The sequence below is a fragment of the Empidonax traillii genome, unplaced genomic scaffold (assembly GCF_003031625.1).
Source record: "Empidonax traillii isolate 1590-97213 ecotype Southwest subspecies unplaced genomic scaffold, ASM303162v1 scaffold361:size2146424, whole genome shotgun sequence".
NCBI lineage: Eukaryota > Metazoa > Chordata > Aves > Passeriformes > Tyrannidae > Empidonax > Empidonax traillii.
This window is the reverse complement of record NW_020955554.1, coordinates 1,753,425-1,884,255: the sequence shown is the minus strand read 5'-3', so window position 1 is coordinate 1,884,255 and position 130,831 is coordinate 1,753,425. Positions and strand designations below refer to the sequence as shown.

At 48.2% G+C, this 130,831-nt stretch overlaps 9 protein-coding genes across 18 annotated transcripts in view; 5 read left to right on the top strand and 4 right to left on the bottom strand.

The window, feature by feature from the left end:
- LOC114061804 (protein HIRA) overlaps nucleotides 1-6,185 on the bottom strand; it is a 38,292-nt gene extending 32,107 nt beyond the window's left edge. Inside the window, exon 1 of the mRNA XM_027892601.1 lies at nucleotides 6,096-6,185. Within this exon, the coding sequence (XP_027748402.1) occupies nucleotides 6,096-6,132 (37 nt within the window). The 5' untranslated portion in view covers nucleotides 6,133-6,185. The remainder of the gene's footprint in view (nucleotides 1-6,095) is intronic.
- Nucleotides 6,186-6,475: 290 nt separating this feature from the next.
- On the top strand, nucleotides 6,476-9,126 carry MRPL40 (mitochondrial ribosomal protein L40). Its single transcript, XM_027892602.1, has 4 exons — nucleotides 6,476-6,516; nucleotides 7,182-7,265; nucleotides 8,252-8,407; nucleotides 8,681-9,126. Exons 1-4 carry the CDS (start codon nucleotides 6,476-6,478, stop codon nucleotides 8,988-8,990), a joined length of 591 nt encoding a protein of 196 aa, XP_027748403.1. The 3' UTR covers nucleotides 8,991-9,126.
- Nucleotides 9,127-9,517: 391 nt separating this feature from the next.
- CUNH22orf39 (chromosome unknown C22orf39 homolog) lies at nucleotides 9,518-10,819 on the bottom strand. Its single transcript, XM_027892603.1, has 3 exons — nucleotides 10,778-10,819; nucleotides 10,522-10,689; nucleotides 9,518-10,012 (listed from the first exon to the last, which is right to left on the bottom strand). The coding sequence occupies exons 1-3, from the start codon at nucleotides 10,802-10,804 to the stop codon at nucleotides 9,887-9,889; spliced, it is 321 nt and encodes a 106-aa protein (XP_027748404.1). The 5' UTR covers nucleotides 10,805-10,819; the 3' UTR covers nucleotides 9,518-9,886.
- A 683-nt stretch (nucleotides 10,820-11,502) lies between these two features.
- On the bottom strand, nucleotides 11,503-17,533 carry UFD1 (ubiquitin recognition factor in ER associated degradation 1). Of its 4 annotated transcripts, none has more exons than XM_027892658.1 (12): nucleotides 17,483-17,533; nucleotides 17,219-17,351; nucleotides 16,524-16,556; nucleotides 15,565-15,686; nucleotides 15,103-15,233; nucleotides 14,619-14,691; nucleotides 14,100-14,168; nucleotides 13,534-13,599; nucleotides 13,199-13,246; nucleotides 12,739-12,827; nucleotides 12,279-12,360; nucleotides 11,503-11,861 (listed from the first exon to the last, which is right to left on the bottom strand). In XM_027892658.1, the coding sequence occupies exons 1-12, from the start codon at nucleotides 17,483-17,485 to the stop codon at nucleotides 11,787-11,789; spliced, it is 924 nt and encodes a 307-aa protein (XP_027748459.1). In that variant the 5' UTR covers nucleotides 17,486-17,533; the 3' UTR covers nucleotides 11,503-11,786. The 4 variants fall into 4 exon arrangements, with proteins under 4 accessions (XP_027748459.1, XP_027748461.1, XP_027748462.1 ...); XM_027892660.1 differs by having other exon boundaries at nucleotides 17,245-17,351; nucleotides 17,483-17,487; XM_027892661.1 differs by lacking the exons at nucleotides 17,219-17,351; nucleotides 17,483-17,533 and adding an exon at nucleotides 16,999-17,194.
- A 517-nt stretch (nucleotides 17,534-18,050) lies between these two features.
- Nucleotides 18,051-28,537, top strand: CDC45 (cell division cycle 45). Its single transcript, XM_027892639.1, has 19 exons — nucleotides 18,051-18,148; nucleotides 19,400-19,459; nucleotides 19,735-19,827; nucleotides 20,279-20,416; nucleotides 20,815-20,958; nucleotides 21,403-21,458; nucleotides 22,042-22,090; nucleotides 22,681-22,742; nucleotides 23,068-23,118; nucleotides 23,605-23,724; nucleotides 24,117-24,248; nucleotides 24,647-24,745; nucleotides 24,995-25,156; nucleotides 25,354-25,492; nucleotides 25,856-25,939; nucleotides 26,432-26,550; nucleotides 26,990-27,066; nucleotides 27,492-27,558; nucleotides 27,857-28,537. Exons 1-18 carry the CDS (start codon nucleotides 18,098-18,100, stop codon nucleotides 27,554-27,556), a joined length of 1,701 nt encoding a protein of 566 aa, XP_027748440.1. The 5' UTR covers nucleotides 18,051-18,097; the 3' UTR covers nucleotides 27,557-27,558; nucleotides 27,857-28,537.
- A 15,176-nt stretch (nucleotides 28,538-43,713) lies between these two features.
- CLDN5 (claudin 5) lies at nucleotides 43,714-44,588 on the bottom strand. The gene has a single exon (XM_027892600.1). The coding sequence runs from the start codon at nucleotides 44,571-44,573 to the stop codon at nucleotides 43,923-43,925; it is 651 nt and encodes a 216-aa protein (XP_027748401.1). The 5' UTR covers nucleotides 44,574-44,588; the 3' UTR covers nucleotides 43,714-43,922.
- An 8,664-nt stretch (nucleotides 44,589-53,252) lies between these two features.
- Nucleotides 53,253-83,739, top strand: LOC114061802 (septin-2). 4 transcript variants are annotated; one of them, XM_027892599.1, is made up of 13 exons: nucleotides 53,253-53,325; nucleotides 58,227-58,281; nucleotides 59,271-59,370; nucleotides 60,820-60,906; nucleotides 61,486-61,609; nucleotides 65,736-65,870; nucleotides 66,331-66,448; nucleotides 70,196-70,297; nucleotides 71,100-71,245; nucleotides 72,195-72,278; nucleotides 73,201-73,258; nucleotides 77,901-77,994; nucleotides 82,959-83,739. In XM_027892599.1, the coding sequence occupies exons 2-12, from the start codon at nucleotides 58,255-58,257 to the stop codon at nucleotides 77,967-77,969; spliced, it is 1,050 nt and encodes a 349-aa protein (XP_027748400.1). In that variant the 5' UTR covers nucleotides 53,253-53,325; nucleotides 58,227-58,254; the 3' UTR covers nucleotides 77,970-77,994; nucleotides 82,959-83,739. The 4 variants fall into 4 exon arrangements, with proteins under 4 accessions (XP_027748400.1, XP_027748396.1, XP_027748399.1 ...); XM_027892595.1 differs by having other exon boundaries at nucleotides 82,956-83,739; XM_027892598.1 differs by having other exon boundaries at nucleotides 53,296-53,311; nucleotides 82,956-83,739.
- Nucleotides 83,740-86,959: 3,220 nt separating this feature from the next.
- Nucleotides 86,960-122,560, top strand: SEPT5 (septin 5). Of its 4 annotated transcripts, XM_027892638.1 has the most exons (13): nucleotides 86,984-86,998; nucleotides 87,132-87,148; nucleotides 105,003-105,066; nucleotides 115,189-115,285; nucleotides 115,796-115,882; nucleotides 116,428-116,551; nucleotides 116,659-116,793; nucleotides 117,467-117,584; nucleotides 117,908-118,009; nucleotides 118,890-118,986; nucleotides 120,141-120,276; nucleotides 121,829-121,931; nucleotides 122,235-122,560. In XM_027892638.1, the coding sequence occupies exons 3-13, from the start codon at nucleotides 105,052-105,054 to the stop codon at nucleotides 122,289-122,291; spliced, it is 1,071 nt and encodes a 356-aa protein (XP_027748439.1). In that variant the 5' UTR covers nucleotides 86,984-86,998; nucleotides 87,132-87,148; nucleotides 105,003-105,051; the 3' UTR covers nucleotides 122,292-122,560. The 4 variants fall into 4 exon arrangements, with proteins under 4 accessions (XP_027748438.1, XP_027748439.1, XP_027748435.1 ...); XM_027892637.1 differs by lacking the exon at nucleotides 105,003-105,066 and having other exon boundaries at nucleotides 86,960-86,998; XM_027892634.1 differs by lacking the exons at nucleotides 86,984-86,998; nucleotides 87,132-87,148; nucleotides 105,003-105,066 and adding an exon at nucleotides 111,310-111,625.
- Nucleotides 122,561-127,510: 4,950 nt separating this feature from the next.
- Nucleotides 127,511-130,831, top strand: part of GP1BB (glycoprotein Ib platelet subunit beta) — a 12,501-nt gene continuing 9,180 nt past the window's right edge. Inside the window, exon 1 of the mRNA XM_027892665.1 lies at nucleotides 127,511-129,601. Within this exon, the coding sequence (XP_027748466.1) occupies nucleotides 128,277-128,891 (615 nt within the window). The 5' untranslated portion in view covers nucleotides 127,511-128,276 and the 3' untranslated portion in view covers nucleotides 128,892-129,601. The remainder of the gene's footprint in view (nucleotides 129,602-130,831) is intronic.

The following is a 130,831-nucleotide window of genomic DNA, read 5'->3' as shown; positions in this document are numbered from 1 at the left end:
GCAGTGCCAACCCTTTCAAACTGGAATGCCTCTGCAAGCAAGAGCACACACGGGCCAGGATAAAATAAGGCAATTTACCAAACAGCCCAAAGAACCAGCATGCACCCACCAAGACGACTCGATACATTTCCCACATGTGCCAACTCCTGCACTGTATCTTCATGAGATGTTAGGGATAAAAGACAAAACCTGGGGAATTTATCCAGCAGTTAGTTTTATGTCCAACTGTAGCATCCGAATTCCTTGACACTAAACTGCTAACAAACCCCTCATCCAAACACCCACTATTTCTTACTTTTTGAGGGATACACATTTTGCTTCGTGTCAAGTTTTATATTATGTTGACTTGTTCCAAGGTTTGTTTTATTTGGATTTGTATTGCACCTCTGACATATGATTTCCCTTAACATTTTTACAGGCAGCCAAGCAAGGACCTTAAGTACAGAAAGACGGCACTCAACTTACATTCCTTCCAAGTCCTTTAGACCTCACAAAACACATGAGCTGAGACTTAGCTCTGACTTTTCTTCAGCTTGTTGCCCCCAATTCTCTCTCTTACTCTATTGACTTGAATGCAACACTGAGGGCTAAGCTGAATATTTAGAGAAGCACAGGCAAGAAACATTTATTTTGCTCTTCCCAAAATGTGGAAGTTCCCTTAAATTAAATTAAATCAGTGCATCATTTATTTATATATAGTTGAACCCCCTGACACAGAAACAGGCCTTTCTGTAGAACTTACGAGTGGAAGGGGTGACCTTTTCAATCTGCATCAACAGTCTTGGGCAAGAAGACTTCATATACTCTGAAATTTGCCATGGGGTGTGTAAGGAGAGTAGGAAGCCAGTCATCAAAGACCTTTTTACTCTACTTACCCTGGTGTCTTTTGCCTATGTATCATTTACACCAAGAGAAAGCTTGCCCAGCAAATCAGAAAGGACAGGAACATCGAACATTATTACCCAGGCAAAGCAGATACGCTACACGTTCCACCACACTGTCATTGCACCCACTGCTTTGCAATACTTACTGATGTGGTACAATTTTCCTTTCCTTTCCTACATGTTTAAAACTCCCATAGCCTCTCCAATTTCTGCTTTATCTTAAGAGCATAACTCTACAGGAGCAGTAACATCCCCCCTCTGCCTCCTCCTGGGCAGAGATTTTTCACAGATTCACAAATGGGGTTGAAAAATTAACCATATTATTTTGCTTATAGAGCCAGAGGTAACTTAGCTACAAATTCACCATAAAAGCTTAAAATTGGCCACACCAGGGAAAATGTCACCAAGCGCAGTACTCTGTGTTCAGAAACCAGCACTAGATCCATCCCTAGGGATCTGTACAATGGTAAGAACACAATGCTTCTTTCTGGGACAATCTTACAATTCCAACGAATTTCCAGCTCAGACTTCCTGAATCAGAGGCCCTCAACAGTTTTCTTCTGTAAATTCAATCAGCCATTTCTCAGACCCATAATTACCACCAAGAGTCTCCACACAGAGAGATCCCGTGCTCATCCATGGACTCTGTGAAGAACCTCCTACTCCGTGTATCTGCACCGGCTGCTACTTCAGCACCCCTTAATTCTTGTACAGGACAGTGGATGAAAACTGCTTGATATTCATCCCCTCCCTGCCACTCCAACCCTCCCAGTGTTCATCACAGCCCAGCTCAGGGCTCAAAGAGCCTTTCCTGCTCCAAGAGCTGTCACACTGCTGACACTTGTGTCACCCTGAGACACCCGCAGTTCTCCTCTCTCTGATGGCATGGATGGGAACTGCCATTCAAGACCACGTGTTCAAACACAAACGATCCATATATTTACACAGCACGATAACATTTTATTTTGTTTTTTTTTTTTTTTCTAGCATTAAATTTGGGGTTCAATGAAATGAGCATTGAGCAGATATTTTCATAAATTATTATAATCCTAAAATCTCAGACCTCAGTGGAAGCTGTCAGGTCACAGGGCATTATTTTCGATGTGAAGTTTAAAAAGGGTATGGACTTTGCACCCAGGAAAGGCACTGGTAATAAAGGAAGCCCTCAACAACAAATAAAGGTTCCTGCGTGGCTCAGCTGTGATCCAGAGGGATCTGATTCCACAGGTAACTCATCATACACAATAATCTATCTATACTCATGAGTCAACCTGGACAAAACACTATTACAGCTCAGCCTGGATGTCATTCCAAACGGCCCCAAGGTCAGGGGTCATAAACATGGACTGTTCAGGGGCTAGAGCAGTTTTCAGTCCCCAGCACTTCCACTGTGCTCTTCACTTCAACTGTAAGTTGAAGTAATTGTATTAGTGGCAAAAAGCATAAACTGAACCTGACAAGAGCAACCCAAAGAGTGAAGCAACTACCTATGGATTATTCAGATTTGAGAAAGCAAATCACTAATAAAGTTACCTGTTTCTGAATGCATAGTCAGTCTTTCACCACTGAGAAGGAATTTATATTTTAGTAAGTCTGCTCTCTGCACTTTTATGTTTATTCCTTAAAACACAAACTAAGTTAAATAATTATTAGATTGTTTTCCTAAATAAACCAAGACTTAATATTTGTTTTCAGTCTTATCAATCTAGAGATGTCAAATTATTAAAAAAACACCACAAATGATGTAGCTGCAAGACAGAAATTCAGCAAGACAAAGTCATTGCCAGGGTGCTCTTTCCTCCAGGGTACCATTATCAAGGGAATGCCATTTACAGTGCTGGACAACTGTCACAGGTTGAAGCTGGAAGACTTGTCCCATACTCCTTGTGGTTTATAAATTGAGCACAGATACTGGGTTTTTCCTCACTTCCTTCATTATCTCAAAATAATAAAGAAGGAGCCACAGCAGCCACTTTCTCCCCAAGGCCCATGCCTTCATCAGATCATGTTGTCACATCCTGTGGAAACAACAAACCAAAAGGTCCGAGGTCCCCGTTTCCAAGTGACCAAAGCGTTCCCGTGCCTCTCCCTGGAGCTGTGCTGAATGTCCCAGCACTAATGGGGCACCAAAACAAAATGCAAGTGGTACTTAGGCAGCAACACTCAAATCTAACACGCTGTGTTTTAAGACATTTTGACCTCTTGCAATAATATCTAAAAGAAAATAAGCTTAAATTATTGAAGCTTCCGGCATCACACTGCACGAGGAAGCAAACCAGGTTCATTAAAGCCAGAACACCTTATCACAGACCAGATGTCGCGTGGGCTTATTGGGTTAAAGACCCTAAATATACATTATGTACTTAAAGAAATACCAATAATGAAACAAACTCGAAACAAAAAGTTACAAGAAAGGTAACTGAAACCCAAGGAAAAGGTCCCATCTTTTTAAAAAACGCACCGGCAGAAGAATACAAGCCATTTTAAATATTGCATCATTTCTGTTTGTAATCAATGAAACATAAATACAACTTTAAGTAAACTTCTACCAAAAAAATAATGAGTTTCTATTCAATTTGTTCTCAGCCCATCTAACACAACATCCAATGTGACTGGCAGATCAATTCAAATATTTACATTCCCCCATTACAGCTTGGAGAGATAAACTCTGGGCCTGTATTTAAACAAGAGCAGGCTCCAGTTCCTACAGCTGCTATACCTGAACAGCACCTTGGGGCTTGTGAGGGTTTCTTGGCATAGCAGGGGACCTCCCTTCCCTCAGGGATCAGTGTTTGCCTGCATGAGCCATCTTTAGCACCTGGGCTCTCAGAACCCCGTGTGCAGAATATGTCCAGACAGCCAGATTCCTCTTCAGAGAGGAGCTGAGTGCAACACCAGGAGGGACAGGCAAATCACACTGTTTGTATCTCACAGTCATCTGTTCCTGCCCCACCATTAGATTGCACTTTGAATATTCTACCTCACTCTGAGCCAAAGAAACACGGAAGAGAGCACAACAATAATGAGAATTTCATGCAACATCTAATAACAAACCCACATTAAGTGCAGGACAAGCTTACAGAAGATGCATCTGAAGCAGGAATATTTCCAATAAGTACTCAGATAAGCGACATTAAGAACTCCAAGACAAAAGCCTGTGGAGCCAAACTGTGTTTTTACCATAAATACACGGCACACAATTCCCAGGTGTGCTGAACGCCCCAGCTGGTTTCCAGTGTCTGGGGAGAACATGTACCTGTAAGCATCATTACACTCTCTCCAGTCCACTCAGCAAAGGAAAAATCCCAAAGCTGAGTGAGGAAGGCAAGGCTGGGATGAGGGCAGCTGGGTCTGAGTGTGCAAGAGCCAGCCCTGCTCCAGCAGCACTGGACAGCCCTGTGTGCCCCTGCAGGAACCAAGGGAACAGAAATGCCTCCAGCACACACAGGGGAAACTCTCCTGACCCTGCTCTGGAGAAGTTCCAGAGCCAAAGGGAGACTCCCTGAGTGCAGGATGCCTGGAGGATCCAGAACCCCGGGGGTTAAAGGGGCTGACTAAACAACCCCGGTTTATCCTGCACTCCCTGCCCCAAGGCCAGCAGAGTGGCAGTGCCACACAGTCCTGCACCCCCTGGCACCACTGCCAGCGCCTCACAGATGGAGATGGTGCCGAGTGCCTCTTCTGCAGGTGGTGAAACTGTGACAAAGTGACTCGGCCAAACTCATCCCAGCAGGTCAGCAGCAGAAATGGGAATATAATTTGGGACTATCGAGGCCCTGGGTAGCACGTTATCCACCAGGCAGAGTATCCCAGGGCTCTCCAAATGAACCCCTGCTGCAAATTGCTTGGCTGGAGCCTGTTTTCTGCAATGGTTGGATGTGTTTTAAATTGCTACAGATTTCAAAGACGTACCCGTATCAAAAGGTGCACCCTTTAAAGAAATAAGGAAAGAAGTCACAGATCTAATCTCTTAGATTAGATTTAGGCTGGAAGTTTTTATTCAGCTGCTCCTAAGTGTGCTCCCACTGAAGATAAACAGAGGCGCAGGAGGTTCTCCCCACAGGCATCCAGAGATTAAGATGCAAATGCTACATTTGTTTAGATTAACCAAGCAGAAATGTAAAAACCAACTCAAATAAAGTACTTCCACAATTTTTCACTTCACTACAACCTCTGGTTCCAAGGCTGGATCCATCTGCTGCCTACACAGTCCCTGGAGAGCAGGCCAAGTAAAGATGCAGGTGAAGGCAACCCGAGGCTTGAGTGATGTTACAAACTCGGCAGCTCGGACACAAACCCACCACCAGTGCAGAAAGGCAGCTGTAAAGCTGTGTCTGTGGCTTTGAACTCGAAGCACGCTTTTCCAGCTTGAATAAGCTGGTCTCCAGCTTAGTCTTATTCTAGATCCCAATCAGCTGCGTGAGTCCACCCAGTGACATTTAGACACTCACAGGGCACAGTTTGGAGAGGAAATGGAGCTGGACCCACGGCTCTGAGGACAAAACCTGCACAAACTCAAGCGAGCTCTTCACGATAGATTTCTTCTCACTGCCTCACCAGGAACAGCACAGGTATTAACCTGGAAACTCATCCTCAGCGCTGTAAGTACATAACACTGATGCTACCCCGTATTTTCCACACTAGGGAAGCACAGAGCCTTCTGTCAATACCAACACTTCACTCTGAAAGCGTTTGAGCTCACAGATCTCTACAAAATCCCCAGAGGACCGGCAGACAGGATAGCACAGACATTCAGGGAGCTGTTTTGAAAGCAGTGCTCTGTGGGGACAGGGATAGCGAAGCTGCCCCGGTCCGTGAGAGCAGCGCGGTCAGTGCCGTGCCCGGACACCTCTCACCCCGCGGGCATCTCCAGCGCCGACCGCCCTGCGCTCAAACCCCTCCGGCGCTGTCTCAGGCACGGAGCCGCCCGGGCGGCGGGAGAGGCTCCGGCTCCCCCCGCAGCCGTGCCCGCCCGAGCCGGGCTGCGCCCCGAGCACACGCCGTGGCGGCGGGACGGGCCCGGGGGCTGCCCCGGCACGGCCCCTCCGCCCCGCCCCGGAGCCCCGGCCCCGCTCCGGGACACACCGGCACTTGTTGCGGCCGCTCCGGGCCCGGCGGGGCTCCGGGCGCGGCCGGGGGGCGGCCCAAGGCCCGGCCCGGGACCCCGCGAGTGCCGCGGCCCCGCTCCCCGCCGCACCTGCCCGGCCTCACCATTGTGGTTGACCCAGGTCGGCTTCAGCAGCTTCATTGTTCCCGCCGGCCCCGCGCTGGGCCCCGCGCTGGGCCCCGCCGGCCCCCCCGGGCCCCGCCCGAGCCCCGCGCTCCGGCCGGGCTGGCGGACGGAGCTCAGCCCGCTCCGGCCGGGCCCGCCGGCGATCCGGCACGGCCGGAACCGGCCCGCGCCTCAGCGGCCCGGCGGGAAACAGCGCCCCCGAGCGCGGCGTTCCGCGCGCCTCGCGCAGCCCGCCCCCTGCCGGGCGGCAACGGCGGGGCGGAGCGCCGCGCGGAACCTTCCTGCGCCGGAACGGCGGGCGCGGGACAGGGGCGCGGGCGGACGGGCCGCGGGACGGGCCGCGACAGCACCGCGGGACATGTGGGCGGCGGCGCGAGCCCTGCGCGGGGCCCGGGCCAGGTACGGGGGGGGGAACCCCAACCACCCCCGGGAGACACGGCACCCCCCCGGGGGGAACCCCAACCACCCCCGGGAGACACGGCACCCCCCCGGGGGGAACCCCAACCACCCCCGGGAGACACGGCACCCCCCCGGGGGGACCCCGAACCACCCCCCGGGGGGATCCGGCACCGCCCCAGGGGGGATCCGGGTCGGGATCGGCCGGGGGGATCCTGCAGCGCCCCCGGGGCCGCGGGGAGATAGCCCTGGCAGTGCTGCATGCCCGCGGTGCCTGGCGGGCCCGCTCCAGCTGCGCCCCGGGGCTGCTCCCAGCCCGGGGTCCCTCGGCACCTGGAGGAGCCGGTGCGCGGGTTCTTAATCCAAACGGTGGTGCTTTTATCTCTCCCATCCCAACACCTCAAAGGAGCCATTGTCAGAGCTTAACATTACTGTAACCTACCCAAAAAAAGTCTCTGTTTCGCCCCTCGGTACCCTGTGGGCGCACAACACCGACCAGCCCGGGGTCAGTGACCTCGCTGAAGAGTTGGAGGTCATCTCTAGGCAAACGCTGGATCCTGCCCCAAGTTGAGATGGTTCAAAACTCATCACTCATTTGACTAACAAGTAGCTCTTGTGCCACCAGAGTCAGTTTGTCCTCATGCTTTATGTTCCTTTTCCTCCTGCAGCTCCTTGCTGCCCCAGATGGGCCTGCTCCGAGGGAGTCACTGGCAGAGCTCTGTGCTGACCCTCAGGACGTCCCTCCCTGTGAGGTGAGTGCACGTGCCTTGGAGTTAGGGAGCAGTGTTCCCATCTGCGGGGCAACACAAATCTTCCCAAGTCCAAATTCGCCTTTACCTGTGCATGGTTGAGTCTCCAAACGCCAAAGCATTAAGGAGTGCTGGCCTCTCGAGGGCCCTTCGGTGGTGACACAATTACCACATTGTGCTTGTGTGTAGCATTTGCTTCCTCAGCCACTGAATGCAGCTGGAAATGCTGGGATTTATGCAGTGCTCCAGAATTCCCTGCTGGCAGTGAAAGCTGAAGCAGCAATGCTTTGCTGTGAAGGCAAAGGCAGCCCACGTGCACGTCATTTTGGTGTCCATGTTTTGTTTTGATGCACTAAAGTACCCTGGTAGCTGTGAGGTACCCTCAGAGAGGGTTGTTTATTCTGCAAGGCAGGAATGACACCCTGATGTCCACTGTGAGGGTCAGTTTGTGGAGTGTGCCTTGGGTATACAGGACTTGCATGGGGAAGTACTACAGGAGAGTCACATTTGCAGCCTGAATTTGGCTCCAAATTTTAGAAGCAGTAAAACCACCCACTCTCTTCTTTAACATGAAATGACAGGAACATTTGTCCAAGGCCAGGCTGGACGGGGCTTGGATCAACCTGGTCTAGTGGAAGGTGTCCCTGCCCATGGCAGGGGGTTGGAACCAGATGAGGTTTCCACTCCTAATCTGTTACCTGCTCTGCTGCATTCCAAGCTAGTGCAAAACAATTCCAGTTCAATTTTTGGGGAACGTCCTCAGATCATTCAGCACAAAGTGGGTTTTCTTGGGCAGTTACAGCTCTCTCTGCAGACAAGTCGCTGTCTTGTGGAAATTCCACTACTTGAATGAAGCTCATGGCAGGAAACTTCTATTAGGGACCAAATTAAGCAATGGGAAGGAACAGTCCTTGGAAAACTAAAGTGGAAGTTGCTGGTGTTGAATCAAAGGACAAAATACCTTCTTTTATTTACTATTTCCCTTGTAGAGCACAGCCAAAGAAGAAGAAGAAAGTGGATGTTAGGAGAGAGCAAGCACAGAAGGATCGTATGAAAAAGAAGCTTAAAAAGTTGGAAAAAGCTGCCCCAGAACTGATTCCAATTGAGGATTTTATAACTCCACTCAAGTACTCGGACAGCAGCAGGTCAGTGACTCTGGATTTACCATGTGCCTGCATTTGCAGTGAATTTCTTTCTCTGGTACAAAAGCCTCATTCACTTCCATAAGGACAAAAATGTGAAAAGGAAATTTTATTTGTTCTTGCTAAAAGTAATGGGGATTTCCTGTTAGAATGATGGGGATGTCTTTGCAGACAGACTAAATTATTAGCAAATTAATTTGTTTGTTTGATTGATTTTTTTAATTTGGTCTCTGCAGTCAGGTTATTTCTCCCTCACATTACCCTACTCTTTGCCAGGGTGCGAAGCCTTCCCGCTCTGTCTCCCGAAGAGACTGAAAGAAGAGTTTTACTTCTGAAGAAGTGGTGTTTGTTTAAGCAGAAACAAGATGAGGCAGAAAAGAAAGCAATCCAGAGCCTTGTGGAATCTCAGCAAGAGGCACTGAAGGAACTGCGGCTGGAATCCGAGGAGCTGTACCAGGCAGCGATCCGACGGGATGAGGGGCTTTTCCCCTTCCAGAGGGATGGACCCACCTACACCCCCCCCCTTCCTGGCTATGACCCCCCCGAGGGAAAGTGTGTTGATATCACCAAGGTGTACACGCAGTGAGGAGGGCGTGGGGCACCTGCCAGGAGCTGCTCAGCCACTGAAGGAAGGACGGACTGAAGGGAGAGAGAATACACAATTCCTCCTGCAGGTTACAGTGCTGCAGGTGTGTGACTGTATATAAAGTATTAGTGAAGTATCTGTGTGTTTGGGTTTTTTAAAGAATTACCCAGGTGGTAAGACACCCAGCCAAGCTACACAACCTTACCCAGTGCCAAAGCCAGCTTTTTTATTTTATTATATTGCCACGTAACTTGTGTAATCAAGTTGGCATGGTTTTGCCCTAAACCAGACCAGATCTATCTCTACATTTGTTAAAACATTTATTTTTGTAGTAGTTTTGAATACTACCACAACACACACCATCATTCAAGAGTAGTTCCACAAAGGGGCAGTTTCAGGGTCTGCAGCATCTCCCCCTCAGCTGAGAAGCTCTTAGCCCACAACAATCCTGTTCTGGGACATGCCTTTTAAATGCCAGTGGTTGGGATTGTCCTGAACTGAAGGGAGGATTCCTAGCTTGTTTTCTGCCCATCTTGCAGGCCTGGGGTGGGTACCTTGTTCCAAAAGTGCACACCACCAGCAGGAAGGGGAAGAGGCCTCATCTAGCAAGAAGAGCTGGATCACGTGTGCATTAATTTGGGAGTTGTCTGCTGAGTTGCTGAGACAAAATCCTAAAGTGTAAGAGGAATACAAGACCAGAGACAAATTAGGCACCTCAAGTCTCCCTTTAAAAAATACTCAGCGTTTAAATAAACTCTCAGTACTTTTGAATGAGTGCTCAAGTACAGCAGGGCAGAGCTACAGTCGTATAACTTCAAGATGACATGGAAGAAAAAAAGGCAGCACAGGTCTGAATTATGTATTAAGTTACTGACTAAACACAGCAAACAGTCTTCCTAATTTGGTTTGTCCTGGTCGAGGGGTAGATACCAGTCTGGTGGGGGGCTCTTCCTGAGTGTCCACACTGGAGCATACTTCTGGCTTTCCATAACTCGAGCTCTTTCACTCTTGCACAAAGCTTCCTGAAACAGAGAAAAAATATTACCTTGATAGTGCTGGATATTCCAGTCGTACAGAGCCCATTTCCTGTTATGACTCTTTGAGATAAAATGCGAGAAAGAAATTTATCGTGCTTAAACAGAAGTGCCAAATGCTATCTAAGTAAGCCAGGATACAGGTTTTTAACCAAGTCATATTCTGCCTGTGACTCCTGCATGAGGAAGAACACTGCGAGTCCTGTGCAACCCTCCCCACCAAGGGCTTTCCAGCGGGTTACGCTGTGGCCTTTGCTGCAGGGCCCGACTCCTCCAGCGTCCGTGGGGCTGAGCCAGAGGCATTTCTGGACACCGCACGAACACTTTTTGCCTGTAACGTCACAGCTTTTCCTATCGGGAAGGGACTGTCTGAGTAACTGAAATCAAGGGCTTTTGCAGCATAACACTGAAAATACTCCCTGGATCCTTAAACGGACGTCAGGACGATCCTCCCCAGCTGCTTGCCCAGGCCCCCCGCAGCCCCAGCCCGGCGGTACCTGCGCGGCGGCGGCGCGGTGCCGCTCCCAGGCGCGGCAGGCCTCGTAGTCCTCCCGCCAGCGCCCGCAGGCCGGCAGCTCCCCGTGCGCGTAGTAGTGGTGGAAGGCGTGGCGCAGCCCGCGGCAGTGCTTCCACTCCCCCCAGTAGTCCTCGCACGGCCGCGGCGGCTGCGGGCGGACACAAGGCCGAGCTGAGCCCCGGGCCGAGCCCCCCACACCGGACCGAGCCCCCCACCCCGGCCCCGCGCCCCCTCACCCGCCACGAGCCGCCCGCGTCCGCCATGCCGCGCCTCCGCCAATGGGCGCCGCCCTTACAGCGGCACACGCGGGTGCAGCCAATGGCGAGGGGCGGCACAAAGCGGCCCCGAGCCGCGAGCCAATGGCTGCCCGCCGGGCGGGGCGGGGCGGGAGCAGCGCCCTCAGAGCCGCCCTCACAGCGCACCCCGGCACGGAGGGCCCGCTTCGGCCTTCCCGAATCACCGCACAGGGACGCAGCTCCTTGCCAGGACCCAAATCACCACACAGGGACGCAGCTCGGTACCAGGACCCAAATCACCACACAGGGACGCAGCTCGTTACCAGGATCCTTTACTCGGCCTTTCAGCACAGCGCGCACCCTCGGGGTGACACCCACACCGCCTTCCAAAGCAGGGCAGCGCAGCTGGGTCTCGCCTCTCCCTACACCTGCCATTAGATGGCTACGTTATAGCATCTGAACTATTAAAAGGCATGTTAATAATTATAAATATAAAAAGCACTTACAAGGGGTTCGCTTAAAATGGTTGATAACCCAACACCTGAAGCTAAAGCTCAAGGAGACTCCTCGAGCACAAAAGTCCTAAACACTAAAGTGTCAGCCTTCACCCGCACCACACCAAAAAAGCTGACCTGAAATTGTGGCAAAATTATATATAGAGGGAGGAAAATACCAAGCAAAGAGCGACATGAGACCATCATCACTCAGGATAGGAGGGGAGGATGTAGTCTAAGAACTGGATCTTTAGTAAGGTAGAGCTTTGTTAGTTTTACTTCTCAGGTCGATCAGAGATCTACGTTCCCTCTTTACAACACATACAAAAAGCTCAGGACTCAATTTTCAACTGAAAATTAAGACAGTCTGACAGCTCCGATTTTAAACATGAAACCAGAACCAGTAAGAGGGTTCCTATGTTGCAGAAGATCTCTCCTCTAACTGCAATAACTAAGATCCAATATGCTGCAACTGTTACTTTATTTTCCTCCTAACTAACGGAAGGTCCCACAGCCTAGGGCTTTCTTCCCTTTTTGCGCAGGGACTGGCCTTCTCCTGAAAAGGCAATAAACCGGCTTCCAGATTCATCCTGGAGAAAGGAAAGAGGGGAAAAGGTTGTTACCTCTTTGCGCAGTGTTTGTGTGTGATGAAAGCTGAACAATCATGAGAAAGAACATTCCATCAGAGCAGCCACTGACTGTAGACATTCCCCATCCTTAATCTAGATATTAACTACTTTGTTCCTGAAAATAAAATAGGAGTACTTTGGTGGCCTTGCAGCCACATGAAATGATGCTGCACTGGCTCATTACACACCAGGCCCATCTTTACATCAGTAACAAGGACACCAGAGGTTGCTTTTACTTAACTCGCACCAGTTAACTGCTACCACTTTTTAACAGAAGCATGCTGTGAAAATTAAGTATGGAGAGAGGAACCACAAACTTGGACCATAGCTCTAATGTTCTAATTCTGTGCAAGACTGGGAGCACTCAACTTTATTTACCTCTTCAACTTTCTTAACCAGTGGGCGTGAGTTTCTGATGAATGTGATTCTACCGATCTTGAAGTCATAGTTGGGAATTCCTCTGGAAAAGAAGCATAAAGATATTATGAAAGAAGTTTTATACCTACCATGGAATTGAACACAGTGAGAGCTGTTCCATGTCTGTCAGTGTTGTACCAACACTCGCTGCACATTTCCATTACTAAATAATTCCGGAGTTAAACCACTGAATTATTTTCTGAAGGTTCATGCACTGCATGAGTTAAAAAACCAAATACTGGAGTTGCTGTGGAAGCCTGGCCAGGGCCATGTTTCCATGCAGCCTGTGGATAAGATTATTTATTTTCTAAAGGCAAGTTTATGATGAAATTAGTTTGTTTATATTGCAAGAGCAGGAAAAAAACCTAAAATTCTACTCAAACACTGATTCTTCACTTGCTGACAAATGAATGAAACATACCTTCGGATGTCTCCTGGTTTAATCGGTGAGGGACTAGGCTCCACACCTTTCTTCTTGCCATCCAGTCTGTTCCCAGAACCAGAGAATGCCTAGGGATACATAATGAGTTTTAATTTAACTTCTGGTATCTGAAAGCTCACTGCACAGGGACACTATATTCTGTGCAATCCACCAGTCACTTTTATTTAGTTATTTGATTCAGCATGTTTCTTTTTGGTGCATGTAAGCGGATGGACCCTGGCTGCAGGGGTATGTTTCAGTCTCCCACTTACAGACTGACCTTTACAAAGACAGCAAGTCATCCAGTTCCTGGTTGCAATCATCATAAAACAACTGCAGGTACCCACTAGTTAAATGACAATCGCCTCTAAGAACAGACATTAGTATTTCACAGTTCTTTGAAACAACTTTCCCTCACCATTCTACACCATTCAGAAACCAGCAGAAATAAGGGACTTACTCGAAATCCTATGTCACTCACGTATCCACTGTGGTCAGCTTCCACATCCTGGGAGGGAGAAAACATTGGAGTTCATTGTGTGTGACACGCACAACATGTGGGAACAGTCCCACGTACTTCTGACCAAACAAAACCTCACAACAATCCCTTTCCAAAACCAACAGTTGGTAAACAACCATCTCCTAAGTAACACATGCAAAAGCTCCTGGTAAGTCAAATTTACCCTTAAGAACTTGTTTCATGAAAAAAAAAAATTATATTGAGGCTCACTGCTTCCCCACAAGCAATGCTGACTTCTAGGGAATACACTTTGGAACAACAGAAACTTAACCTACTGTGGTCTCTTCGTGTTGTGCACTTCTTTCTGGTTCTTTGTACCCCAAAGGAGCATCAAAATCCACCTATTTACACAAAAAACATGAAAATAAATGCAGTTAATATTTTTCTTTTAATCATAAGCTTTATACTACTATTCCTCCAAACTCCACAAACCATCATCACTGTATTAGATCTAGAAAGAACTGAGACTTGTTTGTTGAACATTTTAACTCCAAACTAAAAAAAGACTAAGCCTCCCAGGAATAAGCCTTAGCAAGTAACTGAAGCCGAGCAGTACAGCAGCACCACAGTATCCCTGACAAGGCTATTAAATACAACCCAGATAAAGCACATCAAGGCTAACCATTCCATTCCAGGCACCAGTCACCTGATGGTACATCAAGTGCCACTCTAGACCCCGGATGTGGTTACAAAGGCACATGGAGTCCTCCCAAACGAGTCCCCCTCCCCACCCATCTGCCTGTACCTTTTTTGCAGCACCAGAGGTGCTGGACGCACAGCACTGTCCCTCCCCCCGGCAGGACACGGTCAGGGCACACCTTCCACATCAGCGTTCACTTACGTTCATGTCACACTCGATGATGGACACGGCCTTATCTGGTTTGGTCTCCATGACCCGCAGCTCGTAGATCTGAAACACCAATGGCTATTTGAGGACTGCACATGAAAAAGCTCAGCTTTACGTATAAGAAAACTGCAGGAAGTGCTCTAGTTTGAGGACTGGATACTGCAGGGTCTCTACAGAACTTAAGAGCAAAGGTTTTTAACTCAGAACTGAGAGAACCTACCTATTACTGTACCTCACTGTACTTTAATCTGCACTTTTGAAAACAAATTAGGATAAATTCTCTCTTTCGGCTTGTAAAAACTTCAACAGTGCAAAGGCTTATTTTCTTGTGAGTCAAAAGAGCAGTTCAGGGAAAGGCTTAAATGACCACTTTTTCCCTCCAACAGAAAACCAGCTGCGAAATCTTCCATTTGGGATTACTTGTCAACAACACTGCACAGCTCTGGGTTGACTGTTTTAGCACCAACATCCAACAACTGAACTTAGTCCGCAACCCTCAACCCTCCACTGTACCTTTTCATTGTAGTTGATGGCAATAACATCCCCAGTCGTTAGACAGGCAAAGTTTCTCAATGCATTTTCTAATCTTCAGGGCATGTTAAGATGAAACACTTGTTTTCAAGGCAACAGCAAAGCTTTAAAGTTACTGTGTTACAGACCCCTGATCCTTGGGCTCTCAAACATGATTTAAAAATCAACAGTACACCAGAGGTAGCCTTTTAGTAAACATTGGGGTGTACAAGTTTTTCAAAGGGACACTCAAAATTCATTGGACTTTTAAGCCAAGATTCCTGCTGCTTCACTCCAGGCCACACTTTGTGCCAGCAGCTGGCCACATCTCTGTACAACAGCTCTCCATCCCTTTTGTTTTCAGAAGCAGCAGCAGCAGCAGTCACCTACTACCAGAAGAGCGTGAGTCCCACCTGGAAAGTTAGCTCTGCCTGATTGTTCCAATTTGGGAGAAAAATCTTTTTCCATCATCAAATAGGAAGGATACACAGCTTTGGGATTGGTGATGTCAAGAAAATCTGGACTCTGTGGCTGAAATTTTGAGTAAGTTGCAACCTGCAGATTAACACTCTCCACTTGCACCAGGCCTCCCTCTTCCAGCAGCAAGTTCTGCATCATCTGCAAGAATGGAAACAAAGATACAAACCACTATGTCAGACGTTTTCAAGTCTCTTTCCTAGTGTATATCTAGTTTTGCTGGGGCCACCATCTTCCTTGACGTGCACCTGTTTACCCTGGTTTCATCTCAGGAATAACAGCCAGGTGCCTCTTAAACACAGGCTGCTCTGCTTAGTTAACCTCTCCAAGAGGGAACCTGAGCTGGGACTGAAAGCTGCTGGGACATGAGCAGCAGAGACACATTCAGGAAACACTGCACTCCTTTAATATGAAACTGGCAGGTTGCTAATGCTGCTGCTGGGGTTCTGTCAGCCCAGCAGGAGCAGCTCACCCAGTGTGGCAGGTAACAAATGCCCTCGTCAGCCACGAACTCGAGCACCCCGCAGTGCGTCATGCGGTCCGAGTTCTTGTTGGTCAGCTTGAACAGCATGGGGTAAGTGATGTTCAGGCGGCCTGGGGACACAGCACAGGAGAGTTCTGTTGGTCAGCAGCCACCAACACATTGCTGAAGCTTTCAAACATCACCAAGGGAACGGGCCAGACTGCAGGAGAGGATTCCCCTCCCACCATTATCCCAACTACAAATCCGGGAGAGAAAGCAGATACACAAATACTGTGTTGGCATCACACCTGGAGCTTTAAATCCTCCCCCAACCTTTCCCCAAGCTCAAACATGAGCAGGCAGCAGGAATGAGAGAGGAATCTATTACTGTTACACCCTTGTGCTATTATCACTCAGCATCTACCTAATGGCTTCTAACAGGTCCTGCCTATTTTAAAATTAAATTACTAAAGTAATTTCTCAGAGAAATTCTATTAAGACTAAAACTCCAAGGGGGAGAAAAAACCCTTAGTTAAAAAGGCCAAAAGAGACCCTTCATGTTTTTGATTTGGTTATCTTTTCCCCAGTTCAAAGTTAACTGTCACTTTTTTTTGTTTTTAAAATAAATTTTGCTCCAGACAACATTATCCAGGACAACCTGGTTGAGATTAAGAATTTACAAGATTAACTGTAACCATTATCCTGAGTACACTATTAATAGTTAATTAACATTGATTCACACCTCAGGTAGCCCAACACTCGGAATGTCTGTATTGAAGACAGACGAGTCCCTTAATTCTGACAGAAAAAAACATCTTCAGAATATATTTTTTAACTAATTGGTCTCATATTCTCGATTTAAGTCAGACTTCCAGAGACAGCTAAAACACTGTGGCATTTGCTTACGTGTTTGCTGATATTTCTAATGTTGCTGTTCCAATAAAATATTCAATATAATATTCACTTACTGAGTTGATCCAAAGCTGACGGTGGCATAATTACTGCAGGGATGAACAGAAATGTAAGATTAGGAAAAGTACACCTGTATAAGAGTACATAACAAAATTTTAGCATTCCTTTCTCTAGTCTCCTCTAAAAAAAATGGATATTCTAAAATCTAAATTCATTTTTAGCCAGAGGTTTCAGTAGAACCAGTCATGATAAATGCATCTGCTAATGATGATTCAGAATTTAATGAGAAAAGAAAGAAAAAGAGGAGACAAGGTTTTACAGTATCTAGTGCTAAGGCAAACATTTTCTAAAGCTAATTTTACTTGTTTGGGCTCACAGGTGGTCTTTAATGACACCAACTTAACACAGCATTGATCTGACAGCTTGAAAATGAAGTTAGCCAATCTATTATTCTTTGTTTAAGTTAACTTCCATGGCTTATACTAGATCCAAGATTGAAACAAGAGACTTCAAAAAATAAGACTGTCTTACTCTAACCCTCCTAAACCCAGACTCACTCGGTAAGGTTTTTAATTACAGAGCAAGGCAATGGAAGATGACGCCTCCTCCTTCCTCAGGGCCCCACCCAGGGTGCTCAGCTGTCTCCTGCCGTTCAACGTCTCTGCAGTCTCGGCCAAAAGCTGCGTTACTCGACAACATTCACAAACACCCTTCCAACAGGTTTATTAGTCAAAATAAAACATGCACATACTCTTCCCGCCTTTCTCCACATCTGACCTGTCATTAGGCCCGGCCAGCATGGACACCGAGAAGCAGCGGTACTGAGTGGAGAAGCGGTTCTGGAACACGCGGGGGATGGGGTGGTCGAACATGTTAAACGAGAACTAGAAAGGAAAAAAAAAAACAACACAAAGAGAAGGACGCGTTAATCGGTGCCCACAGCCCCGGGAGAGCCAGAGCCCCCCTAGGGCTGCCGCGGCGCGGCGGAGATGCCCGTGCCCCACCCCGGGCTCACCATGGCGGCGGTACCGGAGCCGCAACTCCCTGGGCCGCCGGGTCAGGTCGGGCCGGGCCGGGGCCGCTGCTCCGCCTCACGGGCTCTGCGGGCCCGCCCCGCCCCTCCCGGCGTGCCCCGCGCCGCCCGCGCCGCCATGGCCTGTGAGGGCGGAAGGCGGGACCCCGCACCTCAGAGACGGCATCGCGTGGGGCTTGTCTGCCCTGCCGACCCCCTCTGGGTCATCGCGCCTTGTTGCGGCCCCGCCGCCGCTTGGCCGGGCTCGCCGTAAAGGCAGAACAAACTCCTCGCCCGCGGAAAAGATGGCGGAGACGGCTACACAGACTCAGCGCGGTGCTTCCGGCTGAAGCCCTCTCGGGATTGGCCGGTCGCGCGTGCCGCCACCGCCTCCCTCCAATCCCATTGGCGGACATCCGGAAGGGACTGGGCAGTCTGCGCCGCGTCGGCGGGGCTGCCGCATTCTCATTGGCCAGAGTGTCGTGAGGCGCCGACCAATGGGGCGCAGGGCTGGTTGGCGCGCAGTTTGAGCGGGGCCGGCCCGGGAGCGGGGCTGGCGCTCCTGCATTCCCGCCGCTCCGGCATTCCCGCCGCTCCTTCCCGCTCCTCCTTCCCGCCATGTTCGTCTCTGACTGCCGCCGGGAGTTCTACGATGTGATCGTCACCCAGGTGAGGGTGATCTGGGGGCGGGGGGCTCCCTTCAGAGCTTTCTCTCTTCCTCTCCCCCCTCAGAGCTCTCTCTCTCCCCTCAGGGCTCTCTCTCTCCCCCCTCAGGGCTCTCTCTCTCCCCCCTCAGGGCTCTCTCTCTCTCCCCTCAGGGCTCTCTCTCTCTCCCCTCAGGGCTCTCTCTCTCTCCCCTCAGGGCTCTCTCTCTCCTCGGGGTCCCGCGGTTCCGTCCCCTCACGGAGCGGGGCGGTGCGGGCTGTCCCGGCCCTGAGGCGCTCTGGGGTTTGGGGCAGCGGGGGTCTCGCTCCCGGGGCAGTGCCTCTCCCCCGGCTCGTAAACATCCCCCGGCAGTTTTCCCTTTCCCTGCCCTCGGAAACCCGACACAAAACTGACTCGCCAGGGGTTTCCATTGCAGTTCTGCTTCCTCAGGAAGGTGTTCTCTGGTGTTCTCCTGGGTCTGGTGCTTAACCATGATGCCTCTAAGCTGCTCTGTTTCTATATATCTTTTTAACTGTTTTATTGTTGTTCACCCAGATTCCGTAGCAGGTCTGGTTGGCTATTTTCATTTTTAACCCCTGTTTTGCTTAACTGCGTCCACAGTAGATTTGTACACCGAGGCGGTAAAGATTTGTTAGACAGTGTTTTGGCATTGCTACCCATGAACCGATATTATAGATTGTGCAAATGGAAGTATTTCTCTTGATTTCCCCAACTGTGAGCAAAATCTCAAAACAAAAACAAACCCAAACCCCAGCACAGCAACACCCTTGCCAAACAAAAACATCGAAACTGAAAAGAAAACAACAAAAACCAATCCACCAGTCAACCTTGATTTAGGCAACACAATTTATTTCACACATTGCCTTGCTCTTATTTTAGTAAGATTTTCTTTAGTCAAAATTGTTCCAGATGCCATGCTGAAAACCAAGGCTTTTCTATACACAATTAAAATAGTTGTAGGGATTGACTAGTTTTGAACCTTGAAACCAGTGAGTGATTCAGAGGAACCTGAGTAGTTACATTTCCCTAAAGCAGCTGACATATTTTGGGTATCCTTTGGGGTTGCTTTCTGTTCATATTTACAGGGATCTAAACTGGTTAATTTTGGTTGCAGTGTCCATTCAGAAGCAATTCCATTTTATGCTTATAATGATATCTACCTAAACTTCTGGCCTCACAGTGGTCTATGCATTTCATGTTCCACACATCAGATCTGACACCTGTATTAATGTATTTATTTTGTTATTTTTGCAGCGTGTTCTTCTTCTTGTCGCTTCAGATGTTGATGCGTTATGTGCTTGTAAAATACTCCAAGTAAGTTTTGGTTCATTATCACTGCAGTAAAAGAAAATATACCCTGGGATCCTTTTAACTGGTTTGAACCGAGGAAAGGGTAAAGGTTTAATCTGCTTTTGTAACTTAATTTTTCCATGAGTTATTACATGGAAAACTGGTGAGTCATCCTCTGGGTTCCTGTAGATTTGGCATTTGGGATGTCTTTACTAGAAAGATTAGTATGGAACAGAATTTGGCATTGTAGGAGAGGCTGTTTCCTTCATCTCCCCTGACAGCTGTTTGCTTCCCTCCAGGCCCTGTTCCAGTGCGACCACGTGCAGTACACCCTCGTCCCAGTGTCTGGGTGGCAGGAGCTGGAAACCGCCTTTCTGGAGCACAAAGATCAGGTGACAAAAGACGGGAAACTTCTTAAGCTGCAGCTCATCTTCTAAAGAGAGGCACTTCTTCCCTTTTCCCATTTAAAATGCCAGCTTTTAAACTGCTTCTTATTAAAGGTTACCTCAAAACTGTGGTTACGTTCTATCATACCAGTAACAAGCTTGTTCAGTTCTTCATATCAGGCCAAACTAGTGTGCTATAATTTTGATAGAGCCAAGTTAGATTTGCTTACCTTTTGAGATATAAAGAGTGGTGGTGTTGGATGTCCCCAAGTTTGGTGTTTTGTCTTACAAAAAGTTTCTGCTATGAAGACATCAAATATCAGAAAGCAAATCCAAGTTTTGGCGATGATGAGTGTTTTGAAGGTTTTGTAAAGGTATTTTCAGTCTTCTGTGTCCCCTGTTCATTTCAGTAACAAGGGGGTTTTTTTTAAACTCTTTTTTTTTTTTTTTTTTTCAGTTCAAATACTTTGTTCTTATTAATTGTGGTGCCAATGTTGACCTCCTGGAAATCCTGCAGCCTGAAGAAGACACCTTTTTTTTTGTATGTGACAGCCACAGACCTATTAATGTAGTGAATGTTTACAATGACACACAGGTAAGGACTTTTCTTTCATGATAAAAACCTCCCCACAGTGTGGTGGTGAGTGGTGTAGAGCAAAACTGCTTCCAGCATTAGGTAGTAGGTCAGGGAGCAGCAACACATAGAATTCCGAGTATTAAACACAAATTATTTGATTTTAACAATCAAAAAAAAAAGTAAAAATAATTCATCCAGTAATGCTGTAAAGAAAGGAATATGTTTTTTTTTACCCTTACTTTGTATAAATCAGTATGGTCTCTCTATTCAAAACCAATGTTTTTGATACTCCTGGAATTATAAAATGAAATTATAAAATAAAAATGAATTTTTAGTTTCTCTTAGTAAGAATACTGAAGTATTCTCATATGTCATTTAAGATGTTTTACTCCCTAACTACATTTTTTTCTTGCTAGATTAAGCTGTTAGTCAAGCAAGATGATGATCTCGATGTTCCTGCTTATGATGATATCTTCAGAGATGAAGAGGAGGAAGAAGAGGATTCAGAGGGTGAAAGTGAGGGCTCAGAACCTTCAGACAAGCGCAGACGTTTTGAAGAGGTGTGTTTCTGCTACTTTGTTGTGAGAATAAGGAAAATAAAACTGTTAAAACTTGTATTTTGCAACAAATACTTGTATTTCACTTTAAAAATTGTGTTCCACTAGATCACAAATTAGAGTGCATGATGTAAAAATAATCAGGTAGAGTTTCACAAATAACAAGGGTTTATTTATCTGAACTGCATAGAAATATTTTCTCCTAACACAGAAAGATGTTTTGAACTTGATTACGCTTAATGACTTCTTACAGCTGTGTTCCTTGGAAAAATATTTGATACTAATACTTGACTCATGAGATGCTGTTCATAGCAATATTCTTTTTTTTTAATAATTCTTTTAAAAAGTTCTTTATAATGAATACCTTAATTACATTTTTTAATTAAGATTTAATCATTAAAGTGTCTAGATGCTAATCTAGCTTTTACCATCCCAATTAATTCACAGGATGTGATAGAGAGGACGATGAGAAGGCGACAGAGGCGAGAATGGGAAGCACGCAGGTGTGCTGACTGGGTTTTATGTTGCTTGTACCTCTTGTTCTTACTCTCAGTCTTTGACTAGAATCTTGTTAGGAAGGCAAACATGATCCCAACATGACTTGCAAGATGCTTTAGTTCTAGTTCTGTTCAGAAAGCTGAGAGGGATATTTACTGTATAAAACTAAAATGTTTAGATGAGGGATGTTGTAAATAGCAATTTAAAATGTGAGTAGCAGTAGGTGCATTGCTTCACTGAAATAGCTGTGGTATTCTTGTCTTGCCCATCCTAGGGTGAAGTTTGTGCTTCTGTCTTCTTTTACAATCCCATTAATAGGAATGGGCAGGAGCAAATCAGATAAAATGGGCTTTGAGGAATAGTGATTTAACAAATTTCTCCTTTTTGCTTTATGAGTACATTTCAGAGTGGTTTCCACATTATTACTGGGGTCTGTTTGCCTCGCACAATTTCCAACCTGAGTTTGATTTCTTTCACTGCTAAAATGAATCTGAGATATTATTTGCAGTTCTGGGCTTATATTTTCAATTGGATCCAATGATCAGTTCATCCTTAAGTCAAATGTATTGGTTTTTTTCCCCTTTTTAGACGAGAAATCCTCTTTGATTATGAGCAATATGAATACCATGGGACCTCAGTAAGTATTAACTCTTTGTTTGCCATAAAAACCCAAGGTGACAATGTAAAGGTAACTGGACAATATCTGAGGTTATAATTACCTATTAGAACTATATAATTATCTAATAATAATGTGCAATATAATATTGTTACATTTTGTTATTTTTTTATAAATATACAAGTAATTTAACTTAGTTTAATGTTTTCTGGTGGATTTTTAGGCCTTGACAAAAGTATCTATCTCTGCACAAGATACTTTCACAAAAAGACCTGAGCGTGTAAGGGACTTGTTTGTCTTTCAAAGTTCAGGATATCCCAAACATGGCACTTGGGCCATCAAACTGTTTCTTATTTCGTTTGGCCTTTGATTGTTTTTATATTTTGTTAAGTGTTTGCTTTGTATATAATACAGGTTCACAGAGCTCTCTGAAACATTTTGCTTTCTCCTTAGTATCTTAGTGAGACCCTGGCAGATTGTCAGACTCCAGTGTGATTCCTGGAGCTTTAATAACATGCTAAAACTTGGCAAATTCACCTGTGTTCTGCCTGTTTCATGAAGTGAGGATCCTGTGACTGTTCACGCTGTCTTTTTGCTCTCCCCCCCTGCAGTCTGCGATGGTGATGTTTGATCTGGCGTGGATGATGTCTAAGGACCTGAACGACATGTTGTGGTATGTTCCTCATCGTTTCCCAGAGAGGCTGGAAGCTTAAACCCCCAGCAAAGACAGGCAAGATTGCCCAGAGTTACTCAGCTTCTGTGAGGGACTGCACATCTTCAGCTAGAGGCCACTTCTGTGTCAGTGAATAACGAGCAGCAAGATGCTGTAGGTGCTACATGTGTGCGACTGCTAGGGAGGAACTTCTGGGTCCTGCTGCTGGACAGTGTTTCTGATTTTTTCTGTTACACACTTAGAGGGTTAAATATAGCATACTGTATTGGAATACTTGTGGCTTTAACCTTTTTTTTCCTGTTCCTTTTTTCCAAAAAAATTTTAGGTGGGCTATTGTTGGCCTTACAGATCAATGGGTCCAAGATAAAATCACTCAGTAAGGAAGATTTTTTAATTTCTATTTATTATTATTTCTTATTTATTTGTCTACCTTCTAAAATTTTGGGTTTGGGAGTAACTAATAGCAATTAATAGAGATCAGGAGACCTAAGGGAATAAGTATTTTCTACTATTTAGAATTTTAAAACCAACTTTATTTTTCAGAAAATCATAAAACAATCACTTCTGATCTGGGAAGAAATGGTGTTTAAGAGTAGTTTACCTAAGTATGAACTTGATACAGTTTTATTAAAGGAAAAAACTTTTGTATGCTCTGTATCCTCCAGTCTCTCGGTCTGTCTCTCAGTGTTGGGTTTGTTTGAGTTTTCATTGCCTGGGTGTATGGCTGATTACTGGAAAACCATCCTTTAGGAGTTTGGGGGGTTGAGATGTTTTCATGCTGCTGACCGTACCCAACACTTTCCCATCATCAAGAACAAAATTCCCCAGAAGGGCGTGAAGTGAGGGCTTTGTTGTCGTTTAGGATGAAGTACGTGACGGACATCGGGACCCTGCAGCGCCACGTGTCCCGCCACAACCACCGCAACGAGGACGAGGAGAACTCCCTGTCCATCGACTGCACCAGGATAGCCTTCGAGTACGAGTATCCTTGCCAAGGGCTGGGCAGCTGCACTCTGCCCGTGTGCTGAGCCCCTCTGGAGTCTCCATCCAGGGAAAAATCCCTGCCCCATCCATCTCTGCTGCTGAGAGGCAATTACGGTATCCCTGCCCCATCCATCTCTGCTGCTGAGAGGCAATTACAGTATCCCTGCCCTGTCTCTGCTGCTGAGAGGCAGTTACAATATCCCTGCCCCATCCATCTCTGCTCCTGAGAGGCAATCACAATATCCCTGCCCCTCTCTGCTGCTGAGAGGCAATCACAACAAATGGAGATTTGAGGGCAACTGAATACTTAAACATGACTTGTGGAGTTTTGTTGGTGTTTGCAGCTTCAGATGACTGTGTTTATAGTTATTTGCCCTAATTCCTGTCCAGTCTGCGTCTGGCCCTGTATCAGCACTGGTCTCTTTATGAAAGTCTCTGTAATACCTCCTACACCTCTGCTAGGCTTAAGCTTTGGTCTGTACAAGGGCAGAAGAGGCTCCAGGAGTTTTTGGCTGACATGGGGTGAGTTATAAAAGTCTGTGTCTTGATTAAGGGATCCTTTTTTTCAATGAATTATGGGAAAATATTCAGCATATATCTCGTAAATGCTCAACTTGTTAGTTTTTAAAAGATTGTGGGGCTCTGAGTAGGTGGCAGTGTCTCTTGGAGTGGAGTGATGCAGTTGTCTGTTGGTTTACAAGCAACACTTCACCTCTATGCATGGAATGGCAGGTTAGCAAGTAACCTCTGCTTTCTCACATCTGCCTTTTAAGGACTAAAGAAAAATTAATGTAAACAACTTTTGTCAGACTTAAGCTCGCTAAATTATCTAATAATTAAGAAAATATTATCAAAAAACAAGGGAAAAATATTTTTTCCTCTGGCATGCCTATTCATGTATTTTTTCCTTCTCTTTTCAGTTTGCCTTTGAAGCAAGTGAAACAGAAGTTTAATTCCATGGACATGTCTTTGAAAGAAAATCTTCGGGAAATGATTGAAGAATCTGCAAACAAATTTGGGTAAGTTGTTTTAAATACAGAGGCTTTATTTGAAAATACTTTTCAATTAAGTTCAAATATTTTTGCATGAAGAAGTTCTAACATCTTGTTTTAAAAAAATACAGTTCTTTGACTGACAAAGTAACACTGGGCTCATTGCAAATGTTAGGGTAAGATTTGTCTTCATGCTCTTAATGTTAGCAGCTGTGTCCTCAGTGTGCTAATACTGACAATGTTCATTAACTTTCCTGGGTTTATCTCATTTTGCAGAATGAAAGATTTAAGAGTTCAGACCTTCAGCATTCACTTTGGCTTTAAGAACAAGTTCTCAGCAAGTGATATAGTTTATGCAACAACTTCTCTCATGGAGAATATAGAGAAAGAGGGGCCTGAAACAACTAATTTCATTAAAGCTTTGGACAGTCTCTCCAGGTACTGAAAATATGTCTCTTCATTCTTTTCCAATTTTATTTATGGAACGTGGATTACGTATCTCAAATACGCATTGTTGCTTCATAAGCTATTGAAGAAAAATCCAATTATCTCTGTGAATAGTGTTTAGGTTTCATTTTTGTGTGACAAGCTTTATTTTTATAAGGACATGTCTATTTTTATGCTTTCTGTTGCAGGGGTAACCTGGACAAGCTGCACCAAGGGCTGGACCTGGCCAAGAAGCAGCTCCGTGCCATCCAGCAGACAGTGGCCAGCTGTATTTGCACCAACCTCGTCATCTCTCAGGGGCCATTTCTCTACTGTTCCCTCATGGAGGTCAGCATTCTATAGTCAGCTGCTCATTTGACTCTCCTTTTTGTCTCCATCATCCTTGAATAACACTTTTCCTAACTGCTAATTCCATAGGAATTACTGTGAGAAAGAACCTGTTTCATATCCTGTGCTGTGCCCTGATGGGTCAACACTGACATCTGCTCTGAACTTCCCAAAGGAAGAACCAGCCCTCACAAGGGGGGAGGGATCTCTGCAAAGCTGGGGGAACCCAAACTCCTGGGTTGTGACGGTTCTTGTAATGTTCCTTGAGCCACACAAAGCTTCTAGACTTGTCAGTATATAGTAAAATTATACAGGTATAAGAATCATCTTGTACTGCAATTGAAATAATTCCTCTTTTCCTAGGGCACACCAGATGTGAAACTGTTTTCCAAACCTGTGTCTCTGTGCCTGCTTAGTAAAAACTTGCTCAAGTCATTTGTTTGCTCTGTAAGTAAATTAAAATATTTTGACTCACAAACTTTTGGCCAGTGTAGTAGTCACTGTTGTGTTGGATACTTGCAGTTGATTATTAGAAACATAATATGAAAATATTAATAATGTTTTTCTGCTAATTGATTGTATAATTTTGGCATATCTGCACATGCTGCTCTAGGAAAGATACCTCTCTGGGAGACTTCACAGCATTAGGGAGAGTTTTCATTGCTGAGATAATTACAATCTAAATCTTTGTGTAATTTTCTGAGTTTCGAGGGAGCACATCACTCAAATTTCTATTGGTCCTTAAAGTGACTTTTGCTGGAAGGAAGAAGGGGATTAAGAGATCTTGTAAAGAAACCACCTTCAGTTGAACTCACTACATGAGTTGCATGTGTACTAAGCTGCACCCTTACATGAGTGCCTGTAGTACCATCTCATGTGGGGAGCTGATACTAAATTGGTTCCTGAGCTCTGTCTAACAAAGAGGTTTCTGACCTGCAGACAAAAAACAAGCGCTGCAAGCTGCTGCCCCTGGTCATGGCTGCACCCATGGACGTGGAGCAGGGAACTGTGATCATGGTGGGCATCCCTCCAGAGACAGAGAGCTCGGACAAAAAGAAGTAAGCACAGCGTTTATAAGTTCTCACTAAAGGTTATCCCAAGAGTTTTCCTGCCTCTGAAGCAAATGTATCCTTCCTGTATATACTAAACACTGATTTTGTTGACTTGAATCGCCAAGAAGAACACGTCTTTTGCATACACCGTGCACGAGATACTTTGACAGAGGATACAGGTCTTCAGGACCTTTCTTCCCTCTTAAAAGAGGGAAATAATTGACTGAACGAGGCAAATAGTTCACTATGTGGCCCACGGCTTCATTTCTAAAATGTAAAGATTTAAAGATGTAAAGCTTTTTGCACACGCATAAGCGAGGCGTGTGTTGAATACACGGCACCTGAGGCACGTCTAGGAGCCGTTTTCAGCTCTCAGCAAGGAAGAGGTTCCACATTCCTACCTCAGTAAATACATCCTTTTCCCTAATGCTCATCTGTGTTCCAGCTTTTTCGGGAGGGCCTTTGAGAAGGCGGCAGACAGCACCAGCTCCAGGACACTGCACAACCACTTCGACATGTCGAGTGAGTATCCCTGCCCCAGGGGGCACTGCTGGCTCGGCGAGCTGATCTGTGAGGGGGGTTATATTCAGCAGCCAAACCACCTCTGGCGTTGATGAGACACTCATTTGCCCATCTTTGTACATGCTTACAAAAGAGGCAGTTTTTAACGTGTGTTTATGGATGTGTGATGAACACAAAGAGAAACATGCTGAGATTTAAAAAGTGCCCGCTATGTTGTGTAATGAGCACCTAGAAATCAGAGCTTGCTGAAGTCTGAACACAAAATCGTGTGCTTTAGTTTTGTCCAAGTAATTAGGTTTTCTTTCTCCCTCTTAAAGTTGAGTAAGAATATAAATTAGTATACTCAGGATTATTGCTCTTCAAATGTGACATCTGGCATATAATTCAGTTGTTTGCATCTTGTAATAAAATGTTTTGTATTCTAGTAATTGAATTGAAAACAGAAGATCGGAGCAAGTTCCTGGATGCCCTCATTTCCCTCTTGTCCTAATGGTAAGACACTATAAGGAGGACTAATTACAAAATGAGTTACAGTTCAAGCTAGTAACCTGTAGAATATTCTCCTTCTTTCACAGTGTTAGGGTTGTAGCCCATGCCAGTGTGTGATTTTTCTCTGGAACAGAGATGGAGATAGGAGTCTGTCTGTAGCTGTGACTGTTGGTACACTGTGAACACTCGTTCAAGGCTGTTTGATAGACACAGAGTCATGCATGGCTTCTACCCCCACGTGTTTCTCCCTTTGCACTGTGACTGCTGATGGTTTCCTCTTGTCTCTGCCCTCGTTACACAGTGGTGCTCTTTGGCTCCCAGTGCCGGACGCTGAGGATCAGACCCTCCGCCGTTGTTTGGGATGTTCCAAAGCTCGTGGTGCTGCACTTGTGATGGATCTTGCTTTGTCTTAGGAGCTGGTACAGGCCTGGACTGTTGTTTTTATGCCTCTTGGGAGGTCAAAAGGATTCTGACCTCAGCACTCAGATACTGAACACTCCTTTTTCTGAACATCCACCCCATAAGAGGTGTTCGTAAATAGGACGTCTGTTTGTCAAACTTGCTTTTATGAGTAGACGTGGTCCTGGGACGTTTAGTTGTTGATTAACAATAAAAAATAGGTTTGAAGAAGTTCCATATTTATATTACCATTCAAATGTGCTTTTAAAATTGGCTTGAATGCTTTTTATTTTTCAAATGAACTATTTGACTCTACCTGAAATTCTAGAATGTTGAAACTGGTTTTTAGTACTATCAGGTTGAAGTCTTGGAGTTTAATTAAAAGAATTGTCTTGTGAGACAAGTTCTAAGATTTTAGGGCTTTTAAAATCCAAATCCTGAGTAACTGCCAAACACCCAATGCATAATTTGAGGATTTCCAGTGTAATAAAGCCTTTTTAGTCATGCACTGTGATAGTGTATTGCCACTTGTAGCTTGACTTTGGGAATAATTTTCCTGGAAAGAGCCTAAAGTACCATGATGATTCTGCAGCAATATAAATGTTGACAGCGTAACTCATCCTGTTCCACAACAGATTTCATTTTACCTTGGTGATATGAAATGAAGTGGCTTGTTGGCCTTAACCTGCTGTGCCTTGGTGGGTGTGTAAATGTGTACATTTGGAATTCTTTTCTTCTTGCAATGTTTACTTGAATTCTCTGTGAGTTCAATGTTTTCGTGTATTATAAGGAATATATAAAGGTTATGCATCATTACATCAATTTTGTACATATTTTAATACAGATTAATTTAATATTACACGATTTAAATGTAGCCAACAGGAACCTAATTAAACTGTATATTTTTATTCAAACGAAAGTGATTTTTAAAATTTTTTATATATTGTCGTCTCATCTGAGTAAAATCTCTGCCAAACTGGGATGGCCCAAAAATTGTGCTTCCTAAGATAAAACATAATGCTGCCCTTTGGTTTTGTATATTTAGTAGATAGCACTGGCAATAAATGATATTCCTGATCACCAGCACAGTTTGGGTTTTCTGTACACAGTATACAGTAATTCTGTCACAGTTGTGAAGCACTTCCTGTGCTTTGGGTCTCTGGAGATGGAAACAGGTGTTTCTGCTGTTTTGTGAACACTGACAGCAGTGTAAAAGGTAGGAGTCTGTGTGACACTGAAGTGCACTTTGAAATAAACTCACTTCATCTTTCAGTTGCAAACTGCTGAGGGGGTCAAGTCCAAGGGAAATGGAGGAAAATCATTTATTTGTCATAGAAGGATCACGACCATTTCCACAGCACTAAATGACTGTAAGTAGTTCAGTGCCATCATACATTTAGGGCTCCCATGCTTTGAGATGTAAATGTCAGACAGAAATACAAATACAGGGTGGCTGCCATGCAAATAAACGTGTTTGGAGTCAGACCTCTCGCTGTGTCAGCTCTCACAGGCACAGTGCTGCTCAGGGACTGCATGGAGCTCTCACACATCCTGCAGCTCTGACTCACGGTTCAGTGGCCATCGAGCAGGAAATCCTAAACAACCAACCAAATTGCCAATTTTCTCCCTGTACAAGAATTTTGGACAGAAAAAGATGTCATGAGGAAGGCATCAAAAAGCATGGGCACATAACAGCTCAGTTTAGTTACTACATGTTGTGTTTTCAGTAGACGGGGTAGTTTTGATAGGTACCTGAGCAAGCTATTACCTTTATCTTCTTATTTGGGGGTTGGTTTTCATGGGGTTTTTCCCTCTACCGTCTATACAGAATCTGTGAACTCCTTCATCTCACCTCAGCAAATCTCTCATTGCTGTTGTTTGCCCTGTCCCTCTCCTGCCACTTTCTGCATTTACTCCATTCCCTTTCAGGGCACGTCTGGGTTCTGCTGCTGTTGTGATGAACACAGGTCTTGCCCGTGTTTGTGTGTTTTGGGAAATGGGCAGTTTTCATGCACATGCACCTTTCCAGCAGATTTCATGATGCTGGCAGGATGAGGAGTGGGAGCTGGTTTCTGTGCTGGATGTGTTGGCAATTGCTATACTGGCAGGGTCTCTGACCAAACAGATGTGTAACATGAAATATAAGCTTTCCTTGTCCCTCCTTTATTGTTTTTTCAGGAGTTTGCTGGTTTTTAAGGTTCTATTTTCCCCAAGATTACTGGAAGTGCCAAGAATGCTTTTGCAAATTTTAGAATTGATCAGCTGTTGAACTGATCCCCAGGCCAGCCAAATGTAGCCATAAATCAGTCAGGAATGTGGAATTCTGTGTGGAAAGAAAGTTATTCAATCTACATAGACACCTGAAGAAGTTTTTGCCAGTAGATAAAACTTTTGCGTGTCAGCACTTTACAATATGTGCAATGAACCAGATGCTCCTTATGCAGTTTGTTCTGTGCTGTAGAATTTGTAGATTAAAATGGTAATATTACTTGGAGCATCATTGTATGAGGAAATTGAGGAGCAGTTCTGTTCAGCAGCAGTAACTTGGTGTTTGAGTGACCCACTGAAACTGTCGTTCCAGTGGTCATTTCTTACAGTTCAGTGCTGGACAGAGACTCTGTGCCAGGAACTCCTGACATCTCTTCATGAGGAGATAATTATGGGCTTGGTTGATTTTCCTGAACAGAAAATGTGGCTCTAACAAGTAATTTAAAAAAAAAAATAGAGCACTAAGAAATCAAGTTAACCTCTTAAATGTACAGTGATATTCCACCTGTAGCCGTGTCTGAATGCAAATAGAAACATTCCCTGAGGATTATATTGAAGCTGCAGAAACTCCTCCTTCCACTGTGTTTGCTTGCTGTAATAGTAGCCTCCTAATCAGCTCTTCAAATTATTTCTGCGCTGCTAATCTGCTTTAGAGAGCAATAAAAGTATGAAACAAATCCTTTGAAAGGTTTTAGGGGTTTTTTTAGCAAAATAAAATAGTGAAAATCTTTAAATACCAAAGTACTGAAGTAGCTGAACAAGCTGATTTATACCATTCCTGCTCAGTGATTCATGGCAGTTTTCTTTATGGGGTGATAAATTTAAACATAATTGAAATTGCACAGTAAGGACCTCGTTTGGTTGGAATTGAAGTGAATCACTCCACAAAAGAATTGCAGTGACTTACTTACCTTGTCACGCTTGCATAGTGGGTAAGAATCAATTCTTACCTCCTTTGCTATTTCTCTTTAGGAAAAACCAGGAGAATTAAAGGATATTACAACTTTCTTGTATGGAAGAGTCCCTGGGTGTGTGGCAAGAACAGCCATGGGGGGAGGCCAGAGGGCCACTTAGTCTTGCACCTGTAATGTGAAAAGCAGGTGCTGGGGAAATGTATAGAAACAAAGCAGCTGCCTGTGCTGCTTCCTTCCAGAGACAAACAAGTGCTCTGCCAGCCCTTGTGCTCCAGGACATCCTGAGCCAGGTGTGTTGCTGTTATTTGGTAGCTGTCAGTGGTTATCTGTGAATCTGAATTACTTCCTCCAGATCCTTGCAAACCTCTGTGCAATATCTTTAGTGAGTAGATCTGCAACCTGTCCAGAAACTGGATAAGAAACCTACAACTTTTTAGTCCTTTTTCCAACCTGCCCATTGCTACCTTTTTTGGTGCTCTGTAGTTTCTACTCTTCTGTGTACTCATCATTCTGTAAAACCTCTTTGTATTCCCCACAGTCATCTCTTGCCAGTCTGAAGGATCACATCTTAATTCTGCCTTTCACAGGAACTGTTCTGTGTCTTGATTACCATTGTTGCTCCTCTCAATCATTTTCAGTCAGGGGAGAACAAAAACTGCCATTAATTTGCAAATGTTCACTATTTTTACTTGCTACTTGTTCTAGAGGACAGAAAATATTCCTGTGTTGAATATTTGGAGATATTAGGGAGCTTTCCCTTGATCTAGAGGAGTATGTATGTGTATCCTCGATTGTCCTCTATGCAAACATGTGGTTTATACTACAATAACGTCATAAAACGCTACATCTTTCTAGGAGTGATCACTAATCACTAGACTGCAGGACCTCAGTTCTAAGGTCTGAAAGAGGAAGTTTTAAAATCAAGTCTCTTTTGTAGGGGAGTTCTTTGAAGATGGCTTTGAGCTGAATTGGCCACTCAGGGTGTGCTGACTTGTAAAGATGGGAGTAATACAGAGCAGGATTTACTGAAAGGGAAGTGGAGTAATCACAGCTGAGGAGGAATCAAAACATAAAACCCCAGGGCTGTTCTCAGAGCAGTAAAAACCTCATTTGGCTGCTGATTTTGTGTACACCTATCAATCACCATGGGTATGGTTCCCTCATCGAAGGAATATTCTTGAAAACATTCCTTTGAAAGGTCCTTTGTGGGTAAGTCTGGCTGGTCAGAGGGAAAGAAAGCCGTGAAATGTTTGTTCTCTAAACGGAAAACTGAAGTCCCTCTTGGCTCTTGTGTACCATTGTTGGCTTCAAGGTGGTACTGAAAGTTCCCTTTGGATCAGATTCAAGGACTAAAAAAATGCTGCCCAGGGTGGAGTTGGAAAGTGCCACCTTTATGCCCAAGCATTTGGGTTATAAACACTTTCTCAGCAGGAAATACTGCAGAACATTCACTAGGGAAAGCAAATTATGTGAACTTTTATTTCAGACTGGACTCTCCTCTTCAAGCAATTTGATTTTTGTGGTTAAGAAGGTGGCGGAATGGGAGAAGCAACACAAAGGTTCAGAGTAGACAAGGGCTCCTTTACTCAGCTGTCTGCAAACTCATGGCATCCCTGAGTCTGTCAGAGCAGCTCTCGCAGTCATTGCTGCTGAGGGACAGTCATCGACTCCCTCTGCCCCCAGGGCAGCTGAGAGCTGGGAGGCTGTCCTGGCACAGGGTGCCTTGCCATGCTGCCTGTGCCTGCCCCGTGTGCCTGGGCAGTGTAATGAGACAGTGCTCTGGTCATCTGATACCACAGCAGGCATCTGGCACTCACTGCTGGGGCTGTTTGCAGGGAGCTGAAGGCTCAGGAGACTCCTCAAATCAGAGAGGGCTTCCCAGAGGGAACTCTGGGTGAGCCTGATCATACCTCCTGAATCTGAGTAAAATGGATGCACAAGCTGTACCACAAGCTGTTCCTCCCAGTGCTGGATCTGGGTTTATTATAGGAAGAGATCTGGGCATTTTTTTATTCCCTAGTTCAACAACACTCTTTTCTGAAGTCTTTGTCACTCACTAAACAACTGTAGGTGACTTCTTAGGATATTCCTTCTTGTTAATAACCAGATTTACCTGTGTTAGACAGGTACTGTGATATTCTCAGTCCTTTGTGGGTTTTTTCCCAACGAGTTTTAATTGAGGTTACACCTTCCTGGCCTTGCTCCCTTACAAGGGGTGCTGTCCTTTTAACTGGGTGAAGCATTCAGAGTCATCTCTTCTCACTGATGTAGCCTGTCTGTGTTCTCAGTCCCTGTGGTGCTGGTGTCTCTTTCCACTGTTTAGCTCAGTGGAATTTACTTTCATTTAATCATTCATATGCAGCATGTCAGTGGAAAATCAGAGGTACCTGCCACTGAATTGGAAAGAATTCACAGGGACAGTCAGCTCTTGGTGTGTTTTTATTTGCTGAAAGAAGTCACCAAGGGGCTCCTGAAGTAAGAATGCCATTAATAATGACCTGCTGTCTGATCTGAAAGTCTGGCTGGACCAGTAGCCTCTGAGGAATGGCAATGTAAAATGGTATTTTTTTAAGCATTGCTGTGGTCAGTGCAGTAATTCAGGACTCAAGTAACAAGACTGTAGGATACTGGTCAGGCTCTTACACTGTCTTATGGCAACTGCCTGCCATTAGCAGTCTGCCTGAATGTTTGAGGCTTGGTGCATTCCTTAGTATTTCTGTATTATGTTACACAGAGTGTTGCAGAACAGGAAGGACGTTCATCTTTAAAAAAATTACCATTGTAAGTGTTTGCCTGGGGCTGCTGCGTTTCCTTCAGGGAAGTCTCTTTTAACTGCAAGTGTTACATCATATGGAAGCTGTTAAAATTAATAAATTAAATAAGTAAAAAGAGATGCTCTCCAAACAGTTTTCTTCTGGGCTGTTCCAGTGGTAAACTGTCAAGTTCAGAGAAACTCCTGAGAGCCTTGGGCTTTGGTCTGGCTGATCCCTCGTGGTGGGCAGGTGTCGTGGGAGCTTTGTTTACACAATGGCAAGTTTGGAAGCTGTTGCCCTGCAGTCTCCTGAGGCAAGCCTGCTCTCCAGGCTGCTCTTACAGCATGGAGACAAATTCATAAGGAAATGGAAATAAGATCTCGACCTGAACAGTTGCAGAACTGGTGCTGTAATATAATTCTGCAACCTGATGCTTTAGCTGGGAATGCTGGGATGAGGTGTGGTAGGTGCTGCACTGCACTTACTGCTCTGCTCAGATAAATGCCTTCCAAACAGAGCTGGAGCTTGCTCAGTGCATGTCAATGCCTGTGTTTGACTGCCTCAATTAGATGTTCTAAAGAGGTTAGATCAATATTCAGGTTTAATTTTAATCTAAAATGGATGGTTCAGACAACTGGTACTAGACCAGTTCAGTGCTCATAGTGGTGTCTTCCTTGGGAATTTTGTCACTGAAGGCAGTATCTGTCATTTCAGGCTTCACCTTCTCATTTGCCAAAGTGTTCATGGCTGAAAACCTTTCCTACTCTAAACACACAAACCCCAGTAGGTTCTTCATTATTTATAGCTGGTGTCAGTAAAATGCATTACTCTTTAGGTTAATGGCACTGCAAGTGTGTGCTATCAGAGCAGCACCACTTCTGGACTCTGTAAAAGCTACACTTTGAAAAATTAGGCACAATCCTTTCAAGACCTGTGTGCGCATTTTGTAAAGCACTCGCAGTGTTTCCCAGACATGTCTGTTCTAGGGAGGGAAAGAGTGTCCCCCTAAAACATCCTGAGGACAAGCCAAACCATCCTGCAGCTTCCCTCTCTGCCTGTGAGGTTTTTCTGTCCATGTGTTATCTGTCTCTGATGTTACACTGAGCTCCCTTCCATTCTTCCTACCAAAGGGCTGAATCTCCCTCTGGTTTCTTCTCCTGTTATTTGGCAGCAGTTTGTTCCCATCCAGAGAACCAGCATTTGCTGGGGCAGGGCTGGTGGATAGGGTTACCTGCTTTGCAAATCCAGTCTGTGCTGCTCCATGAACGTGGAGAAGGGGAAGAGTATTGTTGTTTCAGCTGGTTCCACTTGCAGATGTAGCTGTGTAAGTAGATTAGCTGATATCAGTGTTATGAACAATAACTTAATGAACACATCCTTTTTATGAGGCTTTTTCCTTGCAAAAGCTACTGAATTCTGACTCATTTTTCTGACTCACTCTGAACTGCTGGCTCCTATTGTAGAGTGTCCCCTCAGCCAACTCCCTGAGTGCAGCACACGGTCAAAGGGACAGAGCTTTCCAACTGCTGCACACAAAACCGAGAAGGGAACCTGAAAAGGGCTGAAAATGACAGGGTGAAGTGCAAAAATAGAAAATAAAGAACTAACAGGAAAAGAGAGACTGAGTAACAATAGAGGGCAAGCAGTAAATCCGGTTTGCTGCTCTAGCTCAGGAAGGTGTCTTGGAGTCTGTATTTCAGGGCACCCACTGGGTGGTCACCAGAGCCCTTTGAGTGTGTGAAATGAAATGGAAAACAATAGCTCAGCAGCAATTGCTTTTCTCCCTCTGATGAGGTGTTCCTTGAATTGCCAGCACGACTCCTGCTTGATTTAGCAGTGAATACAGCCAGGCATTTCCTGAGATGACAGCACTACATGGTGCTGTTAGAAATGCCAAGTGAAAGGTTCTGCTGTGAATAACCCAGGAAAGGGACTGGGATATGGGAGTGTGTCCCACTAAACTGCCTCTGCAACAAAAGGGGGAATGAAATGTAGCACAGCTGCACAGGGGCCATCCAGCCAGCCTGAAAACCCTCATCTCTTTGCACAAATGGATTGTAGGAGCCAACAAGATCTTTTTGGAAGAGATATATCTTTTTTGGAATGGTTAAAAGCTGATGCCAGCATTGTTTGTCTTAATTGCTTGTCTTTTTTTTTCCCTCATATTATCTAATAAACCCTCAACTCTTCTTCTTCCTCTTCATGGGGAATTTTTGCTGGCAAACGTAGATATTGTTTGTGCTCTTGGCCAATGTCCCACTATGACAAGTCTCCACATACGCATCTATCTGCTCACTCATCTGTTCCACTATCTCCAAACAAGCAATAAATGATTCCTTTTTAGAAAAGGTATCTTGTCTGAGCCTTTCCAAGACAGCAATTCAGTGCGTGGCTCCAGGAGTACTGCACTGACTTGGCAGAAACTATTTAGGAATTGCTCTACTCCTCCTCCTCCCTGATTATAGCCCTTACAAAAAAAATGTGATGACCCCTCATTTTTCCTTATTCAGCACGTATTTCTGGGTTTTTATTTCATTAAACCTCGAACTGGTTTTGTTTCCTCCTTGCCTCACCTTCTTCCTCCATCGGGGAGGATGGCAGAGAGCGCCTCATTCACATGGACAGGGAGACCCAAAAGGACACGGCTGTGACAGATCAATTAGTTATTAGCTAAGCAGTATCAAGTCTCATGTCATGCCATCTGTATTCAGTAACCTGTGCTGGGTTTTATCTGCTGGCCAATCACTCATAGTCGTTCTATACTGAGGGGAAAAAACTCTGTCTTACAGTTTACTGCCCCCTCCCACCCCACCTTTGCTGTGGACTTGTTTTCTACACCAGTGGAGCTCAACACTTGCACTGCAATCTGCCAAAAGCCATTTCTGCAAGGCTATGAATGCATTTTGCAGACAGCAAGCCAAAAAATCTACCCCCCTGTGAGAGAGGCAGGAGACAAAGGGACTGATGATCAGCCTTTCTGGCAGATGGCAGCACGAAATGAGCCCAGACAGTGTCCAGGTGTGAAGGCAGCATTGCTGGACTGAACTAAGAGCACAGTTACAAAGAATGTAATCAGCTCTGCAGGAATGTGGGCAGGATGCCATGGAGAATGCTTTCCTTCCAGGAGGGACACCATAACGATATGGATGACTTGGACAGTCGTGGTCATTAATAACCCCGAGGAGACAAGGGGTCTCTTTAATGTTATCCAAACAACAGCATTTTACCCCTACCCTCTTAGTATGATTTAGGCTTCTGGGAAAATCCAGTATCTATTCAGTAGTGCCTTTGTCTGGTTTCTTCTAAAACCACCCAATGGAAATGGCTCTTTCTCTGCACTGCTGCTCAATCCACATTGTTACAGACAGACAAAGAGAGAGAAATTATTTCCATATATCTGAAAAAAGACATCAATGTGTCATATCTTTTTGAACAAAAACCTCTCTTCCTTGGCACAATCTGTGGGAGTTAAGACTTTTATAAAATTGGCAGGTATTTGGGCACATAGATATTCTCAACTGGACAGGACAAAAAAATCAGGAGAAAATGGGACAGCTGGAAAATAACTTGAGGCTCCAAGAACCTAATGGATTCAAGTAGATGCTAAATTTTTAAAACTTCAATCTTGCATGTCAACATTTTAAAATGCCAACAGTATAACAAAAATAAAGTAAATGTAAACAGTGAAATGTATTATGTTGCTTGGATCTTGGCAGTCACCTCCAATGAAATAATAGCAGGAAATTATAGAGGAAAAAAATGGTGAAAGCATTCTGCAGTCATTGGTTATTCTGGTGAGTCTTCTGTGTGGAGATAACATTCGAGTTTATTTGCATTATAGAATGAAAGATTGCTGTTATAATTGGAAACTGTTAAAGGTTTTGTAGCTGGGGCTAAAGGTTATCCAGGCTGCTGCAGCAGATATCCTAATTCTAACAAAAGATACACAGTAAGGACAGAAGATGAAAACTGGAAGAGTAATCTAAAAATACACCTAGTGCAGGAATTCTGCCGTGCTAGGCACTTGTTAGCCCTGATAAGAACTGATTGGTGGTTTTTTCCCCAGTCCCTCGAATATGTGAAGCTGTATTGAAAGTGGATTCTGAGCTTTCACATATGCTCTTGTCAAGAAGTGCCTATTTTTCTTTCCTGAATGATCTTTTGTGCCCAAGCCTAAATTCTCTAAGGGTTTAACCTCCTGTGGAAGTGTTCTGATAACAAATACAGTTAATGTTAATGAGTTGTGTCTGGGTGTAACAGAGAGGGATGGATTCAGCTCAGAACGTGTCTGAGAGTGGGAATAGAGCCCACAGGTACTCACATGTGGTCAGATTAACTGTCACAGTTCCTGGTGAGAGACCAAGAGGAAGGGCACTCTGAGCTCTGGCAGATAACCTGCTGTGGCTGAAACTTTAGGACACAGGTAGATGAAATCCTGAGTGTATTTAACACTGCAAACTACTTTTGCTACCAGTGTTGTAGGATCTGGTTTTGTGCATCTCCTAGCTTTTAGTGCATTTGTTCAACCCATGGGAATCTTCTGCTTATCTTAAAAAAAAAGTGTTCGTTCTAGCACAGCTGGTGCTAGGATGTGTAAGACCTAAAGTGTGCCCACGTGGAACATCTGCAGGACGCAGCCAGGGATGCACAGGGTGTTACAACGGGCACTGAGTTCCCAGCTTGCTCACTGATCTGAGTCACTCTTGAGAGGGTTATCTGCTGTTTGCCTGGAAAAATCAGCTATTTTAAACATTTACTTTTGTTCTCCACTGTAAATAAACACGAGCTGTGTTTGTGTACACCAGAGAACCCCCCTGAGTCCTGCAAGGTCTGGTGCAGCCTGGGGGATCCACCAGGAGGGAACCTCCCTGCGTTCGGAGCTGAGGTGTAGGAAGGGATGGATCCACCACTACTGCTGTCCATAACAGCACTGAGGCACTTCAGCCTGCCTAAACCAAGCCTTTTTTGCCCCAAAGAAATGGTAACTTGTGTGAATGACTTGTCAGCTGGGCTTGGGGAACACCCTGTACCTGCTCTGAATGCCCTGCCAGCTGCTGCCAGGGCTTCAGTCAATGTGAGCATCCCTTGCCATTCAGGATGCTCTGAGGAGTTTCAAAGGACAAAATGCAGCTTATTTGATGTTCTGCCTGGTTTTCTAGTTGGTCAAAGTCCTTTTGTCCTGTTCTGTCCTGGGTATTGGAGGTACTCTTGTTATTTTCTCTCCTTTATTAATGTCATGAGATTTGTGTGCCTTGTTGGAAAGGCTGTAGGTTGTGGAGCGAGGGGTGGTTTTCCTTTTTTTCCTTTTGTAGACTGAAACCAAACCAGCAGATAGTGGTTTCAAGGCCTGCTCTTTGCTTTAGTTAGTGCTGTAGGTACAGTTCCCCGTGCTGTATGATCCCATTGTTCTCAAATCAAGGAGCCAAAGGCAGTAGTTCAGGAAATGTATCAATTAACTCTATTCAGGATGTTTAACATCCAAGCTCATCCATATGTTCATCTTTTATGTGACTCTTAAAACAGACTGTGATGCTAAGAAAAGGAAAAGGTGAGGCAAGGCTTGTGTATCCAAGCAACTGCAGAGCCCCCACTGTTGCCATGGGAGGTTTTATCGTTGACACAGGGGTTGAAATTGTCCTTTTCTTACAGCTGAAGGTTGTAGTGGGGAGAAGGGGTTTTCTAGACAGAGCCTGTTCCTGCAGAGAGTCAGCAAGGAACAGTCTGGAGCAGTCACACACACAGACACACACAAAGGGCTGATCTGAGTGAGAGTGACAGGACTCGGTTATTTCCAAAATATAAATACGAGACCCTCTTGAGGCTCTGCTTTTGGACTGGTTGGTCCTATCACAATCAGGCCACAGATAACAAAGGCAGCATTTGTCCTGGATTCATCTGCTCTCTCCCAATTAATCTAATACAGCAGGAATATTTGCTGTGTCTTACCAAGCAGACTCATAAAAGCAAATCCTCAAACACGTGTACTTAATTAATGATTTTCTTCTTCAGTACACACACAAAAAGGGATGCATTGTGGGTACCATCTGATGCTGAACACTGCATTAATAGATATTGCTGAACACATGCATGAACATGGCACTTACATGTGGCATATGGCTTGTGACAGGCAGGATTCTCTTTTAGCATTACAGAGGGATGAATCGGTCTGGACGAGACCTGCATTTGGGGTTTGAAAGATGGCCAAGGAAAAAGAACAAATTCCTTGCATAATATTTGATCAGAGAATAAATTTTAAATAAAAATCTGGGGTTACACGGCTCTCTCACTTCTAGAGTAAAATGTTTCAGTATGTTCCAAAGAGCAGATGCCCAACAAACATCTTTGTGCAGGAAAAGGAAACATTTCCTTAAACATCCTGCAGCAAACGTGACTGATTGAGCTTCCTTTTCCCCCTGCCTGTTGCATTTCCCTTCTTTGCACAGACAGGATCTAACCAGATCTGCAGGGTATGAACTGCAGGTTACTTTCAGATTCATAACTCTGAAATGGTTCGTTTAGCAGGACAAAGGCCAAGCCCACAGACACCCCTTTTCCAGCTCAGCATGTGCATAGCAATGGGAGGGTGGCAAGGAGCTTTTGTTAATCTCAACCCAGCTGGCAAGAATGCTGCAAAATGAAGGCTTTGAAGATGTTTTTTTCTTCATTTTTAAAGCTACAGTTTGTTAGAAAAGCTTGAAATTCTTGCAAAAAAATAATCTGCAAAATATTGAAAATCCTCCCTGGCAATCAAGTAACTTAGGCAAATTTCTCCACTAGCAATCAGTCTGCACAGTTTCCTTTAGCAGGCATTATTTTTGCAGGTTCTGTTCTACTGCATCGGTGAAAATGTTTTTCCCCAGCTTGAATACACTTTTCAAAAAAAATAAGTGGTTGGCAGAAAGGATTAGGGTATTGGTCAGGCTGGGGCTGATCCAAGCAGCAGCAGCAGGATTTTTTTTCCTTTTAGTTTAAACGTGTAGGAATTGAAAGCTTAAAAAGCTTCATGCTTAGAGCTGTTCTGAAAATAGCTGGGGCTCACACTCCACTTCCTAATGTGCTCACATCACAAGACCAGCTGCTGCTCCTTGCTGTCTTTTGTCTGGAGCTGCAGTGCAGAGCTGAGATGCTGCCCTGCCCTGGAGGGAGCAGTCCGTCCTTCTCCCCCACAGGTGGCCCAGGCTCCCCTCAAAGGCAGCCCAGGGAAAGGCTGCCCTTTGGGCACCAATATCACACCCCATCTTCCTGAGCCAGACAATCCAGTGCCTTCCACAAAAAACCAGCAACCCTGCTCAGGGATTGGTTTATATGTTTTTATTTTTATGAGAAAACATAAATACAAAATAAAAATAGTAAACAAGTGCTATAGACTTTTCATTGGGGTGAGGTTCAGGCCTGATCCTGAGCAGTTCCAAGCTTTTAAGTTCAGATCTAGGTCTTTGCTCTTAGAAAACAAATCATAGGGAAAACCAGCTGATTTTTACCCCGAGCCAGTGATGTAACAGTAACATCTGGGTTATCTTGTAAAGCACAGCAACAACTAAGAAGGACGAGATTAAATATAAAAACATGTTTAAAGATGGGCCCCACTTCCTGCAAGTGTTGTTGGGCACTGCCCCACTGACCTCACAAAACCTTGTTACACAGCAGCGAGTTGTTTTGGCAGGGTGACGCTGTGCCTGGCGCCACATGCACAGGTAGCACTGGCTTCTTCCCAGAGCTTGTGTGTAACTGGTTCAGATTTGGGTTCTAAGAGGACCCAGCTCTGCCATGACACAAAGCCACGCATCAAGAAGTTTGGCTTGTTGAAGAAAATCCCCTTCGAAGGTGTGGGTTTCCCTCCCTCTACCAAAGACACCAGTTTTGATCTGATTTGAAATTCCAGTGCTGCACTGTCCAGAAAGATCTGATCTTCTAGACAGACCCCAAATTCTGCAGCACTTCTGAAGGCTCTACTCTCCAGAGACATGCAGACATGTCTGTCAGTGGGGTTCATTCTTTAACTGGAGACCCAAGAGTGAGGTCCAGGACCTGGGCTAATATCTGCTAGACATCAGAGAGCTCTGAGCGAGGGTGCAGTGTGTCTGGGGGCTGGGTGACAAATACAGTTGGACCTTAGCATTTAAAGTAAAAACAAAGGACTCATGAAACAAATGAAGGCACCAAGCCACATAGCAAGCCAACTTTGGTAGATTTCTTGCAAAATATATGCATTTAAATACATTTTTACAAGGTTTACAAGGTTACACTGTTTAAAAAAGTTGCAATGATGAAATATGGATTATTTCATTCTTGTACCAAAACTACATATCACATCATAACAAAAATATTACAGCTTTTATTTAAATGCAGACAGCTCTGCTTTTGTATTCTCTGATGGGCTCAGACCCTGCTATTTATGTGTTTAAAAACTGAAAGCAGTTATCTTGAAAAGGGCAAATCGTGCTCGATATTCAACATCACAATTTGCAGGGGCAAGGCTTTAGTCTCTCATTCTGGTCTGTGAACATGTTTTAAGTTTGCTAAGCAAGGCAGGAACACAGTCCATGTAAATCTGTTGCAGCCCCACAGTTATGGTTAGTCCACAAGTCTTGGAGATATCAGAAGGATAAGAGTTAATGCTCAGGTCAGGTGTGCACTGTACTGCTACAGGACTGTGAGGTTGTAGTGTTGTGTTCTGAGGAACATAAACAGCACATTTCCTCGCTGACTCTTGGCAGAAATCTCCTCATGGCAATGCAGATGCTGCCACGGGCGGTGGCAGGATCCTGTGTTGATGTGTGGAGGAGTCTCACACATCCCCCTAACCCCTCCCTTGAGAAAACCTTTGTCTCTGCAGCGTAAAATGGAAAAGAGTAAGCTGGTATTCCAGGCTGTGGTGAATTTCAGCAGCTGTTGAGCTCAGAAAATTAGGAGTAATGTTGCCCAATGCATCTTCCTTCCAGTCTGCACAGCGTTACCAGGCAATGCACAGGAGCGGAGAGCTGGGAGAGCCAGCACTTCACATCTCCTGACCAGCTGACAAAGTCTCAGTCAAGGTATTTTTGGTAAAATTCTTCTAGCAATTTTTTGCTTGATTTGGTAAATGCAGGAAAGCACGTGTTAACAAAATCATGGTGGGGAGCCAACCGAGTGCACGTCCAACTGAGCACACAATTCAGAATTGGCAGCAAGCGGGGCTTGGCAGGAAGGCCACAAAAGCATCATCCCCCCCAACCATCAGTATCTGGGGCAACTTTTATGCTTCCAATCTCCTGTAGTGCAGATGAGAGGAACAGAGGCCCTGCTCGAGCCAGGACATACAGTGATCTCCCAGAGCTCTGATTCTGGGCCTCGGATAATTCTGGCAATGAGTTCATATTCAAGTAAAAACAGAGCATAAGCTGATGGAGGAGAGGGGATGAAGAACCTCAAGGGCAACCTGGTGTAATCTGCTTTGTACTCCACTAAAGGACAGCAACTACCTGAAAGCTCTTTCCAGGTCTCAAAGACACACAGACCAATGTACTGCTCTGAGGGACTGAAACAAATGAAGAAAGTCAAATACCCTTCTCCAAACAGCCTATGTGATTAAGGATCAGGGTTAGTGACAAGCTTTGGACAGGATCCCTAGTTTAGTTGCCCAAACAGAAGATCAAACCCCCCCTACTCGGTTGAAGTCCCGCCGGGAACTGCCAGGCTTTCAGGAGGGAGAACGCCGATGGGAACACCCGACACCGGTCCCGGCAGCCGAGAGGCACAGGCAGCGAGAGCGGGGGGTGAAATACTCACGAGTGTGGGGCATCGCCGGGGCAGGGCCGGGAGCGGGAGCCGCACGGGGGGTCCCGGTGATGCCCCCGCGGCTCCCCGGGCCGCTCGGCTCCCCCGGCCGGGGACGCGCTGCCCGCAGCGGAGCGGCCGGACCCGCCGGGCGCTGCCCTGCCCGGGGCCGCCGCTTCACGGGGGTCCCCGTCGGGAAGAGCCTCCAGGCAGGGGAGCGCTGGCGCTGCCGGCCGTGTGTCCGTGCCCCGCGGGGCCGGGAGCGGGCCGGCCCCGCTCAGACGTAGTTCTTCTTGTCGTACTCGCCGTTGGACGTGGGCCGCCGCGGCGCCGAGTACTTGACGGGGAAGGAGGTCTCATCGCGCTGGGAGCAAGAGCAGCAGCAGATGAGGCAGCCCCCGAAGAGCAGCAGCGCCGTGGCCGCCCAGCCGATGTAGAGCGCGGCCCCCATCTCCCGCTTCTTCGACGGCGGCACGGTGGGGTCGTAGAAGTCGCTGATGACGATGTTGGCGAACCAGCAGAGCGGGACGAGCACCAGGACCCCGCAGAGGATGTAGATGGCTCCGCCGGCGATCACGATGCGGGACTTCATCTTGCCGGGCCGGATGCAGTTGGTGCACTGCGCGCCCACCACGGTCACCATCAGTGCCACCAGCCCCAGCAGCGCCACGACCACGGTGAGCGCCCGGCCCGCCTGCACCTCGGCCGGCAGCGCCAGGATGGAGTCGTACACCTTGCACTGCATCTGCCCCGTGCTCTGCACCACGCAGTTCATCCACAGCCCTTCCCAGATGGTCTGCGCCACCACGATGTTCACGTCGATGAAGGCCGACACCTGCCACATGGGCAGCCCGCAGGCCAGGATCACCCCCACCCAGCCCAGGATGCCCAGCCCCAGCCCCAAAATCTCCAGCGCCGCCGAAGTCATGCTGCTTGCTGCCAGGGCTGTGCCGGGGCTCGGCAGGACGGACGGGAGCGGCTGCGCTGCACTCCTCGGGCGCTGCAGAGCCGGCTCTGAGCGCCGCGGCCGCGGGCAGCGCTATTTGAGGGGCCGCGGGGCGCCCGCCCTCCGCCCCCGGCCCTGCCCTGCCCTGCCCTGCCCTGCCCTGCCGGCAGCACCGCCCGCCTCGGGGCACTCCCGGGGCCGGGGGGGCTGCGGAGCTCCCTCCTGCTCGGGGGGTCCCGCCGCAGCCGGGAACTCGTCCCTCTGCTCGCCCCGGCCCCTGCTCCGGCAGGAGCTCGCAGCGACGCTGCCCGCGTGGGGCTGCAGGCATCCCTTCACGGAGTTCATCTGCTCGAATTCCTTTCAGTGCCGTTATCTGCGTGTTTCCTATTTACTGATAAAGTCCGCAGCCAGACCTTCGGAGAGGTCTTGCCCCAGCGCAGGCACCCAGCAGGGTGGAAGTCCTGGTTATCAGAGTCTAATTGATCATTTCCCAGAACAGCGAGTGTACTGACTGACCTGCACAGCTTTCTCCTGCACGCTGTGACAGGCAAAAGTTGAAAAAGCATCACCAAACAGATTTCACAGATTATTCTGAGTTAGAAGGGACCCACAAGGATCATCGAGTCCAACTCTGAAGTGAATAGCCCATACAGGGATTGAACCCACAACCATGATACTATCATAGGTCTGTACTGGCAGACAGACAAGCCCCACTAAATTCTGACAGAAAAAATACCTTCAAAATACATTTCTTAACTAATTAGTCTCATATTCTCTACTTAAGTGAGGCTTAGATAAATAAAATACTGTGGCATTTGCCTACATGTTTGCTGATATTTCTAATGTTGCTCTTCCAGAATAAAATATTCACTTACAGTGCTTAGGAACCACCCTGAAAATGGAAGAGCTTTGAATATGGGATCTGCATGTCAACTGTCAGTACCTGCAGACAGAGTCTCAGTTTGGTCCCTGAAGAATAATTGCTCTTAGCTTACACCAGGTGTGAAACTGGGTTTTTTTTCTAATATTGGAGCCAAGAGCAAAGCTTTTTGTGGATTTAGTTTCAGTTAGCCCAAGGTATCCTTCTGGGGTAGAGGAGATTGCAGAGTTTGCAAATAACACATTTCCTGCCCCTACAGAAGTGGTTTTCCCTGTTGCACAGTAACTTACAGCATGTACTGTGGTATGCAGAGGTTTGTGATGGAAATCTTGAGACTGATGTGAGAGCAGCATGAATGGAAAAGTCTGCATGCGAAGCAGGAGCAGCAGAAGAAAGGATAAGCCAAGGTTCCAGGAGTCACATGGAGTGCCAGCTGAGGATGTGAGTGCTGAGGTGACACGGAGCCGTGCCCTGAGCACATCCTGAGTGGTGACTCTTCTGCAGAAGACCCTGGCACAGTAACAGGGGGATGACAACGAGGTCACAGTACACTGCCTGTGGCCTTTCACTTCTCTTTTTTTCCCAACCAGAAGACAAACTTTCAGCCACAAGACACCCAAAGAAAGGAAACAAAAGAACCATCAGCAGCTTTGTGGACTGTGGTGTAGGACATGCAGAACCATGACAACTGCAGCCTTCCATTGATTATCTCTGCATGAGGAGCTGTAAACATTTCTAGCATGGAAAATGTCTTCCTAACAAAGACTGCCTGGCAAACGGAGTTCAGAGGATTTATCTCCTCTTCCAGCTGTATATGAAATACATACAGTTTACTGCAATTATTCAAAACTGCAAATTCCAGTGTGCAAGTCCAGGAGGAATGTGTGACTGGGGCTGTGCAGTCTGTCAAACTGAGGCTGCTTACAATCACTCAGAAGAGTCCCTGGTGTCAGGGAGGGGAGAATGTGCAAAAGAAGCATCCACAGAGATGTCTCAGAGGTGAACAGGAAGAAACCCAGAGCACAGACTGAAACGGAATAACATCTGTATTTATGATGATAATCATGATTATGTAGAAAACGGCAGAGAAGAACAATTAAGAAAGGGGTGAGAAATGCCAGTTATCCTAGCCCACAAGCACAGGAAAGCCCCACCCTTGCCACTTGCCCAGAGCACGGAACTCGGAGTTTCCTCCGATAAATGGTCTGTGCCGGCTGGGAGGCACCGACGGGGCCGGTGCAGCTGCCCGGCCTTGGGGCTGAGAAGGGAAACTGCTGCAAGGCTTGTTCTACCTCTGCAGCCCTCACCCCACCTTTCCTTGCTACCTGTAACCCAGCAACTGATTCCTACAAATCACTTAATCCAAGGCAATTATTTCTCTGGGGAAATGCATGCCTAATAATCACACGGCAACTGGACCTTTCTGCTTACAGGCATTTCCAGTGCTGGCATTTCACCTTTGTCTGTTTGTTCCTTTTCCTTACCCCAGATATTAGCTTTTATCCTGGTTACTGGCAAGAGCCTCCATTTTAATTACTCTGTTCCCTGGTCCCAAAGGTCTGTTGCACAGACTACCTCGAATGAGACCATGAGTGCAAGGGGCTCACAGGTCTGCTCACCTGACTTACTGGTACCTGCCTGGCACAGCTGCTGGGGGCCTGAGGACCCCATCAGCTTCAGCACATCGTGCTGTCTGATGGGGGTTACTGTCACAACACTGAAAATTAAACTCTCAGAAATGAAGGGGTCTGTTTCTTAAAAGGAAACACACATCAGCATGATGTTTTACTTGGGATGTTGAGTAAAGAAAATAGCTGCTTGTAAGTTAAATCCTTGCTGCAAAAGTCTGGATTCCTTGAAACTCCAAAGCACAATGTTCTTGCAGCAAAGGAACTCTAACAAATGACCATTCATGTAATTCCATCTATTTCTGCTCGAGCTATGTATTAATTACATTATTCTGGGGGGATGCTGAGGGGGCTTTACAGCCCGTGCAAATGGGCGGAAGCGGCATTCAAGCTGAGAACAATTGCACAGGAGCCATGCTACAGCAAGAGGGGCTTGGGGATTAGAGGTGATTGTGTTTTTGCTCTTTTCCTGACATAATCAGGACAAATATGAGGCACAGAGTTACTGGGAGGGCTGCTAAGGGGGGTCCAGGCTGTCCCCAGCATTGCTTGTGCTGGGGCATGAACCCTGTGCCATGGACAGAAGGGCTGTGCCCAGCCCTCCAGGTTTGCCAGGGCTGTGCCCAGCTCTCCAGGCTCCCCAGGGCTGTGCTCAGCCCTCCAGGTTTGCCAGGGCTGTGCCCAGCTCTCCAGGTTTGCCAGGGCTGTGCTCAGCCCTCCAGGCTCCCCAGGGCTGTGCCCAGCCCCAAGGCATCCCCCCAGCAGTGCTGGGATAGATTTGCCTTTGGGCATGACATGCAGTCTGCAGAGCACACCTGGTTTATAACTTCTGGAGTGTGCCTTACCCAAGTGTTTCTGCTCTTTCTCATCCCTAAAATATTAAACATCTAGAAGACAGAGAGGAAAATGACATTGAGGATCAATCTTATGCACAAACCTAGTATTGTTTGTGTGAACAAGATGGAGTACGAGTCAAAGGATTAATTGAAAGCCCAGTGATCTCGAGACAGCTTACCATAACTTTTGGATCAGACACAAGCAAAGGTGAAGAATTAGGAATCCTATTAGAGATTGATTTTGTGCCATATTTTGTATTCTAATTAGTGCTGAAATAAAGGCAAGGAGATTTACAAATACAGAGTGGTTAGGCAAGGGCTGTTCTTTATTTAGAAAGCTTGAGGTTTCTCAGTGAAGATTACTCCTTTCTGAATTATCCTTTAAAGTCTAACTCTTTTCCCAAGAGAATAGATTTATTTGGAGTTTGAGTGCACATTCCACAGTAAGATAGGGCTCCAGGAAGTTCTTGCATGTCAGCAGTGCCAATGTGTCTTCAGGCCAGTGTTACACATCAGAAGACTGGCACACAGGAATGAGTCCTTGTCAAATGAGCAGGTTATTACAAAATGAAAGCGCACAATTTCACCACAGGACTTATTCAGAGATCATTTATTTTGGAAACAAGCAGAAGTGGTTAACATGAAATTGTTACTTCCTCTCTTAGATCATCTTTTGAGCAAAGAGAAACAGTGATTTAAAAGTCAGGCCAGAATTTTGCAAGAGGAACCAGTAGAGCTCACTGACTGGTGCTAATGATGAATCCAACCCTTTTTTTAGTACAAGTGTTGCTGCTGCCCTTCAGGATTGAGAAGTGGGTGCCCACGCTCTGTTCCCCCTCAGTGGTGATGTGACAAGGCTCGGGTAAAAGGAGAGAAGGAAACAGATATAGAGTTGGGAAAATAGTGAAAGAGGTGATAAACCTGCTTCCAGCCTTCATGTATTTGCTGTATATCCCTTCCCAACCAGCTGGCCCAGCCCTGTTTTACACACCCCCTGTGCCTGGAGGCAGCCAGGAGCCTGGGTCTGGCTGGGCCACGTGTGGTGGGAATCCTGAGACAGCCTGACAACACTTTCCTCACATAAGGAGGGAATTAACTGTGCTAAACCATCATCAGAACTAAGTGCCACATCTTCCTACTTGAATTCCTCTACACACAAGTGTCTTGATCAGCATTTGAAGCTTCCCAGTGTTGGCATTGATGTCCCTGTCTCTGTAAGTTATAAAAGCATGCCCTGATGGGAACGTTTCCCATCACCCTGGTCAGGACCAGCTGGGCTGCACTGGTGAGGAGCTGTGCACCCACCTCTTCAGCACCTTGTTTCCTCAGTTTAGCTTTCCAGAGAACACTGCAGTGTCACTGGACAGCCATAACTCTGTGGTAATGGTGTTCCAGGACAGCTGATATGGTGAATGAGAGCCCTTTCCCAAAGCTTAGAATGTCACATCTGCACAATGTTGGAAGGAATTAGTAAAGACATGACTGTGAATTTACTGAAACCCATTCAGGGTTAGTGATGGGAAAGGTCCTACACTGATATTGTGTCCCAGGAAATCTGCATTCCCGAGAACACCTGGGAGGTTTGGCACATCTCCTCTCATTGTGAGGGATTTCTTCTCAGCAGTGCCGTCCCTGTTCTTAACAAGACATGTCTGAGACAAGCCCTGTTCTGGGAAAAACGTGCATCTGTCTTGTCAATCATGATTTCCTTCCTAAAAGTGAAGGTGGTTACCAGTAAGAGGAAAGTGTGGCTGTCATTGGGGAAAAGATGTAAAATGTCTCTAACACTGGAGAGTATTTGTAGGTTCTTTTTACTGCTTCTGCATTGCCATCAGTAACATCTTGAAAAGGAGGGGTTGTACATGCTTGTCAATGCTAAAGAAACACTTCTGTCCCTCTGAGACTGCTATAAGTCAAACATAATCTTCATTTCCTGGAGTGTGTCACTAAAAGTGAGGTTTGGGGGTTCTTTTTGCAGCAAGGGAAAATACTTATCTGTTGCAGATTTTCTTAAGATTTCTAAATAACTTGTAAAGTAGCTTGTGTCAATAAATCCTGGTGCATCCACAGATAGTGGCTTCCTGTTTGTGCCCTGCCAGAGCTCCAGCTCTGAGCTGAGGACTTCAAAAGGGCTCAGCAGAGCTGAGCTTTCCCTGGGCCTGATATTTCTGATTGCTGAGGGAGCACATCTGTAAAAACACAGAAAATCTGAGATGTTAGAGTGGTTCTTGCTGCCAGTGATTCCATAGATAAAGCCCTACACAGAAAGCATTTTGATCAAATCAGCAGTTTCCCAAACATGAACAGACAATGGGAAGTTTAAATTTCTGTCTATCAGCACACCCAAATCCTAACAATTAACCCAGGGAGTATCTAAGTTACTGTATCTGACATGCACTACTTTTTTCTCTGGTAATCCTTTAACAGAGGATGTCACCTACAGTGTGCAGCTCTTGCTTATTTACTTTGGAAAGGTTTGGACCTGGAGCCATGGACTGTAACTTGGCAAAGCACACACAAATACTCTGAACCAAACAAACTGAAACCTTATGGAAATGAAAAGAATTTATGCATATGGATAAGAAGAAGTTGTTTAACCAGGATTTGTGTAATTTTATCTCCGGGGAGGATTGGGAGAGTTCAAGATGCTCAGTGTCTTACAGCAGTGGGCCAATATCTTCATGAATTGCTTTTATAGAGCAGTCATCAAAGCAATCACACAACATTTTAGGCTCAACTTTCAAACATTCAGCTATGTGAGGAACAGACTGAATTAAAAGATAAGTAAAAAGAGATCCTGCAATTCAAAAAAGACAGTTTTATTTTGTCTAAGCAGCATAAATTTTTTTCTTTAATGTAAAAAAAATAATGCCATGGAACGTGGAGTTGTTTTATCTTTTAATACTCAATCTATTTTTCAGTTATATGCTTGTATTTATTTTATTATAATCAGTAAGACACCATTTTCTCTGGTAAGGACCAGAACAAAAGACACATAATGTCTTTTGCTGAATGGATGAGGTATTTCTAACTTGCTAAGATGTGACTCCACACAAAGTTAATATTTGAATTCAAGGAAGGACTTTGTGCTTTTGATAATGTAAACCCAGATGTATCAGGAACTTCTATAAAAGGCATTGGAACTTCCAAGGGAAGAATGAAACAAAATTCTTTTAGAAATAATAATTCTGGGAATGAGTGATTCACAGTCACTGCTGTTCACAGCATGAACTTTTCTAGACTATTTAACCATTTAGGAAGAACAGTCTCCAACAGAACCATTTCTTCTGTTTGCACCTCTGCTAACACTGGGGTGAGAGGCCAGGAACATGCAGTATGTGTTCTGTGGGCCTGCATTTGCTGGAGGTGCCTGCAGTTCTCAGCATGTCTTAGCCACACCCCAAATGGTTCCAGTTCTGCTGCTTGGAGTTCCTACAATTGTGGTTCATAACGAGCCTCATAACAGGTTATGAAAGTCACAAAAGCGCGTTTTCTCCAGGTGCATAACACACTGTAACACTCACTGTCACAGGATGCTCTTTAATGCCAGGAGCTGAGATGGGTTCAAAAAGCAAGAAGAAAAATTCATGGAAGACAGAACCATCGAGATAAAACCCCTGGCGCAGGAAGCTGCCGAGCTCCAGAGCGCCGGAAGGAAACAGGCACGGAGCTGCTTTTATCTGATCCTCAGCATCTGCTCCTGGGCCCTGCAGAGCAGGGCTCTGCCTGGAGCCGACCTCTGCTCTTACCCCAGCTGCCCTTCCTTACATCACTCTGGCACAGTGGGATTTTTGAGGAGGACTGTGACTTCCCTGAACGTTCTGTGTGACAGTTGATCAGCGATCTGATCCCGCCATGGCCTGGGAAATCCATCCCTATTGCCTCAATAACGACTGGAGGCTGTTTCACCCATTGCACTAAATCCTGCCACAGGAAAGGAGTGACAGTCATGGGATGGCACAGACTTCCACTTGACTCTGTGCTGATGGCAGTCTGTGGCTTGGCATTGTCTGTGTTAATATCATTTCTTCAAATGGGACTTACCTGTAATAGCAGTGCATGTGTGCAAAACATTGTGGCAATCACAGTGTTCTAATTTAGTGAAAGAAGAAAACTGCCTTGGTTGTTCCTCTGGTGATAGTACCACACACCTGTATGGAAATCCATGGAGTCATTTTAAATAACACCTTAATTTCTAAAGAAGACTGAAGTTCCATCTTTTAACTCCTCCAAGGACATACTGCGAAACAGAACTCGGTGTCACAACATTACACTTTGTCCCAGGAAATGGGATTTGGTTGTGCTTTCATTGGCTTTTATCTGGTTCTTACTCAGATTACATCAATGCACAGCTGATAATATGAGCACAATGCGAATTAGCAAATAATGCCACTCTGCCTTCAGCAGCATTTGTTTCACTTCCACGTTTTCCTGTTGTAAGCTGCAACTCTGCTTTATGGATGGAAATGCAGAAAAAACAGAAACGTGCTGCTTGGTGTTCAGAATTTTAAGTCAAAAAATTTGCTGCTGGGCCACACATACAAACTGCCCTCTGCAGAACGTGTGCATGGACTGCCAGGAACTTTCCTGGACATAGTTCCTGCAGGTGGAAGGCTGGAAAAAGCCTTCCCTGAACTGTTTTAGCTTAGACAGTGTTGAGTGTTTGAGCTGTTTAACAGTTTCCCTGTGAGAAAGGGATTTATTTCTGTACTCTGCAGGTATCACTGACACCCCAGGTTTGTCTGCTGGAGTCCCCAAGAATGCTGTGAGGGAAGGGCATAGTGCAGTAAAACAAGGACACTTCGCTCCCTGCGTCAATGAGCAGCTGAAAACCAAGCAGCTGATGTTACACACAGCGTGACAGCCCAAAGCTGGATTTCCCCGTGGCTATTCACCTGCGACAGGGTTTGCACGGAGGGCAGATCGCTAACCCTGCTGCAGGCGGAGGACTTCGGGCAGGGCCCAGGGCCCGACCTGGGCAGGGCACAGGGCACAGAGCACAGAGCACAGGGCTCAGGGCACAGAGCACAGAGCACAGGGCTCAGGGCTCAGGGCACAGAGCTCAGGGCTCAGGGCACAGAGCTCAGGGCTCAGGGCTCAGGGCACAGGGCTCAGGGCACAGAGCCCGGCTCGGCCCGGCCCGCTCCTCCGTGCAGTGCCCGCTCCGCTCCTCCGTGCAGTGCCCGCTCCGCTCCCCGGGCCGGGCGGGGGCCGCTCGGTCCCTGCTCTGGCTGCTCGCCGGGCCGGGCCGGGCCGCAGAGCCGCGCGGGTAGGCGGGCGCTCGGCCGCGGTGGCGTGTGGGACGCGGGCGGATCGCGGCCTGGCGGGCGGCGGAGCGGCCGCAGGCGGAGGGGTCGGGGCTGAGGGCTCAGCGCTGAGGGCTCCGGGCTGAGGGCTCGGCTCTAAGGGCTCAGGGCTGAGGGCTCAGGTGAGAACGGGGAACGGGCCCGGCGCGGCCTCTGCCCGCACAGCGCCGCGGGGCTCGGCCCGGGCGGGGCCCGGTCAGTGCCGCCGGTACGGGGAGGGAGGAGCCGCGATCCGCGGGGCAGGGGCTCCGATCCTCGGCCGCCTCGGGCCGCAGGCACCGTGAGCTGTGGCACGGCCCTGGCGCGGGGTGCCCGGCCTGCTGCGGGGGGGATGGAGCTCCGGGGATGGAGCTCCTGGGCTGGCTCCAGGCCGGCCGGGGATGGAGCTCCGGGGATGGAGCTCCGGGGCTGGCTCCAGGCCGGCCGGGGATGCAGCTCCGGGGATGGAGCTCCTGGGATGGAGCTCCGGGGATGGAGCTCCGGGGCTGGAGCTCCGGGGCTGGCTCCAGGCCGGCCGGGGATGGAGCTCCGGGGATGGAGCTCCGGGGATGGAGCTCCGGGGCTGGCTCCAGGCCGGCCGGGGATGGAGCTCCGGGGATGGAGCTCCGGGGATGGAGCTCCGGGGCTGGCTCCAGGCCGGCCGGGGATGGAGCTCCGGGGCTGGAGCTCCGGGGCTGGCTCCAGGCCCGCCGCGGCGGGAGCGGGCTGTGCTGCTGAGGGGGCACAGCCGCGGGGCTGGGGCGGCCTCACACCCGACCACCGCCTTGCTGTTTGAGTTTGGTCCTGTTTAGGCTTTCGTTATTGTTCACGTGCAGGTCGGAGACTTCATGGTGTCACGGGACTTGAGCGTGATTTGGAAGTGATTTAAAATATAAACTTATCAGTTTGCTGTGCGTTGCCAGTATGTACACAACTGTACCTAAATTCTGTGGGTGCGAGGCAGAGCTACCTGTGTCCTGATGAGTGAGTGTGGCTAATATGTTTGGTTTTTTCGTCTGAAAAAGTCCCTGCTTTTCACGTTTTCAGGTCTGTTTCACAGTAATTTTCTGACACAGTAACTGCAAAAATATCATCAAAAGCTGTCTGCATAGGAAGCACATCATCCTAAAGCTGTTCATGAGAACAGTATCACTGCCTCCTTTGTGCTTTCTAAGTAACTGTTCGCTGATACAGCAAGGAAAGAAGGTGTCTAGAGTACTGTGTTACTGTTGAAATGGAACTTTAAATAAAATATTTAGGATCAGAGCTTTAGATTCATGCATTGCTTTTTCCTGACCAGTGCTCACACAGGTGGGTCTCCCTAACTTGCCCGGTCCTTGCTCCTTGTGCTGTGCATGTGTGCTGGGAAGTCCCAGGCATGTTCCAGGTTTTGATGCATTCCCAGTAATAATCTGTGTGGAGTGTCCTTGGCTCAAATCCAGCACCAGAGTGAAGTCTGTGGGACTTGTGAGCACTGAGCTCTAGTGCAGAGCCAGAGCAGTGGCTCATGCTTGGGGTGGTCTGCCTGCAAAGGTCACAGCTGGCTTGTGGCATTTGCTGTCAATTCTGAACTTGGTGGAAACGATACAGTCATTTTCCTGAGAGTAATGCAGAATGGCTAATGTTTAAAAGAGAATTCCTTCAGTTGGTAACACCTGTTTCTGATGAGGAAAATGAAATCATCTGTGATTGTTGATCCAGGGCGAGTGATGGGGAGGGGTTTCCCCCCCTCAGAGATGAGGATGTGTCAGGAACAAAGCATGACACACAGGACAGGCTCTGCTGGACACACTTGTTTGGTAGAATTCAGTGATTCACACAACTTGGAATGAGTTAGCTATCAAAAAAAAAAAAAGTTAACTGCTTTGTATTTGTATCCCTGTATCCAGCTTGGAATACAGTGAGAAAATGTCTGATTTTCAAGTAACTTCTTTGTTTCTCTATGTGCAAGACACTTGGCAAAGTTACATTTTTTTTTTTTTTATTTTTATTGATATGCTTCAGTACTTGTCTCTGACATTTCTTCCTGGGGTTTTGTAGTGCTTTTTGTGAGAAACTGCAAATACTGGTATTTCACTGACATATTCCTGGTGTTTCTCTGTCTGCTTTGAGTCTGAAAAGTGACTTCAGACTACTGATGTTTTTGAGACCGTTTCCAGCCCTGGGAAACCCGCTTACATCTTTACTGCTTTCTGTAGTTCTTTGTTAGGTTATTGAATACTTCTGAAAAAGCATCAGAATTAGATAATCTCAGATGGAAAGAAAGAAGCCTCATTTGAGACATGGGGAGGGCTGTTCTGCTTGTAGAGATGGTTGTAAGGTCACTCTGAAGTGATTCTTTAAAAATGTTGTTTGATATCCTTATATGGAAACAAGTTTCTTGGTGCTTGCTTTGTGTGGTTCCTATTAAGAAGCTCCCAGTCTGCCTGTTGCTAACAGTTTACTTCTTGCATCCTGACAGGAACAAAGGAAATGACCCATTTTCCTTCCCCTCTCTTTCTCTCTCACCGGAATACTGTTCTCAGCAGAAGAGGGAGGGATGGCACGTTCCAGGGCTCTGTGTTTGCAGAGGAGGAGCTGGAGCTGGACTTAGTGGCCGTTTGCTCCCTTTGGTTGCCAGACATCACATTGTTCAGGAGAGGAATTTGCTGGGATCCGAAATGAAACTTTGCTACATTGTGCCCCATTGGAAAACAGATCTGGACATTCCTGTACTGGAGCACAGTGTCCTTTTCTCCTTCTAGGCCTCTTAGATAGGGCCCAGAATTATTTACAAATAAAGTTTCTCTGCTTTTTGCAAGTTATTGCAATTGTATCTTACTATTCCTTTCTCTGTGTGCTGTTTTGCATGTGCTGCTTTGCTTATCTTGTACTGATTGAAACAGGACTTGGAAAATCTAAAGAGAACAGAACAGGTTCTGGTTTGCCTTAGTTGTGCTTTTTGTACGTTTTATTCTGGAAAACGGATGAGAAATTAAATATTGCAGTTTGTTTGCAGTGGAGGGACTGCCCAGAGTGCAGTCAGAGGCTCACCCTCTCACGGTTTTGCAGTTTGCCTCAGCTGTGTGCAGACGGCTCTGGATTTCAGGGTCACTGATGCCCAGCGAGGAGATTGAACAGGGGCGTTTTGCAAGTGATAACGTATGATTTGTACTGAATGGGAAGGCCTCGGGAGGACAGCACATGTGCTGTCCAGGGAAGGGGGCTGGTGGAATGATTTTCGAGCAAACCTCACGAGGGCAGTATTAGGAACTGCAGTGTCGTGGCTGAGTAAACTGAGCTCCCCAATGAACCCCGGGGCCTTAATAAGTGTTGTGGAACAGCAGGTGTTTTTTGTGGGTGTTTTTTTTTGTGTGTATGTGTGTGTGTGTGTTGTTGAGGTAACTTTTAGTTAGAATATTTCTACTCTAACATAATATAGTGGGAAATGACCACCTGGCTGCCTGTTGCTGCAGTCATGATGCGATCAGAGCAGCTGTGCTGCAGCTTTGGCTACAGAAAGTTTTTGGTCAGAGGAAGATTTGAGGTGAATATGGTTTGCCAGTGGTTGGCTGGAGGCTGGAGTGAGCCCTTGCATATTGGTCAAAGAAAAATAAGCCCTGTTTTTTCAAAACTATTCTTAAGGGTTTCTTAACAGTTTCCCAGCCTGTTTTGAGGAATACCCAGTTAGGGGCTGCCAGAAGATGGGTAGGATCAGGACCTCCCTATTTTCCAGGCAGTGGATGTTTTATTAGGCTTTCATTAGCAAGGAACCAAGCTGGGTATGGGGGAAAAGTAGTCGGGGAAGAAAAGGCCTTCTTTTCTTCCAGGGTGGCTGGCATCTGCACAGCTGCCAGGACTTGAAATGCTGCTGCAGGGCGAAGGAAATGCCATGGGAGCTGAAAACGTGTTTGCTTTAAAACTCCAAGTGGCAATTACGCTAACTTTGCTTTTCCTCAGTCCAGAGTGTGTCTCTGCTAGGATTTGACTGTCCAAAAGGCAGTGTCAGAAAGTGGCCTGTATCCTGCTAAAATGACTCCTGCTGCCCCACAGGAAAGTGTTTCTGCCTGAGCACACAGGTGCTGCACAGGTCACTTCCCTGCTTTCCCAGGCCAGGGCTGCACTGCCAGCAGACCAAGCTGAGGAGTGCTCCTGCCACCTGAGTGTTTCCTGTCCCTGCTCTGAGTGAAAGGGCCCCTCTGCTGCCCTGCTAACTCATCTACAGCACAGCTGACATCCCTGGCTAAAGAGATAAGGGCTTGCCAACACCCAGCTCATCTGGGTGTCTGAAACCAGAGAACAAATCTTTCTGATCGTTCTTCACGTCAGGGTGAGTTTTCACACCCAGAATGGGTCAGCCAAGTGTGTCCTTTTCAGCAACAGGACTTTGAAGTGAGTGGGAATAATGTTATGTTCTGACCCTTACGTGGGAATCATGTGGCTGTCCTGTTCTCGTGGGAATTATTGTGTCATTTTTGGAGAACAGTTACATTACGTTCACCTGGATGTAAACCATATTTAAGAGAAAGATAGTAAGTCAGAAGGGTAAAAATTGAAAGAAAAAGGATTTCCTTGTGCTGTTATATTCCAACCATGGTTGGGAACAGAGAATATTTCAGTTTCAGGTTTCATTAGCTAATTGCAGAATCAGAGAACTTAAAAAAGCATCCCATCAGGAGTGCCATGCATACTCAGTAGTAGCTTTCAGTTGATAATTTTCCTTCTCTAAAGACAGGATGGATGAAAGTTTGTTGTGATACTGAATTTTAATATTTTTCCCTCTAAAGGAATACCTCTGTTTTGAAACTTTTAAGTATTTAAATTAAGTATTCTGGCTTTGAAAATCCTGTGTAAGGATTTCAGCAGCAGACATTTTGATTGTGGCCTGTTTATTGTGGTAATCCTTGAGTATGTGACATTTCATTCTCCTAGAATAGAATGTGATTTTTATATGCAGATGATCAGTTCAGAATTAAAATGAATGTAATCTTGAAGTCAGCTAATGTGTGCTATGGCTTTTCTCTCCCCAGTGTCTGAAACTCGGAGTGACGAAACATGTCTCAGTCAGGTGAAAAAGTGAAGGTAAAGAGATGGCTGCCTAGCCAAAATTTTGTTTAGAATCTGTTCAGCTTCTGAAAATACTCATGGTTTTAATGAAGGGGTAAAATTGTGAATAAATGATCCCTTATTGCTGCAGATGTGTTCCTTAAAGGAACTGTTCAGTAGAAACGGAGCTTGCATGTGACTCTCGTCAGAGGCTTCCTGGTGTTTGCCTGTGTTTGCTTCCACAGTTAAAATGGTATTTTACCTCAGGAAACTGCCTTTGACACCTGGGTGGGCTTTAAGAGGATTGTTAGCAAATAAATAATTACCTTTTAAGCTGTATCCCCTGCCCCACTGGAAGTGTCTGGCATTGTATAAAAACTGTTCTCATCGTAAATTCATCTGTGAAGAAAACCTCTGATTGCAGGTAGTTCATAGGTCCTGCGATCAAGTGGCTGCAGTTCTCATTTAGGCTCCTACCAGGTTTTCAGTCAATGGGTAACAGCTGGTGAAGCAGCCTGCTCTGTTTATAGCCCAGATCTCTTTGATAAGTTTTTCAGGCATGTTTCTTTTTCCTGCTTTTGTGTTAGAAGTTAAAGATTGTGAAGATAGGTGAGCACCTTATCAAGCAAAAGGTACATCTCTGTGGGATTGTAATCTCGGTAATCCCTACACTGGTACAATGTCCCTGTGTTTTGCCTGGGAGCATATCCATTATTTTTATAGCAGATAGTAGCAGCAAATACTACATTTGAACAGATTTTTTCTTTCTATTTTTAGCTATATTTACATCTTAAGATTGATGACAATGTGCTCTTGCAAGCTTGCAGATCTTGATTTTATGCAAGGGGAGACTTTTGTTTGTGTAGCCCAAGGTATTTCCCTGATTTCTGTTGACACATCAGCCTGCTTGGTCCAGGGGCCTGTTTCATGGACTGCACCTTACTGTGTGGAATCAGCTGAACTTGTTTTCAACTTTTAAGGGGGCAGAGGGTCTCATTTATACCCAACCTGTGTTTCCTCCTCAGTTCTCCGACTCGGCAGGCTACGTGGGCTTTGCTAACCTGCCCAACCAGGTGCACAGGAAATCTGTGAAGAAGGGCTTTGAGTTCACACTGATGGTGGTTGGTAAGGCACTTCTTTAAGTATTTTTGACTGCTGTACAACAACAACAAAATTTCTTTGACAGAGATGTATCTCTCTTCCTATTAGCAATGGGTTGTCACACAGAAGAAAAAGCTTTGAACCTCTGTACTTCCCGGGGATATTTGTAGTGATTAGAGATGATGACTTTGAGCCAGCAGGACATTTCTGTGTTCCTGACTCATTGTCAGATGATAGGGGTAGTTGTTTAATCTTCCTTTGACTCTTTTTCCCCGACTCAAGGCTTGAATGCACGTGGCCAGTATCTTGCTGTTGAAATGGTGATGCTGCTGTTGTGTTTGCTGCTGTTCTGTACTGGCTCACTTTTGTGTCATAGATAAACCTGTAATTTAATAAATAATAATAAACCCTGCCTGTTCTGTCAATGAGCATCTGTGTCTTTGATGGAGAGTCCTTTGGGCACAAAGGTCTTCTAAGTGACGGTTGAATTATATCTGCATTGCATCAGTTTAATATACATATATAAATACAGGTGCAAAGGGAGCCCACAGTACTGTCACTTTTCTGTAGCAGTTGTTGAAAAATGAAAATGAGAAGAGATGCAGAACACTTCCATCTTTTCCCCTGTGCTCTGTAGTGCTGTTTAGGATTATCTGGTGGCAGTGTTCAGCAGCGTTTGTGAGATAAATGGGCAATTTGTGCTAAGTGTAGAGTTCTTGTTTCATGTAGTCTGTGATGAGAGATAACTCTTCCATTTCCAAGAGCAGATTAGTAGCATCTAGAATAATATAGTCAATTGTTCTAAATGCTGACTCTTTTGATTCCTTGGGTTAGGAAAAAAGTGTTGTTTTGAAACTCAGATTTAGTAGTTACATTTACAAGTTTATTACTTTGATGTAGGACAAAATCTGTATGACTTGAAGTTACAGAATTTTGAAACTTCTCAGGTGACTTTTGAATGGTTTTGGGTTTCCTAGAACAGGCTCAGCTGTAAGGGTGCAAACCTTGACTGTTAGTTTATGGTTGCTTTAGTCGTTCTCCTTCCTCACCCTGTTCCAGGTTCAGTTTCTAGCTTAGGAAAACCACAAAGCTCTCAGAAATTTCCAATGGGAGAGCTACAGCTCCCAATTTTTGTAAGTTTAAATAAAAAAGTTTTGATTTCCCTTAAGTAACTGAACTATCTCTAGATCTACAGCCAAAGTGCTGCATGACCTTTCAGCTTTTATTGTGACATTTATTATGGTAAACTTGAAATTTTCATGTAAAGTTCATGAAAACACTGGAGGGTTGTTTTTCCGGTGTTTTCAAAGTGCTTAGCTGAACCTTTGATGTTTTCATATCAAAAGCTAGGGTGGATCCTGATGAACAGATTATTTTTCCTCCATAATGTGGGCCTGAAGAAGGATGAGGGGTTTTAAAAAGCTTGGAATAAGACATTTATATGCCTAATAACCTGAATTATTTTGTTTGTAGGTGAGTCTGGCTTAGGAAAATCCACTTTAATTAACAGTCTGTTCCTGACTGATCTTTATCCAGAGCGTTATATTCCTGGAGCTGCAGGTAAATGTGGTTTTGCAGTTCCTCCAGCACACATCCTATACAACTTCATGTCCTTTCAGTTAACATTGCTCCATTCTGATAACCTCACCCATGACACCCTTTCTTCATGCTGTCTAGATGTATTTTAATCCTCCAAATTATATTTTGTTTTGTTGAGTTGTCATTTTCTCATTTCTTTTTCTTTTCAAAGACTCAGCTTTTGTTTCTTCATCAGTTGTTATTAAAAAATGGCACCCAAGCCTTTTAGGTGTCCATATACCTAACTGTGGCTTTGCTCCCATTTCCTCTAATGCCTTAACTCCTGGTTAGAGGTGTAACTGCCTTTTGACAGTCCAGCATGCTTTTGAGTATTCAAACTTTATTTTTGCACATGGTTATGAGTAACCCCCCTTTTAGTGCATTGCTGCCTTCTATTTACAAAAACGCGGTGTTCAATTTGACCTGCCAGCTTGTTCTCTTTTTTTAAAGTATTTCATGTTGTGTAGGTTCCAACACTCTCCAGATGGCAGCTCCTCCTCTGTTGGGGTTTCTGCAGCAGTGGATAGGTGTAATAACAATGCCAATGTTCCTTTATTTTAGAGAAAATAGAGAGGACAGTTCAAATCGAAGCTTCCACAGTAGAGATAGAGGAGCGAGGGGTGAAGCTGCGTTTAACAGTAGTTGACACACCAGGATATGGAGATGCCATTAACAGCCAGGACTGGTATGTGTGGAAATGCTGCTTTGTTAATAGAGTGTGTGTCTTCACAAGCTCTGCTCCAGTGTCTGTGACGTTCTGCAACTCCCACTTTCAATTTCCTAACCGCTGTCTCCGGTTTTTAGGAGGTTTGGTTGGGGTTCTCTAGGCTCTGGATGGTTCTGCCTCAAAAGGAATGGCCTTTCCTCCAGGAAGGCTCTCTGACATCTGCAGTCAGCTCTTTGTCTCCATGGCCATTCCAACAGGGTGGAATTCAGAAGGGCGGGAATTTTCTGTTTGTCTTTGACTTTCTGTGTCTCTGGCCATCCAGTTTCCATGTTTTTAAGACAGTACTTTTCATTCCCTGTCGTTTATATGTACTATTAGCAATTTGGGTGGCTGCTGTTATTTTTTTATGGTGAAGTTACTACTTAGCTCTCTCTGGGCTAAATACTGCTGGTGGTCTTCAAAGGCTGAAGTAATTGTCAACAGATCCACTACACAACATACATAATTGCTTTAGCATAAAGGTTGTGAAAAAAGACAAAATAGCTAGGAAGGAACTGGGCAGTTTGTAACAAAATGTAATTTCCAAATAATCATACTCAGGCAATTATTCACCTCTGCCATGGAAAACTGATAACTCTTTTCAAGTAAAGATGAAATGTATTACTGTGCTCACGAGGATGCCTGAATTGCTCCAGTGCAACTAGAAGCTGAATTTTGAATGTCCACATGATTGTCTTTTAAGAAGTGCTAATAATATTTTGCTTAACCATTGACATCTGACACTTTTTTCTGGCGGTGGTGGTAAACCAAAGGCAAACAGTGTCACTGTGCAGGGGGAGGAGGCATAAAACTAATACAGATTGACTAGAGTCCTTCAGTATGAGTTCAAGATCACCTGATAAAATAAATATCTGTAATGCTACTAGACTGTGCTGTAGTCCTGCACTGACAGAATGCTGTGTTACCTGCAGCGTTCTGAAGAACACTGTGATCAGGGCTTTTCTCTTCTTTCTAGGCTATGTATGTAGGAACACAGCAAAAGTGAGGGCAGGGAAGTTCCATAAGACATTAAATGAAAGTTTGAAAGTGAAGCTCTAGTGAGATTTTTATTTTCCTCCCACTTTTCCTACTTCAGTAAGTTGAAAAAAAAAAAAAGAACTTTTGGAATAGCACAAAGGCATCTTTCTGGACTGCACCATGGTCTTGCTTATTTTGTGCACTGTTGACTAGAGCTTCCTTCCGCTGGAGCCAGAGCTGAGCAGCCTGTGCATTGTGTTACTGAGAGCTCTTCCTGTTGATTGTGTTCTAATGCCCTTTGTTTATTCTCTCAAGATGTTTCTTAGAGACCTACGTGTTGGGATTTTCCCCCTTTCTCTTTGGAGGTTTGCTGAATAGAGTCCCTGCGTGGTGATTCAGACCCACGAGAAAAATTTACTGTTTTGTGCGTGGTTTTCTGGGGCAAATCTTAAACATCAAAATACACGACAGGAACAAGTAGTGCTTGCTTGCTTACTACAAAACAAAAAGATGCAGTTAATGACACCTCTTTAGTCGAACTTTCTTATGTCACACAAAAAGACTGTGAGTCATATTTGACCAAGTCTGTTAATCTTTCCAGGATGTCCCAGGGACTCAGATGGACAGACCCTTTGTTCTGATCTGCAGCGAAGACAAACTCAGTGCAGCCACCTTCCTTCCTTGGTAGTTCAGAGGAAGGAGCAAGTTCGTGCTGTTGAACTCCAGTTTGTATTCAGGAGCATTTCCTGCAGTCACGGTTAACCGGTAGATGGTACTGATCGTGATCCAAGATTTATGAAGCCCTTTTTTTGGGAAGGCCGCAATTTGTGCATGCGATTTGTTTGTCAGGGTGATGAATTTACTAAGGCTATTTTTGAACAGACATCATTGTACTTTAAACAGCCTGTAAGGGAAGGTGGAGGAGAACCACAGTTAACCACAGGGATAATTTTTTAGATGCTGTGTGAAGCTTCAGTGTTAGTTCTGTATTCTACAGTCAGAGCACCCCTAGAATTGCTCATGGCAGCAGTTTAAGCATGTTTGGAGATCAGCAGAGTTCTTGGTGGTTGGAGGTTTGACGCATTCGACGTCTTGGCCATGCAAAAGTACGTAGGGGTCACGAGAGGAGCATGTCCTTGGGGTAACATCTCTCATGAGACAGGAGAGAGAGGATCTAATCAGGGGAGGAAAAAAGTTGCTTGATGCACAGATTTTGTGCAGTCTGGCCTCCAGAGGAGGGCTGACACAACCAGTCTACAGGTGAACTTGTTAGATAGTGCTGATTGTACGCTTTGTTTCACCTTGCTTGCAGTGTCACAGGTCATTCTTGGAGAGCTGCTCTCTGGCTGATGCTAAACTTTGGGGTTTTTTAAGCTGGCTTAAATGATATTCTGTGGGGTTTGGCAGGTTGATAATATTGTTCATTTTCCCCCAGTGGGTTTAAATGCAGTGGTTGTGTTGTTGGTGTTCCAGTCCAGGATGTGCTGTCTCCTCAGTAATGACAGCACTGGGGTATCAGCCAGGTGTTTCCCGGAAGTCAGGAGGTACAGGACACTAACACCGTATTTGTTGGGAAAGTTATAGCTGTTAGAGCTAGAGAACTGCACGTAAACCACTGATAGTGCCAGAGAAACGGGTGAGAGTTCTTTCCATTGTTAGTGCTTGCTTTCTGACCTGATTTTTGTATGTCTTCAGTCTCATTACCCTTTACCAGCTAAGAGGATCAAAGATCAACAGGAACATAAACTGTGTTGCTGTATTTCAACCCGTTTATGTATCAAGATGCTGGCTTTTAAAAGAGCAGCACTAAGGTCAAACCCCATAAATTCCATGTTTTGCTGTGGTGTCCTCTGTAGTATGACTTAGGACAGCCAAATCCTGCAAAGATTAAATGTGTGTGTGTGTATATATATATATATATATATATATATATATATATATATATATATATATGCTGCTGTGGATTTATTCCTTCTCAGTCCAAAAGCTTACTCAACTCTGGAAAATCGAATTCCCTCCAGGACCTCTCCTGTCGTTACTTTCATTGACTGTCATCTTTCCAGCCATGCAGCCTGGGTTGCCCGTTGCTGCCTGTTGCAGAGTTTGCCAGCATTCTGTGTTCCTTTGCCAGATCACTGATTGTTTTTTCTTTATCTTGTCTGTTTCCCCCTTAAATGTCTCGGTCCAGTTTGCGCTTTCTCAGCAGCAGAAATGTGGACATTCCTATTTTTCAAGTCAAGCTCCCTACGTAGTTTTTCCCCAAGTAGTTTAAGCCATGTTCATGACACGCAGTCATCTGCCTAATCTTATCTCCATCTGTGTGTTCATTTCCCTTCCCCTCCAGTACTTGATATAAAGTGTCCTTTTGTGTTAATGATGTTTGCAGGTGTCTGCATGCTCTGGAATAGCTTAAAACGATCTCCTTAGTGATGCATTGTGCTTTCTCTCTCTAGTCACTGCTCTTTGCATCTCAGTAATCAGTGTCATCAGATTTTGTGTTCCTTTACTTCTTTGTAGGGAATATTTTAAATTGCCTTCAGCTAAGTAGGAATTACTTTTCTTTGTCAACAGACAAGGATTCTGTAAGGTAACAAAACTAGCTTAATAAATCATGTGATGCTTAAGTGCATGACTTGCAAATGTACTTCATTCAAACAGACTGGAATACCAGAATTTTCATAGGTAACTGCAGAAACCTGGTTCTAGGGTCAGGGCTGTAAGTGAAGAGGATATCCGGGATATGTCATTTGTCAGCTGGTCTAAAAACAAATCCTCATCCCCTGCCCCCAGAAAAAAAGGCAGAAAAATCCTCAGTCTTCTGTTCCTGCCTGTGTTGTCTCAGCACTGAGTGCTTTTTTCTGAGCTTGCACTTGAACTCTATGCAGTGAACAACGTGGCTCTGGGCAGAAGTAGCCACTTGATGGTTGTTAGGAAAACATCTTTTGGCATTACCAAAATATTTTCCCTCAGTACTAGGTACAATGCTAGGAAGTTGAATTTTTTTGTAACAGAAATGTTTTTAATAAAAGTGTGATTCTCCTGCTGTTCTTATATTTTCATGATTCTTCTTTTATTATCTGAAGGCTGATGTAAGATGCCTCTCTCTCCCCCCTCCTCCATACCACAGCTTCAAAACAATTATCCAGTACATCGACAACCAGTTTGAGCGGTACCTGCACGATGAGAGTGGGCTGAACAGGCGCCACATCATAGACAACAGAGTGCACTGCTGCTTTTACTTCATCTCTCCTTTTGGGCACGGGTAAGAGAACACTCTGGAGCTTTTGCATTTTAGGGGATTATAGCTTGCTCATAACTCTGTTCATTACCTGGACTGGTAACTCAGCTGTTCATTGAGTTGCTTCCCAACCTGTCAGTAAGCCAATGCAATTAAAATGGTCTTTTGGGGATTAATGCTCTCCTCTCCTTTGTCCCCTTTCTGACTTTTAATATTGTCTTAAATCAGTCAGTACTAATATTCTGGTTTATCACCCAGAAACATAAGCACTTTTAATATGCAGTTTATCTTATAGTGGCAATTTTAATTACAACTCTAGCTTTACACAACCAAGGTGATAAGCAAAGGGCACTGACTTCATTTGTTATGGAGATACTGTTTATGTAGACATTGGAAATAGTTTTTGATACGTTCAGTCTGTTAAAAAAGCAAACACCACAAAACTCCGTGCCTTTTTAAAATATTTGTTTCTGTTTGTTGGCAGGCTGAAGCCATTGGATGTAGAGTTCATGAAGGCCCTCCATGGAAAAGTCAACATCGTGCCTGTGATTGCCAAGGCTGACACACTGACGCTGAAGGAGAGGGAGAGGCTGAAGAGAAGAGTAGGTCTAACACTGATCAGGGGAACAGAGCAGCCCATGCAGTGTTAAAGCCAAATAGAAAGTGATTTCAAACTAAAGAGAAGGGAATGTTATGGGGCAAGGACATAATGTTCAGGAAGTGTGGGGTGGGAAATCATCACTGGAGGCTGATGTGCTTTACCAGTTGATGCAGACCCAATACATGAACTTGTGACGTCTTAACAGATTCAAACCCTACAATCCTGTGAATTTATACGAGTTTAATAACTTACCCCTTGAGTAGAGATAATTAGTACCTTTGGAATGTATTTTACACCAAAGGAAACCTTTTCATGGTAAGATTACATCTTAATCTTCTGTATTACATTTCATGACAGTTGTTTTGATTGTGATCCTCTGGCTTTCCATAGGCCTTTAGATGTTACTGATTTTATTCCAAGGGCTTTCTTGTGGGAGTGCTTTTCTGCTTCCTTGAAGAGGCACTACAGTTTCATGTAACTGGGGAAACAGTATAGTTAAAATCATGCCTGCAAATCAGCACATTGGCTGAATAAACCCCGAGTGAGAAGATTTGTTTGGGGCTCTTTGGAGTGAACCAGTGCCACAGTGACAGGTGTGAGCATGGGTAGTGCAGTTTGGCAAGGTGAGGCACTGCTGGCATTGCTGTTGTGTTTGTATAAAGCTCAGTGATGTCACAAAACTTGCCCGAGAAATGGAATAAATCCTCTCTCCGAGGAAGTTAAAGTGGGGACAGTTGTGACTGAATGAGCCTTGTCTGCAAAGACAAACATCCACTGAAGGGGGGGAGAGGTATTTATAGAGGAGTGACCAGCATATGGGCAACGAGGTGAAAGGAGGAAGGAAATTAAAAACAGTCCATTGATTGAGATAAAAAGGACCTCTAGATCTTGCTGGGAGAAATTCTGTCCAGGCTCTCGAGCTCCTGTTTTGTTCCTCCACAAATGCTGTAAGGAAATGACAGGTGCACTGTGTGCAAATTGAAAGAAGTCTCAGGGAAGTCTTAAAGCAGGAATGTGGCTGATTATGCTGGGTTTTGCCTTTCTTTTTCTGTGTCTGTACCCACTTGGTGAAAGACTTTTATCTCAGAGTAATATTGTTTGTGGAGCTGCTGCTTTTTGTAAAGGAACTGTATTTGGTCTTTCAGCAGTGTACTTCAGCTCACTTTTCATAGGTGCTTGCTTGTCAGCTCAGCATTTGGGACCAGAATGAAGTTGAAAGATTTTAAGGAGGCATTTAAGTGGAACATTAATAATTTACAATATAATTCACTGGAAATTTGAATGTTCTGCTCTAACAGTTCAAGTACGTAAAATAAACTGAATTAAATAGGTTCTAGCTACAGTCATCTTTCACAAAAGCAGTTCTTAGGTGAAATAAAGAGAACATAGTCTTGCTAGGTTTCAATACTTGCTGTAATTTTTTGGGGACTCTTATCTGTGCTCTTTTTATCTGCTGCTTGATGGTTTGTCTGAGGGTGAAGCACAGCATGGTGGATGAGCTGTTTGACAGAGGCCTCTCGGTGTTGTTAACACTGGACTGTAGCTGAAACGGGGCAGCGGGGCAAACAAACATTTCCCAATGAATTGGCAATTGCTTATTTTTCAGTGCAGTTCTGTGAGTAATGTTAGATTGAAGGTTTATGGTGTACATTTGCTGTGGAAGATGGGGATGAATCCCACTTTACATATCCTGTGATGAACAGATTGATTTGAAGGCAACTTCTTGTGACCATATTCAGTGCTAATCCACGTCCAGCTCTTTCTAGTTGGAGCAAAGTTACTTTTAACTAACTAATCTCTAAAACAGTCTTACCTTGGCCATATGGACACCACATTTAAGCATTGTCTGAGCACAGGGAGCTGAATGGCATCTGTAGTTCTGAGGGAGTGGTTAGGAAACAGGTAAACAAGCTTTCATTATTTTTGTACTACTGGCAAAGGTCACTCTGCAAACTGAGTTTATATTAAGTCAGATGTATAATGTGGTTCCAAAGCTTTGAAAGTCCAAGCTACTGTATATTGTTCTAACTCAAAGCCTCTTGGCCAGCAGAGTCTCTAATCAAGAGTAGGAATCAAAGTGCTGCTTTGCTGACGCAGCTTGAAGCCGTCCTTTTTTTAGATGTTTCTGCCATTTGGCCGTCAATCTGAAGTCGAATGTTTTTGTTTTGCCGCTGTGGACTGAGCAGCAAGATTAGCTTATGGTGCTTGCAGAGGAAACCCAGCTTGGAGTAATTCCTGTTTGGGCTTTCTGGAATTCAAAGTTATTTTTTAAAACTCTTGAGTGGGAAGAAATGCAGGGCAGTTTCACAAGCTGTGCCATGCAAGGCTGCTAAGGAAACATGCTCAAAAGAATGACTTCATGAGAGGGGAACTAATATTTTGATTTTTTTTTTTAATTTCCCATGGGAAGGCTAATCTTTAAGAACACAGAATCCTCTGAGGCCAATAAAATTCAGATTTGAAGAAGCAAAATGCTGTTTCATTGTTAGGCCCATAAAATACAGTTTGTTTTTATTGCAATTCTTTTTCCTTTCAGGAAAGCACTAGGTTTAACAGCTGTAATATATTATTCTAGCACCCCTTGCTGTTGGCTTTCCCGTTATTGTTTCACTTGCATTTTATCTTGAAGATCTCGGGCAGGTTAAATGTGCTTTCTTGTTTTATGCAGCTGAAAGGCATCATCACACTGCAGCACTGCCCCACCTGTCCCAGCTGTGCATCTTTTATTGTCATTTGATGACAGTTTAATTCTCTCCCATTTTGCAGAAAGTAACGACATGCACTGAGTTAAATGCCATTGTGTCAAGGTAGCTGATAATTGCTTCTTGGCAACACTTATTCTCATCTTTCTTTCTTTAAAAAATACTGCTCTCTGTGTAGGGGGAGGCTCACGATGTTTTATTCAGCGTGTGAGTGCGGGGGATGTTTGTATACCTGGCAGGAAAACACTGTCAGGGGAATAGCTGTGCTTCATACATGGTCTTTCCTCTTCTGATGGTCTGGAGAATTGCTTGATTTTAAACAGCTGTTTGATAATCACGTTCTGGTTGGACAAGTTTCATGTACACCGTAGCTGTTGGCTGCCATCACGACAGAGGATGGGGAACCCAACAGGAGCCAGAGGAGGCTCATTGAGACTCTCATCTGTTTGAAGTCTGCTTGTACTTGTGTTGTGGAGTTAATCTGCAGTTGTATGTGTAGTAATGGCATCACAGACTTGCTGAATGTTTTTACAGTGACCTCCAAGCCCAAACCGTGTCCCCTCTCAGAGTTCACTGGTGCAGTAGTGCAGCTGCTTGGCCCAGGTGCTGTTTGCGGGGTCACAGCTGCAGCTCCTGAGGGAAAACTGCTCTAGGAAGTTTGCAGAGTTCACCTTTTCTGCTGAAACATCCAAGCTGCCTTTGGAGAGAGGCCCTGTGGAACCTCAGCACTCTTCATGCTCTCATTTTTAATGACTTTCTCTAGTTTTAAGTGGATAATCAGCTTTTGTCTTTTTTGATTCAAGAGGCATTCGGAGCTGTCTTTTAAATTTTTGTACACATCAAATGCACAAAAATATACTTTGACATGGGGTGAGTGGTTTTGATGCTGGAACTAATGTCCCTTCTTTAAGCCTGTGTTATTTGGCACTTTGGACACTGAATCAGGTGCATATTTGTGACAGACTAGTAAATCAGTGATAGATGTTTTTAACTGAATATCTCTTGATAAAAAAAGAATTTATTATTTTTTTTTGGTAAACTTTCAGGTTCTGGATGAGATTTCTGAACATGGCATTAGGATTTATCAGCTCCCTGATGCAGATTCTGATGAAGATGAGGAGTTTAAAGAGCAAACTAGAGTTTTAAAGGCAAGTTTCACTCCTAATTTATTATTTTGCTGCAGTAGTTCTTCAATCTACAGTATGCCTAAGGGCACTTTTACAAGGTGTTGAAAATTCCAGTTTTCTTTGGATATTGACTCTGAATTGTAATAATTTTTCTTCCAATCTTTGTTTCATCAGAATTCCAAAGGTAGTGTTGTGACTTTCTCTTCTCTTCTAAGGGAAAAGCCAGTGTTCACCAAGAACTGTTATTTGCAGTCTGTGTTGTGACTCAAACATTTTAACAGGCACACAGGGAGAGAGTGTTATGGTTGTGTACTAATTAACAACTTTCTGCTGTTCGATCAGATAATAACGGTTTTACTGAAGTCATTTCCTCCTTGTGCTGTGGTACTTGCAGAAGTAGAAGAATGTATCTGCAATCCCTGTCCAGTCCTTCAGCCTGTATGTGAAGTGTTAGTGTTGGCTGTGCTCCAGGCAGGCCTGTGCTCCAGGCAGGCTGTGCCAGGTGACACATTCTGCCCAGACTGTACTCCAACAGCAGTCCAGTGTTCCTCAAGTTCCTAAAGCACAGCATCATTTCCTGCTGTGCCTCTGTTCAGACTGATTCTAACAAAGCTACAGGTGCTCATTAGGAGAGGTAGTGTTGCCTGGAATAAGATTTGTTGCTTTTCTGATGTGGAAGGATTTTAGCAGACAGCATTGTCAACATTTCTTTCCCCCCTCTCCTGTCTGTTCCTTAAGTCTTCGTGCTTTCTTTAAAAAAAGACAAAGTACAGAAATCAACGAAAAATCAAACCAGTAACTTGTTCTTCTCTGTCTCAACTAGGCAAGCATTCCCTTTGCTGTTATTGGATCCAACCAACTAATTGAGGTGAAGGGGAAAAAAATCCGAGGCCGCCTGTATCCCTGGGGAGTGGTTGAGGTTGAAAATCCAGAGCACAACGATTTCCTCAAGCTGCGCACGATGCTCGTGTGAGTAACGGGGCAGCGATCCCGTCCCGGTGCTGACCTAACTGTGACAGTGACTGCAGCTACAGCAGCGTGAATTCCTTCACTCACAACCAGCTCTCATGGCACTGCAGAGTGAGGTTTTAGTCCCCTGCTGTATCCTCTGATCTCCCACTTCAGAAAATATTCTCTGTATTTTACGTTGCCAGATACATGTGGGTTTATGCCTTTGTGTGAACTGATTTGGTGGCTTTACATTTCAGTTGAAGTTTTGTTACAGCGGGGCAGGGAGGCTTTTAAAATATTATTCCAAGTGAAAAGCATTCCTAAAAGCCAAGTGCAGTTTTCCTGGCAGCGTAGGAAGCCCTTTGTTACACGTGAGGCCCCTCCCCTTTCTGATTGCAGCTGATACGGATATTCTGCCTGCGTAAATGGGTTTCAGGGATTTTTTTTAAAAAAGTGATGTTATGCTGTTGTTGGACATGGAATTCCTTAGTGTGGTTCCAAATTCAGCCTGGCTGGGCAGGGATTGCCCTCTGCTGGGCATTGGGAGCAATGGGGTTTTCTTTTCCTTGGCAATTGGGAATCGTTAGGTGGTGTCAGCTGTTGAGTCAGCCGAGGAGCTCCACCCAGTTCTCAGTTACAGATTATACTTAACAGCACTTCAGAGTCATAAGATCCTTTAGGAATGAAAGGATTTTTCGGAATAACTGTCTTTGCAAGGTTGTTATTGCTGCAAAGACCACAGCATGCTTTGGGTCTGGGGAGAACAGTGCTGGGGCACTGAGGTGTGAATTAAAGACCAGGGAGTGTGACAGCAGAGTTCTGGGGCTTTATGGGGGCTTGGTCTGTAAGGGTTTACTGTTCTGGTGAATGCATCCCTTAGGTAAAACAGAAATAGAGGATAAAAGGGGGGATTTTCTTTCCTTTGCTGAGAAGGACAGAGTGTTCAGTAACCCTTTGCATGTTCCAGAACACACATGCAGGACCTGCAGGAGGTGACCCAAGACTTGCACTACGAGAACTTCCGTTCGGAGAGGCTGAAACGCACTGGCAAGTGAGTGGGTGCTGCCTGGGAGTCTCTTCTTCCACTGGGACACTGCACTGGCTCTTCCTCTCGACTGATCCCACCTGTAACTAGTTATTTCTCACGAGAAACTTGTATGAAACACTCCTCTGGAAGAGGAGTAAATCACAGCAAGGGGCTGTGCTTCCAAATGGCTGCTTGTTCTGCACCCATTCCCTTTTCTCTGTGCTTTCAATTGGAATGTGGTCAAGAAGTGTGCTGCAAGCAAGATAGGTTTTTATTAAATGATGTCTGCTTGGAGAAAGTAAACAGGAGGGGCACATTTAAAGGTACAGATTATCTGATGAGGGAGGACAGTGCTTCTCCAGTTATTGCAGGACTGCCATGGTGGCTGTTCTCTTGCTCCTTCACGTAATAGCTGAAGAGAGGAGTTCAGACCAATCAAAATTTTCTGATAATGTGTGTGGGTTTTATGGAGTTTATTTTTTCTTTTTTTTCTTCCTAGTGAGATGTCTGTCCTTGGCAAGTTAATGCCAAAAAAATGCATCTACCTTTGCTGCATCGTTATGGATAGCAACTGGTCCGTACTGCACTTGTTCTTTAAGTATTTAGCAAAGCATTTGGATCTTAAAGAAAAAAAGGAAATGACCTGCACAGCTTTTTATTGGTTTGATTTTTGTACCATGGGTAGATAGTGGGGGAAATCTCTTCATTAAATTGCAAAAAAAATCCATATAGCAGTGAAGGAATTGAATTTTAAGAAACAGAGAGTGAATAGCAGGAGCTTGTGAGGTGAAGATGGCCTTTCACAGAAGGGAAGCGTGAGTTCGAGAATGTCTCCCCTGTGCAGACACATGGAGGCTTTGCTGATGTTACATTAACTGAAACATGAGCCTTGAAGAGATTTTTCCTTCTGTGTTTTATACTATCAATGCATTCTTTTCTTCACTAGGCCTGTTGAAGAGGAAGTGGTAGACAAGGACAGAATCCTGCAGCAGAAGGAGGCTGAGGTAAGAGGGAGCTTCTAAAACTGTTGTTTAGTGTAACATGCTGTGCTCCACTGTCTGTTCTCCTGACAGGGTGTCCAGCTGAGCTGTGCACAGTGACAGCCCAGGCTGAGCACTGCAGCTGCCCATGCAGGGTTCTGTGTGCAGGCAGGTGCATGGGATGGCAGGCAGCACGGGGGCTCCTGGTGCTAGGCAGGATATTTCTCACTTCCCATTTGAATGCTACTTTTCCATCAGGATATTTGCTGTTTTAAATATTGGAATCAGTTTGTGTTTGTCAGTGACACACGCTGCTTTAAGCAGTGTGTTGGGATAGACTGACAGCCTGATGTCACTTCAGATGTGCATGTGCTCACTGCAAGCACATTACCAGTACATTTCTTCTCATGGCTTGTGGTTATGGAGTAGGAAAAGGCTGCTGAGTCTCAAAAATTCCATGATAAAATAAATGTGTTTTTTCATCTCAGTCTGGACTTAATAGTATTTCTGTTGCATCTTCAGCTTATGGATTTGGTGTTTTCAAACTCTGATTTCTCTCTCTGGTTCCAAGTTAATGCCAGGCCTTTCAACTTAGCATTAGTGGGGTTTTTTAGTGTTTATCCTTCTTTTACCCAATTCAGCTTGGATCCATGTCCCTAAATGCAGGAAGGTGTGATTTAAAAGATCAGTACATATGTGCAGTGATTTGGAGTAAGAAATAAAGAGCTGCAAGCAGTTTTATGTGTTTCTGAGGTGAAAGAATGACTCCCATACATGGAAATTTTTGAAATGTTGTTACTTTGGTCCGTGCATTTCCTTCTTCCTTTATGGCATCCATATTTAAAAATAGCTAACCCTGGGTAGCTCTTGGCTAACCATGGCATATTGACATAAATAGCAAAAAGTATTCCTAAAAGGAAATGCAGCAGCAGCTCATTATCACGGTGTTTAATAACATGAGTGAGCTGTGTGTTTATCACGGTGGAACTCCACTGTGCAGCACAAGCACTGTGGTGGCTGTGCCCTCCCAGGAGTGCTGTGTGTGCAGAGCAGCAGCCCCTCAGCCGAGCCAGTCCCGGGGGCTTGGGAACTGTCAGCAGCAGTTCTGGAAAATGCTTTTTTCTCCTTAGTGCTTCCAAGATTCAGGCAGTAGACTTGAAGATTTTAAGGCATGGCTGTTTCTCCTGTTATTTGAACTTCATAGATCATACATGTCTAAGAGTTAAGTGGAAACTTGGGTATCCTTCAGAACTATTTAAGACTTATGTCTGAAAAAATTCTCCTATAACCATTTCCTTTGCTAGGGCAGGCACATTATTATTTCCTGGTCTATTCTGACCACTCTGTGAATGTACAGATGGAGTTTTGGATGTATATACACACCCATATACATATATAATATGAAATATGTCTTTGTGTAACATGGCTAAAGGGTGAAATTCTGAATTTCTTGGAGGACAGTCTTTGGAAGTTTCCTCTGGGGCTAATCATCTCTGAATAATTGCTGCTGAAGTTGCAGAGGATTAGGTTAGAACTTGAAAAAACAAATACTTTTTTAACTTCTGCATTCTGCTGTCCCAGAGAGATCAAGAGGCTTTGCTGAATCCTCTGTAGATAAGCCGGTATGAAGTCCCTTCATCTCAAAGCCATCCCTCAGGTTCAGACTGGGAAAAATCTGGGGAGGAAAGAGGCACAGAGGAAATGGGCTTGCATTCCATGGCCTTCACAGAGAAAACAAATATCCATTTCCCCTCCTGTTTTGCATTCCCATCAGTAACGGTGCTTGAAGTTCTATTTACAGTTCTGTGAGGTTTATATAACCTTGGAAGGAATGAATGCTTGGGCAAGTGCCAGGATCATCTTTATCAAGGCATCACTTTTGCTAAATGATCTTTTATTATGCCCAAGGATGTGGTCCCCAGTTCAGCAATCTGGAATCGCTGATCTATCATTTTGGATTTACTGCTCCATCTTCTTGTGATTTTGCTCATTTGCAAGTGATGACCTGTTTTTCTGAGGCGGGAAGTGAAAATAAGAATAAAGACATTCATGTTCCTCACTGTAAATATGCTGCAGTACAGATTATTTTGATGTTGTAGTGCAAATGGGCACAAACTTAAAGTGTGCAGTTTTGTGCCATATTATTCCTCCTCTGAAAACATCTCCTAATAAAAGCCTTTCAAAGTTTTGAGAGGTGGTACTTCCAGAGCGCAGTCAGGCTGTGATTCCATGAAAACAGCAAGGAATAAGCTTTCTCTGGTTTCTCCAGTGAGCTGTCCTGAGGCTTTGGGCAGACCACTCCCCTGCTCCCAGTGCAGGTGGTCAGCACTGGGCTGAGTGTGGCAGAGTGAACCACAGTGCTGAGATTGTTTTCTCCTGTCCGTCCACTCTGTGAGTTGTTTAACCCTTTGGCAGATGGGATGAGGAGCCCTGGGCCGGTGTGGGAGTCAGAGAGGGGACAGCAGTGGCCCGGGGGAGGGTGTGAGGAGTGTGTGTGGGTCACTGCCTACTTCACTAGTTGGTCTCACCAGCTGCCCAAGAGAATGGAAAAGGACAATCTGTTACAATTATCAACGTTAGAGCAGAGCAGGTCTCTGGGTTTTTTGTGCTTCTTACATCTGTGTCACGTGCAGCACCTGATTTCCCTCATGGTATGGGTGTATTTTTATCCATTAAGGTTTAGAAAATGTGAGTCTCAATGCTGCACTGAAGTGCTACAGGATGATGTTGGCTGTTAGCAGAGTTCTGTGTTTGAGCAATCACCGTAATACTTGGGCAGCAATATCTTCCCCTCTCATTATCCAATGGCTGCTATTTTGGGAATGTTTCATGCTCAGCTTGGAGTGCTCTTGGGAAAGCTCAAGTAGGAGAGCTTCCCAAAAGCTGGTTTTATTCTGGTGGCACATCTGCAGAGAGGCACTTCAAAAGAGCAGGTGTCTTACACTTTTACAAATGGATCTTTGAAACTTCTTTTTTATTGTATCATGAGATCAATGCAACTCTCACTTCTGAAACTTTCTGCTTTTCTTTCCTTCTTCGTGCAGCATTATGCCATCTTTCTGATCAGGAGCTTTTTAAGTATTTAGCAGAAAGATGTGGATGGGTTTGTAATAATCCTTGCAGACTTAGCTGTATCTCATGCTGTTGCTGTGTGAATCTCCTCTTGTCAGAGGGCATCTCTGCTGCAGTCACAGGAACCTGAATTAGCCTCTCCTGAACCCTGTGCTGCAGCAAGAGGATAAGTACATAAGCCAGCTAGTTCTGGGCAAGCTCTGTTACTGCTGGCTATGCTGCAATCTGTTTTTTACTCTTTAGTTAATCTTCAGTTTCCTACTATTTCCTAAATCTGTATCTGAGACCAGGCAAGGAAAAGTGATAAGGGCACCTGCAGTTAATTTTTTCTGTTCTGTGATGTTTGTTTTGTTGTTTGGTGATTTTTTTTTATGTTGTGGTTTTTTTTCAATCAACCCAAACCAACAGCTCAGCCCCACATACATGCAATCAAGTGTTTGTCTCAGATTCCTCAGTATTGAATCTGATGCAGTGATGATTGTCACAGTAGTTAATGTGGATGAAAGTACAGTAGGATTGTTTAAACACGGTGCTTTTTGAGTCAGAATTCCCCCCTGACCTCCTTGAAAATAACTGAAAGCAATTCTCTAACTACTTAAATAAGCTGACAACTTGCTGTACAAGCCTCAAATTTGTACATGCCCTCCAAATTGAGACAGACTCCTATTTTATACAGTGTGCATGGAAAGAGTAGCCTATTTCCTCCCCAGTCTGTAAGACAGGACATTTGTAGTTCTCTATGTGAAGCTTCCCCACCTGCATTTGGAAGGAAGTACCAGTCATTTGTAAACCAAATTAGAGGTATTTGCATATACATTTTGAAAATCTGTATTAGTGATCTTTCTTCTTTCTTAGGAATATTTGTTCTAATTAATGTGATTTAAAAAACAACAACAACAACAACAACAACAACAAACCCAACCAAAACCAAACCAACCAACCAACCAAAAAAACTATTATGTATAACTGGCCTTTTATGAGATGGAAACTAATTTATAAGTGTTAAAGAAAATGCCTTAAGAAAACAGTTATTTCCAGGAAAAATCATTGTTTAGATGTGAAAAATACTGGTGCTTTTTATGTTTAGTCTGGCTTTCCAAATTTTCCAAACATCTGTCTGTTTCTCTTTTGAAGCAGTTTTTCAGTCCTGTCTCATGTTCAGCTGTTACTGTGGTAAAACCTTGCCGAGTTCTCTGGTGGCCAAAGGCTGAGTGTTCTGCCATGGTTTGTGCTTCGAGCACTCGTGTCAGAGCAGAGCTGCCTCGGCTCACTCAGGTGTGTGTCTGCACACCAAAGGGATGTGCCTTTCTTACTGCAGATTAAATGTGCATTCACAGCTCTGTAAACAGCAAAAGATTTGGACTTGATTGCCTGATTTTCATTATAAGTATTCTTTTGTGAAAGTTAGATGTAATGAACTGAAGAATGTGAGAGAGGGTAAAAAAATATTCAATTGTGTGAATTATTGACCATTTCCAGCTTGTGAAGGAGAAAACAGGATCTGCATTCTCTGGAAGACAAAGATGTGTGGTTTCCTGGGTTTTTGGACCTGTGCTGCCACTGTTCTAAACACGTGGGTGTCTCTCTGTTCCAGCTGCGCCGCATGCAGGAGATGATTGCCCAGATGCAAGCCCAGATGAGGATGAAGCCTGGGGATGACTAAGGTGTGCAACAGCTGGATGCACCAGGTACTGCTTTTCTGACTTGTTCACTCCTCTTAATTAGACTTTCCCAGTGGTTATTGTTAATTTGCTCTTTGGACTTGCACTCGCAGTACTTACAGGGGAGAACTGAGTGGTGTTCTGGGTAGACTGGAAAAGGAGATCTGTGCAAATGTTACCTTTCCAGCTGCTTTTAAAACCTGTAAATGCTTATCTTCAGTGCTTATTTTTTGATCGTGTGGCTTTGTTTCTGTTAGCACAAGCTGCTCAGAAAATTAATTTGTTTGTATGTAAACAGAAGTTAGGGTGTTTTGGGGTATGTAGGCTGCTGAATTTATAACAGTTTTCTCAAAGAACCAAACAAAATTTGACAAACTGGTCAGGTGTGGTGAATACAGACTCCCTTGGTGGTGTGTGTGACGTATGAGGTGGGATCAGAGTGAGCAAAGAAAAGAATTCTTGTAGCAAATATTAATTCTTTCTTCAGAATGCAGCCCTTCTGATATAGTTTTTCTTTTAAATGCAAGAATGAAAAACAGAAGGATATGAGGAGTCTTGTTGCTTAATACTTCAGTTTAATACTCTAGTTGTGATTGCTGGTCTTGTGGAATGTAAAGCTTGAATAAAATGGATTATATTATCCCTTATGACCTTGTGGCAGCTGCCAACATTCCAAGCCTAAAATAAGGAGATTTTTTGTTGCCTTTATTTGAACCTTCAGTCTTCCTGTTTACTTAAAGAAGAAAAAAACCTTTAAGAAATAAACTTATTCGGTGAATTCTGATTTAAGCAGAAGTTGATGGTTTCATTGGTATGTTCACCGTGATCTTTGAGTGAAGTAGTTAAGGGAAATAAGTAATTCAGTCTCAGGTTTCTTACTGTCACAGTTCCAACTGGTGAAGATGGAGGAGTCTTCACATCATGTCTTCCAAGTTCCATCTAAGAAGTGCTTTCCCAGAGCTGGAAATGTAAACCCTGAGGATGATTTTCTGGCTGAGCACGCAGTGTGGGCAGCAGCAGGGTCTGACAGACAGCCCTCGTTCCCTGGGCAGGAGCTGCTCACCGGGCAGCCTGTTCGGTACTGTCAGTATTACAGTCTGAACTGAAGGTTCCAGGTTTTCTGGTGACTTTGTTTTGTTATCACATGGCCAAGCTCTGGGCACTTGTGAAAATGGCTGTTTGCTGCAGGAGTGCTCACGTAGCCTATAAATGACTGTGACTGTTTTTTGCAAAGGAGCTCAATTCTCTGTGCAGCTCACAAACCATGTGTGGCACCTTTAAACTCACATTCAGGAAGAAGAAACCCACTGTAGGTCCACTAACCTTGTCCAGAGTTGTGTGCAGAGCAGAGGATGGCAAATGGTGCAAATACATTCAGAGTTCTTTCTTGAGGTCCTGGATCCTGGCTTTGCTGTGGAATGGGGATCTGAGGGCTGATGGGATGTGGTATTGCCACTGATGGCCCAGAGTCCCAGTGTGCCACGGCTTCTGACAGCACTGGGCATGGTGTTTATAAAAATGAACTGCAGCAGAGTTTGTCCCAGGCTGAATTTGCAGCCATGGCTACACAAGCAAACAGTTCAGGGCGTGCTGTGTGTGTGTCCAAGGGAAGTGTTCTCTGCAGACACCTCACACTGCTGCCCTGCAGTGCAGCTGGCACCGCTGAGTGTGCTAAGCAGGACAGCTTTGCAGATTTAACTCAGCGTTCCCATGATCCTGTTGTGGAACTAAAGCTCGAGGAAGTTAATTGGTCTGAAATACCGAGTGGGGACAAATTTGAGAAGGATTTGAACGTGGAGGTCCTGCTGTTCCTTTGGAATTTGCTAAGCTCCATTTCTGCAGCTGTGTGGAAATCATGTTTGACAGATGGCTTTCAGGAAGGAGTTTTGAAGTTATTTTTTGTTACCCTTGAGATGCTGATGGACAGACTTTTAGTGTAATTTGCTGGCCAGTATGCACAGTCAGAACTGCAGCTGCAGTCCTGCTGAACCAGGGTACTGCTGTATGATCCTGGCATAGGTGAAGTGAATCCTTACCCAGAACTTACCCTCAGGCAGGTTTCTTCATGCATGTTAACTGACTTTGCAGTTTAGGAGGAGTTCAACCTCCAGCATTCCCATCAGGTTTATTTGCTGTATTTTATTTAACTCGCTATTTCTAGAGAAACCAGGAAACTTGTAATTAACACAGTGGTTAACAGAACAAACTGACGAGAAATTTAAATATACTTGATATCAATCTTTTTGTTCTGTCACAGCTTATCTCGAACATCTCTCGGGTTCTAGTTTTACAAGAACTTTAAAGGATCAGCTCTGCTACTGAAAGCACAGTCTCTTTTCCATTTGCTCTTTTGCACCCTTACTTATCTTATGTGACTTTATAGACAGTTTATATAAAGTTTACCATTTTCACTCCTTTTAATTTTGGATACATACATATTTTTTTATTTTATTCAAAAGTCCCTTAAAATATTTTTCCCTACATAAAGCACAGATATGAAGATGTTTTGGGGTATTTTGGGAAAAGAGAAGTATGGTGTAAAAATCTTCCGAGATGAGAGCTGGAGAATAAGCAGTAGGGTCATGAAATGTGCTGATATCCAAGTATGTGAAATACCCACTTCTGGTTTCAGACGTATTTTGGGGTGGGGAGGAGATTGCTGGATGCTTTGGGGTTCTCTAGGAGGAGTCTGGCATTGCAGAATGATTCAAAAGTGTTAAAACCTTGCCAAAAAGACTGACAGGTCTGTATTACCATAAAGTGCTACACAGATGGGATGACTGGAAGGTCTGGTTTGCTGATCCCTTTTGAAGAGGGGCAGCTTTAAAGGGTTTGTGGGAAGAGCAGAGGGAGGATTTCCTTCCAGCAGTCTCCTTTGCTCTCGGGGCTCAAGTACGGGGAGCACATGGAGAGGGACAGAAGCAAAGAGTGTCCCAGGGAATGTTCTCCAGGTTCCCAGAGGGCATGGACGCAGCTGTTGGTCCAGGGAAGCAGAGGCCTGGAAGGGAGGGAAGGGAGTGCTGGTGGAGCCTGGGTTAGGGGAGGAAGGGAAGGTGATTTTGGCACACTGGCCATTCCTGCTGGCAGCTGCAGGCTGTGACAAAGGCCTGTGAATACAGTGGTGCTGACAGAGCTCGAGTGCAGCCTGACAAAGGTGTGTGACCTGCCCTTCTCTCTGTTTCCTCTGAACATTTCATAGCTTCTGTGTACAAGCAGTGCAGTGGGGAGATTGTGGCAGGCAGTGAGAGCACAGCTGGATACCAAAATATTCTTGGAATAAGCAGTAACAATTTTTTTTACCCTAACTTTTGATAGGTTCACCTTACTGATCTTTTTAGGATTTTTTTGTTCCAAAACACAGGACTGCTCTGAAATGTAGAAGCTTCTTATACATGACAGTTCAAATAAAGGTTTGAAGAGAAAGATGGAAGGGGGAGTAAGTTACCAAAACCTAAAACAGGCTTAGTTTTATTTGGGTGCTCCAATACAAAATGCTTTTGAAATAAGCCTGCAGTAATTCCAGGAGCATATTTGCCAGTTTATGAACTTGTCCATCTCAGATGAGCAATTGTTATGAAAAGCTGGAATTATTTTATCAAATTAAGTGGTTGTTGGAGGATATTTCTTCCCTTTCCCTCTCTGTTTCTGCAAACCCTCTTTGCAATCTGTTTTCCTCTTGTTATTTGTTACTACAAATCTGGTTTGTTGTCTTCACTCAATCTCAAGATCATCCTGGGACAAGCCAGTGACAGTAGTCAGGCTATGGAAGGCTAATACAGCCATCTGGAAATGCAGTTACAATCAGGGAAATACGCTCAGATAAAAAAGAAACACAAGCATCTTGCACTTAAAATATCTGTCGGATGTTGAAAATCCTTTTAGTATAGCTTGTAATTTGCACAACTATTTTAAAGCCTCCTGAGGTTGCTAACACTGATTCTTGATAAGAACAGTGCTAAAGACACTAAACAGCCCCTTCTTTCTACCGATGAACTGACATCATTTAACAGAACCACACAAAAGCATCGTCATAGCAACCAGCCTTCAACCATGCTGCTGAATGCTGGATTGATCTGATGAGAAATGGCATTTGAGGAAGCAGAGATCACGCTGTGGTTTTTGGCAGCTGAAATTGAGAACCTGGAGAATGTGAAGCTTGGGCAAATTTGTAGTATTTGGAACAGCTGGGTGGCACTGCCGGTGGATGCTCCTCTGGCTCAGAAACTTGGCCAGGGGGGCACCATCGTTCTGCAGCTCCTCTGCCTGGGGGTTGTGCAGCAAACCCTGCACTGATGGGCTGGCACAAGGTTTTGTCTCCTTTGGAGAAGGGATTTCTGATAGAAATTGTTGCCAGGGGTGAATGGAATTACATTTATTTGCTTTCAGTAGTGTGTGGGTGCCTTGGGACAGATGAAATCCCCAGCGTGGTGGCTGCAGTGGCATTCCCAGTTCTGGTGAATATGTGCAGTGGCACCTTGCACTCTGCCTCTTAGGAATACTGCTGTACAAATGCTTGGAAAAAATCTTCTGTGCTGTGTTACCTCAGCAGTGTCATAGCAGTGTTGGTGCATGACATCAGACTGGCTGCTCCCTTCCAGCCCTGTTTGTCTGGGTGTTTGTTTGCTCCAGCAGCAGTAACACCTCACAGAACAGGCGAGCTCGGTGCCTGGTGTGCAGTGCTTTGGGGCTGAGCTGTAACTCACTTCGAGTGTTCTTCAGGCAGAGAGGGGGTGTGGGTGCTTAAGAAAGTATGGAGCTAAAAATAAGTTCTCATTTATTAGTTCTTATTAGACATTTGTGATAAACATCTGGGGCCAGACTGCTCAGCTGATCTCGTTGTAAGGCAGGTCCCTGCGATGCAGGCTCTGAAGCTCCTCGTTCCCTGGATTATGCTGCTTTGCTTGGAGGGGCTGAGGCTGCCCCAGCTGCTCTGACAGTGCTGAGAGTTTGTCCTTTCTAATGCTCTTTGTTTTCCATTTTGTCCCCAGCAGCAAACGGTTCTCTAAGTGGATGGGTGCTCTGTTCTCTTTGCCCGAGTGGGACCGTTCAGTGCAAAAGCTGGATGCCACAGACCAAGACCTGCTAAAACAAACAAAGGCTGAAGAACCTGTTGTAAAAGGCTTGTTTTATATATCCAATGTTATCCATTGTAGTGTATCTTTTTTGGGTTCTTTTGATAATGCTGTCTTCATACTTATAAATGTGGGTTCATTATCCTTCCTTTCTCTCTTTCTCAGAAGCTGGTAAGAGTGCTCTGTATGGCCTAGTCATTGTGGTGCGTTTCAGGAGTTAATCGTGTATCTGATAGGTTGTTCTGAGCAGTTTCGTGGTTAATACTAAGACTTTGTGGCCTGTTTACAGTAAAATGTGTGTTTGCACAGTATCATAACTTTCACCTGCCATTTTAAAGCATTATGTATCATATCAGTTTTTTCGGAACTTTCTCTCTGCTTTTGTTACTTTTGGAGCTTCATCTCCGGTGATTTGCATTTGTGTGATTGTATGAGAAAATGTGCAAAGCTGATGATTCACCAGTGGTACAGAAAAGCTGACTTTTGCCAGTCGTCGTGCCTTAACGTCCCGTGAACACTGCACACCCCCACGACTCGTGTGTGCTCTGAGGGTTTGGCTGCGGCTCTCAAGTATCCATGGCAAGAACCTGTCACAGGCATTTCTGTCTGTCAGCTGAGCGATGGCATGTACTGAACTTTTTATATTCCATAACACTAATTTTCATTCAAGTTTTGTAATAAATTGTATGAATGTGGTAAATGTTGGTTTTTTGGTTTTGTTTTTGGTTTTTTTTGAGGGGTTTGTTTTTCTTGTTTTATTGTATTTTGGCTTTTCCAAGCTGATCTATGAAATGCTGTAATGGTGTTGTACATGGTGTGTATTCAAAGGAATGATGATGTTTACTCTGGAGAATGAAGGCATTTTCTAAAATTTCTTTGCATACAAACTGCTTTGATTTCATTTTGAAATAACTTTAAAAGTGTTTTACCTGGAAGTTAAGTAGCAAGGCTTTGCATCCACTTTTTTCCCAAAGTTTATTAGGCACCTACTGACGTCTTTTAGGTGGGTAAATACCTTGGAAAATCTGTTTGCACATCTTAGCAACATTCATGAATTTATAAAGTATTTCCTTTCTGTCTTTACTGCGTGTATAGCTCCCTTCTGCATGCTTTTGTAGTCTTATGTGGTTTTTATATGCATAAGTGTAAATTACTTTGCAAATAGGGGATTGAGACACTTTGTCTTCTGTACTAAACTGGGGTGTCTCTCATGTAGTGATTGGCCTTAATTTTGCTGTCTAGCAATGAGTGTTTAATCAGGATAGGATTCACAAATGGTTGGCATCACAGGGATGCAGATTTGGCTTGTTTGGAGTTGAACAGCATAAAAAGGACATTTCCTTGTTACCTCAGTGGCTGCTGTCATGAAGGTGGCAGAAGAAATGGATGGCAGATCTGCATTCACACAGTCTCTTCAGGTTTTATGAAGATTTGAATTTAAGCGTGTCTGTCCAGAGTGCCAAGGGGAGAGATTTAATGGAAAACTGCATCTCATGGGTAGTTTGCTGTTATTTGCACCTTTATTAATGCTTCTCTTCCAGAATTTTGCACCATATTTTGCAACCTTGTTAAAATGATAGGCTGCCCGTTTGTGCTTGTGAAAGCCAGGGCAGCCACACCCTTCCTGAGAAAACCAGACTCCAGTTCCAGACCTTGGTTATGTGCTGGATTGGCTCTCGGAGCAAAGGGAACATGAAAGCTTCACCTTTCAAAGCCAGCTAGGACAATGGGCAGGCAGACTTTCAAAAGCATCTAGTCTTTAATTTTATTAAAAACAGAGGGGTTTTCCCTCCCTCTTTTGAAAGCAAGGCACCTAATGTCACTGTCACAATTGTCACTGTCACAATTCTCATGTGGGAAGCCTGAGTGAACAGATTTTTACTGGTGGATTCTGATTATGAGTTGGTAGTCTTTACCTTCTTTGGGCTTGTGGATTCCAGATGGAGCATTTTGGCTCCAAATCTTAGATCTGTTTTAATAATTGTCCCAGAAGGGTTGCAGTACTACTGATCCCATATGCTTTCTACTACTTCTTTGATGTTGTCTGATGTTAATTTTCAGTTACGTTTAATCGTGGTTTTGTTAAAATACTTCACTTACTGGGGGAATGTGTAGTTGTTAAGCCAAGTCTCTGCTCGTATGAAGATCTCTGGATAGAGGATGCTGCCTAGAACCTACTTTTCTGCCCTTGCATTTCCACTCCCGTCGGTGCCAGCAGTGCCAGGGCCGTGGAAGACGAGTCGCTTCCTTGGAATTGCACCCCGGCCTTCTCCAGGCTGACGTTTTCCAGCACTGGGACAAAGTCCCCATGTGTAACTGTTTTAATGACTGTTCAGGATCAAGGAGAGTTGACTGTGGTCCTTTCAGCTTTCATCAGCTTTGGAACACTGAAGCAGACCATAAAACAACTCCTGAAAGGCTGATTGGCTCGTTGGTGCCTTTAATGGTGGTGCAGGGTCTCTAATGGTCTGTGGCTCTCTAGTGTTTAAAAACAAGAAAATTTGCTAACAATTACCTGATTTTTTTTTTTCTGATGCATTGAATCAAAGGCTAAAAGTGAACTCAGAATGAGCTAATGGGGTTTTAAAATGTATGGCCCTGGGATTACCAACCTCTGGTCTTGGAAGTGTCTCCTTGTTTAGATACGAGGGATGTTTTGAATGAGATGGTGGAAGAAAGGCCAAGAGAAATGCTCTGATGACTACAAGGATTTGAAAAGTTACTATTGTGGCATTGGTGTCAGATTTGTTCCAAGGCAGGGCAGTGCCCTTGCACTTGTGCAGCCATCATCACCCTGCCAAGCTTATCCTGCCCTGTATTCAGAAGAGTTTCAGGTCTGATAATTTACCTGTCCTTGAAATGTGGAAGACATGACCCCTCCCTGCAGCCGTGGACGGCAGGGGAAGGATCCCACTCTTGTCTCCTCTGCTGTTGAGGTTTCTATGAGCTGTTCTCAAATCATGTGCAACTGCTGCTTTGCTTTTGAGTTCTCTCTTGCTTTTTCTTTAAGAGTTATCCTGACAGCTTTTACCTAAAATAACTTTCCATATAACCTCTAAAAATTTTTTAATGGGAACAGAGCACACGTTCCTACTTCACCCAGCACAGTTGCAGTATGATTCAGGGCTTCCCACTGTATTTCGAGACGCTAAATCTGGAAACGCATTTCCTATTTATTCAATTTGTGTTTGGGTTTTGTATTTACTTATTTTTTAACGCTGTATTCCCTCTTCTGGCTGTTGTGTTTGCGTCGAGAGCAGGCAGTGCTGCCTTTTGTAGTGTTTAAACCCTCGTGGAGGTGTCCACGTGCAGGGGCAGCTGCAGGGGCATCACTGCTGCCCATCCTCCCGGCCCGGGGCTGCGCCGGCACACGGTGGGGCTGGGGGTCGCTCCGGGCAGGGGTCGCTCCGGGCAGGGGTCGCTCCGGTGCTCGGTGCCGCCGTACCCGGCGGGGGTCGCTCCGGGCGGGGGTCGCTCCGGTGCTCGGTGCCGGGGTCGCTCCGGTGCTCGGTGCCGCCGTGCCCGGCGGGGCTGGGCTGGGGTCGCTCCGGGCAGGGGTCGCTCCGGTGCTCCGGGCAGGGGTCGCTCCGGTGCTCGGTGCCGCCGTGCCCGGCGGGGGTCGCTCCGGGCAGGGGTCGCTCCGGTGCTCCGGGCTGGGGTCGCTCCGGTGCTCGGTGCCGGGGTCGCTCCGGTGCTCGGTGCTGCCGTGCCCGGCGGGGGTCGCTCCGGGCGGGGGTCGCTCCGGTGCTCGGTGCCGCCGTGCCCGGCGGGGGCGGGGGCGGGCGCGGGGCGGGCTCAGCTGCGGGGATTGGCGGCCCCGGGCGGCCCCGGCCCCTCGCTGTCGGCGCGGGGCGGCCCCGGCGCTCTCAGAGCCTCGCTCGGCCCCGCACGGCGCTCGCACACGCGGCTCGGCCGAGGCACCATGAGCACGGGCATGCGGTTCAAGAGCAAGCCGGGCAGCGCAGGTGAGGCGGGGGGGATGCGTGGCCGCTCCGCCCCGCGGCCCGGCGAGTCCCCCCCGCCTCACTGTGTCTCCTTTTCTCTCCCCGCCGCCCGTCCCCGCCGCGGGCATCCCGCCCTGGCCGCGCCGCCCCGCAGAGGAGAAGCAGGTACGTGGGCTCCGGCCGGGGGTCTCCGAGGGAAGCGGCAGCTGCCTGGGCTCGGCCGGGAAACAGGCGCTTTGCCTGCCGCATCCCTGGGTTGGGTTTCTTTTTTCTCGCTGCCTTTGGGTGTGTCGAGCGGGTTCGGATGGAGGAAGGCAGCGCAGGGGCTGGCAGAGGCGTTTCGGTATTGGGAGCACGTCTCCCATCCCTCTCCCCTCCGCAGCACAGATGCGCAGACACAGCCCCAGTCCTGCCGCTCCCTGGTGCTGCAGCCGATCGGCACCTCGCAGGCGGCCAGGATTTGGGTGTTAGGGAACATCTGTTTTGCTTTGCAAAGCTTATAGCTATTTGGAGACATGCCTTTGAGTCCCGGAGAGAGAGGAGGAGTGATGCAATCAGATGACATCGACAGGTTTTTTTGTTCTCTATTTGGTCTTTGGAGGGATTTAGAATATTTGACGGGAAGAGGAATCCTTTTCTGCAGCCCTTGAATGCCTAGGTAAGGGGTTCTCAGAGTCCTGTGTGTTCCTTAGCATCCATCATCGTGAGGTAGGCAAGAGGGGTTTTTGTGATGATGGCAGAGCTTTTCTGTCTCACAAAGGTGGGGATGGAGGCGATGGTCACACAGCAGGGCGGCGCAGGGGGACCAGCCCACCCCTTCCCAGCCTTACGCTTGCCTTTGGGGCCAATCTTTCTCTGAGGCTCCAATTCCATATGAAGCAAACACCTTGCCTGCTGAGACCCTGGTACTGCACAGCCTTTCTGGGCCACAGAAAAGCCAACTAGCATTGTAGCAGCTTGGGCATTCACCTGGCCGTGGCAAGAGGTGATGTTTCCCTGTATAATGCAGACTTGGGCACTGTGAAAAGATGCTTGTGCATTTTTGTGAGCTGCTGATTGCAGCGGTGAGAAGAACAAAGTAAATCCAGGCGTAATAGGATAATGGGATCACCAGATGCATTTTTCCCAAGCTACTTAAAGTTTTGCTAGTATTTTGTAGTCATTTCTGAGTATTGCAGCTAATTCTTGCTTTAGAGGAAACACTCTAGAAGGTATTCTGAAATGGCAGAACATTTAGTGAGCTGTGAACTGGGGAGAAGCTTTGTGACCCACTAGAAACATGCTGTTCTTTAGTTCAGTTGTTTTTAAATGAAGAGGGAAGCGGGTTAGGTGTAAGGCTCCGTTCTGCTCATTCCCCAGGGGAAAAGGCGAGGTGGAGATCAGAGGAGTCTGTTGTAGGACTGTCTGTCGTGCCTCCTGAAGGCCCTTGGCACCAGCATAGGCGAGAGGGGCTGGAGGCTGTGCCCCAAAGAGCCCGCGTCTGCAGGACAGGGCCAGAGAGGGCTTCCCTCAGATCAGAGGTGTGTCCCTGTGTCCTCCACTCAGAGTGGAGCCCTTGCATGACAGCACAGTTCATTATGCGTTGGGACCAGCCATGTTACTTGTGGGTGGTGGAGGGAAAATGAGCTGTGAACGCAAAGCAATCTGTTAATTTGTGGGTTTGTATGTTCACTTTAATTTTAACTTTATTTAGCATCCTTTAAGAGCAGGATTTTTTTTTTCCTGTGCCACTTCCCCCCCCCCCCCCCCCCCCCCAGTCTGCTCACATCTGGCAGCAGGTAACAATTTAAAAGATGAATAGTTGGGAAATGAAGTGAGTTTCTGAGAAAGCAGCACAAGAAGTCACATGTAAGCAGAGTAGCATTTGGGTAAGTCTTAGTAATGTTCAGGACTTACTGAGTCCAAAGAGTGGAACAGTGTGGTGTCAAAGAATGTGTCTTCATCCTCCTTCCCAGCGTAGTCAGGGCTGATGCGTTCTCTGGCTCCAGGGGACTCTGATTTGCAGGTTGGGCTCCTAATTACTACCATTTATGAAGAAAAAGTAACGGTAGATTCTCCACCTCTCTGATTTCCAACCTCCTATTTGATTAATTAGACACTGAACTCGGGTGGTGTGGAAGTCCATGGAGTTCGCTGCTAGTCTCTGTGTGCAGGGCACCCAGCTTTCCGAGGGCAGGGGTTGTGGTTTAGGAGCCCAGGCTGGGGGGATCCAGTCTCTGGTGTGGAGCTGTGCAGCAGGTTCCCTGGAGGGACCAGGCTCCTGGGCTGGTTTCCCTCCAGCAGTTCCTGCATCACTGCGAGGGTGCCCGTGGTGAGGCCGGGGAGGCACCGGAGCCGTGACCAATGTCCCAGGTGCGTGGGCCCCGTGGGAGGCAAACCTTGCAATTTGTCAGGACTGTTGACCTGAGAACCAAACAGGGCAAGTGCAGAGGGTGTTGCTGTGGGAGGAGTACCCAGTTGAACTGGAGTGTCCTGGCACACTCCTCAGAACATGCCTCCTAGCTCGTGCTGTTGGCGTGCGTGTGTTTGGGGTGTTACTGTGCCTTGTCTCTGAAACTGGCTCTTGCTCATTCAGGCCCATGTCTCTAATGTTCTTTGAAGTAATTGTTTCTTTTTAAATCAGGAGGATGGGAACTTCTCCTTCCCGAGCTGATCTCTCCCCACCCCATCAATTTGCAAAGTTGTTTGGGTGTGGGAGAAGAGACTATCTGGTGGATCCAGTTCTTTCAGTGGGTTTGAAATTACAGGGCTGTGCCTTTTGTATTGAACTTGGTTCTTTTTTCCTACTTGAACATATTTTGAAGTGGTTTCCTTGTCAGTAAAAATATTTATGGGGGTGCTGTGTATAGAGAAGATGCTGTGCTAAAGGTAGTTTGACTGGAGGAGTGATTTTAGTGCCAGTCATTGTGAGACACTGAGAACTTAATCCATTGGCTTTGTGTTTCAGTTTTTGAGAATCTGGGGTTTATATCTTAAAAACTTGTATTCAGACTCCTTTGGGTTTTTTGTATATATAAAAAAAGGAGGAGCAGAGATTTCCATCTTTCCTGAAACAGTAGGTATTGCAACAGCAAAGATGTCTTCTATCTAAAATAGCAACTGTGCCAACACAGTGCATCACTTTAAGGTCAACCTTCAGCCCCTTGCTTACCAGAGAACATTGGCTGATGGAAATCCCCCAGCTCCCTGTTAGTGTGTGCTCAACTGCCTTCTCCTTTTCTCTGCTTACGGAAAAATAAGCCCAGGTGGGCTTACAAGGAAGTTTATCCCCTGAAAAGCTGCACTCTGCACAGTGCAGAGGCACCTGGGGGCTGTAGATACTGCCCTTGGACACTGAGGACAGTTCACCAGGCGGCTGCTGGGGACAGGAGCAGATCAGGAGGAGGGAGAGGGGGCGATTGCTGTGTCTGGAGCTGGCTGAGGATGACCTGCTGTGCCCCTCACTGTCTGTGTAGGTACCCGTGTGGGGAAGATGGATTAGCTGAGTTTTGTGAGGTGTGTGATGAGAAGGACCGTGTGAGTGTGAGGTTCCTTGTACAGCAGCAGTACAGGAAAGACCAGAAGCAGAGCTTGGTCTGTACAGAATCTCTCCAAAGTCTGCTGGAGCAGCTTGGAGGATCTGTACCTACTTTGAGTCATTGCTGTCTTTCCCCTAAGAAAGACACCTGTCTTTCGCTGTTTTCCTTACAATAACAGTTCTTGTAGTTTTGAAACTAGAGGAAAGTTCTTGCTTGTGTGGAAAACCATGAAACCTGAAAGCAGAACAAAGTATCACTGACTGTTTTAATTTTCTCGGAGTTAAACCAGTTATTTATAATTGTGATTCTTTGAGTAACTGGGAGCAGCAGTATGGATCTGTGTTCCTGTACTGCCTGTCGTGCTCTGTATCAATTCAGGGTGGTTGTGATGACGTGGGTTTTGTGTGTTGGTGTTTTGTTTTTATTTCTCAGAGAAAGCAAAATTATATTTGCAGCTGTCTAGTGGGATATTTCACCCCAGCTGGATAGTCTCTCACTGTGTCATAGCTCGCCCTGGGTGAGGCTGTTTCTCTTTGACTCCCCACATTAATGTCTCTTCCAACCTCTGTTTTCCAACCCTGGTCTTGCATCCTGGCTACCAAGATGCGCCTGCCAGAAAGGGAGTAGCAAATTAGTCACAGAATCTGAACGTAAATACTGGAAACGCTCTTAAAGCAGCACATCCCTGCTTGTTTTTCTGATGTCTCAGTGTATCTTGGCCAGACGTAGCATAGGAGTGGAAGCTTTTACTTCTCTGTGAAAAGCCTTGTGTGGTTCTTTGATTTTTTGGGCCCGTTTCAAAAGACAGTGTTGGTCCTTTACCCTCCAGGCTGGGCAAGGGCTCGGCGCTCAGGACAGTGTCGGGGTCTGGGTGGGACTGCAGCAGGTCAGGAGGTCCAGCCCTGCCTGTCTCTCTGCTGTGCATCTGTCCAGAGAGCCCTGCTGAGGAGGCCTGTGTCACACAGAGGGGCTGCTCTGGGCTGGGCAGGGAAATCCTGGGCACTTCTTCCCCCGCCTTCTTTGCTTGGCGTCTTGGAAAAGGGCTGGAAAAAGAGGTCAGCACATGGACCTGGTGGTGAAACGGAACTGCTGGAGAGCTGGGCTCAGAATCTGCCTCCTGCTGCTGCTGATGTCTCTCTTCAATTATTTATGCTCCAAATGGTTGAAACGGCTGTGAGGGCAGGGCAGGGAGAGGTTCAGCCCTCAGTGCAAATAGCAATCTGCAGTTTATGAGAACGGAGAAGGAAGTGTTTCCTGCACAGGGATTTTTGTCCCTTGAATTTCCCCGCCCAGCTACTACTTGTGTGCAAATGCAAAATTCTGCTGCTCCTGTGTGAGTTGTGCAGGGCTGCTATTTCAGGCACATTAACCAAATGTGTGAGTCTGACAGATGTTAGGGCCTGATCCTTGCTGACATTAAGGAAGTAGGAACAACCTTCATTTAACCCCAAGAGACGCCTGTGACGCTTGCCCAGCTGTGGGGTTGCAGACTGCTGGGGCTTCACAAAAGGCAGCTCACAATTGCAGAGAGGAAAGTGTTGCCATCTGGGCGAAGGAGAAACAGTCCCTAGGTGCTTTTAGTCTTCAAAGTTGAGGAGTCTCTTACAGCCACTTACGCTCTCACCAATGTTACTGCCTTCATGTGGATGCGATTCTTCATTTGACGGTTCTAGGAATAAATGTAAGGGGTTGTTACGGCACTTCCCTGGAAAAGCTGAAGAAAGGCAAGTCTAGCGAAACAACTGGTGGAGTTTAGTTTCTTCTAAAACCTCTATATCCCAGTTCCAGTCTAATTTGCTGTTCATTAAATACCCAGTAAAATGGACATCTTGGAAAGCCAGGGGAGATTCCACCTCAGCCAGCTGGTTGTTCACTGTGCCAGGCCAGGTGGGGTCCCTGCTGTGTGTCTCTAGAGCTTTGCCAAATTAGCTTTGAATGGGGTTTCCCTGGCCCTTTGGGGACACTCCCCTGCCTGCAGGGGTGGCTCCTGTGAGGATGCTGCAGTTACTGCTCACACGTGCTGGAACCAGGCCTGGAGAGCTCTGCTCCATCTTTCATACTTGAGGCACTCCTTGCTGAGATACCTCTTGGCTAGGCCAAAAGGGTTCCTCTCCCATTGTTCCTCTTCCAGTCAGTGGCCTCTGTTTGTTTGTTTTTTTCCTGGATAGCAGAGCATGAACTGGAATACCCATTCATTGTTACCTGCAGAGCTTTCTTGCCTGACCAATGCTAAGCCTTTGTCCCCTTCTTACCCAAAGCAGAGATTTCCCTGAGACAGTGAAACCACGCAGGATAGACCTCTAATACCCATGAAAGAAGCGTGTGGCATCTCTAATGTGTGTGTGAGTTGAGATGTTTGTGAAGCACATGCAAGTTGTTTGATAGCATACTGGAGTAATTCCCACAAGGGCTGGATTCTGTGTGTGTGCATGTGTGGGTATGTCTACAGTGTGGTTAGCCTTGAAGCACAGGAAAAATGTTTGTCTGCTGTTACACATTCCTTTTCTCCCAGAGAATTGTCCCCAGAGCTGCGAAGGGGTTTGCAGTCATCTTGTTCCCACAGAAGTGTTGAGGAGCTGGGATGGGATGCCAGAGCACATGCTCCTCATCAGGGTGTATGTGGGCTGCTGTTCATCCAGGGCTTGGGCTTCCAGTAACACTGTTCACATAACAGCAGGAGGTGGCACTGAGGGGGCAAGAGGAAGGATTTGGATGGAGTGCCGCCCACAGGGGCTGGGCTGCAGGAAATGGAGCAGATCTGTCGCTCCTGACTTAAGTAAGAGTCCTCTCTGTTTTGAGGGCTGAATGGGGTGATATTCTTAATTCCTGCCCTTCTGTATTTCCAGTGAAATCTGTCAGGGCCCGCTAACACTCACCTCTAGACTGCTGTCCCTCCCTTGGTCATCACTCCCAGCCCCTGCCACTGGTCCGGCAGCATCACGGCACTCCCGTGCCAGGGGTGGCTGAGAGAGGAGTGCTGGAAGGATACAGGGACTGGCTTGCTGCTGAGCAGAGCTTGGCTAAGTGTTGGCCAAGAGCTGAAGAGGAAGTGAAACCCTGCACAAGCATCTGCAAGGGTGTAATGCCAGGAGGGGGAGGAGAGTTGTTTAGTGTCTGCCTTTAATAAAACTGTCCACTCCTGAAGTCAAAAGGAAAATGAGAAGTTGAGGCTGAAGTTGAGCTCTAGAAGAGGGACGTGGTTGTGCTGTGCAGGGCAGTGCAGGGATGCCCAAGGTGGCACAAAGCTCTGTGGGCACAGCTGTGCAGCCCTGGACTGCCCCAGCCTGGTGCCCTGCGTGGCAGCCGGGGCTGAGGGAGGCTCAGGGCTAACGCAGGAGGGTCTTGGGCTGCGCTTCGGGCTGGCCTGGGGCTCTCTGGGCTGTCAGTCAGTCAGTCAGAGGTGGGAAGCCCTTCATAGAAGTTAACTCCAGTTTTTCCCTCAGCTCTGAAAGCTGGGCTGTGTCTCTGCAGGGTGGCTCTGGCTGATGGCAGTGACAGCTCACGAGCCCACCCTGACAGGGGTGACTCCGGAGGGGGGGACGGGAGTGCAGGGACTGACCCGGCCCTGTGCAGGGGGAGACCTGAGCTCTGTGCAGCTCAGCCCTGCCTCTTTGAGGGATCTTTGGGAGTGCCCTGTTTGTCTGCAGGCTTGTTATCGAGCGTGTCCAGGGTGTGTGTGGAGCTGGGATGGCCCGTGTCTGCCTGACCCCACTCCAGGAGCTGGGATGGCCCGTGTCTGCCTGACCCCACTCCAGGAGCTGGGATGGCCCGTGTCTGCCGGACCCCACTCCAGGAGCTGGGATGGCCCGTGTCTGCCGGACCCCACCCCGGGCAGTCGGTGCGGTTCTCCCAGGATGACTCCTGACAGGGAAACTGGGAGCTGGGAGCGCAGGCTGAGCAAATAAACCCCAGGATGATGAGTGGTAGCTCCTGGAGACTGGCCATGAGGAGCCAGCCCGGCCCACTGACCTCTGGACGTTCTCAGTGCAGAAGCAAGGGAGGGGAAAGAGATCCACTCATCTGCTTGTGGGAAAAGATCTCCAAGGGCTGAACATCTTCCTCCCGCGTGCTGTGAGGAAAGCTCGTGGCAGTTCACATGTGGTCAGGGCTCCAGTGGCTGCGTCTCATTTTTCCTTGCATTTCCCTGGTGCTTGGAGCTGTGTGAACAGACACATGAGAGCACAGGCCAGGCCTTTTATTGCTTTAGTTTGTATTGCAATTATTTTTAAGATCACTTCCCAGGCAAGTGGCTTTGGTTCAGCCTCCTGTGATGTCTCCTGGCTGTTTCCTCAGTGTGGGAACTATTTTAATCCTGCCTGACGCACTGGGCTCATTCTTGGTGTGATATGTACACACATGTAGTGTCTTTAGATCCTGCAGTTTTACATCCACTTTTATTTTCAAATAAATTACATACTACATTAATTATATATTCGGATGAAACGTGAGTCACAGAGACATCTGCTGTCTGCCTGCCCTACATACGTGGCCCCCTTGGCTGTGCTTTCTGTTTAGTTTAAAGCTCTCCTGAGTCTCTGCTTTGAGTATTAAGTGAGGTGAAGTCCTGGAAATGTGGATAAGCGGTATTGGAAATGCTCATCTGTACCAGTAGTAATTTCCCTCTGCCCAAGGCCTGATGTAAAAATTGTCAGGAAGATTTATGGCTTTTAGGATGCTATAGGTTCTCAGAGGTTCCTGCTGCTTAGAAGGTCTGGTGCCAGTTGGGATCAGACAGTAATGGAAGAGGCATCAGAGCTCAGGAGCTGGTGTTTGTTCTGTTTTGTAGGCAGTGGGGTGAATCAAGGCATCAGGAGTTAAAATTCAAGTGCTGCAGCTGGCCTGCAGCAAAGCCTGGCTGCTGTGATTGCACAGTGCCGAGAGGAGCAGGATGTGTCATCGGCACAGCGGAGATGCTGCTCATCTCATCTCATCTCTCATCTCCCATGGGCTGTTCCTGCAGCCCCACTCACAGATGGGCTCTGTGATGCAGCTGCAGCCTGAGCTGGAGCTCACAGACAGGAGAGTGCTCGTGTCTCCCTCCCGAGGTTGATACCTGCTCGTCCCTTCCTTTAAAGGGCTCTCCTGCCCTTGAGAGCAGCCCTTGGCAGAGCATGTGTTTATGAGGGAAGTGCATATCAGAGAGGACAGTTACTGAAAAGGACTCGGTGCTTTTACCAAGCCGTTAATCCAGGCACATGCCTGGGAAGCACTCCAGGTTCAGTGAGCAGCTGAACACGCTGGATCAGCTCTGGGCTGCTGGCAGCCCTGGGGCTGACACTTGAGAGGCTCAGAGAGGAGCTCAGTGAGTTAGAGGGGTGTTTGCTGTGTGCACCCCAGCACTGTCACATGGACCTGCTGGGGACCCTGCTGACCATCGCTGTGCAGCAGGAGCGTGTCCTCCTGTCACTGGGCTGAGCCTCACCTGCCCTGCCCCACCACACTGGGCTCGTACCAGCGTCACAGTGCTGGACTTCACAGCAGTTTGAGTAACCCAGGGTGACTGGATGGAGCCCAGCGTTCCCCTTCCTCAGGGCCTGCTCTGTGCAGCCTGCCAGTGCCCACACAGAGGCTGCTGCCATCTCAGAGCTGTGGGGTGGCATTATTTGCAGCAGCTCTCATTAATGCCAGTGAAAGCCTTTCTGTTTGAGGTGGTGGGGCTGGTCCTCAGCAGCTGCTCAGAGGTTCCAGGCCGTGCCAGGCGTTTTGCTGCCTTGTCTGAATGCCCAGTGTCATCTGAACATCTCCCTGCTCCTCCCGTGGTGGCACTGTCATGGGCAGGTGTCAGGCAATAGCAGAATTGTTCTCGTGGTAAACAAGTGGTGGTGTTATTGGAGCTGCCCTTCATGTGGCAGCAGAGCACTGTGTGCATGGGGTTGCTAATGAGGGATATCATGGGGCTTGTTAGTCTGAAAGCTTAATGAGCCATCTTCTGGTTCTTTGTGAAGTGTGTGGATGCTTCTTCCCTGTGCTGCATCTTGCTCTGGGTGTGCTTGGTACTGAAATGTGTCCCTGCAAGGTAGAGCTCACAGCACAGATATGGGCATTTTGAAGGACGCTTGTTGTGACATTAATGACAGAGGACATCAGGAAATGTCTGGATGAGGCTGCTCTTGCTTCCTCAGACACCCTGTGTGTGCCCCAGGGCCGAGCTCATTTGTGGCTCCAGTGAATCCACGTGTATTGGATACCTAGAGCTTGTCCCTGAGGGGCTTATGGATTTTCCTTCATGACAGCTAACCATTTTCCTTTATTATTTTTCAAAAAAATAAAATAATTAGGGCATCCACCCACTTCTTGGCTGGCATCCTGCAGTAATGGGCCAGCTTGTGTTTTCTCCAGCAGAGGAAGCAGATCCTGCTTTGTGTTTGCAAGGCAATGGTTTATAAATGAGCCTCAAAAGAAAAACTGATTTCCCCACTTATGGCAGATTTACATCAAGAAAGAATCCTATCAAAATTTCTTAAAAGTAGGCCCTGAATTTGTCCTGACACTGTTGATTTGGTTTTGTGCAGGGGAATGAGTCTGTTCCAGAGGTGTGCAGGTGAGGGAGCACGTTCCCTTGTGCTCACAGAACCAGACCTACTCCATCCTTGCCATGTCCCTCAGCACTGGAGGTTAGAAATCCTCATGTTAGAGATATTTCTTTCCCTTCTTACACCCTTGAAACTGCTGATAAGAAGGGAAAGAACTTGATGTGTTCTAGGAGTACGTGAAGCTACTGTGAATTGCAGGGACAGCCAAGTCTCTGGGTTAAACCAGGGTTTTTGGGGCATTGGGGGCTCAGTTTGCCAAGTCTGGCTGTGTGGTGTGACATGTAACATGTCTGGGAGGGATTGGCGTGTTTCCCACATGGGACAAGGTCCCACACAGAGAATAAATCCCTAGAGATCCCTGTTTGGTCTGGCAAGTGAGAGCCCAGGCTGGGAGCCCCAGAAAACCCCTCCTCATTCTGCGTGTGACATCAGCTCTGGGCTTTGCTTGGACATGGTTAGCTATCCTCGGACTCTTCCCACAGATGAAGGTCTGCCTCGCTGTGCTGAGGGTCCCCAGAGCTGTTGTGGGCAGCTGTCTGACCCTGCAGCCCGTTCTGGTGGGAGGGCTGTGAGTGGCAGGTTCCTCTGTCCTGCTGTGGCTGGAGCTGGAGCTGACACTGCATGGGGTGCTGGCTCTCCACTGACCTATTGACTGGGCTGAGCATTCCTCCTCCTGCCTGCTCCCCTGCCCTACCTCTGTGGCTGTTTCCATTTCCTCTGGTTGCCTCCTAGGAAAACACAGTCTAGCAAATGCAATTCTTTCCACTCCATTGCTTCCAAGTTCCTTCTCACATGGCGTGTTGCTGCCCCTCGTGTGTCCAACAGCTACAGCGTTTACAGTCAAATGGCTTTCTGTCTTGTCTAATGTCTTCTTTAGTCCAGTTTCATTCTGACTTCTGTAAATCCATTATAATCATTTCAAAGGTGACATTTTCATGAACTCTGCTATTCCAGTGCCTGCTGTGTTAGCAGCTCCCATCTTATATCTCATGCACTCTACCATTTTTGTTACTTTCAGGTGGAACCCAGAAAGAGGTACCTCCTGTATCTTTATGGATTTGGCTCTGGGGAGCAGCCTTGCCACTGCTCTCGCCCTCCATCCCTCTCGCTGATCTCAGTTGCTGTGTAGCCAGAGCTCTCACCCTCTCATGAGGATGCTGCTGCTGTGGAATTTACATACCTGGTGCCGGGCTTGCAGTTGCCTTTCATGTGCCATGGTCCATGGATTAGGTCCAGGAAAGGGGTAGGTGAAGGAAAATAACTGTGAAAATACTGCAGGAAGTATGTTCCAGGCTGTCCTGAATGGCCCTTTCATCTTTGCCTCAAAAAAACCGGTGAGAGCTGTAGCCCTAACACTTTGGTTCCTTTATCAACACTGAAAGTTTTACAATGCTGCTTCATTTTTCAGGGACTTTGTTTGGCAGAGATGCTCCATTGTGGAGTAGTGCTCTTAACCTCATCCTACCTTGCTTCTTTTGAAAATTGTCCCGTTCACCCTCCTGCAAACTCGTCTTTAAATCCCTGCTGTGTGTTCTGGCAGCAGCTGGCTGTGGGTGGTCCCTGTTCCTCACACTGGCTGTGCTCTCTGACTCTCCTGTGCCTGGCTCTTGTCTGCTCTGGCACACGGGATGGCCTCTGCTCTGCTCTGCTCTGCTCTGCTCTGCTCTGCTCTGCCGTGGGGATGTGCTCCTGCAGCCCCTGCCTGCAGCCCCCTGTCTGGGTGACAGCTCCAGGGCTGAGGAGATCAGCTCTGCCCCGAGGCTGGATGCTCCTGCATCCCCCTGTCTGGGTGACAGCTCCAGGCTGAGGAGATCAGCTCTGCCCTGAGGCTGGATGCTCCTGCATCCCATGTGCCTGTCCTGCTTCACCAGACTCTCACAGCATGGAAAACCTCGCAGGCTTTGCTCTTGGAGATCTGCTCTCACCTTTTGCACTGTTGGTAACTGAGCCACACGTGCCTGGTTGAAGTGCCCCTGGGCTCTGCTCTTCCTGGATGTGCCAGTGGCAGCAGGGCAGAGAACTGAGAGAACTGCAGTGAAGCAGCTGTTTGCTGTAGCAAGGACATCTGTGCTGACTGGGCTCCCTGCAGTTGGGCAGTTGGTGCTTTCACCTTTAAAGTCCAGCTCTAAGGCTCTTGCACAAACAGTGAAATAGGATCTGCTCCCAGGGGAACAGTTTATAGAGTTAAATCTAAGTATTGCTGGAAAAGGAAAATAAAACCTTCATTTCTGACTTCACCAGGGCACCAAAGTCCTTACGTCTGTGGAATTCCTTTGCAGAGAGAAATCCTGGGAAGAGAGTTTTTTCTTGAATTAGGTTACTTAATGTTGTTCTTAATATAGTAATGTTTTCACAGCATCTCTTCCATATCCTCAGGTCCTGCTGCCCAGAATATTCAGCAGTCCCTCAGTGAATCTTTCCAGCCTGTAGTTTTGGAAACCTCGGGGTGTGGTTTGGTGTGGTTACCCCTATCTTATCTGTTAGTTCCTCAAATACAGTACAGTCCCATCCTTACCAAGCTGCCCCGAGTGAAGCCTTTGCTTTCAGTCTGAATGCTTTGACCTGCATATTGAGCAATTTAAAAATAATAAACAGAGAAAATCCCCAACATACAGGAAAACTCTGTGTCAGCATCCGTGCAGGTCTGCTCTCACTGGCAGGATCATTCACGTGCAGTTGTTTGCAGATGGAGTGTCTGTCCATTCCTGCTCACAGGGTTGGGTACTGGAAAGGAGTGAAGCTGACAGAGGGCAGGACTTTCCCTCAGCTGGTGTTGGGGGGGTTTTTGGGGGACTGAGAACATGGCTCAGAGCTCTGCAGGGCGCAGACCTTCCTCAATGCCTTCCAGCCCTGGATCCTAAGGGATCCGGAGGCACTTCTGGCCCAGCCAGCTGAGGGGTGGGTGTTGGCAGTGAAGTCCCCTCTGCTTTAGAGGTGACAGAACTGAAGCCCAGGATAGAGCAGCTCTGGCTGGCTGGGTCCAGTCCCTGGTGTGGCACCAGTGAGGCCAAGGCCACGTGCGGGGGCTGCAGCGGGGCTGGGTCCAAACCCTGTGGGATCAGAGCAGCTGCATTTGCTGACAGAATGACCCCATCCAATATCTGCCATCACAGGGAGACTGGGAATTTTGGCAGAGACACGCAGAACCTTAGTGCCTTCCTGTGTTGAGCAAAACCTGGGCTGAGGGGAAAAACCCATGACTGTGTAGGAGGGAGCTGTGTGCCAGTGATGTGTCTTGGCCGTTCTTGCCTGAGGCACTGCTGGGTGCTGTGGTCGGGTTAGAGCTCCCAAGAACGAGGCACTGATTCATCTGTGGTCAGTGTGTTTTTAGAATAATGCCACTAATCTGTCAGTCTGGCTTCTTCTGGCCAAGTGTGCCCACTGCAAGGCTCTTTTCCATAGGGTTCCCCTGTGCTGGTGACCTGAATTTCCACTTTCCTTTCTCAGTGTGTTTCCTCAGGCACTTTACTGCCTGATTCAGGTAGGAGAATCCCGCTGCCACCTAGAGCGGTGTGGCCACTTTTACAGCGGAGAGTGTGGCTGTGCTGCAGAACCCACGGGGTTGTGCTGCTGGTGCTCAGTGCTGCACTGCCAGTACAAACCATTTCCAGCACTGGGGGTGTGGAGAAAGAGCTGGGCTGCTGTGGAGCTGGGCACAAGGCAGAGGGGTGTGGCTGGGCTGGGCTGACAGTGCTGCTCTGCTTGGGTTGGGATTTGGGGAGCTGGGGGTCGAGTGCAGTCCTGTGCAGCTTGTGCCATCCCTGCTGTTGAAACACTTCCTGCCAGGGTGGTTGTTGCAGGGGAAGGAGGGAGGGTGGAGGGTTCAGATGGCAGTCGACTGGGAGGCAGAAATAAATAAAGTGCTGAGCTCTTAATGGGGAACATGCTCGGTTGGTTTGGGTTTCCCTCCCCACCCATCCCACTCTGTTTAATCTGTGGCACAGTCCTGAGAGCAGTTTGAGAAGGGAAGTGATTTCAGACTGGAGATGACCTCATCCGTCTCCAGCTCTGAGGTGGAGCAGCCTTTGGAGGCACCGCCAGAGCTCACACTGCTCTTGGAACGGCCAGGCCAGGGCTGAGGCTGCAGGAGAGCCCTGTGGCCCCTGCTCACCCTGGACATGTACAGGGGGCTGTCACCCCGAGCCCTCCTGCAGCCTGCCAGCCCCTGGGTGTGGGTATGGTGCCATGGAACCCCCTGGGTGTGGGTATGGTGCCATGGAACCCCCTGGGTGTGGGTATGGTGCCATGCAGCCCTAGGAGGTCCTGTCTGCCCCAGCTTTAGGATTTAGGGCTGCTCTCTGCAGTGGTTTGGCCTCCTCAGGGAGGGGACAGGAGGTGTGCTGGTGTGCTGTTTGTGCCCTGAGGAGCAGCGCCAGTGCTGGGGACCAGCCCTGTGTGTCTGCTCGAGGGAAGGGCTGTACCTGCCTAGCTGGGCTGTAACGTGGTGCTCCCAGGCCCCACCACTGAGGGGGTTCCCCCCTGCCAGGCACTACAGCCCTGCAAGGGAGTGGAAATGGCTGATGGCTGTGGAGGTTTTCACCTCTCTGTTCTCATCTTTCTATATGCTACAGTGGGGGGAAGCAGGAAGGAGAAGTCAAAAACCAGAGTCCAAAAAGAACAGCTGGACAAAAGGCCCCTCTGGAAATGTCACATATTGGAGCAGTTCCCTGATGAAAAGTCCCGTCCTGTCCTGTCCTGCAGGGTGCTGAGCTGTGCCTGGCTGGAAATGTGCTCAGTGTGTGTTGGTGTGGAAAGGTGCTGGAGGTATGTGCTTGGTTGGAAGAGTCCCTGCTGGGATCTTTGTGCCCGAGGGCCCCGTGGATCAGTGGAAAAGGGGATCAGAGCCTGAGATGTCAGTGAGAGATCTGGGAGATCTGAGGATCTGGAGCATGGGGTGGGAGCCAGCTAGGGTGTCAGCTCCAGGTTCAGGTAGTGGTGGAGAGCTCAGGCAGATGCTGCTTGCAGAAACAACCAGAGATTTCTCCTTCCTGACATGGCAAAGGGCCCTTCTTCCTCCTGCCTTGATTTCTGCTATTTTGAGGTGGCCAGGATTTTCTCTTGCACAGTGGGAGCCTGGAGTCCATGGGTCTGCCAGTGTCCAGCCAGCCAGCTCTGCCCTGGCTGCTGGAGCTGGTCTGCCAGGCACAGCTCTGGCCTCTGGAAATGGCCATGTTTTCCAGTAAGGATGGCTTCCAAATGCTGTCTCACGAGCCCTGACTCACGAGTCCAGCCGCTTCCCCTTCAGCATAATTGTCTTCTGGCTCCAGCTTAACTGAAGAGATGCTGGGCTGTGGTGGGCTATGGGTGGGAAGATAGAAACAGCCTTTTCTCATGTCCCTGCAGCTGTGTGGCTGTGGAGGAAACTCCACGGAGCTGGGTAGGCAGTACAGGAGGGGGATAAGTTCACAAAAGGAATTTGCTTTTCTCTTGGCCTCATCCCAGGTGGTATCAACTCTTACTTGGAGAGAAATTCCCCTCCCACCACTGCTAAATGGGGAGAGTTTAAGCATTCATAGGATCTAGCAAGAGACTTCCCCCAGCCCTCCAGAATAATGTCTCTTCTGGCTCTGAAAAAATGTGTGCTCAGAGAGGAAGCAGCAACCACAGGAAAAGGGCAGTTGCTGAACACAAATTGCCAAGAGTTAAGCAATCTGTTTTATGGTATGAAACCTCCTATTGAGCAAGAGGACTGTTTTCCCTCCCGAGGCAGGTGTGACTGGTAAACCGAGGTGGCAAAGTCCTCGCTCAGTTCAGCTGCCAGACAGGGCCAGTATTTCCTTAGCCCTCCCCACACAGGGTGTTCCCAGTTTTTATCCCTTTCCTCCTCCTGCTGTTCTCTTCAGAAGCTGCCTAGACTCTCGCATGCCACACGCTGCTGTTTTCATCTCCACTCTCTGCTGTCTGTGCTTTTTGTGCTGTTTAGAGCTGTGCAGGCACCACTGGCACATCGTGCTCTTTTTCGGGGCAGGTGGGTACGTGGTTGGCCCAAGCAGCTGCACATAAAAGTGCAAGCATGAAAAGGGTGTCTTGGTAAAGATTTCCCAGCTGGTTGTCTGTTCAGTCCCTATTTGCTCAGGAGAGCTTTAAAGTCTCTCTGGAGTCATTTGCTCTGGAGCTGCTCCTGTGAGCCAGCACATAAATGGAAACAGATGGCACCATCTCAGTGGTCAGTAGGAATTTCTCACTGCTGCAAAGCTGCTAAAGAAGTTTGGGGCTGGGCTGAAGCAGACGAGGCTGCTGTGCTGGTGGGGGGCTGGCCCTGGCTCTGTGCCTGGGGTGCCTGCCATCCCCCCTCTGCTGCAGGAGCTGTGACTGCTGAGCCCCCTCCCGTCCCGGAGGGCTGTGCTGTGTCCACAGCAGCCTCAGGCAGGGACTTCATCCGGGCCCCACAGAGCCATCAGGACCTGCCAGTGTCCACAGTCTGGGGAAATGACCCGTGTGGTCATCCTTGTCCGCATTCCAGACCTTGCAGTTCACACCTGCATTGTGGAAGGGCATGGGGGGCTCTCTGCTGTCTGACACAGTCTCTGCTGAGACTCTGAGCCAGACACTTCTTCATCCAAGGTCTTTTGCTGTGTTTCACTACAAACTCAGACTAACTAGTCTCATTTTTTCCATACTGGTAAGCATCTCTCTGATAAGGAGAAGCAACACTCAGCAGTTACTGACTATTACTCTTAAGTATGGAAGAAACTGTTTAAATTCCCTTTGACAGCACAGTTTGATTTAGATGTTCAGTGACTTGAAGTTTTCTCCCATCATTACAACATTAATAAAATGTGAATCTCCAGTCATGCTGCAGGGCACAGGGAAGTGGCAAGTTGTGCAGCAAAGGTGTAACCAGGCTTGGTGTTTGCTGGAGCACGTGGGTGGGGGAGAAGGGGAGAGAAAGGTGTTGGAGAGCATCTCAGTTCCCTTTCTGATTATTCTGACGGCTCCCCCAGGCACGGCCGCAGTGTCTGCGCTGGCAGGTCCAAGGAGCTGGTGTGAACGCTGGGTGGCTGCACAGCTGCAGGCACGTGGGGAACAATCCTGGGCCCAGCTGCCTGGCAGCCCTTACCTTTCCCTCTTCCTTCATGCAGCAAAGTGCCATGCTCTGTGCCTCCCTGGCTGCTCCTGCAGCTCTGTCCAGGCCCCCCCGGCTGTGTTGGCACCTCTGGGGCACTGGGGCTGTGATCCCTTTGGGAACACCGAGCCACACTCCTGCAGCAGCAGCAGCAGCTCTGATCCAGCGCAGTCACTGCTGTGTGCCAGGCCCAGCCAGGCTGCAAATGGTGGAGGAGGCACCTACTGCTCAAGGGCTGCAGTGTCTCAGCCTCGTGTCTGCGAGCCTGGCACAGCTGGGTAACGCTCCAGCTGGCTCTTGGTGGGCAGCCAGCAATGGCCTGGCAGGATCAGAGGGGAGACAGGCAGTTGCAAGCTCCTGAAATCTTCCAAAAGGCTTTTCAGAGCCCCTTCCCTGGGGCAGCCAGGTGCAGAATGGAAGCTGTCTAGCTCAGGCAGCACTGTGGAGCTGCTGGAACTCTGGACAGCTGGCATTGGAGAGCTGTGAGATCTGTGCTCTGCATGGACTCAGGACATTGCCCATAGAGAACACAGGAGATCAGAATTGACAGATTGTCCCTGAAAACCTCAGGCTGTGCATCTCCTGTGAGGGAGGATCTGTGGGGGAGTCATTAATCCCAGCAGGATAACTCCTCTGATGTCCTCTGTCAGGTGGAGCCCATGTGTCTGTGCATCTCTGCAGGTCCTGGGGCTGCTTGTGCAACCACCAGGGCTTTAGGTACCAGTATTGCTTCCCAGAAAGCCCCTGCTTAGTGGCAGGGGAGGACAAACACGTTGTATGCTCAGTGAGGATTTCTGTGGATACTTCATCTGGGCACACATCCCTTCCCTTCTCTGGGAGCTCTAAGAGACAGCTCTGTGTTGATTTACCCCGATTTTATCACTGCTCCATCTCTTCCTCAGGTTTCCTGCAGGAGGGTGTTATGATCTTTTTCTGAGAGCACCTCACACCATGGCTGAGAATCAGGTACGCTTCATTAGGCCCTGCCCAAAAGGAGTGTTTGCCCCACTGCTCATAAATGGGGGTGTGCTGCAACCCCAGCCCAGCTCATTGTTATTCCTGGTGATTAGCTAATTGCTTCCAATTGCCAACAACAGCCACTGAATTCACGCTGTGATTTCTGTGTTACTCGAGGAGAAGGGGCAGGTGTGGGAGGGAAAGTTGTGTTTGCCAGGCTGAAAAGGACAAATGCTGCTGCAGCGAAGCACTCAAATCGTCACACAGTTCATTTCTGCTGTTGGTATTGAACTGAGAGCAGCATCCAGGGGAAGAAGGGAGCAGAATTTCCCTCTGACTAATGCTGCTGGATTGTGCAGGGCTGCAGGGGAACTGCCAGCCAGAGAAACCATCAGGAGGGGAAGGGAAATGGGAAGGGAATCTGATTATCCATCTGCAAAGACTGAGGCTGGTGCCAATGCAGGGCCCAGCCCGGGCAGACCGGTGTGGGCAGCGACGTTTGCACAGACTGTTTTTGTGGTGGGGCTGGGAAAGGCCTCTGAGGGTCCCCTCTGTGAGGGCAGGTGGTCCCACACACCATGGGCAGCGGGGTGAGACTGAAGCCCCAGAACTGCTGTGGTGGGCCCACTGCCTGTGCTGGGACAGCTCTGCAGCCAGCTCTGGCCGTGCTGTGCGGGGGCAGAGGGAGGAGGGGGCGTGCCTGGCTCCTCTCAGCAGGCTCCTCGTGGGCAGGTGGGCCGGTGCCACCAGCCCAAGGGTGAGGGAAGGAAGGTGGAGGTGCCTGTGTGCCCCTGAGCTCAGCGTGCACAGGGACTGTGCCTCTGCTCCTCGGTGTGGCTGTGCAGGGCCAGTGACAGCAGGGAGCGAGGGTGGGAGCCTGGAGGTCTGAGCACTGAATGGAGACCTGCAGGAGATGCCCTGGGAAGGAGAAGGTGCTGCTTCTTCCTTGTCTGCAGAGCTTTTTGGGGTTATTGCTCACACGGGCTAAAGCCAGCTTGCTTCTCCTTGGGTGCTTCCCAGGAGTTAAGGTTGCTTTAGAGAGCTGCCTTTTCCCCCTTAACTAATGGAATTAAAAATGACTTGGTGAGTTAAGAGTGGACTTATTCTTCTCTCTTGTGGGCATCAGCTACTCCTAAAGTTATGTTAATTGTAGCTGGGAGATCCAGATAGAGGTTGGGAGCCATCCCAAGACAGTTTGCTTTTATTCTCCCAGTAGTTTTCAGGAGCCTGCTGGGAGGACAGCTGGGTTCAGAAAGACCTTGCAGACCTGGGAGTATCTGTGAGATGGGTGAGCTGGGGATGAACCAGAAGCATCCCTGCTTGAGTGAATCATCCCTTTTCCCATCTTACTTGCCCCTGCCTCGCTCCCCATGTCAGTGCTCAGTGTGCTGCTTGCAGGGGTGCTGCCCCACCCTGGACTGTGTTTCCCGGGGATGCCTTTGGGTTCACTCCCCAGGCAGGAGGGTCTCACGGTGCTCAGGGGCTGAGCTGACCTCTCTGGGTCAGGATTCAGCCTCTGGTAGACAGGCCTGATCCTGCATCCCTTACTCACGTGAGCAGTCGTCTCCATTTCAAAGGGACTACTCGGTGAGTAAGGATCGCAGGATTGGGACCACTACCTGGCACTTAAACTGGACCTTCTGTGGGATCCTGGCCCCAGCCTTTTCCTGTGCAGGGATGCTGACATGCATCGAGAGCTTCCAGAACTGCTGGGGCTCTTGTCATTTGGATGGAGAACCTGAGAGCTGGAAGAAGCAGTGCCCTTGCACTTCAGAGGATAAATCACCATTATTTTCCATCCTCTCCTGCCAAAGAGCTCCGAGCCCAGCCAGCTTCTGTGCCACAGAGCAGTGTGTACCTGTTTGTCTCCCAAGTGTTGCTGTTCCTGGCTTCCCAGAGCTGGCAGGGCTCTGCTCTGCCTCTCTCTGGTTTTCCCAGCTGTAGCTTTGAGTTGAGAGCCTGGGATTCTGTTTAAGCCTGATTTGTGCTGCAGAGCTGGAGGATGAAGCGGGGGGAGAGATGAGCAGTGGTGGTGCTGAGACTGCCACAGACCTTCCTGTGCCCCTTGGTTTCTCCTCCTGCCTGAACGGGCTAACTTTGGAAACCTCTGCCCTGTGCTAAGGCTTTGAATGCGTTCTCAGTCGGAGGTGTCAGTGCCTGTGAGCCCGTGCGGGGTGGGAGCAAGGAGGGAGGCAGGTTTGAGGGAGGCAGGTTTGAGCTGCACGAGGGAGGCAGGTTTGAGCTGCACGTTGATGTTGATGTCTGCGTGGCCCTGGCCGGGGGAGCCGCCTGGGCCCTTCCACGGGCCGGCTTCTCCCTCGCGTGGAACGCGCTGGTACCGCACCCCCTGCGCCCGGGGTGGGGGACACACCCAGCCAGCTCCACGGCTGCCCAGATTGTCCTAAGGGAGGAGATGGTGTGAGAAGCGCTGTGAATTCACTCCAGAGAGAGTCACGAGTTTAAGCAAGCAGGAGGCAATTTATGGTTGTTGGTCCCTTTTGAGAGCTGGAAGTGGAAGCGTGGCATGAGTCACACAGTGCTTCTTGGGAAGCACGAGGCACTCAAGTGGAAGCAGGGAGCACAAATGCCTTTGAAATGGAATTTGATAGATTTCTGGAGGGATTAGGTGACAAAACAGCAGTGATCCTTGAGCGGAAATTAAAGCTTGACCTGTGGGGTAGGTAAAAGAAAAGACAAGATCTGGTTGCTGTGTGGATTGTGCTTGTGGCACTGAATGTACGGGCTATTAATCCTGTGCTTTGGGATTTCTTCATCTCTGCTCTGGTATCTTGCTTTTCCTTGAGCATCAAAGAATGAAACCTGGCTAAAGTGTCAGGGCTCTGATGCTTCCAGTAGCGACTCACATGGAGCTTGCAAGTTCAAGGTTAAATTAATCATCAGAGTTTAGATCAGCAAGGCATTTTCCCTTGGATCAGGCCAGCAGGAGCCTCGGGGTGAGTGTGCAGCTCTGCTGGTGATGGAGCAGCAGAGTTCAGACCTCGTGGTACCCGTGAGATTCATCCATCTGAAGTCAGCACTGACTTTCCATGGAGTGGGAGAGGAGGCAGCAGGAGAAGGTGGGAACTAAGTCGTGGAAATCCCCAGCTCTGCACCTGCAGGGAAGATATCTGCAGTTCCTCATCTTCCATTGCCTGGTCCAGGCTGGGAGTGGTTTTACTGCCTGCTGCTGCTGCTCCTGTTCAGCTGAGCAAACAGCTCCTCTGGAACTGCCCTTCCCGTCATCCTAGAAAACAGCCAGGAAGAAAATTTCCCTTCTGTGGGGAATTCTGAAAATAGCTTTGTCTGCTTCAGAGTTAAAAACATAAATGCTGTTATTCCATGGCTCTGCTGCCCCTGCCACGCCATGGATGTGCAGTTTCACAGCTGCTCTGCTCAGGCCAGCCTGGCTGGGTGCATCCCTGGTGCCACCCTGTTCCTGTTGCTCAGCTCTGTGCCGCTCAAGAGCGTGTCTGGATCAGGCTGAAGATTTTTCCTTCCATGGCATGCTCCTTGTTGATCACCAGGGATGGAGCCTGAGCACTGCAGCCCCTATGACTTAGCATATCTGCCAGAAACCAGCTTCCCTGTGGGTGGAGGGCCTCTCTCTGCTGTCACAGTGACAGAGAAGAGCTGGTCCCTGAGGTGGGATGATGCACCCCAAGCCTGTGCTGCCCTTGCTGACTGTTTGGCAGGGTGGGGCTCTGCTCTGACAGTCAGAAACCTGGACTTCCCACTTCACCCCTGAGTGCTGCTGCTAACACCTACCTGCAGAGAGGCTTAGAGGTGCCAGTGCAAGAGAACATGGTAGGTTTTGCTCTAGATATTGAAAGGGCAAAGATTTTCCCTGCTGAGCTCTGCTGCTCAGGCCCGGTGTGCTGGTTTTCCTGTCTTGAGGATGTCATACACCTGATTTGTTGTTGGAGGAGCAGGCCAGGTTTACACTGGGCATTTCCAGGGGCTGTGTGGAAAGAGAGGGGTGTGATCAGGACAGGGGCAAAACAAGAGTGGCTCATCTGTCTTGGGGAAGTTTGCACAGACCAGCCTGAGCCAACAGCTCCGGGAGTGTCATGGGGCACATCTGAGGGACATGAACGAGTCTGTCATTTATGGCTTGGTGACTCTGAGGAGGCAAGATGACCATCTCTAGGAGGGACAGAAGAGGCTGAGTCTGGACCAGTTGACTGTCCTTCATCATTTTGGAATCCATTGCATTGGCCACTCAGCCTTAAGATGCTCTCTGTAGCCAAGACTACTCTTCTGAGTTTCTTTTCCTAATCTGCCCTCCCTGACTGCCCGTCCTGAGAGCATGCATGATGTGTGAGAGCTTAAGGCACTCAGGAGACAGTAAGTTCCTTGTTCCTTTGCACTGTCAGCACAGCTCCTGGGGCCATGAACAACACTGTGGTTTTGTCGTAACTAAATCATTGTTGACTTCATCTGTGATCCCAGCTCAGAGGAATGCTCTGATTTGGTGCAGTGGGCTCTGGGGACACAGCACATCTCCATGTGCACTTAGAGGATACTTGTGGTTGGTGGCCGTGTGGCCTGTGGCCCTCAGACAAGGGTTTTCCAAGCCATGAAAATCATGGGGGCTGGAGAAGGTTTGCTCGCAGCTATTGTGGTTTCTGGTGTAGAAGGACTGGTGTGAAACCTGCTGTTATCTCCCGTAAGATGCCTCTCTGGTGAGCCACAAGCCACTGCTCGTGCTGCCCATTGCAGGCAGTACCGGCACTGCTCCTGCCCCCGTCGAGCTGCAGGCCCCAAGCTGAGTCCTCTGGCCAGGAAAGCAAGGATGAGCTGTTGGGAATCTAGAAAGGAAAAAAAGGTGTCATGAGCATGGCTTGACCTGCCACTGGGCTGGGAGACCCATGAGGGCTGTCAGCTCCCCGAAGAATGGAGCAATACTGCAGAACAGGGGCAGAGCTGCCAAACAGGGACGTGTTCTGAGCAGTGGCAATTCCTGCCACTCCTGGATCTCAGTCCAGGCCTTCTGCTGCATGCAGAAACAACTGGGGGCAAAACCCAGTGCGTGTAATTTAAGGATACTGCTGGCAGAGCAGGGTGGTTTGGAGAAGGGCTTTGTGCATGTGGTATAACAGCTGCTGTATGTTGGGAGTTTTCCTGCTCTGGAAGTGTTTCCCAGTTCTCCTCCATTTATTTTTCTCAGCCTTTAGGACCTTGTGCCTGTGATGCTGCCTTCCCTCAGCTTGCAGGGTGGCAGCATAGGGAAAGCACTGGGGTTTTTCCCCTTTTCTTTCCTTTTTTTCAGCATGTGGTATATATTTCTAAGACCTTTCCTCTCTCAGCTGCCCCGAGGCTTCGGGCCACCGGCCCTTGCGTGACTCAGCACGTTGTAGCAGAACCTGGTTCAGCCAGCCTTGGGGTGCGGGGTGGAGGCACCAGGTGGTGGCCCAAGGGTGACCAGTGCAGACCCTGCAAGTCAGGTGCTCTGTGGAGCCAGTGCCACAGACCTGCAGCTCCCAGAGGAGCAGTGGGAGCTCTGGGAGCAAGGCAGGAGCATGGCTGAATGTGTCCTTCCCACTGGTGAGCAGAGCTGCTCAGGAAGCCATTTAGCAAGGGACAGGTTCCTCCAGCAGCACCAGTGCCGTCATGTCCTGTCACTTCATTATACATGCTGTGGTATTACCCCCCCAGCTGGTTCCCATGGCTGCACAGAAAGGTGGAAGGCAGATCTTATAGGTAGGGTCAGAACTCAGACTTGAAGTTTAAATTACTTCTGTGGTGTGCTGGGTTTGTCTGCTTAACAAACACGCAGATACTTCCTTGTTCTGAAATGTCTTCAAAGCTTTAGTGGTTTTAAGGTCCAGAATACATCTGGTTTGCTATTCCAATTGGATTCAGAGATGAGGCTGCAGTTGAGTGTGGACAACAGATGGACCTGCACCGTGTGGAAGCAGATCCACATCAACCAAGACTGCGATCTGGGGGCTACGTTTGGGCCCTGCTTTTTGGGAGCTTTTTGGACCCCTGCGACCTTCACCCACACGGCCATAATCAGCACGTTTTGCTGAGGGCAGGTTTCCTCCAGCAAACCTTTGTCCGGGCCGCGTCAGGCAGGATATCTGATGAAATCCCCAGCCGAATGAGCCCATCTGTCAGGCGGCGTCGGGCTCGTGGCAGGGACAGCATCCGGTGCGTGGCAGCCCCTCCGCGGACACTGCGGCGACACCGCCGCCGGCCTTTGTCCTGTCCTGCCGCAGGCTCCTCCCGCGGCACAGGCGGAGGCAGGAAATCCCGGGCAGCTGCCTGGGAGCCTTCCCTCGCCTCTCCTCTCCTCGCTTCTCCTGCTCGCCTCGCCTCGGCACCGGGCGAGCCGAGCCAGCCCCGCGTGTGTGTGCACGCGTGGGCGGGGGGGCTGCCGCATGGATTTGGCGGAGGCTGGCAGGGAACACATGGGTTGGGGTTCCGTGGCTGGCCCGCGGTGGCTGTCCGTCCGTCCGTCCTGCCAGCCGCGCTCATGGACGCGATCATCCTGCAGGAGCGCCTGGTGGAGCGGCTGCTGTCCCCCCGGCCGCAGGCACCGCGGAGCCAGCCGGGCCGGCTGAAGGTACGGGCTGTATTTATAGCCCTGCGCGATCCGGGGAGCAGCGGGACACGGGGGGGGAGGAGGAGGATGGTGCCCGAGCAGGCGTGTGCGGCACAAGATGAGCCCTGTGAGGAGCGGAGGAGCGGAAAGGCGGCGGTGAGGGAGGGATGGCGGCGGCAGGAGGGAGGGGAGCATCCCCCGCGGGAGCGGGGCCGAGGGGCGAGTGGCGCAGCCGGGAGATGGGCGACCTTTTTGTTTGCTGGTTTGCTGCGGGGATTCCCTCCGTGAATGGCGTTTGTGCGCTTGGGGGGGCTCAGGGCGGGAGTCGGCGCTGTGTGCCCACACGCAGTCCGGTCTGTATTAATTAGCAGCGCGTTAATGCTGTGCTTTGCTGGCCCGTGTTCCTTCTCTGCAGCGAGTGCTGGTGGGCGAGTGGCTTTGCCGAGGCTCCGCTCTCAGCCCAGGCCCGAGGCGGCAGATGTCCGCGGCAGATGCCCCGAGGGCTGTTTGCCTTTCGGATTTATGCGGCTCTGTGCAGTGAAAGCAGGCGGAGGGTCTGGCTGTCCCGCGGGGCTGGGCTGGGCTGGGCTGGGCTGGGCTGGGCTGGGCTGGGCTGGGCTGGGCTGGTCCGGTCCGTGCAGGCTCGGCCGTGCCCGGCCAGAGGAAGGGCCGCTCGGGCCGGGGCTGGATGGCTTGTGCTGGAGGCTGTGACACCCACAGGCCCCTTCCCCTGAGAAGTGGAGCCAGAAGTACCAGGATCCTAGCACAGCTCCATCCTTCCTGGGATTTGCTCCAGACCCTGATAGGGGCTTTTCTTCAAATTTGTTGTGGTCCCATCATGTTTAATTTTAGCCCTTTTGAATATACCCAGGAAGGCTCCATTTATCCCCTGGCTGAATGGAGAAGTCACATGAGTCCTGAATTGTTTTAAAAAGCATCTCCACTAGAAAGGGGAGGAGGGTATTGGGAAGGACAGTAGTGATGGAGGCTGCGCAGCGTGCTCTGCCTTGGAGGTACAGACAGCACTGCCAACACCTCGGTACCAGGATAGCTTCTCCTCTGAGCCACAGACCCCGAATGCTTCTATCCCCCAACAGGAACAGGGCTTGAACCCACCGAGGCTCTGCTGCTTGGCTTGAGCTCCCAGGGAGAGCCCTGCCTGCCCGCCAGCCCATGGAGGATGTGAGGATGTGACATGTTGCTGTCACGTCCGGCGCACCGGGAGTGTGTGCTGGGGGACAGCACGGGCGTGGTTTGCTCGGCCTGCGGGGCTTTGGTTTGTGACAGTCCCCAGGATTGGCGCTGCTTCGGTGGCCTCTGCTGTGGCGCGTGGGGCACGTTGCCAGGCACGTGGGAGCGGGGTGCCAGCAGGAACAAAGGCAGCACCATGGGGCTGGCGGTGGGGACAGGGGCTCAGAATGCTGCTGGCTCGGCTGGCTGGGCCCTTTCCCGACAGCTGGAGCTGGCAAGGGGAGTGCGGTGCTGTGACCAGCTGTCCTGGCCTGTGTCAGCTTGATGGGAGCTGGCTTGTGACGAGGGGGCAGTCATGCCTCCAGGGACTCCCCCAGTCCAGGCCTCTCATCTGATTAATGAGTTTAGCTTTTCACAACCCAAAAAGCCTCCTGCCTCCTTCAGGAGCCCTCCCAGGCCTCGACATTCTCTTCAGTGTTCTCCATCCCACGCGCAGTTGCACTGCATATACTGCCCTTGCTGGGCCTAACGGGGGTAGTGAGTGGGGGAGAGCTTTGAGCAAGGCACACCCCGGGCTCAGGAGGATCCCTGGGCTCCTTAAGTGCTTTGTTGCTGGTGGCACACTGGCAGAGACAGTGGCACGTGCCTGAATACGGCTGGGATAGGAACACACAGTGGGGACCTCAAAGCCCTGCTGGAGAACTGTGGATCAAAGGCTGGCCGTGGTGCAGGGACCACACTGCTGCCCCTGAGAGAGGGCTCTTGTAAGAAGGGGATCCCTCCTCAAATTCCCCCTGATCTCTTGCCTTTGCCCTTGGCAGACACACTGGCCATCAGCCCCCAACGGGGCTCTGCAGTGAGTCCATGGCTGTCAGAGGGAGGCTTGGCTGAGGACAGGGCTTTTCCCCTTGCAGCTCTGGCTGCCTCCCACAGTGAGGGAAGCTCCTCTCTCGGTACTGGGCTCAGCACTGACCTTCCTTTCTGTGAGGGGAGTGACTGTGTGAGTCACTGGCAAAGGGCAGTGTCCATCACCAGCTGGGATTTGCTCATTTTGAAGGTGGTGGTTCCACCGAGCTATGGGGAGGCAGCCAGAGGAATGGTAAATCCATGTTGTCCTGGTTGGGCTGAACAGAAACGAGAGATCAGGTTCAGCCAGTTACACCTGGCAGAAGTAAGTGGAGTTGCACCAGAACTCAGCTCCCCAGAGTCTCCATTGCCAGCCCTTAGTCATCCAGGTTAAAACCCAAAGAAAGCAGGAGAAACAAACCCTGCACCTCAGCTCTGCTTTTATTAGCACAGAGTACTAATTCACATGTCAGGTCACTGGAGAGAGCAGGTGATCTTTGTCATTCCAAAGTCTGGTGAAGATCAGGGCAGGAGAAGCACAAAGGGAAGTATGTTGTATAGTTGTGCTGCTTGATGGGAAGTGCTGGACCTTCCAGTGTGAGGCCCTGGGCTTGAAGGCATCCATGGCTGAGTGGGAGCTGGGGCTGGTTTTGAGGAACTCCTGGCTCCGTGGATTTTTCTGTGGTGTGGATCCACAGGGTATGATTATTGTCAGTCATGTCTCTATCTCAGGCACTTGTGAGTGGCTGAGTGTGCTTGCACAGAGCATGGCCAGGCTGGTGGGGTGGCTGTGGGAGCGCAGTGACAGTGCTGTGGCTGGGGGTGCTTGGGCAGTGTAACACCCCTGCAATACTAAATGGAATATCCTCACCAAAAGCATCTCAGCTCTGTTATCAATATTTCCACATCTTCCCACTTCCCTTAAACTTCAGTCTCTTCAGAAATAACACGAGAGATTATTCAGGATTTCCTCTTACTCAGCCAGGAGTGGCTGTGACACAGCAAGAAATAATCCCCTCTCAGGTCAAGCAGAAGCTGAGCCACTGCACCTTCCTTTAGACACAGCTCAGAACACCACAAGCCCCGGGGTGCTAATTACAGAGCTCTCCATCACGGACCTGGTGTGCCTCTGGAGGGAGGGATGTAGAAATGACCTGGGGAGAGGTGGCATTTGGTGACCCTGCTGTGAAGGGTGCCCTCGACTGCGCAGGAGAAGCACAGAGAGGAAGGTTGTGTGTCAGCAGCAGCCCCAGAAGTGCTCTCTCCTGGGAACAGTGGGATGTGCTGTGTGTGGGAAGCTGCTGTGAGAGCAGCTGAGCAGGGCTGTGGCTGGGAGCAGGTGTCCCTCTGTGCCCACCTGGGAAGGGCAGAGTCCCTGAGCCCAGAGGAGCTGTGTGCCCCACACTGCAGCCAGGAGAGGGACTGGCCTCTCCTGCAGCCCCTGGCTCTGCCCCACGTGCTCTCTGAGTCCAGCTCCCCGTGGCTGTGTGACACTCCAGCAGAGAGGCTGGCACCCCTGACCTGCTGCCATCCCCCTGTGCCCGCAGGACCATGAGAAGCAGTACGTGGGCTTTGCCACTCTGCCGAACCAGGTGCACCGCAAATCCGTGAAGAAGGGCTTCGACTTCACCCTGATGGTCGCAGGTGAGACTGCCCATGGGCCACGGGGTGGGACCGTGGAGGGACCCAGCCCAGCTGTCCTCCCTTCCCTCAGGTGCTCCCAGAGTGCCTGGATCCTGCCCTTGCTCCACCCTGGTCCTTGTCTCAGGCCGTGCTTTCCTCCCCAGCCTGTGGCAGTTCCCCCAGGAGGAACCGGCCCCTCCTGACCCCACACAACTCAATCCAGCAAACTTCTCTGCCAGCACTGACTGCTCTGGGGGGGGAGGGCAGGGCGAGGTGGGGACCAAGGGAAGGGAAGGAGAGGGAAGGTGGGGGGGCTGGGAGATCACATTTGTACAAGGATTGAGACATCTTGCAGCAAAAGTCCTCCCACTGCTGGAAAAATGTAATGCCAATAAATAGCTCCTGACAGCTTGTCTCTCTCACTTCCTCTGGCTCGGGATTCAAAGCCTCATTCAGAGTTTCATTTGTAAGTCAATTAGAGGGTCATGTTGCTTGCTTCTTCCTCCTCCCCTTTGCGCTCTTGTCAATTAGGAGAGTCGGGTCTGGGCAAATCCACGCTGGTGAATAGCCTGTTCCTGACAGACCTCTACAAAGACAGAAAGCTCCTCAATGCAGAGGGTAAGCTGGGGACAAAGAGGGTGAATGGGACTCTCGTAAGGACTAGTACTTTGATTCCTTGCTTCAGAAGCAGCTACAGGCTCATCTGGATCCCAGCCCTCTTGTTTGTGGCTCTGCTCTCCTCTGTGTCTGCAGGCACTGCTATTCCAGCAGAAAGGCTTTGGCTGTAGGCCCCTTCTATCCTGTGAAGGGAAGATGAGGCTGCAAAGCAGCACTAACCCTTTGGGCTGAGATGTTCAGATTTGTCTTTAGTTCTTGGATGCTGGAGTGTGGTAGGGATTGCCCTTCCCCAGAGACTGGACCAAATGTTCAGAACAGCTGGGCTACAGGCACTCCAGAGGGCTGGGTATCTTTCTGGAGTCCGTCTGCCTGCTGCTGGCCTCCACAGTACCACTCCCTTGAGGCTCCTCAGAGGATGATTGGGGTTTTTTGAGAGCCATGTTAGTCCCTGTGCTGGGTGATAAGGAGGGAGTGGGCCTGTTCTGGGTGTGAGAGGGGATCCCCAGTGTTACTGCCTGGCTTTAACTCAGTGTTCCTGTTCAAAGAGAGAATCAATCAAACAGTGGAAATCGTCAAGCACACGGTGGACATTGAGGAGAAGGGTGTAAAGCTGAAGCTGACCATAGTGGATACCCCAGGCTTTGGAGATGCTGTTAACAACACTGAGTGGTGAGCAGGGCACTGCTGCCTTCCTTGTAGTCCTTGGCTTCCGAGTCTCTAGGAGACACTGTCCTGTTGAACTCATGGTTTTGTTTTGACTGACTTGCCCTTCCCAGCTGGAAGCCCATCACTGACTACATTGACCAGCAGTTTGAGCAGTATTTCCGTGACGAGAGTGGCCTGAACCGGAAGAACATCCAGGACAACCGAGTGCATTGCTGCCTCTACTTCATCTCCCCCTTCGGGCACGGGTGAGAGCCCACACTCCAGGCTGGAGAGTGACTCAGTCCAGAGGGAAGACCCTTGTGCCCCAGGATTGCCCCATAGCAGCCTGTCCACTGGCAGGGCTGTTGGCACAGGAGAAGAGCTGTGTGGATGCTCTCCCTGGGCTGAGCATCACACCACTCCCTGTCCCTCGCAGGCATGACAGGCTGCCTGTGATCAGGCAGAGCACATCTCCCTCAGGCCTTACAGCCTGTTTGGGAAATCAGAAGAAACAATTCCACGCAGACCTGCATGTTCCTATCTAGCTGAGCCTGAGTGATGCACAGGAAAGGGAGTTTTAGCTGCCTTCGTGCCTGCCCCTTGCTGGCTCACGTGTCAGCCTAGCCCGAGCAGTGCAGGGGCCGTGCCAGCTGCCCGTGGCACAGGACAGCTGGAGCGAGACCCCAGGCTGTGGCCTGGGCAGTGTTTGGCCTTCAGGGGTGCCAATACCCAGCCTGTGTCTCTGTGAGACATTCAGCAGCTGAAATTGGAGATGGCTTTCCTGAAGGTACAGCCCTAGCTGAGGGCTGTCCCAGTGCTGCTGCAGGCCCTTGTGTCGGTGCTGTCCTTTCCACTCTGTGCTCAGTGGGTGACAGAGGCTGCAGGGGGAGCTGCCCACTGTGTCCTTCCTAACTGTGTCTCTCCTCATCCCTGCTGCAGGCTGAGGCCAGTGGATGTTGAGTTCATGAAGGCTTTGCATGAGAAGGTCAACATCGTGCCCCTGATTGCCAAAGCTGACTGCCTGATCCCCTCCGAGATCCGGAAGCTGAAGGAGAGGGTGAGGTGCCCTTTCTCTGCAGGGTGTATCTGATGGGCTGGGGAGGGAGGGGAGATAGGTGGGTGTGTATTTATATGTATGTAGAGCTGGTTTGTGTGTATGGGTACATCTGTGCCCAGACAGTACCTGCAAATGTGGCTGCAGCAGTGCTCTGCTGTGAGAAGGGAAGGGGTGTCAGCAGAGAGGCCAACTCTAGCAGAAACATCAAATCCTTTTGCCATCTGTAGGCCATAGCAAACCCCTGGTAGCACAAACAGAATAAACCCAGTATTTCTGTGTTGTTCACTTTTAAATCCTTTTGGTTTTGTCTTGCCTGGACACAGATCCGGGAGGAGATCGACAAATTTGGCATTAAAGTGTACCAGTTTCCCGAGTGTGACTCCGATGAAGATGAAGAGTTCAAGCAACAAGACAGAGAGCTGAAGGTAAGGAACCTGCTCAGCAGAGGACTGGGAATTCAGACTCCATGGGTATGTGGGTTGCTCCAGAAGGAGCCAGAGCTGCCCTGTGTGTGCCAAAGGCCTGTGCTACCCAGGGAACAGCCTTGGCTCGTGGTGGGGGGCCTGGAGAAGGTGCAGATGTCCTTGCTGGTGCCATGAAGTCCAGTGTGGCAGGAAGACATGGCACTTCTGCTCTCCCTCCAGGCAGTGTCAGTCAGCGCTTCCTCCATCTACTCCAGCCTGTATATTTAAGATAAAGGCTGGGTTGTACAGCATTTCTAAGCACCTGTCTGTGGGTGATGCCATCAGCAAGGAGAGCTGCGAGTGATCAGACACCACTGTGACACACAAGGTGCATGGGGGAACACAGGATCATACAGGCATGTCTGGAGGCCCCAGCAGCCCGGTCCTGACCCCTCCCAAGCTGAGCCAGCCCTGTGAGTGCAGGAAGAGTGGCCTTGTTTCTCCTGTCAGAGGGGGCAATGGGCTTTGACTCCCTTCTGAGCAGAGAGGAGCACAGCCTGTACATTCTTGCCTGGACTTCCCCTACACTGTCCCCCTTGCTTGGTGTCCCAGCCTCTTTGCTCTGGCTTCCTTGCACAGCTTCCCTTCAGAGAAGGGCTGCAGGCACCTGCAGAGACACAGCTTCTCCAGGGCAGCTGAGGTCAGGCTGGGAATCGGGCTGCCTGTAGATCCCAGAGCCTGAGGCTTTTCCCTGCCAGCTGAGTGGTGTCCTGCTGGGTGGCACGTGTGGATATCCTCTCCCACCGGCACCTTCCTCCTCCTCCTGCTGTTCCGGGGTGCCTGACCTGGCCCCTGGAGGAGGGGCCGTGAGTGAGGGGCTGAGCAGTGCCTCTGGTTCCAGGAGAGCGCTCCCTTCGCCGTCATCGGCAGTAACACCGTGGTGGAGGCCAAGGGCCAGCGAGTCCGAGGACGGCTCTACCCCTGGGGCATTGTGGAAGGTAAGCCTGCAGCCTGGGAGCTGGCACTGAGAGGAGGGATGGCAGGGGAGAGCTGGGCTGTCTGTGCCGCCTTTGGCACGTGCAGGGCACATGAGACAGAGGCACCAGCTCAGGTGTGTTACTGGGAGTGAATAATAACCCTGCCATGATGGACTGAAGAGAGGCTCCAGTGTGAATGGGAAAATGCCTGGGCTTTATTGTGCACTAGGATTTGGCTTCTTATTAAGGGGGGAGGTATTGCCCGTTTAGATTCCAGGGAGAAGCCGTTGCCTTCAGCCAAACGATGCTAAACCCTCCTGCACTCCTTCCTCTGCTGCCTCTCCTGTAAGGGCTGGGGTTGCTGGGCTGGAGGCTGTGCTGATGCACAATGTGTTTGTCTCCAACTTTCTTCCTTTCTAAAGGGAGACATCTCATAAAGCCCTGGAATGGCTTTTGCTGCTGTTGCTGACTCCCCCGTGCTGGTTTGTTGCTTTTAGGCCTTGCAGCTTTAGATCCCAAAAGCCTGTGTGTGCACTCGAGGCTGGTGGTGCTGGCTGCCCAGCTGCTGGCTCTGGTCCCTTGCTGGCTCCGGAGGGGACTGGGCTGTTGGGATGCTGGCACTTGGCAGTAGGATCAGCTCTGTGAATGCCTGTGCCTGACACAGCTGGCTCCCCCAGCCCCGTGGGGAGGTGAAGGGAGATCACCGTGGCAGGCACAGAGCTTCCCACAGTGCTGTCTGCAGCCAGGCTCCCCATGGCAACAGCAGCTCTTTCAGCTCTCCCTCCCGCTCTTGGCTTTGCCCCTCGGGCTCGTTTTGTCTACAGGGGCCTTTTGGTAAGTCCTGAATTCTGATGGGACAGGCAGTTTGCTTCCAGCACCAGCTGCGCTCGCTGTGGTTACAGCAGCGACATCCCATGTACCTGGGATCCTCTCCCATGCTTAATTAATCCTTTTACCCAGGAAAAGTCCTGGGAACACAGGGACTTCAGCAGCCTGGCCTCAGCACTGGGAACTGCAGAGCACCGTGGAGGCTGTGCCAGGGCAGTGGAGGGGGAGGGTGGGGAGGATGAGGAGGGAGCCCTGGGGTGGGGATTTAGTGCAGCCTGGGTGCCAGGGCTTCCTGGAGTGAGCTGGTGGGGTGTGAGGTGCAAACACTGTCCTGTGTTGGTTCTCAGTGGAAAACCAGGCGCACTGCGACTTCGTGAAGCTGCGGAACATGCTGATCCGCACGCACATGCACGACCTGAAGGACGTCACCTGCGACGTCCACTACGAGAACTATCGGGCTCAGTGCATCCAGCAGATGACCAGGTGGGTCCCCCTGCAGTGGGAGGGCTGTCTCACAACAGCTCGTGGGTCAGAGGGCTGTGGGTCTGCTGGACGTGCTGGGCTGCAGTCTGGGCAGGGGCACTGGGGATGTAAGTACCAAATCCAAGCATGTTTCCCAGATTATTGCACTGGGTACAATACATCCAGCCTAATAAAATGGGATAAATCATCTCTGGTGACCGGTAGCTGTGTGCATTGCTGAAGAGGAAGGTGTTCTGCAGTTCTGTCCAAGTGACACTGGTGTGGTGTCTGTGCTGCCACTGGTGGGGTGTCTGTGCTGCCACTGGTGGGGTGTCTGTGCTGTCACTGGTGGGGTGTCTGTGCTGTCACTGGTGGGGTGTCTGTGCTGCCACTGGTGGGGTGTCTGTGCTGCCACTGGTAGGGTGTCTGTGCTGTCACTGGTGGGGTGTCTGTGCTGCCATGGGTCAGCAGAAGTGGCTGTGCCCCAGCAAGGAGCAGTCCCAGGTGTGCCGACGTGCAGGTTGGCACATCCTCTTGACACACAGTGCATCCCAGTCCTTTTGCATAGCAGACAAGCCTGTTTGTTTCAGCAGTGAGTATGTGGATCCCAAAATAACCATGTTAAATGCTAGAGCTGTGTGAGCAGTGTCACAGCTGCTGTTTAGGTGGGCTGTGTATCTATTAAAAGAAGAGCACGATGAAAAAGCAATTGCTAAGCTTAGGAGAAGCTTCAGTTTGGTGCCATTTCTCACACCGTGCCAGTGAACAAGTCTCATAAAACCAGAACAGGGCCCTGTCTAGAGAGTCCTTTTGGGAGCAGATCCCGAGCTCCAGGGCTGGCATTGTCTCAATAATGAGGCAGTGGGGACTCCAAGTGGTGAACGCCTGCAAGTTCCAATTTCAGCCCAGATGTCAGTGGCTATTGTCATCCCCTCCTCACCTACTGAGAGCTCCTCTGACTTTTGGAAGAAAGTCACGTGCTTTCTCCATCCCCTGCCTGCCGTTGTGTGCACCCCCAGCCCTCACAGCAACACTGCTGTGCCCTGCCTGTTTCCTGCCTCCCACCTCCTGAACAGAGGGCAGGCTTTGTTACTAGACCTGCAGCAATTGAACTGTTCCTCTGGTTTTATCTTCCTGGAGAAAAAAGGGTGATGGTGAGCCTGTGGTGCACTAGGGATGCTGCTGGTTCATGCTGATGCTACGTGATGTGCAGGCACACAGACAGAAGAGCCAGAAGAGGCTGGATAAGTTGTTTGTTAATATCTCTGCTCAGCTTGCCAATGCAATTACAAAAGGTGGTTAAAAATATCAGCCCCTTCTGTGTTTGCTCTCAGTGTAAACCTCTGGTTTGGATTTTCTGTTAGCTGCTCACACACTTGTATTTTGAAAACTGTCATTGCCTTTTCATCACATTTGTATCCAAAAATCCACACCTTTGGGCTGGATTGCCCCTGGCTGGGTGAGTGCTGCTGCATTGCTGGCTGCTCTGCCATGGGCAGTGACAGTCACTGTGTGGTGACACCAGAGCCTGCACCACGACTGACCACACTCCTCCCTCTCTGCATCTCTTCAGCAAGCTGACCCAGGACAACAGGATAGAGAGCCCCATTCCCATCCTGCCCCTGCCAACACCAGACACTGAGACAGAGAAGCTGATCAAGATGAAGGATGAGGAGGTGAGAGCCGTTTCTGCCTGTTCCTCCCTGGTGCTGGAGCTGGAATCGAAGGTGTCTCCAGTGTTGCCCCCCAGAGCTGTCCTGAGCCTGCCCAGTCCTGCCACTCCCGAGCTCCTGCTGCAGGACGGGTGTGACAGCTGGGGCTGCCTGTCAGGGAATGCAGCTGATTCCACCCCAGCTGCAGGTGCCCCTGTGCTCGTGCAGGAGTGAACCCTCCTGAGGGATCCCTTGGCCAGCTCAGGGGGCTGTCCCCAGCGAGGATCAGCGGTCCCTTCCTGACTCTCTCCTCTGTGTCTCCTGCAGTTACGGCGGATGCAAGAGATGCTGCAGAAGATGCAGCAGCAGATGCAGGATCAGTGAGAGGCAGGTACCCAGAGGGCAGAGGGAATCCCCCAGTGACCACCTGAGACCTGGCAAGAGCTGTGAACGTTTAGAAAAGGTTTCCTGTTGTACAGAGACTCGTGGGCAAGAGCTGCACCCGCACCCTCTAATTTATTAGCAGCATTGTTGGCTTTTTGGCCAGCTGGATTGTGGAGGAGGCTGTTCACTTAACAGTTTACTGAAATGTATTTCTTTCTTTTTTAATATGCTTTTGTTTCTTTTTTTTTTTTTTTTTTTTTTTTTTTTTTTTTTTTTTTTTTTTTTTTTTTTTTTTTTTTTTTTTTTTTTTTTTTTTTTTTTTTTTTTTTAAGAAACTAGCCTGGGAAGTCTCTAAGGCGTCCTAAAAATAAGAAAAGAAAAAGATCCCCCTTTCCCATGTACTAATCTCTTGTTTGGGAATGCTCTGGTATTTAAAGTCCTGGTTTCTCTGGTGTACAAACTTCAAGACTGTCTGTGTCAATGCACGTACGTGTTTACCCAGAACTGAGGTGCTGTGCCCTGTCCCTGTTCCCCTTGTCTGGGGCCAGCATTGCCAAGGCAGCCGTACCCTCCTGTGAGTCTGACCTGCTCGGGCTTCCCAGCCTGGGCAAAGCTCTGGCCACACAGCTGGGGCTGGGGGTTTCTCTGTGCACTGACCTGCTCAGGAGTACTGATGCTTGCCTGGTTTCCTCTCTAGGTTTTTATGGGTTTTTTGTTTAGTTGGTTGGTTTTGTTCTTCCTATCAAGAAGCTCCAGGATATTTGCACTGAGCAGCAAGGGACTGAGTCTCTCAAGGCTGGTTAGAAGAAAGTGCTTCTTCTGCTCCCAGTTATGCCTTTCTGGCAGAGGGGATGAGCTGTCTCTTCCCTGCAAGGACTTGATGGGAGTGAGCACCTCCACTGCCATGGTTTCCTTCCTTGGCAGGCTGGAGGTGTCGTAGATGAACCCCAGGGCCCTGCAGTAGCTGGGTGAGGGTATCTCTTGGTTCAGCTCTGGTCACCCAGCTTCATTGTCTGCTCTAAAGAGCACCGTGGCAGCCAGAGTGCTTGGTCAGGACTGCTTTGGAGGAGGTAGAAACTCTAGGGCTGAAATCCCACCCCAAATGCAGGCCTATGTCCTGTCTCCAGGCTTTGCAGTCCCATGAGCACGTTGCTGGCTCTGTTTTTGTAGGCTTGTACCCAAGGTCTGCAGGCTGCCTGTCCAGGCAGGTGTTCCATCAGTGTGGCAGGAGCAGGATTGTCGCTGCATGGGGCTCAGCACAGCCCACCAGACTTGGCACTTGCTCTTCTGCCCTTCCCCCGGGACTCGGCCCTTCTCCCCCTCCCTAGTCCAGGCTCTTCCTGTCTCAATGCTGGGAAGGCTGGTGGATCTGCTGGGCAGAGATAAGAGCACTCTTTTGAGCAGCAGCTCCTGTCTTGTTCTTGCTTCCTGCAGTATTTTTAACTCTAGCCCAGCCAGAGCAGAGCCCTGGAGTGTGATGTGTGTGCCTGACAGGGCAGGGCTCGCCAGCAACACTGCCACGCTCGCAGGAATCAGGGCTGTTGGAGGGAGAGACACTTGGCTCTTCCCTCTGACTCCAGGGAGTGCTCCCATGGGCTGGACCCTTCTGCTCCTTGGCTGATTCCTCTATCCCCTTTCCCCTTTTGTATCTGCTCCTCCATCTCTGGATTTCTCCAGTGGATCTCCCTGGGTAGGAAGTGTTGGCCAGGAATAGCCAGGCCCTAAATTCTTTTATTAGGCACTGCCTTTGTCTGATTCCTCCAGGGGGCTTTAGAATCCTGGTCAGGGCTTGTCCAGTGGTGAGTAGGTTGGCTGGTTCCAGTTATTCACTGTACAGAGCCTGTGCTTAGCCCTGGGCTGCGGGGCAGGGGAGAGGCACCCTGTGGAAGGACAGAGTGAGGGCAGAAGCCCTTTGGCAGAACTGTGCAAGCTGGGCAAGAGCAGTGTCCAACTCTGTTGGTTGTTTTCATTCTCCCCTATTTTGGGCTCAAAAGTGGCAGTGCCAGCCTAGGAGAGCAGAAGGATTCAGCTTGGCTTCAATAACATGCAGGACCAAGGTGCCTAAGGAGGAAACAAAGCTTTCTTTGTGCAGTGTGCTCACTTGAGCAGTGGAGTGGCTGGGAACCTTCCTCCCAGGTTTTCTGGAGCTGGTTTGCTTTTAGCCAAAGCTGTGGGTCTGCTGAGTTCTCAGCTTTCTGTGCTGGTGTAACAGGGAACACCTTGAAGAACCTGTCCCCTCTTTTCTTCCCTAGTCTTGTTAGTGAGGAGGATGTGCTGTTGCAGATGAGCCCTGTCCAGCTGGAGATGTTCCTCCCTCAAACACATTTATTCCTAGAAGATAAAGGAGACTCTTTCCCTTTAGCAAGGACATAGAGCAGCTGCCAGCTCTTGCTCTGGGCTGTGCACAGAGGTGCTGTGTGCTGGTGAGAGCACAGGTACACTGGTCCCAGGCAGACAGGGTTGCTGAGGGTGGATTGGCCCTGTCCCTCTGGGTGAGGAAGTCTCCATCAGCTCAGTGCACGTGGCTCCTACATCAAGTTGATAGTCACAAGTCTGTCCTCTACAGAGAGCTGAAGTCTTTGGCTACCAGCTGGCAAAGATGGTTCAAGTTGCATTTAGGAAAAAACAGCCAGGAGTGGGGCACCAGAGCTGGTTCTGCAGAGGCAGCAATACCACTGAAATCACATCTCCCTGTAGGAGGCTCCCTGCAGTGCCAGAGGTTGAGGGCTGCTTGGAAAGGGATTAGAGACTGATTTTGGGGGGCTCCGGGGAGGTGCCTGGAAGGTGGCATGTGTTTATCAAAGGGTACTGTGGCATCAGGTCACACAGTAAGCAAAGAGACTCCTGAGCACGTGTAGCTTGGCCATTTGGCTCTGGCAGCCAGAAGTGTGGATAGGAGAGTAATTTAACAGCTCCCCTCACCAACCCTGCACAGCCTCATCTGCCATCCTGCACCCCAGGCACATTCCCATGCTCTGCCAGCTTTGTCCTGCCTGAGTGGCTGCAGGGACAGTGTCCTTCTCCCCAGGGACGGTGTCCTTCTCTCCAGGGCAGTGTCCCTCTCTCCAGGGCAGTGTCCCTCTCCCCAGGGATGATGTCCCTCTCTCCAGGGCAGTGTCCCTCTCTCCAGGGCAGTGTCCTTCTCTCCAGGGCAGTGTCCCTCTCCCCAGGGATGATGTCCCTCTCCCCAGGGCAGTGTCCCTCTCCCCAGGGATGATGTCCCTCTCCCCAGGGCAGTGTCCCTCTCCCCAGGGGGCTGTCAGTCCATCTTGCCCCTGTGCCTGCCGGGATGGAGGCACGGCATGACGTCCTTGTGTGCTGCTGCTGTGCTGGTCCTGCTGTGCAGTCCTTGCAGCCTCCCTGCATGCTCCTCTCCAGGGAGGGGATCCCACTGCTCGTGCTCTGCGTTCCCTGCTCCTCCTCCCAAACTCTGCTGTGCTGTACTGCTGGCTTGCTCCTGCCATGCACCTTCCTCACCCCCTGCTCCATTCCTAGGCTCTTTGTTTCCTCCTCATCTCTTGGGTTATTATAATTATATTTTTTTGTAAATTTCTGTTTGAACATTTTGTCATTGTGAACAAAGAAAAATGAAACCTTTTAAAACATATCCATTTTATTAAATGATTATTGTTATTATTATTAATGTTTACTACCTGAATTGATCAGTGGAATAAATACATTCAAAAACCCAACCTCTTTCTGTTTAATTTTCAGCCCTCTTCAGCAGCACTGGTGATACACTGTGGGCAGGAGAGAGCAAAACTCCTCCTGTTTCTCTTTTATCTAATTCTGTCAGAACAGGCTCCAGGCAGGACTTCCTGCATGGGATTTCTGGCCGTTGGTGCCAGAAGCTAGCAAGCTGATGCTCAAGTTCTTCTGTCTTCAGGCTTCCCTTAGGAGTGGTGTGTAAATCAGCAGTGGGCAGCTGGGCAGGATGCAGCCCAGGAAATGCAGTTTGTAAGTAGCCAGAGGAGTGTTGCCAAGTGTGTGCATGCAGAGCCACAGTGGGCCTGGCTCTGGATCAGCTCCGTGCCTGCCTGGCCTGAACACCTGCTGGAATAAACGCAGCACCAAATGCACGAGACGAGGTAGGTTTGTTTAGCAAACTTAACCTGTAGTAGCTGAGCTGCTCCCAAGTGGAAAGCGTGCCCTGCAGGAAGAACTAAGTTGGTTTGTTGGCCTAAGATCTCTCTCCCACTCTGCCTGCCCACCACAGCGAAATGATCTGCCCCAACTTCATAGAAATTTAAAGCTTAATTTTCTTCAGAGCATCAAAAATTTTCCCTGGGGCCAAATCCTGCCACTGTTTGCAGCCTCAGTTGTCCTCAACATGAGCACGTTCAGGGCGTTCATCCTTTCTGCTCTGTGTGATGTGCACAGCACAAGGTAACAGCGTCGTGCTCAGCGGGGCAGCAGTTCCACAGCGTAATTCTGGTGGCCTTAGCCCAAGGAGCACAGTGAATGCCTGCTCAGGCTGGTGGCACAAAACTGTCTGTGGAGGTGTGATGGCCATGAGAACACGAGGTTCTACCTAAATGTATTTTGACCCTTGGACTTACCCGTTTGAGTGTTTGTGTAATGCAGCCTCAGAATAATGCGTGTGGTCGGTCTGTCTCATTTCTATCAGCAGATCTTACACTACCAAGTAGGAGTAGATTTGTGTCCCTGTTTCAAGGGAAACCTGAGGGTCAGCACCTGGAAAAGTGCTAGTTCTCATCCCTTTGCCAAGTGCAGTTTTCCTGATGAGATGGGAAGCCAAAGGCCACGGAGCTCAGGGAGTGTGGTACAAACCAGCCACCTTCCAGGTTGAGGTGCACTCTGGGTTACTGTGCCGGGCCCAGAATCAGTCATCAGGGCTGGCAGCATCGCTCTCAGCACACGTGGGCACTGCCAGCTCCTGTTTCTTGGAAGAGTTGCTCAGTGAAGGATGGTTCCGCTGACACGCAGCAGACCTGGGGAAGGGCTCGTGTGGGAGGCCCCTGGGCTGAGCCTGGCCCTTATCTGGCCAGCCAGCTGCGAGGGCATTATCTGGGAGCTCAGCTGTGCGCTGCTCACACTCCTGCACTGGCTGGGCTGCCTGAGGACCTTCCTCTTGCGTTGGAAAGCCAGCGGGAAAGCAAGCATTGTACTCCTCTGGTAAGTCCACAGTTACCTTTGGGTTTTTTCTCGTTTGGCTGGCAGCACAGCAAAGCACTGCCTTGCTGCAGATGGGTGTAGTTGTTCTGCAGAATTACAGCAGCTCACGTTCATCAGTGGCACGAGGCTAATGAAAAGACAGCCCATTGACCCACATCTTCCAGCACAGCCACAGCTCCAGAAGGAGATTATTCACCTGCTGGAGCAGCGTCTACTGTGGAAAACTCCACTGGCCTCCACCCTCAGTGATCAGTGCCCTTTCTGTGGCCTAGGACTGTTCATCACTTCTTTCCAAAACTGGAAAGGCTATTTTTGGCTCTAGGTAACAGTAGATTTATTTCTGAATCTCCTCTTGCAGTTTGCATGAACTAAACTTTGCTTACAGGTGTAATTCAGAGCTATGATAAGGCATGAGCTGTTTCACATTTTAGTTTCTGATTCCTTGACAGAAATTTTATTGGCTGCTCTAGTAATTCACCTCCACTAATGCTGAAAATACAAGCAGCTCTTGTACACTTGGGAGGACTAGTGAAAACATATTTGGTGGCTGCAGCCGAGCTTCCCAGTAGCTGTGTGTTCATATCCCTCCTCAAATACAGGGTTGGAAGACCGGGAACATTCCCTCTCCTGTGAAGAGAGACCAAGATTTTGCACATCTCTTTTACCTTTGTCCTTTTCAGAGTTCTCACACTCCTGTGAAGGACACCAAATTCCCCCACCTTTGGGAACTCATCCTCAGAACAAGCCAACAAAGGCCCCGGGGCTGTGGTGTCAGTCCTGGAGCGTGTGGTGTCTGCTTGCCTGGTCTCACCTCATTCAGTCTCACCGGGGAAGTGTTTGCAGGTGAAGATGAACAGGGGAATTGTCTTCTTGTCCCTGCTTGGCTTCCTCCCGCTCGTGATACCCACCTGCCCTGTGCCATGCCATTGTACCAGCACCATCATTGACTGCACCTCAAAAGACCTCACTGTAGCAAACCTGCCCGTGGCTTTCCGTCCTTCAGCTGAGATTATCCACCTCGGTTACAACAGGCTCACCTCTATTCCCAATGGGCTCTTTGACAACCTGAACAGCCTCCAGGTAGTCTACCTGCAGGGCAACCCTTGGGAATGCACCTGTGACATCCTCTACCTGCGCTCCTGGCTGCAGTGGCAGCAGAACCGGACGCTGTACAGGGATGTGAGGTGCAGCTCCCCGGCACACCTGCAGGACCGGGTCATTGCCTACCTCACAGAGGACGAGGTCAACTCCACGTGCCAGTACTGGTACTGCAGCCTGGCTCTCCTCTCTCAGCTCTGTCTCTTCATCCTCCTTTTCCTCCAGGGTATCTTGGTTATCTTCATCATTGTTTACCTGCAGAAATTTCGGAGAATGACCGCTGAAGCCCGGAGCACCACCCGAGATCTGCACCAGCAGGCTGACCCTTGGGTATCTTCTTCCAGAAACCCCTACAATAATGATTAACATCACAAGACTAAGACCCTCCTCTTGAAGGATGATGTGCCAAGCTCCCGTGGTTTGTGATACCCAGAGCAGACATCTGATCCTGACTGCAGTCCAAAGCAGGACTTGAACTGATTAGACACTTGCCTGTGTTCCTAAAGAACCAGTCCTGTGGGGTTTTTAATGCTTTGAACTCTTTAGCATGATCTTGATTGCTTTGCTGAGCTGGAAGTGGCTCTGGTTTGGTAGATAAATCAAATCATAAACTCCAGTGACCAGAAGTGACTCGAATGGCTGACAAGCTCCTAAAGGCTACAGAGCTTGATCCCTCCTATGCTACAATATTTCAGCCACACTTCCCACGATGCTTCTGCTTGTGTTGGGTCAGGTGAGGACAGAGGTGGGCAGGGAACAGTTAAGATACCCAACTAAGACAATGGAGAAATACAGTTTCCTCGTGTTGCTTGATGCATCTTTTCCAGTGTTCTTCCGAGGGAGGGAGGGAATGTTTAGAAGCCCACCTGTTTTATCCTGTCTGCATTCCTTTTAATCTACTTACAGTTTTAATAGTGATTTCAGCCGAGTGAGACTGGGGCCCTGAATGCTTTGGAGACACTCATCCTGAAGCCAACAGTTGTTGAGACCAGTGTCTCGCTCTGGCTGTGCCTGTAACAGCGCTTGGCACGAGAGATCCACTCTTCAGAAGACTCAAACCGCAAACCCCACCGCTGGTTACGGCGTCCCTTTGAAACGAAGCAAAAAAAAAAAATGAAATAAAGCAATGATGCCTGTTGATGTAAATAGCTTATTTTTCCCTATCCTGCGCTGGGTATCTTGGGGAGTTCCTCCACACTCAGACTGTGCCAGGCAATCAAACCCTTGTGGGGGGGGGGGACACAGGTGGAGCTGCTGATGTTAAGTGCACTGCAGGGTTAAGCTTTGGCAGCTGGGAAACGGGGAGGTTTTTTTTTTTTTTCCCCCGAGGGCTTTCTGAGGGGCTGCTTACCCGGTTTATGATGCCCCATTCCCTCAGCCTCCAACCCTCCCGTGAGGGGCGAGGCCGGGAGGGGCCGTGAGGGGCGAGGCCGGGAAGGGCCGTGAGGGCCCGCGAGAGGCCGCGAGGGCCCATGAGGGCCCTCGCGGCCTCTCGCGGGCCCTCACGGCCCCTCGCCGGGGCTTTCTGAGGGTAAAAGTCAGTCCGGTGGTGCCTCTGTGCCTCGGCCGGGGGCCGTGAGGGCACCACAGCCCCAGGTTGTGCCGCCAGAGCCCCCCGCACGTGCTCGGGCCGGGCGGAGCCCTCCGTGAGGGGACGCGCGGTCCTTCCCCTTCCGTGAGGGGACGCGGTCCCTCCTGGGCGGCGGGTGTCGACGAGGGACCACCTTCCTCAAGGCTGTGAGTGTTGTGAGGTGAGTGATAACGGGGGGGGGGCTCGCTCCCGTCTTTTTGGGGGTTTCTCCTTCTGCCCTTCCCTTGCTCTGCCCCCCCGTCCCTGCCGCGCTCCATCGACCCCCCTGGCGGTGCTGGCCTGAGTAGTGGCACTGGCGCTCGAGAAAATGAGGTCCCAGCGGGGGTTTTTCGTTTGAGGTTTGCACCTTGCTGGACTTCGGACGGTGCATGGGTATCCCCGTCCAGCGTGCCCGTGATCTGTGAGGGGGGGACACGGCTCCACCGAGAGCCTGCTCTGTGGAGGGGCCCACGTGGCTGCTCCGTGAGGCCCCCGGCATTCTCAAATCCCTGATTTTTAAGTACTGTTGTTCGGTTGGTTTTTTTTATTTTTTTTTTTTTTTCCCTCCTGAGGAACAACCTTTCCATAGGAATGGAAAGCCAGTTTTCTGGCTTGTTCCTCCCCCATTGTCCTTTTTCCCAGAATCAAGATGCAGCATTATGAGGGAGTAGCACAAACCGTGTCTTCCCTTCACCCCTTCCTTCTTATTCCTTTGGGTCAATTATACTGTTATTTT

Excerpts from the sequence above, each read along its gene's own strand:
- MRPL40 (XM_027892602.1), top strand. The coding sequence starts at position 6,476 with ATGTGGGCGGCGGCGCGAGCCCTGCGCGGGGCCCGGGCCAG. Across the intron at positions 6,517-7,181 it reads CTGCGCGGGGCCCGGGCCAG|CTCCTTGCTGCCCCAGATGG; the intron begins GTACGGGGGGGG and ends TTCCTCCTGCAG. Across the intron at positions 7,266-8,251 it reads AGGACGTCCCTCCCTGTGAG|AGCACAGCCAAAGAAGAAGA; the intron begins GTGAGTGCACGT and ends TTTCCCTTGTAG.
- CUNH22orf39 (XM_027892603.1), bottom strand. The coding sequence starts at position 10,804 with ATGGCGGACGCGGGCGGCTCGTGGCGG. Across the intron at positions 10,690-10,777 it reads ACGCGGGCGGCTCGTGGCGG|CCGCCGCGGCCGTGCGAGGA; the intron begins GTGAGGGGGCGC and ends GTCCGCCCGCAG. Across the intron at positions 10,013-10,521 it reads ACCGCGCCGCCGCCGCGCAG|GAAGCTTTGTGCAAGAGTGA; the intron begins GTACCGCCGGGC and ends TCTCTGTTTCAG.
- UFD1 (XM_027892658.1), bottom strand. Across the intron at positions 16,557-17,218 it reads TGTGGAGAAAGGCGGGAAGA|TAATTATGCCACCGTCAGCT; the intron begins GTATGTGCATGT and ends TCATCCCTGCAG. Across the intron at positions 15,234-15,564 it reads TTTGTTACCTGCCACACTGG|ATGATGCAGAACTTGCTGCT; the intron begins GTGAGCTGCTCC and ends CCATTCTTGCAG.
- CDC45 (XM_027892639.1), top strand. The coding sequence starts at position 18,098 with ATGTTCGTCTCTGACTGCCGCCGGGAGTTCTACGATGTGATCGTCACC. Across the intron at positions 23,119-23,604 it reads GTCCAAGATAAAATCACTCA|GATGAAGTACGTGACGGACA; the intron begins GTAAGGAAGATT and ends GTTGTCGTTTAG. Across the intron at positions 27,067-27,491 it reads CAACCACTTCGACATGTCGA|TAATTGAATTGAAAACAGAA; the intron begins GTGAGTATCCCT and ends TTTGTATTCTAG.
- CLDN5 (XM_027892600.1), bottom strand. The coding sequence starts at position 44,573 with ATGACTTCGGCGGCGCTGGAGATTTTGGGGCTGGGGCTGGGCATCCTG.
- LOC114061802 (XM_027892599.1), top strand. The coding sequence starts at position 58,255 with ATGTCTCAGTCAGGTGAAAAAGTGAAG. Across the intron at positions 61,610-65,735 it reads GCCATTAACAGCCAGGACTG|CTTCAAAACAATTATCCAGT; the intron begins GTATGTGTGGAA and ends TCCATACCACAG. Across the intron at positions 65,871-66,330 it reads ATCTCTCCTTTTGGGCACGG|GCTGAAGCCATTGGATGTAG; the intron begins GTAAGAGAACAC and ends GTTTGTTGGCAG.
- SEPT5 (XM_027892634.1), top strand. The coding sequence starts at position 111,536 with ATGGACGCGATCATCCTGCAGGAGCGCCTGGTGGAGCGGCTGCTGTCC. Across the intron at positions 115,286-115,795 it reads CTTCACCCTGATGGTCGCAG|GAGAGTCGGGTCTGGGCAAA; the intron begins GTGAGACTGCCC and ends CTTGTCAATTAG. Across the intron at positions 116,794-117,466 it reads ATCTCCCCCTTCGGGCACGG|GCTGAGGCCAGTGGATGTTG; the intron begins GTGAGAGCCCAC and ends TCCCTGCTGCAG.